Raw genomic sequence first — 142,850 nt, 5'->3', positions numbered from 1 at the left:
ACTATCTAGATTCAATATTTTTGTCAAAAAAACACTTAAATTCACATATACTCGTAATTTGGCATATTTTTTTCCAGTCCATTTGTCAGGGTTTTCATATCCTCAGGGAATCGTTTGCAGCAATCGAATTGTGCTCCTATTATTCAATCCAGGAGTCTATTAATTTGTGCCATTTTGTTATAGAACTCTTGATCTGACTCTTTCAGATACTCCCCACATATTTTGTAAGGCATAAAGACATAAATCGGTTAAAAGAATACACTTTGAATAGGTCCTTAGATAGGTATTGATCTTATGGGATAGTTTTATGCTTTAGCATTACAAAAAGAAAAGCAAAACTCACCAGTCCATGGATCTATAAACGAATCCTGAGAATCTGGATCAATTATAAATGCTTTCAGCCAAATTGATATCCCTTCGAGGTAAAGAATTAATTTATTTGAATGTAGAATATACGATTTTTCAACAAAAAAGTCTTCCACACACGCTCTACGCCAAAAGTCAATCAATTTTCCAATCGATGGTCCACTGTGCTCGTGATGGTCTGCTCTGTAGCCGCCGGCAAAGTAAAGTCCATTGCCAGGCATAAAGCCCGGATATGCCGGCGAACCTGAAACTGTGTCTGTGTGTGTGTGTGTGTGTGTGTGTGCCTGTTTTGAGTGCATGTGTTAGTGGTACACATGTACGAGTGCGCGTGTGCGTGTGTGTGTGTGTGTGTGTGTGGGCGTATATATGTATATGGGTTTTTGTATGCAACTGCATGGTTGAACAGTCAATGGCGGTGTAGCCCCAAAAGGCCGGAAGTGCAGTCGAGCAACAACGATTGCCAACGAACTGTTTGTGCATGTGTGTGTGCTGGTGTGCTGGTGAGCTAGTGTGTGTGTGGCTAAACAAAAGTGGCACAACGAGCCAAAGTTGGGGCTTAAAACAACAGCGAAAAAAAAAGAAGCAAACGACCCCAACGAAACGAAAAGAAAAGCCAACAACACAAGTTGACATAGAAATTGTACAAACTGAAAATGATTTGTGTGCCCCACACTCTCGACACAACACACAGCCACACAAGCACACAAGCACAAAGCCAAAGCCAAAGCCAAAGATCTATAAACATGGATAGCTGGTTGTACGAGGACGTGTGCGATATAGTGCATCAAGGAACAGGTAGGTCCTGTCTCAACCACTGCTTCGGTCAGACAACCAACCATACAGTGTATTCTAGCATCATTATCTGTTCGATTATTTCTACTTACGTCATAAATACTTCATTCCCCGTACAGTCCTTGTGTGTACTACTGCTGCTTAAAAGTCTTGAATTAGTCTGAAGCTTTATCTCTATGCCGTGAGAGAATCTTTCAGACTTACCCTAGGAAAAGATTCTTCCATTTAAGTTATCATTAGGCCAAAGTAATCTTTGTACAAATATAAAACCGTTTAGGACAAGGCCATGTTTGAGCTTTCAAATAGAATCGTTGCTCTTTAAGCAACCCACTATGGAAGTGAATGGCCCGTGGTCCTGTGCCTGGCCGTGTTCTTGGTGCTCGTGCCTCCGACCAATGATGCACAAGTGAGGGAGACACAGAGGAGCAGGGAGGGAGGGAGGGAGGGAGGGAGGGAAACCAACCGAGTTGGCAGTACCAACATCAGACAGTCGAAATTGCAAATTATGTTTTCGGTAGTCGTCGGCGCCATCACTGGGTAGAGGCGGAGGTGCAGGAGGGACCGACGCCCCGGGATGGCAGCGGTCTGTCTACGCTTTCAGCCGCGCTCTAATTATGCAAACTACCTGCTGTTACTCAATTAATCTTGATTACGTTTGTGTTATCCAAATACAATTATTTTGGTATTAATTACAGTGGCCAGCCGGCAGTGGATCCCGGGTAGCACTCGCTTCCCACTCTTCACTCCCCCCCATCGCCATGCAGACGGAGGACCACTTTTACGACCGGAAATTGTCTGGCTCGCAGGACGAAACAATGCCGGAACATCGGACCTGCGCCTCCCCTCGCCCTCGCCCACGGCCACCCACACACACACACAATGCCCTGGCTGGTATGGCTGGCATGACTTGGCCCTGCCCCAAAACGCATTAGAGCCAAGTGTTTTGTGGGTGGGCAGCATAGCATTACCAATTCCCATTTCTATTCGTATTCGTACTCGTACTCCAATTCCAATGCCCATTTGACGCGATTCTGGACCGGCTTGCCAAGAAGGCCACGAAGAACTTATTAGCCCAGAAAATGTTGCTTGGAGATGTCTGTGTGTGTTGACCTTAATTAGCATCCCACGAGAATGAGAGTCAAGTGATCAGAAAAAGGCAAGGTATACGCTATTATTGTCTTCTTGATAGCTAAAAGACAGGACATCGGTGGATGTGAGTATGAAACTCTTCAAGATGTGGTAGGATAGCCCCTATCAGTCAGTACGGTAGCCCCAGTAGAACCCTTATCAGCTAATATGAACTATCCAAAAGTATTTCTACTTCACTCTCACAAAGATAAGAGCTAAAAAACATAACGTTTTTCTACGAGAACCTTTTTGTGTCAAGTTGATAGTTGATGCACTTGTACAATAGATTCAAATGAGAGAGGAACTGAGAGAGGAAGTGAGGAAGTTTTCATTCAATTTTGTGTAATTGGTAATATTCTAACGAGTATCATTTTGTGAAGAGGCCCACAAAATGGGTCCAACCTATTCAAACCAAACAAGTCAAACAGACAGACGGACAGACAGACATGGCTATACCGACTCGGCTATTGATGCTACTCAAGAATTTACTTTGTGGGGCCGGAAACGCTTCCTTCTGGGTGTTGCACACTTTCTCCAAAAATCTATTATAACCCCATACTCTTTGAGTACCATATCTATCAGATTACTGGATCAGATCGGATCATTTTTATGGCCAAAAGAAACAAATCGATTTGCAGTAGCCCGAAAACATGTTCAGACACGTTTTCTGTCTTTCTCGCACGCACTCCTTGTCGTGTCGTGCAATGTTAGCGGCGTCCGCCGGAGGAGAGCCATACTGACGAATTATCGGGTGTAAATGTAGAGTTGCGGTCTCCGCTCATACAGTGGTGCTCATACACTTAGGACACAAGAACTACACCGAATTTTAAAGGAAGAATGGAAGAAAATCACCCCTCAACAGTGCGCACGTCTTGTAGATTCAATACCAAAGCGTTGCTCCACTTTTCTTAAGCAGAAATGTCATCCCACTCAATATTAAAGTAAATTTATTAAAAATACTAGGGATACTGGGCAAATTTTAAATTTTGTAACCATTTTTTTCCGGGTGGCTTAAGTATATGAGCAGGACATTTTGGAGATGGTTGCAGATTTTTTAATTATTTCGCTGAATATAAATTTTAATAACCTGGTTATTGCTGTATTAGAACACTGACATATAGAACTAATTTGAGAACAAAAATTGGAGCTGTACAATAAAAACTTTTCTTGATTTTCGTTTAAATTCTTGGTGTAGTTCTTGTGGCTGTGAGTGTATGAGTGTATGAGCACCACTGTGGTAGGAGTTTTCACCGTAATCTGCGAGTATGGGGTATTCATAGGAGATTGGTTTGTGTTGGAATCGGAATTAGGTAAACATATTGTCGTAGTCGGGTATGATAAGGTCTTCGGGCCTGATTTTCTCTGGCAGTCTTTCTTCGGGCTTCTGCTTGCCCACCAGCTGGAAATCGTAGTTGAAGAAGTCAAAGACATAGAGCTGTTCGGGGTTCACATAGTGAAAGGCCACTGGATATTCGGAGAGGCAGTCCATGCACTGTCGTGTAGAGAGGATAGAGAATGCTGTAGAGGCTCCGTTGGAGGATATTATGTATAGTCCATGCACCCTTACCGATCGAACCGAGTAGTAGGCGTACTTGTACAGCCAGAAGTCCAATCCCGAGTAGCCCGAAAGGAGCATGTCGAAGGGCAATAGGGGGTAAAATCGGTTGCGCAACTTCGAGTCCCGCGAGTCGCCAGCTTTCACATCCAAGTTGAGCAGACAGCGGCCCATCTCCACGTCCTCGGCATGATTGTCCTCCTGCCGGCACTTTGTGCTGTCGTTCAATCCCTCAGCGAAAATACGCAGTGCCTCCCGGCTCAGAACATAGCCACTGCCACCAGACATGTAAGACTATCGATTCGCTAAGGTAAATAGTTACAGATTAGGGTTCACAAATCATTTACCTCGTTCTTCTTGTGCGCTCCGATCATCTTGAAGTTGTAGCCAAAATATATGGCCTGGTCGGGGGAGTACGGATAGAGCATATAGCGGAGATTCTCCAGGAACACGTAGCTATAAAAAGTTACTCAAATCCAATAATTATTTTAGACTGGCGCTACGCTTCCGTTCCCAACCTACGTGTCATCGTCCGCCTTCATGAACCAGTCTGCCTCGTCCCGCATGTGATCGTAGATGTGGGTGAAGGCCTCCTTCGTCTTGCCCCAGAGCACATCGTACTTGTCGGACTTGTTCAGCACAATGGTGGGCAGCTCGTCGTCCGGCTCCGAGGTCATGAAGTAGATCTTGTTGCACCGTTTGCCCCAGGTCCGCATCACGTGCACCGCCCTCGATTTGTGGTACTTGGGCGTGGTCAGCACCCAGCAAAGGACTCGCACCTCGCGCCGCAGCTGCTCGGCCAGTGTCTCGTTGCTGAGCTGCCGCGGACTATGCCCATCGGGATCGCGGGCTCCAGCCGTCAGCATCATCACGTCCCAGTAGGCATAGAGTGCGATCACAGAGCTGCCGGCCACCAGGACCAGCAACAGCACCTGGCAGGATGACAGACGGCGGTGACCGACTCGCGATCCTCCCACTACGCCGCCGCCGGCACTACCCGGATAGAGCGTGGTATCGCTGAGCCGATGCCGATGCTCCAATGTGATGTAGTGCCCACCCATTTCGACACTGACACGCCAATTTGCCGGCGATACCTCAAGAACTAGCGACTCTTATCAGGGAGTACTTCTACAACTGTGGTAAGACTGTGATAAGAAAACGGTTGTGGGGGCTGTCGGCCACTGATTGGAACTCAAGAACAACTCTACCTCTAGAGTATTTCCGACAATTCCCCCATCAAGCTAGTTCTATTAGTGTAATAAGCTAGGGACGGTACATATACCGTTTGGCAAATTAGCAGCATATGGAAGTACATCTGCTCGAAGTTCTCCAAGAAGTATCTACCTTAAAGAGTGGGGAGTTCCGTCCTCATTTAAGATATATCGATTCGTCTGGTATCAATTAATAGAGTTTAGCAAGCCACATTTTCGTAATGGCATACCCAAAGTACGAGTACGAGTCATATTCTTTGGGTACTGCTCAGCTTTAAGTCAAACAACAATGAGCCCCCGAGAACTAATTGTTAAACGTACAAACTTGATGGCATTTCCATGGAAAACAGCATTTGATATTCCAAGGAATTTATTTAAATTTCCCACAGCTTTGTTCATTAATCAAAACACTTTGGCCAACAGCAACAGCAACAGCCACCACTCGCAACTAGCAGCCCAGCAGCAGGGGAAAACGAGAAGTAGTATAATAAAATACAAAAAAAAATAAAATAAAATGGAGAAACGCAAAACGCAAACCCCGAAAACAGTTGAAGTTGAGAGAATCTTTCAATTAATCATGAGCGACATGTGGTCGTCGGTGGGCGGGTGGGACCGCTGGGCCCAGGATTCGGGGACCACCAAGAGCGCTAGAAAAATTATATAGCGCATACGCCCTGTTGGACCCTAGTCTCAGGTCCCAGGTCCCAGGTCCCACGGTACCGTGACGTCCGCTGGCACTCGGATGCTCGCGTGCAAACAAATGGCTGCCATAATAGCGACGAGGCGGCATCCTGGTGGCATCCTGGCCGCATCCTGGCCAGAGCTTCGCTCTCCATTGCCCAGCCCCAAACACTCGACACTCCGTTCGGTTCGGTTCGGTTCGGTTCAACGTTTTGGCCAAAACAAATTCCCATTAATAAAATAAAATGCACCCAGAAGGCGGAAAGAAAGGGGGAATATTCTGCTCGGAAAAATAAAAGAACACGAAAGACTAAGAATAAAAACTATTTGGCATTGTGGGCGTGGGCGTGGGCGTGGGCTGGCTCTGTGATTTCATGCCACTGTCCATGCAAATAAAAGTTATTCCAATAAGCGAGTAACATTTCCCGTTTCCTGCACTTCTTTGTCCTTGTCCCGCCGCCTGTCAAAATTAGTTTTCGGGGCAGTGCAAACATTGCAGCAAAATGCAAATATGTGAACTTGACGGCTCCGGCTCCAGCTCCGGCTCCGGCTCGAGCTCCCTCCCACTAAAGAGGTGGATATCTGATCTGCTGACCTTCGATGACCCACTGGTGGGGTATGGTCCTCTCTCTTCATTCTGTATATGCTCTGATGCATTCATCTATTCATTCTTTTCTGACTCGAAGCCTTTTTTTTCCTTTTGAAAAATTTCAAAAATTGTACGTAAAACCCTTCTAACACCTTTATTTTCGTACGTTTTTTACCATTTCTATTGGTGTTTCCTGTGATTTCCATACGCCCTGCACTACTATTCCCGCAATCAACAGATTCCTTCCATCTGGCATCCCGATTGTTCCTTCCCTCTGACTCCCAAAGGCTCAATGTAATAAAAAACCAGCCAACCAGCAGGCGGTAGTCGGGAGGCGAAGGGTCAGAGGGTCGGTCGGTCAACTGCAAACTGCAAAACTGTAAAAATCATAAAAATAAACCCAAAGTCAAATGTATAACTGCAGATTTTTTGTAATAATGTTAGCTTTTGGATTTTACAAGCGCGCGCCAAGGCAAACGCCATTTGTCTCCCAGTCTGACTGTACTTCTATCCAACTATCTCTCTCTTTCTCTCTCTACTTCACCCTCTGTATGCAAATGTGAGTGTGTGTTTTTCGACTGCAATTGTTTGCCCTAGAGATGAGAGCGTGAGAGCGTGGGAATTACAAAAAATATTATCACAGCTCTTGCCTTCAATAACTGAGCTCTTCATGCCTTAAGCTATACAAAATGTATTCTACAGAACGAGGAATAAACTATCATGGTAGCTATAACCCTAGTCTCACTTAGCGATACGAATCGAATAGGAATCGCTGTATGGCTTTAGAAGAAATGGAAGCGAAATCATCGAAATACTTGCACCACTCGATATCGATATCGATAGAACACGATCGATCGCTCATGTTCGCTCTCTTTCATTCTCATTCCCTTTTGTTCCATCACTTGTTCCTTCCATTTTCTGCTCCTCTTTTACACACACACACACACACACACACACATAGTGAGACATCAAACGTGCAAACATTTGCCATATTTTTGTAATCAAAGTAAACAATCCACTTAACCCAACACGGACATGGACACAGACCCGTACCCCGTACCCCGTACCCCGTTCTCTGTTCTCCGTACCACGTGCCACATACCCCACGGACACGGGCAAGTACATGCAAAAGCGGCGACTGCCAGCTGGCTCTACCGCCTGTTGGCCAAATGAAACGTCTTTGGCAATTCTGCTTCGATTTTTTTTTTTGTTTTTGTTGAACGGGGGCATGGGGACCCCCACGGCCAACGACATTGCAAACATTCTGGCAGTGCAACCCAGACCCAATACCCATTCCATCCAACGAGTCACCCATCTGTCCTGTCCGCTCATCCATCTATCCCTGCCACTGCATCCGTTTGTTGCTATTGTCACTACTCCCCCAGATGCCCCCGGATGGAGCAGGAGGACTTCAGTTTTCGGATCCAGTTCCAGGCAACCGGCAAACGTGATGCCTTTCGATGTCTTGGCTCGTTTTTTATGCAAACAGCATTTGAATTTGAAATGAAAACGCTGACGGGCGCCTGCCAATGCCCCCCCGTTCATGCCCCCGCCCATGCACATGGAACTGTTGCTACGGATATTCCTGCCTGGACCACAGGACCTGTCTTCAGTGCTCTTGCGGTCCTTCACTGCAGGAGGCTTTCGCAGGAGCCATTGCATACTTTTCAGCGTCATGCGGTTACTTTTAGCACACTGATATGACAACAGACACAGAGCCAGAGAGCCAGAGAGCTAGAGAGCCAGAGACATAGCCATACACACACAGCAGTCATGGGGCGCACGGGATTTTGTGTCCATTGGCATTTTGCTGGTAAACATACTCGTACATGGGAGAGGGGGAGTGTAGGGGCGGTTCGGCAAATAGTTTTTACTGCACACAATGACAAAAAGGCCATAAAAAGCAATGCCGCCAACTTTGTTATTACATTTTTATACAAACCACACACACAGACACACACACGCGCGCACACACAGACACAGTGGCTCATATGCATGTGTGCATACAGGCGCACAGTTTTTATTGGCATAAAGAAGCAAGTGGAACACCTGTTCCATGGAGAAGCTCCTCCTCCCTGATATCCCCGACATCCTGCTGTCGCGGATTCATTTGCATTTGCATTATTTCTGTGTTTGCTCAGTCAACCCACCCATCAACCCTGTGCCATCCTGCCATCTTGCCACTCAGCCGGACCTGACTTTTATGATTTTTGGTTAGTTTTTGCTGCATTACAAAATGTGTTGAGATGGTATGATTTCGATTTTAATTTCAGGAGTTCCAGCACGCAAAAAAGTGTAGCCGAAAAGTAGGAGGATAGCAGTAGCCGGTGGATATAGATATGCATAGATGTGGATGAGATTGATTCTGACGTTGATTCTGTGAACTGGTGTACGTATACTGAACATTTACAGATTTATATCCTTCTCTATTCTCTACCAATTGAAGCGGTACCAGGCAAAGCCAGGCGGGGTTTCATTTCTGGCGAAGAAATTGAAGAAAATGTTGCCCAAGGCGGAATAACAAACTGAATCCACTCAAGTTAAAAGAACCACTTCATGGGTCCTAGTCTCCCAATTAATTTGGTATCTGCATTCCAGATTTCAACATAGACAACGACACCCCGAATCACTAAAAGCTCGTTCTCTCTACCAAATTAAATGGTGAATGAGCGAGAAAGAAAGCTCGAAATTTTCGGATCGTACACTTTTACACTTATTTGCAGTACTGTTATCGCTGGATCGCTTTTATTGCCGATCAGAATCTCAAACTCCGAGATTTACTCGAAGAGTTCAGGGATATATTAGTTCTGTGATTGATATGGAGAGTGACCATGTCCACCAGATTGCTGATCGGATCATTAGTAAAGCTAGGAGGGCCCCTCTCAACTGTATCACTCACTCTCTCTCTCCCTCCTTCTCTCTCTGCGCCTCCTGGCCAAGGCGCCATAGCGGAGGGGAGCGAGATATAACGGCTTGTAACTGCCATTAGGTGCCTTCTTAGTAGGACACAGATATACTTTTGTGGATGAAAGTAAGTTTCAATATACTCGCATCTTGGATGAAGTAAGAGCTCTCTCGCATTGCAACTAAAAATGTGTGGTTTGGTATACTTTACCACCAAAGTGGCCAAAAGCAAAATATGTATTTAAATAATACAGCTTCAGAAATAAACATAACTACAATTAATTAATTAATGACTTCTTAAAGGCGTCGGCACACACTTTTCAGCGCATTATGTACGAGTATGGTGGCACTTAGCAGGTTGTTGTTGGGTTATATATGTAAGTGTTATTATCTTAATTATTAGCTCAAACTACTGCCACGAGTATAGCTGTGATGAATACTTGGAATTCATGCAGAGCTCTGGTAAAAATACATACTATTTAAGGACGGATATGCTTTCGTCTGCCTGCATGTGTTCTTCTGCGATAGGACCACTGAAATATGCTCTCAAGCATGTTCGATTTGTCCATTTAAACGCCTGTGAGAGTACAATGCCTCCTATTAAATATCTATAATAAATACACATCTCAGAAAAGTCCATCCACAAGAGGGGCTGTGCTGTGTGGAGAGTTGAGGGTCTCCTCAAAATTCCGATTGACAATCACAATTCATTTGCTTTGTCAATTTGTTGGGTCTAGAAATTTGGCAGCTCGAATGACATTTTCATTTCCAATAAGTGGCTCTCATTTAGTGATTTTTTCTCCCTTTGTGGTTTTTTCTGCCTGTCTATTGGCTCTTCTACTGTCAGAGTACTATCTATGTATGTTTGCTTGATTCTCGGACAGAGTTTTGGAAAATTCCAAAATTTAATTGTGATATTTCATAGTTCATATTTCAGTGTGCTCTCATCTTTTGGTAGTTTCCACTATTCTCTGTATGGTTTTTTTCTTATTGGGATTTTCTTTATCCAATGGTGGCTCCTCTGTGGCCTTAGCCGGGGGCTGGGATTGGTTCAAGGGGTGGAAGGGGGGGTTGGGGGCGTCACCCGCCTGCCTGCATAATTTTGCATCATTCCGGCTTGGGTTTGTCACACAGCCAAATCGAAATGTTATTTATATGCCGTACGTGTGCCGCCTTCGAGCAGTTCCGGGCTCTCGTCCCTGGTCCCTGGTCCCTGGTTTCTGGTCCCTGGGCTTCTGAGCTTCTGGTTCTCCCTGGTTTCGGTTTTGGTTTTGGTTTCTGTTTCAGTTGATGACGACAAATGCGAGTGGAACGACGACAACGTGCACGGCTTATCGCTGCCATGGCAGAGCGCACGGGGAGGGGGTCTGTGGGGTGGTGGCTGGGGGCTGGAGGCAGGGGTAGAGTAGCGGTTCGTGGGTCGTGGGTCGTGGGTCGTCGGTCGTCCTGCGGTAAGTCTTTTGTTTGTGATAAGATTTTTACGTGTCTACAAATTGGCCAGCGGCTGCTGTGGCATCTCCTCTCCCTCAACGGCTGAACGGTCGTTCCTTAAAGGTGACCCGAAGCCCCTTAAAGAAATCCAACTTTCTTCTTCCTTTGTCTCTCAAAATTAATTACCAGCATCAGGCAGTGCCACACTATCATTATGCACATGAGTGCCCCTGATCGCATTCGATTCAAGCTCTGTTTACCGTCTGGCTGTCGCCTGATAAGCCCAGAACAGAGCAGAACAGACCCAAGCGAAACGCAACGATGACTCCAATTACCGAGCAGATTCAGCCCCACTGATGGAGTCCTGACAGTCAGCAGGAGGCCGAGTCCCTGGCAAGTCCTTGGCCCTCACAATATTGCCTGATGCCTCGACTGTGAACAGTGAATACTGAACCGTGCACTTGCTTATGACAATGCCGTGAGAGCCACCCACGTATGGCCAGAGCAATTTGCCTGCCGTAGGCTTAAGCTCGGCTGTCGCTTCGTGATTAGAGACGATGCAGCACTAGCAACGCCAGGAATAGCATCAGCACCAGCACCATGACTAGGACCAGTTCCAGGCTTCAGTTTGAGCTCTGGCTTCTGGGGTAACTGCATCCGCATTGTCTGGCAGCGGATGCAATAAAAAGTGCCAAGTTATTGATGCACAAACCTGCCAAGTGGCAAGTGGCAAGTGGCAAGTGCCAACTGCCGAACGGGGGCCCCCCGCCCCGCCGCCCCGCCGCCCCGACCAACGCCTGTCAGAGAGCGGGCGCTTTTGGCACCTGACACTGCCGCAGAGTGGTGCAACTTGCCACCTGTGCAGCCTGCAGCCTGCAGCCTGCCTCACTTATGCCGAGTTGAAGTTTTCTTTACTTTTCATACCCCGCACGCGTACATTGCAAGAGGTGTGTCTGTTCTGTGCTTTTCCGGGGATATGTAACCGGCATTTTGCGCCGGAAGCTGGAGGCAAGGCTCTTCTATTCCCTGATTGGATGACTATTAGAGACGGAATGCGTTTCTTGTTGAGGGTAGTGCAACAGACTCCCGGACTGCTCTTATTTTCGGGCTAAGATTCATTCGAAACATCTCACTAGCGGGTATTCAATGTGTCGGCATGTCGACCATCCAACTGCCACCTCACTTGCTCTCCATTGTATTCTTTTCTTGCCGCAATGTTTGAGCTTTGAGTGCATAATAAATATGCAAACTTTGTGGCTAGGACGGGGGCTGCTAGGATCCATGGGGAGAGAGTGGGGGCTCGTCCTGGTGTCTGTGAGAATGGGTGTCTGGGTGGGGGTTGGGGGTGGGTGGTTCTTGGTCCTGGGCTAATCAATGCGCAAAATCAAAAGTAAACATCGGCTAAGAGCTTCTGGTGGCTGGTGGCCACGTGGCTGCCACTTGACTTTTGCCAAGTACCAATGCTCCTTTGGTCACAATGGCAACCGACTGCTCGGGGCTGGGGCTCAGCGAGTGAGGATAGGACGCCGGACATAACTATGGGACAGCCACAGCCACAGCCATTGCCATTCGCATTTCTATTTCTATTCCTGTTTCTATTTCTATTTCTATTTTCCAGCTTGCACTTCATCGTCAACGGGCCATCAATGGCAACGTGTCGCATTACTCAACATCGCTACGTGACTTAAATGCCATGGCGCTGCCATCCGCTTCAACGGACTGCCATTTTGTGGCGGCCCTCCTGCTGCTGCCTGCCCTGCTGGCTTCGTTGCTTCTTTGTCTGTCTGTCTGTCTGTCTGTCTGTCATGGCCAAGACATAAAACCCGCGCCACATTACGTAATGAATGGAAAAGGCCAACACTTGAAGCGTTTCAAGCTGCTCAACTTGGTTATGCAAACAACAAGAACAAGAACAAGAAAAAATAAGAAATAGAAGGATGATGATTATGAAAGCTGGTAGCTGGAAGCTGAAGCTGAAGCTGAATCTGAAAGGTGGTAGACAGAGGGGCTGGGGGGCACTCGTAGACCGTGCGAGTGGCATGAGTGCACAGAGTGCACGGAGATGGGCACGTGACAAAGAAAGGAGCTGCTTCCTCCGCTCCCTTTATCCGGCACAAAAAGAAACAATATAAAATAAAAACTAATCGTAATCAAATTCCAATTATGAGGCCAGATCTGAGAGATGGCCGCGTGACTGGAGTGCCGATATCCCTCCTCACAGAACGGACGATGGGATGGTGGTGCCAGCGTGGGGTTTGTTCTCTGACGGATAAACATCTTTGTCTGACTTTGTATGTGATTGGAGACGGATTGCCTCGAGTCTTCGATAGTTTCAGCACAGACTCACGGTACCATCTCTTTGGGGACTATCCACGCTGGGGACGCTGCAGCGCTGGCTGGCTTGCCCTGCTTTGTCACTTTGTCTGCACAACTTTCACGCAATTTTCATTGCTCACTTTTCGGCTTGACAAACGCAGCTGTTGCTCCAGCATAAGCACGAGGACGGGAATGAGCATGCGGACGAGGACGAGGACGAGCGTCAGGCAGAGGGGTGAGAGAACGTTTGCTTGGTTTGCTCTAAGGCTAATCGCGTTTATCACGATTGTCGTGTCACGCACGCGTCATTTGACCCACACACACACACACACACACACACTCCGCTTGGAAGGAACGATGGCTCACGTTCTGCTGCTCATCCTGTCCGACTCCTCTCCAGTGCCTTCTGGGCCCCGAAGTCTGGTTTTGGTTCTGGTTCAAGTTCCAGTTGTTGACCATGTGTGACTTTGGCTAACGGCTTCGTGCCACGTTCATTGTCATTGTCAACATCTTGTGGCCAACGGGGACACGTAGTAGAGAGAACCTCCCCCCATTCCCTCCCCACTGACACCCATCTCTTTGGAGGGCGGACTATTCTGACACTATTCCACTCCACTCTGCTCCCCTCCGACACGCTCCACTACTCGTTTTTCCGTGCCATCGTGACCGCACTCTCTAACCGCAATTTGCATTGGCCGCTGTCAAACGCAGCCAGGCAACTGCCAATTTATGAACGGGCCGGCCAACAACGGGCAACCCTTGACCCTTGCCCTTATCCTTACCCGTCCCGTGCCGTCGTTTGTTATGCAATAATTTATACATTTTTTAAGCACAATAAAAATTGAATTAAATATAAATCAAAAAACTCTCGCTCGCTCGCTCGCTGCAAACAAAAACCGGGAGACCGACCAAAAGAAATCAGAAATGGTAAAAACAACAAGCATTGGAGGATGGGGCTTATGTCCAGACTGGTGGATACCCCCCGCCTCAGAGAGACTGAGTCTAAAGGATCCAAAAGGGACCCATCCAAAGAGCACTCTTGTGGCCGAGTAGTAGGTACATACATGATCTCTCTGGCGAATCCATTTGAATCCATCTCTATATCCATTTTAATTATGATTTCCACGATCATGTGGTGGATCTATTGCTGCAGCTCGATGTATCTTTGTCTTTAGAGATACACATGGAATCTTGTGAAGGGATCCGATCCACTTTGTAAAATACAGCTTCACGGAAACAATATACTCTGGTGCTTAGCTGTTACAGGGAGTCCACGGGCGAGAGGGAGGGAGTGAGCGGGGATACCCCATCATCGGGGGCCATGGAAAGTTTTTAACTTTTCGCAACCGCAGAAATTGCCACATGGTTTTGCACACGGTTGCCACATGGTTGTATGTGTCTCTAGTGTGTGTGTGTGTGTGTGGGAGAGATGGAGATGCCGTTGACCATGCCACGCCTTCCGTTTTGGCGGGTGCGACTCTTCAAATTGGCCACAAAACCAAAAAAGTGCCAAAAACGTTTGTCAGACAAAAACAACGAAACCGAAAATGCAACGAAATTGTTGCCACTCGTTGAACAGGCGCCACGCCCCACTGACTCCGTCTCCGTATCCATCTCCGCCCACGGCCCATACCCTATGCCACACCCTCGGCCCCTGCCATGGCCCCGCTGCCACGCTGCCACGCTGCAACCGTCGCACTTGTCTGCCCTGGACCTTTTTTTATTGAACTCGTAGGCGATAGGCGACAAAAAACTACCAAGGCAATTGCTTTTTGTCTCTTTTGTGTGCACTTCACCAACACCAGTCCTCCTCCCCTCTAGGAGGGTGTTCTGGGAATAGATTTCGTTTGGATTTCGGTTCGATAAATGTTCAATTCCCAGCAATACATGGGAAGCATACAGAGTGAACTAAAGATACAATGTCCCAATTGAAGCCAGTGGACAGCCAACTAAGGATCGTTACCTTTGCACATTAAGGGCCAACAGTGTGTCCAAATTCAATTTAGAAATTATTTGTAATATGTGTAGATATTTTTTAGTAGTTCCTTCCATGACAAAGGCTTTCAGAGATGGACGCACACCTCCCAACCAGGACCAGAGCGATGGCAGCATACCTACCATCATGGCCATGGCATTGAGATTCCATGGCAGGTCTTCAGGTGGAGAGCCAACGGCGGAAGACCTGATGACTCGCTCAAATGACAAAATGGACATTTCGCAAATCTTTCCCCCAAGCAGATGAGGCGATCACGAATGCCTCTTGTGAAGAAAGGAATTCAGAGCTCCAATGTCCTCTGGTGCTTTTTATGGCCAAGAATACGAAGACCCAGATCATCCTTTTTAAGCTTCTCCGCGGCAGGATTCCTATAGATCAATATATGTTGAAAGGGCAACAGGGACTTGTACTAAAGGTATGTTCAGGTGTTTTCTATGGTTGGCCTAACAAAACCAGATATCCTATGTCCTTATTGATACCAGAATCTATAGAAAGCCATGGCGAATCCGTATCGGGAACACACGTTTAGCTCTGATTCATGTGTGTAACCGTATCCGTATCTGTAGCCGTATCTGTATTCGTGTGCTCGCTTGCACCGGCTGCACTGCAAATGCGTTTCAATGAGCAGCAGCTGGCGCAGGAGCAGGAGCAGAAGCAGTGGCTGGAGCAGCCGTTGCCGTCATCTACCGCCCAGGGCCATGTCCTGGCTGTGGATCCACATGGATGGGGGGATGGGGCCTGCGGTGTGGAGAGAGCTTTTGTATAAAAGTATACATATATCCATTGCGTGTTTTTGTCGCGTTTTTTCAAGCGTGCTGTAATTTTTTGTATGTCCCCTCGCCGATACCCAGTGAATCTCTATCCATCCCTGCTTCTATGGAGATGCGGATGGGTATGGGAATGGAGCGTGTGTGGCTAGACGCATAAATATTCTGATTTGGCAAAAATTATATGCCCGTACGTGCTGCAGCCCTGGCATAAGGCAGAAGGCAGAAGGCGGCAAGCGGCAGGGGGCAGGCGGCAGGCAGAGGATGGATGAAAGGCCGCACAGAAGGCCCAATAATGTTTTGAATCGGTTTTTTGCAGAGTTTCGTTGGAGTTGTTGCTCGGAAACTCCGGGAACTGCCAGGAACTGGCTGGAACTGTGAGGACTCCCTGGACTCTCAGGACTGTACACCCAACTTGAGGCTGAAGTTCGTCCCGCTGCGCTGCTTTATGACAGCGCATAATTTACAAATGGGCCAAAAGCCTGTTGCATAAATTTAACAAAACAGCAAGTCGCCATTCGCTCTTCAAGTGGGTCGGTTCGGGTGGGGGCCGGGCCGGGCGCCCGTGCCTGTGCCCAGCTACAAAGTCCAGTCCTTGAAAAAAGCGCCAGTTCCCTTTAAGGCTTGTTTCGAGGGGCCAGGGATTCATTTGCATGTTGCGCCCCCCTGCTCGCTGCTGCCTGCTTCTCCTAGAGAATGGGATCCTTCCCACTGTTCGCCACTGTTTCCTGCTCCATGGTCTTTGGTCCTTGGTCCTTGGTCCTTGGTCCTCGGTCGTTGGTTTGCTGGTGTCCTCGTTGTCGTCTTATCGCTGCCCTCATTGCTTCTGTCGGCTTGTCGTCTTGTCCTCTTTCCTATTTTGGTCGACTGGTCGAGGGCCCAGTGCCCAGGGATACGATGAGAGAGTGTGAGGGCCACGGAGCGAAAGCGGCAGAGGTAGCGGAGCCTGGCAGTAGATTGGGTCGAATCGGTTCCGTGGGCGCCTTTATCTTGAGCCAGGCCTCGGGTTGCCTTTCCAACTTCTGGCTGGCTGGCTGGCTGGCTGGCATACAATGGGATGATATATGGGCTGCCGCGAAATCCGCGAAGCGTTTCACTCGCAATAAAAATGTGCCAGTCGGCTATCGGGGAGTGTCATCGATTATATACGGCCATCGTTTACAACTTCAAACCTCATCGATTGTTAATTATGCCACAATTTAAGAAAGGGACTGTTTTTGGATATGATTACAGGCAAAGAGGGGATCTTTGTTATAGCACTGGAATGGAAATACTATTTTTATAGGATACTTTTCTAGTATTGATGGCTTTGTACATTCAAATTGGTATTCAATTCCTATTTTATTCGTACATATTTCGATACTTATCGTTAACTCCAGCATCGTGGCATCAGATTCCCCATAGCCCTCAGTGAACTTCAATCGTTTTTCAGTTGACTTTTCGCATCTGTCCTGCATCCAAAAATGGAAATTTTCGTAATCTTTAATATTTGAGTGTCCCGGGTCCGTGGTCCCTCCTGCCACGTTGATGCTGCCACTTGCGGCTCCTGCATTATTAATAATTTTTTAGATCTTCAAAGTTTCGCAAAAGATTTTCTATTTCGCTGGGCCCGGCCCCCATTCCACACCACACGCCACGCTCCCCGTCCCCCCTGTGCCACGCTTTGCTGTGATTTATTTGGCTCGATGATTTATGTCGGTCGAGCGGGTCGCCGCCGCCTGGCTGCCCCGCCCCACCAAATGAATCGCCCTTTTTTAGTCCCTGGGTCCCTTTTGGGATTCCAGCCGCTCTCTGGTGGGTCAGCATCACGAGGGGTTGCTAATAACCTTTGCCACTTGCTAAACATTCACAACCCTATTGCTGATGCCGATGTTATCTTTCGGCATCTTAGTCCGTGCCAGCAATTGTCTTTGAAAGGACTATCTGGGAGCTAAGCAGAGTCGGGAACCAGTCTGCCAGCCTCTGTGTGGAGTCCAACTCGGAGTAAGAATCCGACCTAGAATCGCTTTCAAGCTGAGGAAAATGCCATAAAGAAGATCAATGTTGTATATTCTTTATTGTATCAAAACTTCTCCCCAGAAAGCTTTCACTGTACTTAAACGGAAATTTATTCCACCGCCCTCCGCTCCGATTTCTTGCTGGGTTTTTTTAATGGGTTAAATAACCTTTTACAAGGAATCTCAATGCAATGCCAGGTCGTTGGCTCTCAACAAAGGAGACAACAACAAGAGGCGAGACGCGGAGACAGCCACTTGCACGCGTGTCAGCGTCAGTTACCAGCCCCAACCCCAGCCCCCCCACCATCTCGCCACTCCCCCACACACACACACACACACGCCCTTCTATTCCTTCTTTGGCAATGTCTGTGCTTCCGCCATTGTCGCGCTTATCAACAGCATAATTTGTCTTGGCGTGTGGCGCAGTCACTCCATGCCACACTGAGAGAAATCAGGTTTCTACTTTGGGATCTACTTCAATTTTGTACAAATTTCCCATAAGCGTATGGGGACACAATGGACACGAACAGAAAACGATGCGATATCTTTTGAATCATCCTCAATCGGGGAGAATACGTATCATATCTCCCTCTCTTTTTTCCTCTTTTTCTCACAGTATGGCCAAACGCACATATCTTTCTTGTGTCGGCTTCCACTTCCACTTCCACTCTCACTCGCTAGTTGTGTTGTCATCTCCTTCTGGCTCGTCTTACACAAAATTGTTGTTTTTCTCACGCTTCTCCAGCTCCCGTCGGCCCCTTCCCGTGCCAAAGCTGGAGATACAGCGCTTTCCCCAGACGCCTGCTCCTCGCTCCAGCAACGATGTCATGTCTATGGCTTTGGCTTCGGCTCCGGGTCGGGCTCCAGCTATGACTCTCGGAATACTCGGGGATCTCCACGCTCCATATTACATACGCAAATTGGCAGCTTGCTGGTTTTTGTTAGTTTCTGTTTGGGCAAAGCAATTGCGACTTCTTTCTTGACACTTTTGATGGGTTTATGTGGTGTGTAGAACGGGGCTATATACATACTCTGTGTATCCGTATCCGTACTCGCATTTGTATACACCCCACTTATAAGCATAATCTAAACAAATTGATCGAGTTGTCGCGATTCGAGCGGCGGGTAGGGGGAAACTTGTAAGGAAAGCGAACTAAAGTTTTTGAGTGGATTGCTGATGGGATGGTGCGATGGTAGGGGTAGATGGTAGCACTTAAATCAAGACTGCTTCAGTCTTAGGGGTATGCTATGGGAGTTTCGGTGGCCGCTCAAGTGTTGGTTAACAGCTATGCTCTTAATAGTCTTTGACTACAGTGTTGGCTAAGTGTTGAGCGATGAAAAGTTATCTTTAAATTAATGCTGGAACTTCATTGAGGCTGCCAGCAGTCCTAGGACCTTTACCCTAGCATAAATTCTAAGCACTCAAGTTGGTTAGTGCTTATCTTAAGTGTTGTGAGGTTGCTGATGCTTTAATGCTGAAGTTTTAAATACTTTAGTGTTGGTAAAGACATTAAAAGTGCCATAGCCATGCTTGCACTTAACTGTTGACTTGCCAAGGAGCGTCTTTACTGTTTTCTCCGAGCTTCCCTTGATGGCAGTCTCAGTTAGATTCTCTAATTAAGTGTTGGATAATTCGCTCAAGTGTTGCACAGTCACTTCCGTGTTGGTCAATGCTCGAAATAAGAAAATTTCAATTTAAAAATCAACTCATTTCCCCCCGCACCCTGGTGGCGCATAATCACAAATTTGTACCCACTTAGTTTTATTGAAGGAGCCCCCTAACCAACCCCCCGGGGGAGATGTTCTGCCCTTTGCCCCACATTTTTCACTCTCTCTCACCCCCACTCTCTAGCGCTCTCTATCTGTCTTGGTCCTTTTGTTCGAATTGACTTTGTTGTTTGCTTGTTTAAGCAATGAGTGCCCGTCCCTAAGCCGGAGTTCGCTCTACAGAGCCAGTGATATCTTCTATCTGTGCCACGTAGTGGCAGTAGACACAAACATACAACTTTCCCTGTCGCCCTGTCGCCCTGTACCCCTTCCGCTTATCCAGAGCCCCTCATCCCCACCCCACCGTGGAACGTGTAATTTCCTTTCAAGTTTGGTGTTGGGCTGGCAATTTGGTTGATTGCTTAATCGCATCACGATGCGACGTCGTTGTCGTTGGTGAAATCAGCTCCATGCCATTTGCCAGTGAGTGAGAGAGATAGAGGGAGGCGTGGCAGGTCTCTCTCTCTCTCTCTCTCTCTAACACTTTTAGCCATGCCCAACGCCCGTGCCTAACCCCATCCGCCCACAGAGTGAGAGACACGACACACAAACAAAAACACATCTATACAAAAGATGTCGCGTATAATTTAATGACTTTGTATGCCTTGAATTTTAATGACAGCAACGGAACAGAGCAGAACAGGAGCTGCCACTGATTCCCACCCCTGCACCCCCCTATAGCCACGCTGCTCGTCCTGGCTGGAAGGATAATGGATCAAGTGGAGGCGGCAGTCGGAATGCGGCAAGCAGGCAAACAAGCAACACCACAAACTGCAACAGAGCAAAGAAGCAGCTGAAGTTGAAGATGAAGACCAGGACGACAACGAGAACCAGTAGAAAGACTAGGACAAAGAGGACTCACTAAAGGATGAACGTTGGGCGGGGGGGGGGGGGGGCTCAGAGGAGCTCGATGAGGGGGCTTGGGGATGCTGGAAATAGGAGGCAGGCAAACATTTGTCCCATGCATGCGGCACTGGCACTGGCACTGGCACTGGCTCCCAGTTATGTAGACAACGGGATTTGTTTTGTTTGCAGCAGCGATCAGGGCCAAGCATCGCATCCTTGGCCAAGACCAAGCCCCTCTCCTGGCCCTAGCCCATGCCCCTCCCTCTCCCCCTCTCTCACCCCTATGGCCAACATTCGCGAGTGGCGGGGCATTACTTTAGTGGCAAAGATTTATGGCTTTATTTGTTCATTGCCTCTCCCTCTCCCTCTCCCCAACGCTCTCCCCAACCCTCTCCAGCTGCCTGTCGTTTCTGTTAGTGTTATTTTTTATGTGGACATCGCGACGCGCCTCAAAAAGCGGCCAGCCCTGGACATGGCTCAGAGTAATGGGCGGCATGGTGTAAGCCAGTTCTCAAGTTGGTTCTACTAGGATAAGGTTCCGGTCGATGCCATGCAATCGATTGTGGAAGGAGACTGAAGGAAGGAAGTTCCTATGAATGAAAGAATGGCAGGAATGGACCAGCAAGAGGCGAGAAAAAAAGGAATACAGCAAAGAAAAGAGAAGGCTAATACGAAAATTCTTCGGAAAACGATCACAAAATAATAGAATTTTAAGAAAAGTGAAAAAGTGAAATTTATGTTAAGGGAAAATATAGATAAAAGAATATAATAATGACCAGGAAATGTTCTGAGAAATAACATAAAGAATTCTTCATATTTTAATATGGGATGGAGGACAAAACGAAAGATTCCTCTGCGAAATATCGATGGAAAAGAGGTTAAATGCTTTATGATTGATCGTTATCGAAATACGAGTTTTCTCCCATTTCAGAGCCAACCAAAACTAGCTCCCAAAAAACAACCATTAAATTATGCATGACTTTATTTCAGAAAACATAAAAAAAAAACGTCCTGCCCCTGCGGCTGCCTTTGGCAGTGACAAGCCCCCAATACAAAAATATTCATTCCAAGAAGTCAAAGTCCGAGTCGAAGAACTGCTCTCAATTATATTCAGCAATCAGCAAGTTGTTGCCATACAATGAACGACTTCAATACACACTACAGACATTTGCATATTCAGCTGTGCCTCAATGGCCAATAACCGAGTGTAGCTCATTCTTTGTGTCGTTGGTAATGGATGGAGCATACATATCTCATTCCACACAGATACACAAACACATATACATATACATATAGATGGTATAGAATGGTATACCTTCTTTTTGGTATTCTTTCGCTGGGCATTCTCTTGTTGTTCTATTCGGTTCGGTTCGGTTCGGTTCGGTTCAGTTTTTTTTCTTTTCTTGTGTGCTGTTTGGTTGCTTTGACTTTTAGCTCGGCACTCGCTTCCTGTTTATTGACTTGTCTCTCAATTAAGTTAGAAACACCCACCGACCGCACACTAACAAGACCCACACATACAAAGGGAGCGGAGGGGAGTAGCCGTGTCCTTTTCCTGCTCGTTGTTACTGCGGTGTTTTTTTCTTCTCTTGCCTCTGCTTCTGGTTTTGCTACTGCTGGCTTTTCCTTCTTGCGTTTCCAATCTCAATTAATTTGCTCATAAATTTGTTGCCAACTTGCCCCAGCTACTGTCCCCAGTCCCCTGTCCTTGGAGCAAGTGAACTTCAATGATGGTCCGACCGCCTTGAGAGTTGTCGCTGCTCGTTGTCCTTCTTGGTTTTGCTTTATGTCCTGGCAACTTATTATACTCCGTACATGCACATGGGCAGGGTATACTCGTTCAGGTATTCGTGCAAAGGACTTGCAAAGGATCACCAGTTGGGATCGATCTATGTCGATCTATCCATCTGAGACTGAGACGATTCCAGGGACTCCCATGCTTGTAGTTCTCTCCCTTATTCTGAAAGAGTTCTTTGTTCATCTGAAAACTGGTCATTCCCTTGTCGTAAGGTCTGACTCCTCTTTTTTCCCATCTTCCCAACTTTTTGTCCCTCTGCTTTCTTTGTCCTGCTTTTTTTTTTATTGTAATACCATCTTATCGCCAGGGCTCTGCCTCAGCTTCTGCCTCAGCTTCTCCTTGATGTGTTTGCCTTGCTTTTGGGGCTTTCCCCATCTCCATCTCTCCGTGCTCACTCTCTCTATCTCCCTCTGCCGGCCTTGTTTTTTAGCCTTTCCTTTATGTATTTTAATTTATGCTCGGCTTCTCCCTTTTTTTTTATGCCCAAACCAACGTTGATTTCTATCTATTGAGATTGAGACAACATTCCACTTAAGCAGAACAAGAAAACAGCAGCAGGAGCAGCAGCAGGCGCAGGAGCTGGGGAGAGGGTACGATTTGCGGGGGGTTGGGGACAGGGAATAGGGAAAAATGTCGTTTTTATGGCGCTTAATTAACTTGGATACCATTTTCTAATTGCTTTTGCTGTCTGATTGACTTTTGTTTATTTATTGTGATTAGAAAAAGACCGCAGAAACGAAAAGGTTTTTCCATCTTTCCCAATTTATTTATTCCATATATATATCTAATGTCTCTCTTTCTCTCTGTCCCTGTCTCTTTCCTTTTCCTCTGTGGATTATAAGTCAAGGAGAAGAAGTGGTTGGTGGGAGGATGGATAAGAAGGCTGACTTTGAACAGCGCTAATGATCACACAACCCACACCATTCCCACGGCAGGCTCCGACTCCCCTTCCCCCATCCACTCCCACCACATCTAGGACTAAAAGGAAATGTGTTTCTACCCCCCACAATTTTTCTTTTCTCCTTGTTGTTTTTTGGTTTTTGTCTTGTTTTTTTTTTGGCTTCTTTGTTTCTGTGGCTCCTTTTACTTTCCACTGACTTTGAAATGCGCAGATTTATTGCGACAATTTGTTTAATGACAGGCATTTATTTTGATGGCGCCCCCGAAAAACCCGTGTATGTCGGCGGGTGGGCGGTTGGGCGGTTGGGCGGTGATGGGGCAAAGGGTTCGCCCATAGACATCTAATGAGTGCTGCGCTGTCCTGCCCCTTCCACCCACACACACACGCACACAGAGCCATCCGTTTCCATCCTCTTGCCCCCGTTTGGTTGCCACTGACAATTTAATTATTTTAAGCCCGGCATTCTTCCTTACCTCGCGCCCCGATGAAGACATCTTCGGTGGCAAAGTTTCCTCTCCTCCGGATGAGTCACTTTCCTGGGCTGCAAGCGGAGTGGAGTGCTGAGGAGAGGTTCTATTCTTGGCACTCAAATGAAGACATCTCCAACAGCTGCTGGGTATCGTATCCGGGTATCATTAGGAGGTACAACTACAACATTTTTCCCCGCCTCTGGGAGATTGATTCTGAAGCTCAACGGATACGCTAGAAGGTGCCCAGAACATCATTTTATATAGATACAAATAGGTCGATTTCTGAGAAGCAGATTGGAAAATGGAGGGAGTCCATTCTTATGGCTTTTGTAAATGATTTAAACAATCCATTATGAAATAAAATGCACGATTTAATGAGAATTCGGTAATTCACTTGGTGTAATCCTCGATTTTCACCATTAACTCATCGGCCTCCTCGGCGGAATTAACGAGCAGTAGAATCGGAACCACGTTGCTGTCCTCCGGCATGGGCAGGCCCGTGATCATTAGAGTTTTTGAGCTCATACGCTGGCAGGGCAGGCTGTGGCCCTGGCCGACTATAAGATTGATCAGAACCTGGCCAATATTGCTTTCGGCCCGAACAATTAGCTGCGCCTTCGCGTAGTCCTTCACTGGCTTCAAGTGCAAGATGCCCACGCCCCGATCGGCGTACTCTGCGTCCTTCATGACAAACACCTGGCAGCGTTTCGAGTATACAGCCTCCTCGTCGGCAGACTTCGGTGGCTGGTCGTGGACCACTTTATCCTGGTCTTCTGTGCTTTCAAAGGAGAAGCGAGTGGATCCCGGGGTGAGTGGGAAGCGCTTGGCATCTCCCCCGGCGCCAGCTGCAGCTGCAATCACAGCTATTAGGTGCTCGTCATATTTACGGAATACCGGTGTCAGCTCGCAGTGGGGACTCTTGTCCAGGCTCTCTTTCACGAACTCCAGCAGGGCACGGTTCAAATCGGCCATATTCTCACGGTACTCCGCGGACTCTGTGCCAATCAATGGAATTGTACGTGGACTGGGTGGACTTGACGATGGCAATGACATGATCCTGTTTCCGTGGAAGAAACCATCCAGCTACTGCAATAAATACATCTCCAGACACACTTTCGTAGCGGTACTCACATGAAGGTGGATCAGCAAGGGCCTCGTATGTGGAAGGATTTAAGGAAAGGTTCCTCCTTGATTTCAAGTGAAAATTTAAAAATGTAACTAATTTTACTAATAACTGTATACCTAAGCAATTGATTGAGAAGTCAAAGGCAAATGATATTCCTAGACAGATTTCACAAAAGAGTACTATTTCGGTACTAATTAGCTCTCTCCCTCGCTCTCTGTCTAAATATCTTTTTGAGAAGCATACTCCAGAGATTTCTCTACCTTTATTAGAAATTTATTAAGAATTAAGAAAGTAATATCCTATTTACACTAGGAATATTGTTTTGCTCACATAGGAAAATCGTCAAGAGAGATCAGTCTCTATCGCTTAATTGCACGGCTTTCGTTCTTTCCTTCCCCTTCATCGCCAGAAGTCACCCCGAACTTATATCCCATACACTCCATATACGTATGTACATATATATACTTTGGGTATCGCCAAATTAGCCAGCTATCATTTGCACTGCCATCGCCTGTCAGGGTCTCAGAGTTGGGGGCCCTTTTTTGCTCCTTCTTTTGAGCTGCTTAGTCGAGGGGGATGGAGAGCGGGGAGGGGGGAGGGGGAGGAGGTTTCTTTCGCTTATTTGTAAACGATCAATCATGCAGTGCAAATGTGATGACACCGGGGGGTGGCTGGCTGGCGGGTGCCCTGAAGCATCTTTATGCTCTTCACATCTAACCCGCAGCGACAATTTATGCAGGGTGCAGTGGGGGAGAGGGAGCTCCAGCGAAGCGAAAGCGCCATATATGCCGCATATAATGATATAAACGTAGACACATACTTATATGTACGCCATACCATGTGTATATGTATGTGTGTAGTATATTTTTTACACAACGAAGAACTGAACGTAATAACGAGCAGGAGCAAGGAGAGGGAGGAGTAGGAGTAGGAGTAGGAGGAGCTGTGGCAGGACAACCGAACAACCGAACAACCGAACAACGCCGATAGTTGTGGCACATATGAAGACAAGGGTCTGTCAAATACAAGTTTCTGGCGTGGCCCAAAGCACCCCCCCACACACACAATCCTGAAGTGCAGGCGACAAAAAAAAACCAACAGAAAAGTAAGGAAAGGGAAAGAAAAAACCTTCGATGTGCAGGCAAGAAAAATTGAAGATGTTTTTAAAGCCAACACACACAAACACATACCCAAACACACGGAGACAGCGATACCACATACAACAATATTGCCAGCCAGCCAGGAGGGGTGTGGTAACGGGTCAAGGGGTGGCAGCAATATAAGCAGGGTTTCCCCCAGACTCTCACACCCACACACACATACAGCACTTCTGCCTCAAATTGACAGTACACAAAACTGTCAAAAGCAGCCACAAGAACGAGGCAGCTCGGTGAAATATATGCGCGTGCTATGTGGTTGAGGTACTTTTTTGTTGCTGTTGCTACCTTCACCACACCCCACCCCCTTAGCCTTTGCCGAGCTGCTCTAAAGCAGGAAACTTAAAGAAGAAATCTTCCTAAAGAAGGTAGGAACGTAGAAAGGGAGAAACACATTGAATACCCTGGAAGATCGATCGACGTTATGGTACGTAATCCTCTGAACCTGGATATCAAATGGAGAGAGAAAGTATAGTCGAATGTCTGCCGCAATTCCTTGGAACTCCCCTACCCCAATAAACTACCACTTGAGCAGAGCGGAAGACAAACATTTACATTAGCTCCTGGAGCTGGGCGGAAACTTGTTGGAGCACAATCCGCCACCTACTCCTCCTACTCCTCCTCCTCCTCCTCCTCCACCCCTTCCAAGCACAGACAACGAATAAATGAAGTTACTAACACACACTCAGAGACACCCACACATAGCCACTTTTTTGGCAAACAAATGCGAAAACAACGACAAACTACGCAAAAAAGTATGCTATACAAATAAGCGATGTTCGCTTTCTGCCCGCCTGCCTCTCTCTGTGTGTCTGCGTGGGTGTGTGTGTGTGTGTGTGTGTATGTGGTTGAGTGTATACATATATTATAGCTAGAAGAAGAGATGGGGGAGCTACTGCGTTTTAGAACGCCACATTAACTACACAAGATTGGGCCAGGCCTGGCTTGGCCTGGACAAAACCGAACGGAACGGGTAGGGGATGGGGATGGGGATGGTTACTGAACAAGGGCCAGCCAGATAGTGGAAGCAGAAGAGTGGCAGGCAGAAAGACAAGTGGTAAAAACTCACAGGGAACCAACAAAATGGTCGTCATCGTCAACGTCGTCGCTTGTCGTAAGCAAAACAAGCTGCAAAAATACAAAAAAATAAATGAAAAAAAAAAAAAATAGAAATGAGGAAGGCACACAAAAAATATAGCAAGGACAAAAGACACGAACACGGAGAATTCGGATTGCCGAGCAACGACTTACAAATGATCTAACAAACGGGAAAATCAGTGCTGGATAACGGCAGAGAAACGCGAGGAAGAAGCTGCGAGAAGCAAGGTGTTGTAGAGGAAATGAAAGCAACCCTTGAGAGTGTTGGAAAAGAAAAGTGGCTTGGAATAAATGAACAAAAGGGCAGGTGGGAAACTGAAAAAACAATCAGGCCTTCCTTGAGGGATTTTTATATGGATAAAGCATAGAACTGGATATCTTAAAGTGTTGGAAGAAAAGAGTAGTGATTCCAAACTGCATCAGATTCCTTCTTCCAAAAAGACGCTCAGTATTCCACCAGTTTCTTGGGTTTTCTTGGGGACCCTTCTCAGCGAGCTATAATCACCTGTACTTTATCTGAACCTTATTGAGCAGAGCTCCAGAGAGCCATGGGAACAGGGGCCAAAAGATTTGGCAGTCTGAGTCCTAAATGGTTCTCGTCAGTGACAGTGCCAGTGGCAGAGACCAGGCCAAGTCGAGCAGCGAACGCTCCCTGGCATCGCTTCCCAGTGCCCTGTGCCCTGTGCCCTGTGTGAGTGTGTGTGTGCCCCGGGCTCCGGGGGCATGCTAGATCCTGGCAAGGCAAATGTTTATGTTGCCATAGACGCTTGTTGTCTGGCTCCGGCTTTGGCTCATGACCAGCTCTCATGCCCTCCCTCTCCGCATCCTTCGAAGCAGCAGTGTGCAGCGCATTTTTATGCCGGCATTTAGCAATTTTCTGTGCTTTTCCTCCTCTCGTTACTCTCACTGCTGCTGCTTCTGCTGCTGTTGCTTCCTTTCGCTTTTCTTTGGCTGCATGAAAATTCAAATTCTTATAGCACCCACACCCCTGTGGATCTAGTATTTGTACGCTGCCATTTGCCGGGTTTGCCCATTTTTGTCAACGTAATGATGCGTTATGCTCAGACAGCTTAGCCCTTGCCTCAGCCATCCCTGGGATGCGCTTTTTCCATGGGAATGGGAATGGGGATGGGGATGGGAATGCGAATGCGAATGGGTGTTGTTGGGGTGTATTCTGGTGGATTCTAGATTGTAGATTGCGGGGTGTGTCAAGCGGTTTTCCGAGTTTGCTTTTAATTTCCGTTTGATTTGTGCCACGCCCACGTACCAGTGGGGCAGTGGCGAAACTTTGAGGGCGTTAATTAGAGCAGGCGAAACTTTCCCCTTGCGCAGGGGACACGAGACACGAGACAGGAGTCGGAAGAGTGTCGGCCTGTGTGTCGATCTCCCATGTGTGCGTTTCGTTGTGTTGGCACAAGGGCTTTAGCCAAATTTTAAAACAATTTCATTTAGTTGCGGCTAAAAGAAAAACAAAGAGAGAGAGAGAGAAAGAGGACAATTGAAAAATAAACCAAAAGTTGTGCCATAATTTCTATTGGGCCAGAAAGTTTTCCGGCCAAAGCAAATGCAAACTTTTGGCCAGATCTAATGGAGCCATGAGCTCTGTCTATATTCCCATTCTGCCCCTGCCCCTGCCCCTGCCCCAATCCCATCTCACTGACTTTGATTGCTGCCCCATAAAGTTGCATATTTGTGCGAGTATCTGTTTCTGTTGCCGGCTGCCTGCTGCTGTTTTGATTTATTAATTACAATTTATATTGTCGCAGCCGGCAAGGACAAACATGGCCATGACACTCGACAAGGACTCGCCTCGACAGGACTCAGCCGCAGAACAGCTAACCATAAGAAATCCCCTCAGCCTGGCTCAGGATACGTTTACATCCACATAGGACGAGTACTCTGGCCATGGCCAGCTCATGGGATAATCAGATTGTTTGCCGGCTCATCAGGCCCGTATTTGGGGCTATCGGCCCTGCAAATATGCATAAACCAAATGGGAATAGGAATTCATCAGGAATTGGAATAGAATGCTTTCAATGAAAGGACTTGCTTTCGGGTATTTGATAGGAAAATTACACTAAATTGTTTACTGCGGGGAGTCCGTTCTTCTGTGGTCTTCTGTGGTCTTCTGTGGCCCTGGGTTTGATCGGAATGCCTTGATTAAGTGCGATCCAAGCGAAGGGAATCAATGTCCGTTCTGCCGCCTGCCATGCCCTGCATATACCAAACATTCCATGGATGGTTTTGCATCCTTTTTCCATAATCCAGCTTCTGCTTTTTGGAGCTGTCATATTTAATGTTGTCTTAAGCCCAGGACCATCCACCAAGGCTTTGATTTGTTTGAGTCGTCCACAGAGTCCACAAAGAATGGAGCAACGCCAGAGAAAAAGAGCGGCAGAAGCGGCTGAATGGGTTCCCGTTCCCCTCAGTTTTCCCCCTCTTTTTTTGTTCGCTCTTTCTTTGACCAAACAAACTCATTTTGTGGCTTTCGGGCTTTTAATATGCTCAAGGATTTATTTCGCCGGCCTCTGTTCTGGCTGCCTCTCATGGCTTCCCCCTCTTTACCTTTGCCCCGTGCCACACGGCTTTTGCTTAGTTAAAACCGCTGGCCGAGGCTGGTCAAACTTTTGCCACCATCTCTCAACAATGCCACATTGATCATCGCCTGTGGAGGGAATTTTTTTTTGCTTTGCCACATACACAGGGTAAGAATACGCTTACAAAGGGTATGCTGTGTTTGTAGCAGATAGAAGGATAGAAGTGTCTCGCTCTCATTCTGGAGGGTCGAGCCATGCATCTCCATCTGCATCCTGAATCCTGAATCCTGAATCGTATCCAGATGGATATGGAGCTTTTCTGTAATACCTTTTCAGTGCAACTCATTGATATCATCAGCTACCAGAATAAAGAGCAAATTTCGAACTAAATTTTTGATTCAATGTCTTTCTTCTTGTGATTTTCCATCCAATTCCTTTCATGAGGATTACATTAAAAAAGAGTCTTTGCCCGATTAACAGGTATCTTAGGTTCGTATTTTCGAGCATAGCTCTTCGGGCGTATGTTTTTTCAGGCTGGTTTTTTTCTGCCTCTGCGAAGATAAATTGCCCGAGGGACATTTTTAATTTAGTGGCGTTGCGGCTTAAGCAAATAGAGAGCGGTGGAGAGCGGTGGAGAGCGGTAGAGGGGGAGTTGCCTTGTCCTTGTTTGCTTCTAATTATTAATCAGATTTATTCTCTAGGCCTGGCCTCAATTTACCAACCGTATTCCCCGTGGCAGCCCCGTGGCAGCCCCGTGGCGCCCGCGGCAGCCACCCGCGGCCCCAATAATGAGGCAGAGTGGCATTGAGTGGGAATGGCATTTGGCTTTAAGCAATCAGGGTCTCCTCCATCGTTTTTCGGGCATTTATTCGATGGTGTGCCAGTGCCAGTGCCAGTGCCAGTGCCAGTGCCAGTGCCAGTCCAGCGTTCAGCGTTCAGTGGCACTTCATCACAATTGTGTGGGCCACCTGCATTACGTATACGTGCCGATGTCCAGCTGTGTGTGCCAGTGTCCGTGTCCGTGTCCGTGTCCGTGTCCGTGTTTGTACAAATGTGTGTTAGCCTCGCTCAATTGATTGGGAGCTGAGAGTCAGTCAATTTGCAGCGCGTTTGCATTTCAATTTGTTTTGAAAGGGCCGCTTAATTGCTCGAACAAGTGCGGAAAAGGGGAATGCACGGAAACGGAGGATTAGGGATGGGGGGGTTGGCCGGTTGGCGGGTTGGCGGGTTGGGATTGCGAATTTGGACCAGTACCTCGCTGGGGAATAGCGATAGTTGGAATATTTATGATACTCCCAGCTGGGCCTTGGGTCGGAGGGCGAGAGCAATGCCTCAATGACCATTTATAAATCCCCCCAAATAGTGGGAATATCTACTCACCCGATTGCCCCCGTCAGAGCCTACTTTATTTAAGCATTTAGAAGAATTTCCCTGAATGTTTTTGAGTTTGTCAGAATGTTTTTGTTTTCAAGTCGTCAAATCGTCATTTGAAAATCTGAATTCACTTCGATCACAATGAATCAGAATAATAAAGAGCTCTCGCAAAAGTACCCCCCCCACCAAGGCCATCAGGCGTTCATCAACAAACTGGCCAAGAAGCAAAAGTACTTCGATTCGGCCGACTATCAAATGGCCCTCCAGAGCGCGGACCAGGAGCAAGCCATGGGAGACGGCTCACGGATCACAGGCGCTATGGTGGCCACACTGGAGGCCATTTCAGCTAGAAAGTCGAAGTTGCCAAGGTCCCCACTGGTAGAGTCAGAGTCCGACTCAACCGTGTCTTCGGTTTCAGCCAAGCCGGAGTCCCTGGGAGTGGGGAAACACGAATCACACTGACTTCCCCATCTGACCAGCAGCCCGAAAGGATGACGTACATGCTGGATCCATTTGCAAATGTTCTATACACACCTTCACACTGGAACCAATGCAAGACAGAAAGCCAGCAACAGTCTGGAACACAGCCAACGAACGCAGGGATTTCCCCGATCTCCGTAATATCTGGTAAGCATTAACGATGCCTGCATTGAGAGTTTTGAATGGTTGCACCTCCCCGATATCTTCCACCTCTTTCAAGCATGTTGCTTCGGCAGGCAGCTCTACACGTACAAGAGACTTCAACAAACCACAGCCAAAGAAAACAAGTATCTTCTAAGATTGATCCAAGATCTCTCGGGCTTTTGTTCTGGGAGCATTCTCAGCCGATGGATGTCTTGGATCTCTGGGACTCTGCCAGTGCTCTACTCCGCAATTGTAGGAAAAGCATCTGCCAGGACAATTCACTCGTCAAATTCATTATACAAATGTACAACTTTCGGGACGGAGACGGAACATGGCTGCAATAAATAATACCGTATGGGGAAATCTACGTTCATTTTTCAAAAAACATTGCCGCAGGCCCAGCAGCAGCAGAGCTGTGGGTGGGTAGCAAGGGGTGGGCAGGGTATTAACAACGTCAGCGTCGCTGTCGCTGTCTCTGTCGCTGCCGCTGTCTCTGTCGCTGCCGCTGTCTCTGTCGCTGCCGCTGTCTCTGTCGCTCTGTAGTCATCATCATTGTCATTGACGACGACAAATGTTACCGTCTTTTAGGCGTTGACATTTGATAAATTAAACATTTTTGTACAGTCGCCAAGCTTAGAAGCCGAGCGTGGTGTGGGGCGTGGGCTGTGGGCTGTGGGGTGTGGGGGATATATGAAGGATGGCGAGAGGGGCCGGGGGGGGGATGGCAGGAAACTTATTTTCTTTCAGCTGTGAATATATTTTTTTGTTGTCACTTTGTTAAATACATTTTGGCTTTATTTGGTGCTACCCAGCCCCTTGTTCCTCTCTTGTTCCTCTCTTGTTCCTCTCTTGTTCCTCTCTTGTTCCCCCTTGTTCTGCGTGTATTTTGAGTGTTGCGCAAATTAGAAAACACTTTTGACATTTGCTTTGCCTTTTGCTTCTGCTGCTGCTGCTTGTGCCGGATGCCCTCGGGGCGCCCCTCCTCCTATCCTCTCCATGTGCCGCTGTCATTGTGTTAATTGAGCAGTCGCGCCCACGGCCAAACAGCTGACAGATGGATGGATCCTGGATCCTGGATCCTGGATACTGGATACTGGACTGGTTTTCGGTAGCGGAGTAAACGCTTTGCTACGTGCTTTTTGGCTTTGACAGTTGGAGCAGAGAAAGTGTTATTGAAATGCTGCTGAAATGCCAAGCGCGTTTACAGCTGGTGGGGCAGCTCCTCTCTGGAGGGGACTTCAAAGCAGAGTTAGGAATGCGTTTGGCGGCTGATTTTTCTGCATTTACTTAATTGAATTAGAGCAAGGAACTGTTGTTCAATGAGAGCAGATATGTTCGAAAATAACCTATGGATTCCCGAATGTGGTCTCCCCCACGCCCACACTCCATACGCATGGCCTTCTCTTGCCCAAAGCGATCTGCAAGCTTGTGAGCTCAAGGAACCATCTGCAGGACACTTCTGGATAATGCCTACCCCTGCCCCTCGAGTCATCAAAAATATGACAGCATAAAAGTACAAAATGTATCTGCAAGCATCTGTTTTAGTGTCTGTTGTATCGCTCCTTTGCCTATCCATTGGTTGGGATATTTATTTGTGTTCGTTTCGCAGCTATTTGTCGATGCTGTTCACTGCTTTTTGTTTTTACAGCGCCCGTAAAAATGACCACAAATGGTGACCTTCTCCAGGCCCGAGCACTTTGCGCCCGCCACCCCACCACCCCACCACCCCATCACTGAAGCATCTGTGGACCACCTATGGACGCCACTCCAAGGCTGCTTGGCTGGGGCCAAGGCGTCGCAACCTTTCGCCGAAAGTTTCGTTCAATGTCCGTTCAATTACACGCACGATTTCCGCTTCCTGCGGCGACGGCAGCAACAGCAACAACAAAACGGAATAACGAAAGAAAAACTTTGCACCCAATACTTTTCGCTCCCCATCCCCCACACCCCCATTCGTTTGGCGTTTTTTTTTTTTGTCGTTTTCGGTTTGCGTTTATTTGACAAATATAAAACACATTTTCACCCCAGATGACGACGCCGTCATCATTGTCCTCGTCCTCGTCGTCGTCGTCGTCATCCAGGAGCAAAGTCCAGACGAGCATTAATAAAAATAATATTTTCGCTGGGGGTAAAAAACAAGCTGGGGCCATTGCAAAATCGTTGAGCTCAGCAGGGTTCTCAGTCCCAGAGCCGGGGATCTGGGGTCCTTGGTCCAAGTTTTGTTTGCCACTTGGCAAATATTTGCTTGTCGTTTTGGCCAAAGCGCGCTGGCAAAACACTTTGGCAATGGCCGAAAACCAGGGAGGCCAAAGACCAGACCCAGAACCCTTACGGGGCGCCTTCATACCCTTCCCATTTCCCTTTTTTTTTGGCCTCCCTTTCCTCGTAATTTGTGCTCGCCTTTTGCTTCTTGGTAGAGTGTTGCATGTGTCAAAAAACTTTGCAAACTTCATTATGGTTATTTGCTCAACGCGAAACGTGGCAACCCTGGATGGCCACACACACACATGCAAATGCAGGGGAAGCGTGCGGTTTTTTTTTGTTTTGCCCAAAAGTCCAAGTTATTACCGTTAATTTTGTTTGCGCCAAAGTTTCGCCTGCACTGCCGTCTCTTCACCCTTCTGCCTCCATCTCTCTCTCTCTCTCTCTCTCTCTCTCTCTCTCTCACTCTGACTGAGTGACGCAGTGAAAGGGAAGGGCGACTTTGCTCCTTAGACATTTCCTCTTCTAGGCGAGGACTTCCGCCAAAATGATAAATTATTTTGTTTACTTGCCATTCGGCAATCATTTCCGCTCCCCACCCCTCAATAATATCGCACCCCTCCTTGCCGGGAAGTGGGGCAGATTTGGGGTAAGGCCTGTCTATCGATGGCCAATCGATTTAATTTATCGTTTTTCGAAAATTTCATTTTCATCGCAATGAACATTCAAATTTATTCGCATTCAAATTTGCCCCTTTTTGCGACCTTCGTGGAACGATTGAATAATCGAATTTATTCGAATGGAAATTTTGGCACATTTTATTTGATTCACTAGCTTAAACACACAACGAATTCGTATTCGTATTCGTATTCGTTTTCGTATTCATATTCATTTATTTGCATTGATGAATATTCACGTTGAAGCTTGGGTATTTTTTACCCTGTCGAAAACATGCTTTCGTTGCTGCCACGAGTCCAACTTTGTAATTATTCAATTATTATGTTTTTGCATTGGTTTCCCATGAACATGTGGCATGTGGCATGGGGCACGGGGTATGGGAGTTTGCGCTACAATGTTTTTGCCACAGTTTGATGGAATAGCAAAATCAAGTCGAAAAATACATGGTCACCTTTTGAGAATACTGACCAATATAGTACCTGTAAATAAAATAATTATATTCAATATTGAAACATGCATTTACATGGGGATTTCGGACCTCATCTCATTACAACTCGTATATATTCTTTGCCTGTTTTGCTCCGATGATGTCCATTTTATTTGTAGCTTGTTGTTTCTGTGTTTTGGCACTCAAAATTCATATTTCCCTTTGTCTATTCTGTTCCAATTTCTATCCTGTTTCCTTGTTTATTCCGTTTCTGGATTGCCATCCGTCTGCTGCTGCCTGCCGCCTTCTTCTAACCCAATTCCCAACTTGTTTCCTCAGCCCAGACACAAACCAAATAAACCCCCCATTCCTCCCCGCCGACCGTTCCAAAAACAAAACAAAAAATACAAAAAGGAATCGCACCAAATTGCAAACGGAAAAGTGAATTACTTTGTTGTTGTTCCTTTGCTTGTTTCCATATAGACATATAGACAGAGACAGAGACAGAGCCAGAGCCAGAGACAGCGACAGCGAGGGGGATAGCAGATAGCGACAGCGAGTACAGTACAAGTTTAGGGGTAGTGGAGTGGAGTGGAGTGGGTTAGATGGCTGATTATTCAAGTTTTAATGATGTTACGCATCAGGAGAGCATCAGGGAGAGGAGAGGAGTGGAGTGGAGTGCTGAGAAGAGGAGCCACAGGACTACGAGTCCACCAAGCAGCGGTTGAGGGGGCAGCAGCAGCCGGGGCAAATGGGGGAACAGAGGAAGAGGAGTCCCACAGCCCACAGCCCACAGCCCACAGATATAGCCAAATAGTTTTTACGCGTTCTCAAGAAGCTTTTAACGTTTTAATGGATAGGCGGCATTCTGATGGGATAGGGAATGGGAATGGGGCTGGGGCTGGGCCAGGGGCTGGGGGATGGCTGTCCTTTTACGAGCGAAAAGTGCTGAGCTGGTTGGCCATTTCCCTGGCACTGGCACTGGCACTGCCACTGCCACTGCTACCAGGCTACCAGCCGAGAGCCCAGAATCATTTCTGTTGACATGAAACTGTCCTCTCCTCCTCGCAGTCTCGTCTCCGTCCTCCCCGCCCCAGTATCTGGTCTACCCAACGATTTCCATTTATTCAAACCTTGGTTAGCCCCTGCCTGGTTGTTGCTGACTGTGGCCGTATGCTTGTGGTAAATGCTAACAGTTTTTTGTGTAATTGTCAAAAGCAACAACAACGCCAGCAACAAACCAAAGACAATAGAAGAAAGTCCAGCCCCCACACAGGAGATACCCTTGCAGATACATTGCTGCTATAAAAGATACATTGGCCTGCAGTTGGACAAAGAAGGATCTGAAGATCGTTTCTCTGTACACAGTATGGTCCATTTTTTGTCTGAGTTTGTAGTAACGATGGAATGATTCTAGTTCCTATTGATCTTGAAAGTCGTTGAAAGCTGAGGGTCATGGGTCCTCTCTCTCTCTCTCTCTCTCTCTCTCTCTTTGCGTGGCTGATCCTCTGAGATCGGAGTCGTTGTGCTCTTCTGGAAGAGTGCCCCCAATATGAGGAGCTGAGCCACCAAGTCCAGCGACAATGAGAAATAACGTAAACAAGTAAATGAGAATGAGAAAATTTTTGCGCAAATGTCAGCACTTTCTCTAAGCGGTGGAGAACCACGGACAGGGACGGACAGAGAGAGAGAGAGAGAGCGAGAGAGAGAGAGAGAGAGATGAAGAGAAAAAGATTATTTTATCGCCTGGCCCCGTCGTTGCCCATGCCCGCGCCCGCGCCCTCTCCCCCTCCCCCTCCCCCACACCCAACCCCAACCCCTCTGGCCACTTGCGTTTATTGAGTTAACTAAACAGCAACAAGAAGGATAACACACAGGCCAGGAGAGAGGGTGAGGGAGAGCAAGAGAGAGAGGCCAGGCCCAACTTTGCTGCGTAACGCTATTTCCGCACGAGGATTAAGCATTTGGCCAGCGGCAGGCAGGCGGTGGTGCAGATACAGAGCTACAGATGCTCCTGGATTATCGCCTCTGTCTCTGTCTGCGCCTCCGCCTCCTCCTCCGCCTCCGCAGAACAGTAGCACAGAACCCACAACAGAACAACATCAGAAAACAGCAAGAACAATCGGTAATGGGTAAGCAGGTGAGGGTGAGCTGGGGGGGGAGCTGTGCTCCACAGAGAGAGTGTTGAGTCGACCCGTGGGTTACTTGTTAGATGATGAGTGGATGGAACAGATTGCTTATATGACTAAAGTCTTCCTTCCATGTTCTGTTCCTCGATTACAGCTCTACTTCTTCAGCAATCCGCATTCCGAGTATTCCATGGCCAAAGAGCCCACATTATGTTCATTTGTTTGTTCCTCAGTTCATGAAATAAAAGCGTAATTCCTGTCACTGGGGTGCCCTTATCACGGTCAAGTCGAGCAGTCCCCGTTCTGGCAGTGGATGGACATCAGCCAGCAGGGGATATCAGAAGCCACAATAAAAATGCAAAGGTGCGACGGTTGTGGCTGCTGCGGTTTTCCCATCCATTCCCCATCCATTCCGTATCCCTCCCCAGGGTTTGCCGGACTCATCAAATGCTTTGGTGGGAGCAGGGGGGAGCAGGGGGGAGCTGGTGGTGGCCAGTATCCGATGGCCAGGAGCCTGTGTGGACTCTGCGCTCCTAGATTATTCATCTTAGATAAAAGGAAAGTTTCGAGCGTTCCGTTCCCGAAACAACAACGACAACCGCTGACTGCACAGCTTAACGGGTTCCTTTATGCACCTGTGGTTGTTTTTCTTTGAATACCCTAGAGGAGGGTCCATCTGCTCCTCCGAGAAGCCCTCCATCCGCCAGAAGCCTGGCCATGAGACTCATTTAAACTAGTAGGCAGGTTTCAATTTCAAATCAACTCTTACTTCACGTAAGCCGAAATGTCCTTGATTCCTCGAATCAAGGATGTTTCGGATGGTACAGGGCGGCAGGATGCCGGGCAAATTTCACTGAAAACTATTTATTTTTCCTCCAACACAACCATTCTGCTGCCTGTAAAGCTCGACATGGAAGCCGTGCTCACAAAAAAAGAAGCCCTCCAACAACAAGAAGAACCAGCAGAAGACGAGCGAGAAGAAGGACGAGAAGGACAAGGATGAAACAGGGAGGCCCTTGAAGCAGTCCAAAAAAGTCATCTCCATCTCCATGATCAAATCGCGCTTAGCCCCCAAGCTGGGCTGGAAGGTACCTGGTGTGTACCTGGTGATCGCAGGCATTGTTAAGCACCGCAAGAAGTCTTTGGAAATAACCCATCATCTGTAAAATAACACAATATATCTGAATAACAAGTTCGCAAACAAATGTTCATGTGAGCATCAGACTAAGAACTCAACTGTCAGGGGTTCAATCATAGAAGTCGGCTGACGAGGATCCAATCCAATCCCAGCTCCCGAACTCACCGATTGGTTTATCTGCAGGGTATTTGCCAGACTCGTCCTTCGTTCTTCTGTATAGAAGGATTTGTTTCTGTTTCAGTTGCTGTTTGTGTTGCATTTTCACTGTTGCTCTTCTGCTTCTGCCTTTTCTGATGCACAAAAGCTGCTTACAGTTTGACAACAACTGGCTGATGACTGCACATACCAAGAGAGAGAGAGAGAGAGAGAGAGGAGAGAGAGAAAGAGCGAAAGATGAAAAGAGACAGCATATACAGCATTGTCTACTTAGTTAAGTTGTTATTTTTATTATAGACCGCCCCTGGCAAATGCTTGGGAAGGCGTGGCACATGCTATTATGACAACATAGGTTCTGTTGGCAGCAGCAGCAGCAGCAGCAGCATCAGAAAATACGAGTAGAAGCCGAAGCCGAAGCAGAAGCATTCCCAGCATTTACAGCGCACACCGTCGTCTGATGATAATGCCCCAAAGCGTCGCACTCACGGGGGCGGGGGCGCAGCACAGGTGGCTGGGTGGATGGCACGGTAGGTAGGCTGGCAGGCTGGCAGGCAGGCAGGCAGGAGGTGATGGCAGCTGAAAAGTTGCTGCAGGGCAAACAGAGGTAGAGTGGAGACCGAAGAAGCATTTGCAGTTCCTTGCCTTCCTCGTTTTCGCTGAAGGGGAGTGACAGAGAGCGGAACAGCAGGGGTCGGGGGCTAGGGGTTAGGGGTCATGGGGCCCTAAGTGGCAAGTAACAGTTGGCCAGGGGCTGTGCAGAAGAGAGCAGCGAAAGATAAGCACAAAGCCCCCGATACACAAGCGGCAGGCATCAGGCAGCAAGCAGCAAGCGACTGGATGCCAAACACTCATCAAGTGTAATGAGTCCTGGGAATGAGTAATTGAGTGCTCTGATTGATCGAATCAGTGGGAGTGGCTGGTACCCCTGCACCACTACACCCTGGTAACCTCTACACCTAACCAGATCTGATTAGCCGTGGTGTGTGTGCATGTGCATGTGCATGGGGAACCATTCATTCACCCAGCCATTCATTCATTCATTCAGTCGCTGATGAGGCATTCAAACGGATGTTGCTTCATTTGAGAGGGCTGCCAGTGGATAAATCACTGAATGCATTCATTAAACGCCATACAATGGCCGGGTGTTGTGTAAATTATACATAATCAAGGGAATGCATGCACATTTACGCGAGTATTGCTGAACAGATCCTTCGAACATTTGTATAATTTCAAGAATCACTCAACATTCTATGACTGGACTTTTTGTCAGCACAGATGGAACGATTGTGGGGCCATTATTCAGCCACTTAGTGATTCATTTACTTCTCAAACTCAGTGGACCAGTCGTTTGCCCCACTCTGTGCCTGTCCCAGCCATTCTTTGTTCATCTTCCCCCCTGATCGTTCATTGATCCACTTATTCATTCACTCACTCACCCACTCACCCACTCATCTGGCGGTCCAAGCCGTCTGCTAGCTAGCTCATTCACTCCTACGAAATGTGAATGTGAACGCCTTCTAGGCTGTTGCTCGTCAACCGTTGTCAATGTCCTCCGCCCCCATTTTCCTGCCCTCTTCAGCTGTCATTGCTTTGTGTAAGCGGCGGGGGGTGGGAGAGGGAGCAGGGGGTGGGCAATGAAAATACCTGCAAGGAAATTATACGAAAACTGAACAAGCCAAAAACAACGGAAGGTTGTTATTTTAGAGTTCAAGTTAAAGTTAAGCAGCGCCTGCAGCACTCGGCGCTCAGCGTTCAGCCCGGACTGCCAGGCACCGGCATGGATCCTGTCTGTCTGGCTGTGCACATCCTTGCTGTTGGGGCCGCCCATCGGAGCGGCGGGTGGAGCGGATAGAGAGGATAGAGGATTGGGTAGATGCGACAGCAATGAAGTGCACTCGGGATGTGAATGGGTATGAGAGTGTTTTTCGCTGTGTTTGTGTGTGTGTGTGTGTGTGTGTGTGTGTGTGTGTGTGTGTGTGTGCCTGCTGCCTTGCCTCTTCATTGCTGCTGCTGCTGCTGCTGCTTCCCCTTCTGCGATATCCTTGCCACGTCCTATCTAGTTGACTCTATTCTCGTTACTCGTATCTTTGTAGAACAATTTTGCCTCAATGCAAGCGGCAAAATGGTTGAATGAACGAATGCATGAATGAATGAATGAATGAATGAATGAATGGGCATATCCTCTCCCTGCGGCCCCCGTACCGTTCCTTCTACTCACGTTTCTCCGGGTATTTCCTATCTGGTTGCCCATTCGAATGGCGCTGAAAAGTTTCTCTCACTTTGACTTAAGTGACGCCCTGCTCCACCGGCTCCTGCCCTTATCCTGCTACTATTTGAGGTCCTTTCTGGCTCCTTCCTTCTGCCTTTCTGCCATTCGCCCAACAATTGCCGAGTGCACAAGTGAACAACTCAAGTGTTTGGGATGCTCTTCCTACTGCTCCTGCTCCTGCTCCTGCTCCTGCTCCTGCTCTCCTCGCTGCTGCTGTCGTTGTTCTTCTCGCTGTTGTCGTTGCTGTCGTTTGTTGCTGGTGCAATTAGTGCAGAACGCACTATTACTGCTCCTATTATTATTATCATTATGAATTTTAAGCAATCAACTGCAAGAGAACGAGAACGAGCATTCTGAACTTAAAGTTGTCGACACGAGACTTCTCAATGAATGCTCTTTCGCTCGATGAATGGTGAATGGCAGCGGAATGGCAGCAGAATGGCAGCTCGAGTTGAAGTGGATAGTGGAAAGTGGAAAGTTTGTACCTTCTAATGGATGGAGGCTATGGTATGGTCCCATGTAAACAGGAGACCATGAAAAGCCATGGAAATTGAATTGTTGCTTTTCATTTCATTTTCCGTGTGCTTTTTCCGGCTCCGTATTTATTCTCTTGTTTTCCTATGATAATTGTGATGTTTATTTATGAGAAAGTCGAGTGGAAAATGCCGCCCAGCCGCTGTTCTCTCTCTCTCTATATCATCTAAATTGTTTTTCGGATACCCAAAAATGCGTGGGGCGGGGGTATACGTATTAGGGGGCTGGTGAGCAGAGAAATTTGTCTGTTATTTTTAAGAAGGCTTTTTTTCCATGTTTTTTTTAGTACATTTGTAGAGAATAACAAAGGGGATGCCAGGGTTCGGCTGGGAGTCTCCTTAGGTAGGCTTCTCCAAAAGAAAGTTCAGAGGTTCGACCAACCATAGGAGAAGGGTGTTGCAAATTCATCTAGTTTCTCTTTAAATACACCAATATTGACCCAGAAGATCAGCTGTTTCCCCTGTAGCCACTCGCTTGGGGGGGAAAACCTCGAGTAGAATAGAATCCTAAGGCTCAATCCTAAAGGAATCAGGCTATTAAACATTACTTATCAATCCATTGTTATTCTTTCATCCACCATCTCCATCTCCAACTCCAACTCCGTGTCCATGTTCTTCATCTACATTTTCATCTGCATGCCGTATGGTTCATTCCGCATTCAGCCTTGCTCCAATTTCTTATCTTTTAATTAGACTGGTCAGAATGTCGAGATTTACTGCTGGACATTTGCTGGGATGCTGCAGCGATGGGATGCTGGTGCGATGGGAAATTGTCTCAATATTATGTAAACTTGGGTCTAAGACTCGTTTTGTTTCGTTTCGCTTTAGTGTGAGTCCAATAACGGGTTTCAGCTGACATTTCCCTCTGGCAGTGGCTGTCAGTTGCTGTGGCTCTCTGGTGCTCTGATGCTCCGATGCTCTGGTTCCTTGGTTCCTTTCTCTCTCTCCCTCTCTCTCTCTCTCTCTCTCTCTCTGTCTCTTATTTACAGCGCAATCAAATTTAACTGTTTAAACAAGCGATGAAAAGATTCTGCTCTGCTCATAGATACACGCGCACACACACACACACACACACACACACACATGTGAGAGCCTGCTGCAGTCATTGTCATTGCCAGAGAGAGCAGGCAGTAGGAGCTGCTGGTGGGTGGCAGTGGGCGGGCGGGAAAATGCAAAACAATTTCAGGCGAATTAGCGTAATTGTCTCGCCGCTGCCGCTGCCGCTGCCGCTGTCGCTGTTGCTGTTGCTCCTTCCACTCGTCCTCGTCGCGTACTACTTCTGAGACAATGGATCCACAGCTCCGAAGGAGAAGGAGCTCCAAAGCCAAGAAAGGAGCACAGCATTCATGCTACTTAATCCTCTAATTTGTGTGTCTGTGCGGCTCTCTTTCTCTCTTCTCCCCTACGGCCCCTCTCCCCTCTGCCAATCTCTGTGCGGGCCACGCCCCCTTTATTCGTTGTGTGCCCAAAAACCAAAGCAAAGTTTGCCTTCATTTATATGCAAAAATGTAAACCAAAAAATCAGCGAGAATGTTAAATCCAACAAAATGCATTTAACACATAAAAATTTGCATAGAAAGTGGCTTTGGTATGCCATCCCCCCCCCACCACCCTTCTCACAGCCCCCGTGCCGCATTTTGGGTGGCACACGTATCCCACATAACGAAGGCCCCAAACCTCAGGCCCCGAAACCACTCCAACATCCAATACCACACTATCTCTAGTGCGAGACGCCAGAACAATTGAAGTTAATTTTATTTTTATTTTTATTTCCGCTCCTTTACATTATTTTTATTGTGATGTGATGTGATGAGCCGTCTGCTGTGCTGTGTACGTCGGATTGTGTGGCTAGAAGGCCCAATACCAATGCCGTCCTTGTTTAACCAGCTAATTCGCCTACGGTAGGGCCTTTCCACCAAAGTGTCGTTCAACTAATGACAGCACAACGCAGCAGCACAAATTTCTCATAGGCGAACGGATCGCAGGTCAATCGGTATTTTCCTGGACGACGTCCCACGAATACTTCGATGTTGTGACTAACGTCCACTGCGTGGGCAATCATCCTGAAAATTACAAGAAGTGTTAATTGGTCGTTAAAAACTTAAGGCGATTTCAATATCTTAGGTTATGCTGAGAGAGCAGCAGCAGGAGAGTCTGGTAGGTACCAGTAGGGAGCCATGAGCCGAACCATCGAAAGAATGGTGGATATGCAGCAACAGGTCTTGGGGATGCCACGGAAAATTCCTCGGCCCTCTCACCAGTAGATAAAACACGGCTTTTGAAAACCGAAAAGCGCCCTTTAGGGTCGTGGAAGCCCTACATATGAATGTCCTTCACGATAAGCAGCGCCTCTCCATGCCTCTCCTCTCAAGTTGTTCAGCTAAGGCGCCCTCCGATTTCCACGAGTTGCACAACGCTTTACGTTTCCACTTTTGGGGTGTGGGTCTCTGTCCCTCCTTCCTTTACGCTTGGCCATTTCTTATTATGTATTTGTAACCAATTGGTTGCCCAATCTCTCGCCCCCACATTCACGCTCAGTCAATTTTTTGCTGCTGCTGTATCTGCTGGTCCTGTATCCTTTGTGTGGTTGTTGTTTTTGCATGTGTTGAGATTCTCATGGAAATTTGCATACAAATTGCGTCTGGCGCGTAGGACGCAGCTTGGGACGCTGGAACGCTGGGTCGTAGGACGAGGGCGATAGCCGTGCGGTGGGCGGTGGGCGGTGGTTGGTCTGCGGGATACGTACTATGTGCATGTGTACATGTGTACGTATGGATAGGACAGAACCAGCTGGCCCGACATGCGTTTGGGGTTAACGAAGGGTTAACACAACACAAAAAATAACAGCAGCAACAGCAGCAGCCGCACCTGACAACTGTCAAATTTTGTGGGCTACCATCTACCATCGATAAATGAAATAGCAAAAACGTATGTTCCGAGTGATCCGATCAGCCTAAAGACTACACGCAATACAGATTATTTGTTTTTTATACAGGAACACATCTAATCCATCAAAGAAGAGCTTTGATCCAGTCAATCCTATGGAACGAAATTTCGCCTTTTATTCCATTTCAGAACTCCACAAAAGATCCTCAAAATCAATTAATTTGTAGCAACGATTAAAGACTAAAGTATTTTTTAATTATCGAACTGCAAATCTTATTAATAATATTTTACATCAGGTAAATTTTTCAGCTGATTGGGAGACGGATGGATATTACTTCTTAGACTTTTTAAGATGCTGATTTGAGGCTTGAGGTTTGACCAAATCTGCACGGGAACCGGCCACAAATAACTGATCTTGGCTCGCTTCTCTCTGCATCTCGCTATTTTGAGATGTTGCTGGACTTTCAAGGGAAATCGCTGCATATTTATCTGGAGCTGGGTCAGCCGCAGCCATGTAGAGACGGTGCTCCTCCAATGCCAGCTCGGCCCTGAAGGATAGGAGCAGTGTATTAGGTTGGAATTCTATTCCGTATTCTATGGATGCATACTCCTCCTTGGCTCTCTCCACCTGACGCTCGTACTCGTCCTTCGGTTTGAGAAAGCAGACCATGTCTAGTGGAATGTTGCCATACCGCTTGCGTGCAATTTCCCGCTGATTTTCAATCTTATTTTTGAAATGATACCACCGAAGTGTCTCCTGGTTGAGGAGCTCTTGCTTGAGGTTTTCCTTACTGCAAGCAAAAATTGAGAAATCAGAGGGTATTGAGGTGATAGATAGATAGATCTGTACGTACGTCCTTTCGGCTTTTCGACGATTGAGCTTGATCTGCTCGAATTCCTCGTGAATGCGTTGCCGAAATGATTCCCGATCATTTATTATGTTCTGCAAAGACTTGGACATCTTGATAGGGTATGGAGCCTCGGCTGGGGACAATCAAAAGACAATCAAATAGTACAGATGGATGGACTGAAAGCACAGAAAGCCGTCTTTCCGCTCACCCAAATGACTGCAATTTCAATTTACTTTCACTTCCAAATTGTATATAATTTAGCTTTCACTCGTTGCACAATCGAAAAATCGGAGTGATGGTTTTGAAGGTTATTCGAATTTTTTGATTTGCCAGGAGCTGTGCATGTGATGACGAAAAATATAAAACTGAATCTGCAAACAAATTCTACTATGTTAGCTGAGAACTTCAATTGTTCGATAGGAATGCTCTAGAAGTTAGTGCAGAGTAGGCTGGAACCTTAACGTCGAAACACGCAGTGAAACGGAACAGACGAACGAACGAAAGAACGAGTAGAACTACTAGAGATCTAACGGGTAACAGGGAGAACTAACGAGATATGCCTGAGGAACTAAATATTGAGGATGTCGTGTGGACCATCAAGAACGGGGCTTACGAGGAGGTGGCGTCTCTTTTCGTGAACAACTACTTCGACGTAAACGAGCAGATGGGAATGCGTTACCCCATGCATTACGCCGCCGACTTTGGCCACCTGAAGCTGTTGCAGCTCTTCATTCGCATGGGGGCCGTGGTGGACCAGAAGGACAAGTACGGGATCACACCGCTGCTGGCCGCCATCTGGGAGGGGCACACCAACTGCGTGGAATATCTGCTCCAGATGGGCGCCAAGCCCACCGAGCTGACGCCCATCGGCGAGAGCTACATGGAGGTCGCCGAGATCGCCGAGATCAAGGAGTTGTTAAATCACTCGACAGAGGTTCGCAAGACCGAAAAACTCGCCACAGCCCTTTTCTTTTTAAATTATGTTTTTCTCCCATAGTTCTAGAAGATTCTCGAAGGACTGTACCACAGAGTTCCAGAGTTCGGCAGAGTGCGCTGTCTCTTCCTATGAAATTGAACAGTTTCTAATATTGTAAAATTGATTGTAAAGAACATTTCGAAAAAATTGTCACAACTGGTAAGCCTCTGGCATTTGTTTCAGTGTCACTTCCACTCCCATTCCCAGTAGCCCCGACATTAGGATCGATTTATCATCGTTATCCTTATGTTTGGTATTTAATATGCAAATCAGCCTCTCGCATGAACGCCCAAACATATGCAACAAGACACAATCTCGACCAAATGCGATAAATATGTTGATGCGGTCGTGTTTTTCATGGCCCATACCCCGGCCCATACCCCGGCCCATACCCCGGACCAGCCCCAGGCCCAGCCCCCCTCGGCAGCTTGGGGCCAAATTGGGAGGGACGCTGTGATGCTGCCCTCCACTGTCTGGTTTTGTGTGCTTTTTCCTGCATTCTTCATTAAAAATAATGAAAATTGAATTTAATTCGCTTGTCAGGCCTAATTATAATTATGTTAATGGCGCATGTTTTCCACAACATTTACACAATGCTTATCCAAATCGTCAACGAATATGCCCCGACTATGCCCCATGTACATGCAACCATTCGCTGCTAAGCGCGACAGCGAATGTTTTTCATTTCAACCGATATTTGGATCGGGTTAAATTAGTTGGAACTAATTGGCAGTGATTAGCCTTCAGCTGGAACTCTGTTCTTGTTGTTCCAATAGCACAGCAGTGTTTCAGGCACATACTTAGTAGAACTCTTGCTGTTTTCTACCATACAATACAGCACACGATGATCCTCAAGTCCCCAAGAAATAAATAGATCCTACAATTGATATGAGTAGAGACAATGACGCCTAAGTGTCACCGCCCAAGAGGTACCGCCCAACACAGCCCGAGTGAGTGAATGAACCATATAGTATTCTCGAAAAGTTCTACAAAACGGTTATTAAACTACTTCCGTAATGGACAGTGGAATAGTTTACAGTACTCTTCTCAAATCCTTGAAGATTTCTTCTTGGTTTGAAAGAACTGCAAGATAGAACCAATCATTGGCCATTTGACATTCCCTTGAGGACCTGCTACTTGGTCTTGTCTTGAAGAATGGATTCCTTCCTTATATAGTCTTTCATCTTCTACTGATATATATATCATATGCATGTGTGCTCAAGCCATTCGTTTGCATTCAGTGAACGATCCCTTAAACCGACACTGCCCTGAATAAATTATGCTCTTCTTATAGAAAAAAATTAGTGAATGATTGTTCTTGTAGTCCATTCAAAACGCGTTTTATTACTGAACTTCTGCTTGCTCTATTTTTTGAGCTAGTTTCCATTATTGACTTTGTCTTTGTCTTGTGTTTAGTCAGAGAACCAATGATTTGAGGACTGGGGGGAATAGTTTTTTTCTGCTTGCCTCTATTACCATATCTTCCTCTCTGTTTGGGTTTCTCTTCATTTTTTCTGCCATTACCAAAGCCACTCGCTTGTCGCTAATTTTTTCACTTTAGTTTGCCCAACGATATGGAAACAATCGCTGAGCTTTAACCAGACCAAGCCGACATCCAGGCGGCAGTAGGCACACAGGCACACAGGCACACAGGCACACAGGAGGAGGGCCTGTGAGGTGGAGGCAGAAGAGCGGCTGGGAGTGGGAGTAGGAATGGGAATAGGAGTAGCATTTCGGTTCGGTTTTTGGCAAAGTTGGTTACAGCGATTGAATTTAATTAGCTTATCATGAAAGCGTATTCCCCATAAATTTATCAAAATTGCTTTACACAGCAGCCCGGACATATCTTTGCCGGGAAGGGGGTTTTCTGGTGGCACGAGGCATGAGGCAGGAGGCAGGAGGCACGAGGCAGTAGACAGTAGGCAGGGGACGGGGTGTTGTCGGGTGGCGGGTGGCGGGGCGACGCACAAATTGCATTACGACCCGCCCATTAAACTGATAAAAACGGGAACCGAGAGCCGAGTGGCGGCTGGAGAGCGACACTTTAAAGTTGATGGTTCGAGAGAATCTAAAATCAAATTTATTAACGCACATTACAATGCGCACACTTCATAGCACACAATGGGCGATGGTGGTGGCGGGGCTGGCGGGGCAGGCGGGAGTGACGGGTGAGGACAGTGGTTCTGCCCGATTAGGGGGTGGTGCTGCTCGAGTGGGTGCGTTTTTGAGGGGTTGGGGGTTTCACAAATAATACGAGTACTCGTACAAAAGCCTTGCCTAGTCCTTTGTTTCCATCCTATGAATGGAAAATGCATAATCTATTTCTATTCTCTAGGGTCCTGTTAAGTTCAGTGTTGGACAGCGCCTTGAAGAATTGATAAAACACTGAAGAATGAATGATTTTAGTCAAAAATAACTATCTTAGATATCTCCCAAGAAAGGGAGGTGTTTTATTTTGAGGTTTCCCCCCTAATACTAAAAAAAGTGTAGTAAAGTAGCACAATGAAAGTTTTATTATTATTATAATAGGATAAAAAGAGAAATGTCAGTGATGGATAGAGGGGGTTTAGTCCAATATTTATAGGTTTGCGTACATCACAGATTAATACTTTCAGGAACTTTGTGAGTGTCAGTGCTGGAAAGCAGTCTGTGAAACAAATGGAAAGAGTAAAAAGTGGAACACTGCTCATTCCCCTCATTGAAAGTTCATTATTTTCTAATCAAATCAAAAAGTAATAATTACATTTGGGTGAATCCATGTTTCCCTTCTGAGGAATAAAGTGTGACCCTCCCAACCGTAATAAATATCTATAAATATATCTCCTTTGACAGTTCATTGACTTCTTCAAACATATAACATTAAGCAAACATGTATCCAATTATATCTATCTCTGACCTTGGATCCCACTGGATGATAATAATTAGCAGTCTATCCATATCTACATCTATACCATCATTCACAGCCATTAGTGATTGATTAATGTGCCGTGAAAGAGGCGTAGGTGACACCCCATACGGACTACACGCTCGCCTACGCGTTTCGTACTTACTTTTTGTGGAGACACGACCCCATAATCAGCTTTAAGCTGCGGTTCGATCAACTCTTGGGTGGCACTCAGCACACAGCCAGCCAGCCAGCCAGTCATCGGCTTATCGATGGGGCGACGGACCGACGCATACCCCGGCGCTGCTCACTTTGATAGCTGGCGAACTGTGTTAATTGATAAGCAATCGCTAATCGGCTGGGAGTACGTATAATAGGCACTACTACTACCAGTACGAGTCGAGTGCTCCTAAACTCCTAAAATAAAAGCAAAAGCAACAGCCACACCCCCCACCCCACCCCGGACTCTGTCTCTTTCCCTTAACCCTCTCGGTCTGTGTCTCTGCCTGTGTGTCTCTTTGTGGTATGCCTATCGCCTATCTCTGGTGTGCCCTGCACAGGCGTTCGCTTGTAGTGTCAACGCGATTATGATGATTATGTCGCTTCATGTGATATAGTCTGAGAGGTAGTGCGGCATGCACCAGGGGTAGAGAGAGAGAGAGAGAGAGGATTAGTTGGGTGGGGGTGGGGAGGCATGCAGCATAATCATCATCATCATCCTCCCCATCCGGCCAGCAATTGGAGGCATTTGTGCGTGAAATTACATTGAAAATTTAATTGTGCACACACACAAAGCACACAAAGTGCCGGTCGGTCGGTCGGTCGGTCGGCGGAGTGCATTAGATACGCAAAATTTGCTCATAAATTAAAATGCAACACTGCTGCTGCACCGCAATCACTGTGCAACGCAGCAGCACAGCAGCACAGCAACACAGTGTCGTGGCGGCCAGCCCCATTGAAAACCCCATGTCAGTGGCGGCGGGATGCGGATAAGAAATGCGATTATCATTCGAAATGGGAGATGGCCGCAGCACTGACCGCACCCAATCGCATTCCTAATCCCAATCCCAATGTCAGAGATGAAAGTATATTGATCTGGCACTTTCGCCTTGGCCCCAGGGCTTAGCCTCTCCTCAAAGGGATGTTCGTCTTCGATGTGGAGTCGGAGTTGGAGTCGTGCCATGACTTGGCCAGGTCCCGACCCAGAGAGCCCACACCTCAATCAACTGAATCTGGGGCAAACGAAATTGAGAATTTAAGAGAAATCGGCTGAGGGGTGCGGATTGCGGGCTGCGGGCTGCAATGGGTTGCAAAGGGTTGTAAATAAAATATTATCAACCATAACCAGGACAGCAGAGTGCTGGCTGGCAAACTTTCAGCACGCAATCATTAGTTGATTGTCTATCGATCTGCTTTCGGGGCTTCGGGGACTACGAGTACTAGTCTCCTCCTTCACACACGTGGCACACGTTGCAAGTTGCCACACGAATCTCTCTCCTGTTGCGGCCCACTCCACTTTTCGAAAAGTGGGCAAAAGTGCGGTGCAGCTGCTCCTCCTGCTCCTCCTGCTCCTCCGCTCCGCTCCCTGCACTCCACCACTTCCAGTCAGTTGATGCAGTTTTCCTGTGCGAAAATTAACAAACAAACAAACAAACACACACACACACACACACACACACATGGGAAAGCGAGTGTGGCAAATGAAAATGCGCGCGCGAGAATTCAATTTGTGGAAAAGAAAATGGTGTTGGATCAGTGGCTGGTTGGAGGGTGGCGTGCCGCCATGTTGTTGGGTTAGGCTATGGTTTAGCCTGCTGCCTGTTTACTTGAGGTTTTCCACCCGCCCAATACCCCATCGGCGCAGGAGGGCCAGCCGGAAGGAAATGCAAGCGAACAACCGAGGAGCTCGCAAGGCAAATACTCGTACTTGTACTCGCACTCGCACTACCCCAGCCCCACCGCTACCTTTGGGGATGAGTTGAGGTTGGGTCTCGAGGTCTGGTTAGGCCTTGTGCCACATGCAGAGCCGAATGTCTTGGGTTAGACCAAAAATTGGCACAAACGGAACTCGATTGGGTTCGCTGCTGGCAACAGACTTGTCACCAATCAAGTCGCTGCCACTTGCCACCAGAAGACACAGGCCCACAGTACGTTTCGGACGTGTAAGTCTGAAGGAAAGACCCAACATACATATAGGGTTTTGTCCCGCTTGATTGGCGGAGATGGGTATGATATAACCCTAGGAAAATACCCCCATATTGTGAAAGGAAAAGAGATTGATTGGAATCCCATTGGGATTTTTATTCTATGGCGTTCTGTGGCATATTCTTTTGCTGGTTCATGGTAAGTATATTTCAGGCATCTTCATTTGTCTTACAGTGCTCCAAGACCCACTCTCTGAGCAGCATGGAACGAAGGGAACGTCCTACTTTGAAAACCCTCAACTGCTGCAATGTTACGTCTGTCTAAAGTTTAATTGAAGAATGTAAATAGATATGGAGTCTGGAATCTTTCACGACTTTCCTCAGCGATTATCGAGGCAACCCCTTGGCATTTTCTTAGTCGTGGTTGTCCTTATCATTGTCCTTGTCCTTGGCAACGCCTGCCACCAAGTGCGGACGGGGTGGCGGTGGCATATTCAACAGATTCGGTACAAAATGAAGAGCACAACACATGCGAGTATGCACCTGCACCCATACCCATACCCATACCCATGACTATACTTATACCCACAGATGCCATCCCCTCATGCAATCCACGCCATAGATCCATAGGTAGTTTTGCCCTGCGAGCTGCTGCTGGAATACAAATGATGGCAATCTGTTTGGCTGTTGGATGGGTTCTTCTTCGATGCGGGGGGGACTGGGGAATGGGTTGTGGTTCAAAACATTTCGCTTGCAAGTTGGGTTGTGGGTGGATGTGGGTGCCCGTTGCCGTTGCCGTTGCCGTTGCCGTTGCCCGCCTTGTATGGCCAAATATTTCTATTATTAATGTCTGTTTATCTGCATGCGACGATGTCGTGTACCTACCTCCTCATACTTCTCCCTGCCCATGCCCCTGCCTCTTCGATCTCTGGGCTGTCTGGTGGGTGTCTTTGTTTACGCTGCTTTATGAGCTTCGATTAATTTTGCGCGTAAATAGCACCCGAGAAGCAGAATCAGAATCAGAATCAGAATCAGGGGGCAGCAGCGGAAGAGGTTCGTTCCTCCGGCAATTTGTTGGTATCTCTGCTCTTTCAGCTATATTTATACATAGTTTATTAGTTGTTGTTTTCTCTCGTGAAAATATAAACAACAAATGCACGAAACATTGCCAATGATAATGATAATGATGATGGTGATGATGATGTGTGGGTTGTTGGCCCAAAGAAGAGATACGGAAATGTTTTTGCTGGAAAAATTGGCCCATTCAGTCACGGAGAATCATTATGAATCGCTCTGCATTATGAATAGAGTGCACTCCGGTGGATGGGATGGGCTAAAGAGCCGACAGATTACCTTATGTATACTCGGCAAAACGTTGCAATTCGAGCGGAATATGTCAGGCAACGGTGGGGTTTCGCTTAACACCAATCTGCCACAGATAATGTACTCGCATCATAATTACCGCCAACTCATTTGACATATGACAGGGAGAACCCAACCCCATAGTATTCGTACTTTACCTTTTGTTATGACACGATGACACCATCCCCAGCCATTAGTTTTTACTCATTTGGTGTCGGGGGGAGGGGTGTAGGAGTATTTCGCCTTTAATGACACACGTTGCACTCAACTCACAGTTTATTGAGGAAAGTCTCAGCGATTAGAGTCGGGCGACTGTAAATCTCCGCCTCCACCTCGCCACCTCGCCACCTGTCCACCTGCCACCCCCTTGGCAGCACGGGAAACGAGTTTTGTTTTGTTTTCTCGTAGATATTGTGTTTAATTGGTATATGGCTAAGCTTCTTTTTATTTTGTTTATTTTTGGCCAGTCAGCGATAACATTCCGGTATTAATATTGTTATTATTATTGAACGAGTAGGTACACATGTGCATGCACTAGTCGGCAGATCGTGGGGCAATCCACGCCCACCTGTGCGGCCTGTGCGGTCTGTGCCAAAGCTAATGTAAATATATGTATGTACATCATGTACATCGTATCATCCTATGGATGAAAGGGAAACCAGTGGTGGGTCCGAGTGGTGGGACTGTGCGAGTTGTTTGCAGAGTGACGCACTGCATGGGCCAGAGATTAAGAGATCTTGATAAACAAAACTGAGCAAACAGAAACATTGCGAATATATTCGTATAAAAATATCACACATACATATGTACATATATGTACATATGCGAACACGCGAAAGCTCTTTGCCACCCAAGTGCGAAAAATTCTTATCTAACGATCGATAATGAAGGCGAAGTGCATTACTATCGTACACACACACAGGAACAAACATACACAGTACATACATATGTATGTATGTATGTATGTGGGATGTGTGTTCGGATTTAGATGGAACACATTGGTACGTAGGTGTTTAGGGGTAAAGCTTTTTGTGGCTTCTGCCGCGGAGGTCGGTCGACGTGACCAACGGCACATAGAACACAGCGAAAGCTTCTGGGACTGCGTCCGGGGTTTTGGAGTAATTTCCCGATGCGGCCACTGCGGCCCCCAATCTCTATATAAAGCCCCATGCAGGGCGTGCGTTCCGCGCATATTGCAAATATCTCGGCTCCAGGTTCGGTCGCTCTCAGTCGCTCTCAGTATTAGTTGTCGCTTCTCACACAACACAGCACAGCATGTGGTCGAAGATTGCCATTAGTGGAGCCCTGCTCGTGATGGGTGGCGCTCTGGCCGCCAGCGTGGTGGACAATTTCGCTTATGTGGATCGCTCCCTGGAGGTGGCCATGCCCAAGGCAAAGCGTCATGCGGCGCAGGAGTAATCTGAACTCTATAACGGAATGGAACGGAATGGAACGGACCGGAGCGGAGCGGAGGAAGTGCCTGCCCTGCCCTGCCCTGCCCTAAAATTTGGAGTTTTGAGTGGATCTCAATCCAAGCTACAAGCAACAGCCGACGGTTCAATGAACCAGAACCTCTCGCTAGTTGTACTCGGAATATGAGCACTACTACTACTCCTGCTTGTGTCCTGCCTATATACTCCTACCATATCCCATGGTAGGGCCACAAGCCGGAACTAGTCCTTGGCACTCCTCCTCCTCCTGCTTCGTCCAGTGCCCCACGAACAACATCAGTGTGTGTGTTTTTTTTTTTGTTCCCACAATTAAGATACATATTTTTTACTCTCTGTTTGTTTTTCGTATTACTAATGTAGATTTTAAGTGTTTTACAAATTAAGTAGCAATTAATAAAAACCCAATGCCAAGCCAAATTGCCTTTAAAGTCTTTTTTTGTGATCAATATTTTGTGATATGTGTTGAATCTTTAGGGACTGATGCTTTCAGTCTTGACCTTCTGCTGCTTCGAGCACAATACCCATGTTCTGATCCTTGGGATCCTCTTCAGCAAGCAAAGCTTCCACATACGCGATGAGTGCGTCTTCTTCGGCATCAGTGATCCGTGGACGTGCCTCTGTTTCTTCAGCACCCAACTTTGGTATGGCGTCCAATGGCTCTTGCTTTGATTTAGCTGTTCGCATACTTTTGGGACAGTCGAGGAGTGGGAGAGGGTTTTCGGACGGTACTAAGGTCCGCTTAGGCGGGCGGCCTCTGGGCCGCTTTACTGTCGTTTGTATTGGAAATGGCTCGATGTAGAGCACCTTAGCCTCTCCATTCCATGGTACTAATGAATTCTTGAGGTTGTCGATAGGCACATGGAGATCGCTGCCATCGGTGGTGGTGAACAGCAGCTCCTGGGGATGTTCGTTGGCAGGATCGCACAAGTTCACAAATTGAAATTCCACGTTCGGCACCTCCACCAAAACGGGCTCTGGCTTCGGTTTTCTGGTATACTTTATCCCTGGTGCTTTTGCCTTGATTTTTGGTCCCTTTCTAGGACGAGGCTTAATTGTGGCATTCGCTGAAGATGGCAGCTCAGTGCGAACAGTGTTCGAATTATTCAATTTGGGGCATTTGGCGAGCAAACCACTGGACAAATCGACCTTGGAGGGAAAACGTAAAGTTCTCGGTCCCTTCTTCACTTTATCGTCGACAGCCATCACAGGCGCTACGAAGGTCCAAACTTGGGGAAACATTCCGTTGCTGTTGTCTGTTGGTGTGGGACATTCGTTGGGATCGAAGGAGTCCATGTTCTGAGGCCAATCATGCGATCTGGCGAGCATCTGAGCATCTGGAGATTGATCCATGTCCGGAAACCCCATAACATCTTTTATGGGGTGCCTCTGTGTCTCTGGGGGATTAATATTATCCATGTTCTCCCACAACGAGGTGTACGGAAAGGCAAATGTACTCGGTGATAGCTTCTCGTTTTTGGGTTCTGGAATCGTCTCCAGCACAGGCCATGGCAACGGCAATCCAGCTAAAATAGGATCTCTGGATATTATGATTGGATCCAAATGGTTCGTGCTCTCCCAAAATAAGGTCATGGGGACAACATTGGAATCTGGCGACTGATCCGTGTCCCAAAGAGAGGTGTCGGGGCGTACAACATTAGAACTTGGGGATTGATCCACCTTCATATCCGAAAACACATGAAATGGTGAGACGTTCTCCTCTTTTTTGGGGTATGGGAATATGTCCATATCCGAAAACACATGAAATGGTGAGACGTTCTCCTCTTTTTTGGGGTATGGGAATATGTCCATATCCGAAAACACATGAAATGGTGAGACGTTCTCCTCTTTTTTGGGGTATGGGAATATGTCCATATCCGAAAACACATGAAATGGTGAGACGTTCTCCTCTTTTTTGGGGTATGGGAATATGTCCATATCCGAAAACACATGAAATGGTGAGACGTTCTCCTCTTTTTTGGGGTATGGGAATATGTCCATATCCGAAAACACATGGAATGGTGAGACGTTCTCCTCTTTTTTGGGGTATGGGAATATGTCCATGTCCGAAAACACATGAAATGGTGAGACGTTCTCCTCTTTTTTGGGGTATGGGAATAAGTCCATGTCCGAAAACACATGTAATGGTGGGACGTTCTCCTGTTTTATGGGGTGCATCAAAGGTTGGATCCGTTTTTCGGGTAAAGCAGGCTCTGTGGGATCACAATGATCAATGCTCTCCCAAAATGGGGTCTCCGGGCGTACAACTTTGCGACTTGGGGACTGTTTCCCGTACAGAAACGCAAATGGAGTCGGTGATGTCTTCTCCTCTTTTATGGAGGGCATCCATATGTCAGGTACAACAGGATCAATGGTATCAAAATAGTTCGTGCCCGCCCAAAGAGAGGTGTCGGGGCGTACAACATTAGGACTTGGGGATTGATCCATCTTCATGTCCGAAAACACATGAAATGGTGAGACGTTCTCCTCTTTTATGGGGTGCATCAAAGGTTCGATCCGTTTTTCGGCTAAAGCAGGCTCTGTGGAATCACAATGATCAATGCTCTCCCAAAATGGCGTCTCCGGGCGGACAAACGCGAATGGAGTCGGTGATTTCTTCTTCTTTTTTATGCGGTCAATGTTCTCTAAAAATAGAGCTTTGGGATGTAGAAACTTGGGATCTGTGGTTACGAAAAGAGGTTCTGTTACAATTCCCTTTGCGGCCGTTACATTCTGTACGATTTTATTCTTTATTTGGAGGATTTTTACTTGTGATTTTGCTTTTGATCCGAAAGGTTTCTTGGAATGATTATTGCACTTCGAAAAAGATTTTTTTATACCTTTCTCCTTTGGGGACCCCGCTGGTTCGGGGATATTGATCGCGGAATTGTGCAGTAGCGATTTCCGAATTCCCATGCGGAAAAACTTGGAAGGCCGCTTACGTAGACGGACCTCGTCCTCGGCTGTCAGCGCGAAGGGGTCCCTGCGATCTAACACCAAGCCACCCGGTGCTGGGCTGCACTGTTGCCCCTTGGGGTCTATATTGTGGTCATCCTTTGACTTGTGCTTTTTCGACGGGACATTGTCTTTTTCCTGCTTTGCCTTCCTTTTCGATACCATATTTTTAATGTGATATGATTTTTCATTCGGTTTTTTTACCCCTTTATTGTCCATCTGTTTGGGATCCGTTGCTGAAAGGATCTGTGTCTCTGTTTTTGGAGCGAAACTGTCTTCTTTCAGCTCCACCTTTCTTTTCAATAGTTTTTCCATAATTTCTTTCATATTGTGTAAAGTTTTCTGAATCGTCTCTTTGGCATCCGTTACTGGCTTGATCGCTTCCTGTTTTTTTTCATTGCATTGATATTCTTCGTCCAATTTGGGTCTTTTCGCACTGAAACTGTCTTCGCCCCAAGTCGACATCCTTTTTTCTTTGGATTTTTTGAATTTTGTGTGCATATTTTCCATCGGTTTCTCTGGTTTTGTGGACTTTACAACGTAGGACGACGGCTCCATTACTCTAGGCGAACTAATCGACTGCTCGAGTCAAAGCTGATGGAGGAAAAGAGAAAAAGGATGATGGTTACAAGAGAATCTCATAGCCGGTATCCCCGCAAGAGTCGAGGAACCCCCATTCCCATTCTCCCATATAAACATATTAATTTGAATTTGGTTCAGGCCTCATTTGCCTTTATTTCTGCTGACTCTTCAACTGCCCCCACTGCCATCCGCATAGCCCCACTAGACTCCTCTCTCCGTAAACCACACACACACAATCCACCCCCCCGCCACACTGCCACACTGCCACACTGTCAGAGCCCGCAATCTGTGGGCGCCGCACAAAAAATGACTGGCAAGCCGCAAATACTTTGTCAGGATCAAGTTGACAGTCGTCCCCTCTGCTGTCCTTTCCCTCCCTGTGATGTGGTCCTGTCCGGTACGGTCCTGTGTTCCACCGAGGCCGAGACCGAGACCAAGCGGGCCTATACCCCACAAACCAGCTTTCCCCTTCTCTCCGACCCGGTCCCGGTCTTCACGCATTTGACACTTTTTTGTCTTTTGTCTTTTGTCCGAGCCGAGAGCCGGCTGAGTGTCGCCATATGCCGGAGTCGGCCCCTGTCCCCTGTCCCCTATCCCCCATCCCCCCCCCCCCTGTGCGTGTGTTGAGGCATTTGACAGAACAGATTGTTCAAGATTTGATTTCGGGGCAGCTTTTCCACCAGTCTTAGTCTCTCTTTCTGCTCTCTGCTCTCCCTGGAACAATCGTTAATCTAATGAAAGATGGCATTCCCTGTGTGTGTGTGTGTGTGTGTGTGTGTGTGTGTGTGTGTGTGTGCGTGGGGGGAAAGGAAAGCATTTGAGCAGGCTTTGGCATGTTACCACATCCATATCCACATCCACTTCCTCATCCAATTTTGCCCCCAGTTTGTCGGAGCATTCATCATTCCAGGCTTGGGGCCTTAATGGGGCTAGTTACTGGCAAAGAGAGTGGGAGAGCCTCTGACCACCTGCGATCACAGTTCAATCTCCTCTCGTTCTGCGCTCGCGAGAATCCAAGACTGTCGTACTCAGAGTTGGCCAATAAAATTTGATTAGACCAAGCCCAGAGGCTGGGGGGAATATGAAAATTTACGCCAGCCAAGAGAAGAGACCCGTGCCTATCCCCAACCCTAAGGCCAACCATAACCCTTACCCTCTCAATCCTTGGACCAGGCCAGAGACATGAGTATTGTGTATTCATGGGGGCCGCCAGCCAGCACCAGCCAGCGAGGACCTCAGACAGGACAACTTTGGGTTAATTTACATTATAAACTTTGAATATTTTATTGTTTGGCCAGGCTAAGGACAGAGCTGGCTTTGGCCGTGGCTTCGGCTCTATGGCTCTATGGCTCTAAGGCTCTCGGCTCCTTCTTCCCTGTCGCATTTATTGACACTTTCCCGAAGGGTGGAGAGAGGGGCGAGGGCGAGGGCATCCAGGGCGGCTGTGGTCAGCAAAATGATGACAGAAAGGAGGAACGCATGGGTTGGGCGGAAGGTTACTCTGATTTAATGGAAGCATAAACATTTCTGGCCAAGATTATAAGGGAGCCACTGCCATTGCCACTGCCACCGCCTCCTTCCCTTCGTGGCCCTACCATCGCTAGGCTACATCCTCCTTCCACTCCTACATTTCCTACTCCAATTTTCAAACCTATTCCCATTCCCATTCCCTTTCGCCATCCTCATTAGCATAGATGGCTGGCTGCTTGTTAAGCTTTTAAGCATCAGGTTACTAAATAATTAAACAATTTCCCGTTGCCAGCTCGTAAACCAAATCAACCGCAGATTGCGAGTGGAGTGGAGAGCCCCAGGAGCCTACCCTGGTGCCCCCTGGGGCCGGCAGCAAAGAGGCACTGCCTACAGGTGGCTGCCATCGAAGTATTGTATTTCACGATTGCTGCCGACAAGTACAGATAGTACCATTGAAAATTGTCCAATTTGTATGATAACAGACTCGATTAGAGAAGGGGAGCTTTCGAATTTCATTCCCATCTGGATGGAAATGATGGACACTGAGAGGAGATGGCATATGGCATTAGATGCACTCGAGGTACACGGCACTGCTACGAGTATATGGTATTGGGGGTATTTTTCTAGCAAGTTGAAGAGTCCGGGACTGAGACACTTCCCAAGCCTGCAACCGAATTGACATTATTTTTACTCATCAAACGATTTCCTCAGAATTCACGGATTAATGTATCAACACAGTGGAATACTTATACACCATATATGATGGCTCGATGGCACACTAACCCCTAGCCCCTGAGCGGTGGAATGACCTGGACACACAGATTGCTGTAGCTGGTGACCGCAGATCCTTTGACAATGATATGCCTCTTCAAAATTGATTCTTAGGCAAGTTGGTTCTATCAATGGATATAGTTCTGAGGGATAATGATTCGCGCTTGAATTTCAACGAAGTTCCCTTGGCCGATTCAGGCAGAATGATAGATGCTGTGGATGCCGAATTATGAATTAAAGTCTTAGCATAAAGACTGAAACCTTGACAAAAGAATGGGGGATAGAAGTCGGGTAGGATTTTCTTAGATAAAAGGACAGACCCCAGAGATACTCTACGTTCTATCGATAGCCATGATTCCCCTACGACATTCTGCACTTTCGTTTTCCCATCCACTCCCATAGCGAACCACTTATTGCTGGCTTTTCTATTGAAAACTCATGTTTATGGTCTTGGAACGTTTTCCCTGATGAAAGTTTTTCCGAAGCTGCTAATAAGCTACGTGTTTCAGCATCAGCACCACCCTTTTAGGTGCAGATACAGGTACTGCTGCTGCTGCCGCCGGATGTGCGGGGGTGAGGAGGAGTGCCACGGCTTTTGGGCTAATAAAAATACGAGACAATTTAAGCCGCTGCCTTTCCGTGTGCTCTTTGTTGTTGGCTGTTGGCTGTTGGCTGCTGCTGCTGCTGATGCTCCTCCCAGGGGGAAGGGTCGAAGAAGAACTAAGCCACATATGTATGAATAAACCCCACTAATCCACAGCCCACCACCTCGCAGGAGCAGGATTGCAGAGGGGGAAGAGAAATTAATAATTTATAAATGTTTGCTGGCGCCAAAGATTAAGCAAAGGATTTTCAACGCCTTTTTTCTTCGCAAGAAAAAGGGGAATAGGGAAACACCCAAACTTGGAGGGGTGGGTGGCGTTGGCGGTGGCGGTGGCAGTGGCAATGGGGGGGAAACTCATTTAAAGAAATGCTCCGCTTATCGGGTGGCTGCCATCGAAATTAGCCAAAGCCAAAAGTGCGAAGAAGGACACGAATGCGGTCTCAGGCGGGGGCGGGGCGTCCGGAGGACAAAGCGTATGCAAGGAATGCAATAAATTATAATGCAAATCCGCGCTTGAGATCAAAACAACCACAAAACGGGGCATTAAATGCTCGCCACTTGACTGCGCCCCCCCCATTTTTTTATGGATACACTTTTTCTCTGTGCTCTCTGCTCCATCCTTCATTCTTTTTTCTTGCTCCTTGTTGTTCCTCCATTTAAAATGATAAAAATCGCAAGCAATTTTTTTCGCGCCCGCCACTCAGGACCAGAATCCGGAGAGGACCACTACGATGGGACGGCACGGACCAGAGCAAGGGATGGCGTTGTCGAGGGCGGACGGTGTGGGAGGACTGGAGGGTGCGCGGTGTGGGGGCCGTGACGAAAACACCGAAATTCGAACAAACTTGAAATGATTTTCACTCACCATTCAAACGGCAGTCGGAAACTCCAACGATTCATACGAGTAGACTCGTTGCTGGCTGCACGATCCTCAAAATATCAGCCATACACAAATACACAAATAAATGGAATAGTATCAGTTTGACATCAACTTGTATTTAAGGCCGTGCCTACTGTTCCGATGCTGGAATATAACAAATATTCGTGCGAAATATCAAGTATGCTATAGTGTATAGTGTCACAAATATTTATGTTAATGGAATCCGAACTCAAGGTATACACTATATTAGGTCCCCAAATCGATGAGCACTCTGATGAGGAGTAGGGCGGATGGGTCAAGCGGGGGGTCCGGGACAAAGCAGGGAATGTGCTGTGGGTGGGAGCTACTCACCAATCAATCGGTGCACTGTTGCTGCATTCACAATGAGGCACTCAAATGTGCACTGTTGCATGCACAATGTGGCACTTATACACTACACTATTTCTGATGCACTTCAACCGGTTTCTGCGACTTCCCTATTCAGGGCTGCCCATCCTGCAATGCAAAGGGTTCTAGTCGAATAACTCAAACAGTAATTTTTGACCGATGAATTCACAAATAAAAATCTCGGCACAAAATGTGTGTTTTCGTTTATTTTTTAAGCCGGTGATGTTATTACTACGATTCGAATGTGGAGAATGAGAAAAAGGGGTCCTAGTTCATGTAGTTTGAATATACCGATTGACATTTATTTTCAGCGCCTATTTCCTACTGAAAATTGGAGCGAATCAAGTGTAGATTAAAATAGAGAGGTGTTCCCAGTTCCCAGTTCCCAGTCGAGGAGCAGGAAAAGAGAAGCTGAGAATGAATGATCATACATTTAAAGCAAAATAGAATTCCTTATGAAATTCTTATGGCTGATGAATCGAAGGCTCTTTGGGAATGCTTGGAGTATCTTCAGACACAATTAGTGTTTCGCAACGTAAGAAAAAGGCGAACAACTCAGTGAAACCCTGCTGTTTTGCTGTCTTCCAGTCGTCCGGACCGTCTCAATTCGCAATCATTGTACTTATTGTACCTTTGGCTGAGCTCAAGTCTCCACCTGAGGCTCATTATCCATCTGAATAGCCACCTGCCCTGCTGCTTAGCTGCCTGGTGAAAAGGAAAGCTCAGCTCCAGTCAGTCCCTGCGTTCATTCATTCATATTTTCCCACATGTCCCACTCCCACTCGCACTCCCTGCCGCCTCCGCAGTGGCTTTTCGATGTACAAAATTATAAGCATATGTAAATGGTAAAAATATCTCCCCCGAATTCTCATCTCCCGTCCGCCCACCCTTCAGCCGTCCAAGTCTCCACTCCATCCGCTCGTTTGATCTGCCACATAATGTTTCAAAATGCCTTCTTTTTAAAGCAAAGCAAAAAAAAAGGAAATAAGAAAAGTTTAAATACGAAATGCTGACAAATGCGTTTCGATTTCCATCCGCAAATGGGAGGAGGCGTGGTCAGGGCGGGTGCGGATGGTGCGGGGGTTGCGGGGGTGGGATTGGAATTGGGTTTTCCATATCTCAAAGTTGGGAAATTAAATTAAATTTCTTTATTGGCACTTTTTTCTGCATTCGTTTCATTTCGTTTGCCACGCATATGCATATGCAAAAAAAAAAAACGAAACGAAACGAAACGAAACTTCCCAATGGGCTGTCTCTCAACAGGGTGGTGTGTGGGTGGGTGGGTGAGTGGTTGGACAGCCAAAGCAATCAGCAGCAATAAATGATAAGCTTCGAGGCAAGAAAGCCTGAGGCAAAAGACGCACGAGCACAAAGCAAAACATAATGGTGGGGTGCGGGGGTGGTGCGTGTGGGGCTGAAGGCCAAGCAAAAAACGTCTCAAAAGCTCGAAGAAAAGAAAGGAAAATGTCACATACAAGGCACCGGCCAGGACCTCGGACCCCGGAACCCCGCATCCCCGAAACCCCGAACCCCGGCTGCAGCAGCACCCACATTGAGGGATGGAATAGGCTTGGATTGGACTTGGGTCTGGTCTGGTCTGGTCTGGTCCGGCCTGTCTGGTCAGGGAATGGGAATGGCATCATGGATGGCATTGGAGTGGAAGCGGGAGTGGGAGTGGGAGTGGGAGTCGGCGCTTGTCTGGGGCTACTTTGCAACAGATTTGCCGCTAACGAAGCGCACGATTTCCAATAATGTGCAGAATGTGTCTGCGAGATGCGGATGCGATTCAGTGCTACCCAGCAGGACATATCCCTTGGAGGTGGCCCAGGCAAACGGGAATCAATGGACACACGTGGCCAGACTTTCATTCATATTAAACACTATTGACTCGGAAACCTCGGAAACATAACGAGAGTGCCAGAAGAACAATATTAAGTTTCTTTCTCTTGGAGACTGTCCCTTTGGAAGCTCCTCTGAATCTTTAGCCAACACCGCTTCCAGGAATAGTCTAGATGTGATTCAAGTCTTTCCTTGTACAATTCTTCAGACATCTTCCATGCAGGAGCCAATTGTCAGACTGCGAAACAGGGTATCCGCAAATCGCACCTTTGGCAGTGCACACACACATGGCGATACAATCAAGTGGGATTGTGGGCGTGTGTGAGTGTCACTCATAAAACGTACACCGAATGGACACCCACCCATAGACACCCATACACACTCATATGTAGACATGGGCCACGGCCACAGCCACGGCCACGGAAAGATGCGACTTGTTAGCCGGACTTTGCCATAATGAGTTCCCTTGTGGCCAGGCCGGTCCATATCGCCCTTTTATAGAGCCGCCCAAGAGGATGGGGTGTGGGGTATTGGCAGGGGGTAGGCGGGGGTGCGTCAAGGTGAAAGCCACTTAAAGCCAAGGGCATGGCTCAACAATTTCCAGTTATCGTGTGACAGTAATGAAGTGACAGACAGGCAACACGAGTTGAAGAAGACGTCAGCTGACGCTGACGCCGACGATGACGTCGGCGCCGATGACAACTCGACCGCAAAGCCTGAAGTGTGAAGTCGGTGTATCCACCGGGGGGATTGGAGACTCACAGATACGGAGAGGGACTTCGCGAAAGATACATGTCTCGCTTAAAGCAATTTAAAGGGCCGAAAACTTCAGCCCCGTTCTGTATCTGTACCTCTCGCTCTCTCGCCGCGGTCTTCGGACAGAAGCCACATAAATTATTAATTGCGGAATAATTGCAAAATTGTGTTTGGCCAAGTTAATTTATGCAATAAAACTTCACCGCAGGCCGCGCCACCGTCGGACCACCGACGGACCACCGACACCAACCGACCAGCAACTGATGTGAGGATGGGGCCCGCGAGTGGGGTGTCCTGTAGTCCCTGCTATGGACTTCGGTTTAAAGTCGTTCTCTCACTCCATTTGCCACTCTTCATTCCGTATAATTCCTTTGCTCATTTAGAGCAAGTGCCGACCGGCCTTTTTTTCGTCTCGTTTCGTTCCGTTTCGTTTCTGGCCACCCAGCTAATGAGCCACTGATGGTCATGGGCCAGAGAACCCTCCGCTGTCCGCTGTTCGCTGTCGGCTGTCCCATCCCCGCTTTTCAGGCCAGGGCCAGAGCAATTACTTAATCATTTGCCTAACGACCAAAAGGCAGGCGAAAGGCAACAACAAAAATTAGCAAAAATTAAGTGAAAGTTGAAATGAATTGGGGGCTAAAGAGGGACTTCCATGGCTTCCATGTGGATAGGCCCTCGTACTCGTACTTCGACTCTCGAGTGGCGGTACGCCAAAGGAATCAACCGTGCCGCAAGCACAAGGTTTAAGTGGTTGAAAATATCTGTACTATGGGTGTTGTTTTTCTAATTTGAAATAAAATACTTGAAAGTAATTAAAAGATCTATAAGAGCATTTGGAAATCCATAACAGCCAATCAAAAGTACAAGTAATTTCCATTAATATATTTCAGTGCGATCCAAGGCATCTCAAGACAAAGAACAGCGCCACACTTAAGGATCTTAAGCAGCTTAAAGATTCAACAAGATCCCATATGAAGATCCCAAAGATCAACATTCAAAAATGTTTAAAGAATCATACAAATGTATCTTAAATATGTTACATTATGTCTTGTATGCAAAAGTATCTTGATTATGCAAAAAGATTTCCAACTTGGAAAAGTTTCTCAACTTTTATTTCCATAATGAATTTGAATTATGCAAAAGTATCTGAAACATTGAAAAGCATGACAGAGATGCCAGAAATGCCCCCAATTATACAGATTGAACTATCTTTATCTGTATGCTAATGTATCTGCAATATGTAAAACTGTTTATTACATTCAAAGGTTTCTGAAATACGCAAAATTGATTAAACGATTCAGAAAGTATCTGCTTCCTAGAGAAATATCTAACCCATTCTAATAAATCTTAGAGCTGCAAGGTATCCCAAATATATCTCTCGAAAGTATCATCTTTTCGCAAACCTATTCCAGAGCTACCTGAAAGATACTCGTATGAAATAAACTACTTCATTGACTGGAGACTATCGGCACAGAAACCCAGAAGCCCATTAGATGGAATTTTACACCATTTTCACTCCGATTTCCATCCATTTTCAGCCGCTTATGTTGAAGTTTTGTTCTGTGCCTCTCGCCAGATCTGATTTTCATCTCAGGCGTTCAACTTCCCGAATCCTCTCCCCTCCCGTCGCAGTCGCAGACCCAGTTTCAAAAGAAAGAATCAAACGTGGGTTGGTGGGAGCTGCTGGAGAGCTGCAAGCGGAAGAGGGAGGAAAAATCAACATAAACATTTTTGATATTTCAAATATTTTTCATTTAAAATTCCTTGGACGAGGCCATGAGGTCGTTGGGGCAGCAGCAGCAGCAGATACAACAGGATTGAGATACTCTTGGGCCTTGTCCTGGCTTGTTATTATTATTGCTCTCCGGCTCCATCTTTTCTCTGCTTTTCCCGCAACCCTCCACTTCAGCAGATACTTTTGTATCTGTGTATCCAAGTATCCAAGTAGAAAGGTGTGTGTGTGTGTGTGTGTGTGTGTGAGTGGCTTTTGGCCTGCATGTGCATACATCTGCATCTGCGAAATACGAGCGACCGAGTGTGTGCGCGTGTGAATGTGTATCTTATGGATTTTTGCTTTGGCCCAGGCCCAGGCCCAAGCCCAGGCCCAAGCCGAGGCCCAGGCAAGCATATAAATCTATTATCCTTTAATTTAGCCCCAGAAATAATGAAGCATGTAAGATTCCTTTGCGTATGAGTGTGTGTGTCTGTGCATGTGTATCTGTGTGCGTGCGTGCCACGCCTTCTGCCCCCTCTGACACACATAAATTCAATCAACGGCAATTTGCTGGCAAAGTTGCAAAGGCGTCGACGCCGACGTCCACAAATGTGCAATTTATTTATTGTTGCCACAGCCGCTGCCTAGCTCTAGCTGCCTCCTGTTTCAATTGTCTCAATACCCCGCAAAAGAGTGGGCCCCACGATATAGGGCATTACTGGATGAATTGTAAGCGATTAAAGACAGAAAACTGAGCAGAGAAGGAACAGGCATCCCCATTAAAGATTTATTTAAAGAGCGATCTCCTAGTTTTACTTAAGGTCCTTCTCCTTTAAAGGTGACCAGAATGGAGAGAGATATTCATATGCATTTCATGAGTATTTGCAATGGCAATTGGGTCCTTGAAAGTTCTGATACATTTACAATATTTGTTGCTGTTGCTCAGATTTATCATCTTTTCTGGTGTCTACAGACACTACCTTAACAGCATTCGAAGAGTTCAAAGCATTTGACCCAAAAGAGCCACAGACAGTACACAGATCAGTAGAGGTATCCCCCAGTCGCTATCTTCCCTTCGAGCTCTCTTACTTCTTGTTGTTATATCCGCAAATTGAATTTTCGTCTTGCATTTGTGCGATTTTGGGCAATTCATTAAAATTTCCTCCATCGAATGGAGGCAGAATTCGAGGCTGAATTGGAGGCAGCTGCAGCTGCAACTAGCGCCCGCTGCAAGGCAAATGGAAATGCAAATTCCTCAACCAAAAACCGAAAAAAGCGACGGAGAAAAGGAGCTGGGAGCAGGGAGCAGGGGGCAGGCAGCAGGCAGCAGCAGCGACTAAGACACAAAGCAAAGACAAAGCCAAAGCGTAAAATTGGCAATACAAGAGAAGGCCAAAGGCGTAACGTAACCCCCCCTTTGCAAAGAACAGTCTTTGGCACCGCCACGCCACCAAAGGAGGAAGCCGAAGGGCAACATCTGGCCTGGCATCTGCCCTAATTAGGTAATATGAGAGCATAGCTTTCTGCTGGTTGGGCCAGGGGGAGCATGCACACCGAGAGTGTTGTGTGTTGTGTGAAATTCCAGAATCCCTCTAACCAAATGCAACGGTGCAACGGTGAAACGAATTACGCTGGAATCCGATCTTTCCGATGCGATAATGGTAATGATTCAGCCAGCGATAACACCCGAACCCAAGCAGCAATGCATTCCGATATATTTCGGTAAATCGATGCACGCCTGAAACACCTATAGCCGCCAACCGGAACAGGAGCCATCGGCTGAATCGGTTGACTTTGGTCGGGTGCTAATCGCATCAAATGGAAATTATCCAGCCAGCGATTGATTTACGGCCAGGGCCAGGGCCCGGACTCTGGCTCTGGCCCTGGTCAGCTTTTTTAAGCTGCACCAATCTTGGGGATATTCGCAATCAATTCCGATTCAACTGCCCCGCCAATCCCCTGCAAATCCCCTTCCCATTCCCTCTTCCACTCCCTGCCCAGCATATTTCCGTTTTCGTTGGAGCCTCGTTGCAGTTTGCGTTTGGTGCTTTGGGGCCCTTTCTCTCTCTCTCTCTCTCTCTCTCTCTCTCTCCATCTCTCTGTCAATGGCTGGGAGCCGCATGCCGCCCACTCAATTGAGTTATGATTTATAAGCCGGCAACAGGTGAGGGCAGGCTGGTTAGGTGCCAGAGATGCCAGAGGATGCTGGCCAAACTGGACACGTTCCACATCCGGTACGGACTGCTCCTGCCCCTGCCCCTGCCCCTGCTCCTGCTCTTGCCACACCATTGAATCCATCCCTCCGTGCTGCTGCAGGCGTAAACTTTTCGCGCCTTTCGCGTTCGCATTCGCATTTGCGTCCGCCTCATAAACTGGACCGTTGACGTCACATTTGGCATGCAGGACACGAGACCTGCCACGCCTCATGCCTCATGCCCCACTCCCCTCCAGCCACGCCTAAGCCCCTAGCTGACATGGTTTACAGAGGAGGACCCATTGCCAGTGCCAGTGCCAGTGCCAGTGCCAGAGCTGGAGCCCGGTGCGGGTGCGGAGTGGAGCTGTAGGATTGTAGGGATCTGGCAGCGAGGCAGTCGGACTGCCAACTGATTAAAATGCGTTGCAGGACCATAAAAACCGTGGACCGTCGACCGTCGACTGCGTGTCGTCGGCTCTGCCAGCGTCGCTGCATTTGCATTTATATTGTTTTGACCCGAGCATTATTATCATTTCTTTTCTGGGGCTTTTGCCCGGCCCTTCCGCACCCGCTGCACGCGGCACACCCTCTGCCGGCAGACGCTGCACTCTGCCCCCTTCATTATTTGCCATCGCGACGGACACGTAGCCATTCTGCGCGCTGATCCTTGATTATGCCTCCAGCATAAAGCCAACTTTTGTCGCCTCCCTGCCGCACTGCCGCCCTCGGCTGGGATGCACAGTTCTTTCTGCTTCGTTCGCAGTGTTTTATGGCACTTCTTAAAACCCATTCACTGGGCAAAACTTCGAGACATTTTCCAAAGCAACGCGGCCGTGAACAGCGTGTCCTAATAAGCCAGAAGGATACCATCGGGGAATGCCCTAACGAAGGTTGAATGAAAGGAATACCACAGTGGAAGTCCCACCAAGAGAAGAAACGGTCGTAAAGGAAGGAAGGCCAAGGAGAGCACTGCTGATAAGCAGAACTTAAGATCCATTTAATCGCGAGAGACTTTGGAGGTATTCCTTATCGAGGAAAACTACTAACAATCCAGCCTCTGTTCGTGTCTGGAAGAATCATCCTTCAGCCAGAATATAGGAGACTCTTTGGCTCTCCTCCTGCCCGTCAGTCTCCCAGGGGGTCTGGGCTGAGATCTCCAAGGTTTCGCTGCCTTCTTGGGGCAAGGCTTTCACCGGGATCACCGGGATCTCCGGGGTCTCGCCCCCACCCCCAAGGACCTTGACAGGACCGCCGGCCCACATACCAATTGCGGCATTTCGATGGGCGATGGGCGGTGGGCGGTGGGCGTAATCAGTGGCCCGCATCGAAATGGCGCCCACAGAACAACAGAGGAGCAGAGGAACAACAACGGAATTCGGGAAAAGACAAGAAAAAAATGGGAAACGGACGTGGACGCTGACTGATTAGAAAAATTTTGTAAGACATAAGAAGCGGGCGAAGCCGATGAAGAAGCGGAGAAAATGTGAAATAAAATAAAATAAAAATCCAAGCAAAATAAAAGAAATGAAACGAAACGAAACGAAACATTCGGGGAAAATAAAGGCAAAGTTCCAAGGGCAGGGCAGGGAAGGGCAGGGCAGGGCAATCGGCTGGGGGCTGGGGACTGCGCGGACTGCGGGGACTGCGGGGGCGAAGTGAAATGAATAAAAAAGAAATTCATCAAATTTTGGCAGCGTAGAAAAAAAAGCGACAGCCGCCCACTCCCCGCCCCCCCCCCCCCCCCCCCCCATCCACTTTCCGGATCGGATCGGGTGGGGTCGGACAGGAAGCGGCTTGTCAGCACGCGCAGCTCCAAAAAAATATTGTTGAAAACAGTTAGCGAAACAATTTAATGATGAATGATGGTCAATAGCAAATTTCTTGCATTGTGTGCCCTCCAAAGGGGGGAGGGTGTGCGGGTGGCAGGGGGAGGCTCCGCCGAGGCATGTGCTCATGGTTGACCAGGCTCCCACAGCTCCCACAGCTCCCCCAGCTCTCCCGCAGCTGTGTGTTCGTTCGATCCCCAATTCAATGGGAATTTATTAAAAATGTGTAGAAAAAACAGAAATGGAAATTTGGCTAGAAACTTCAGTCGAAGTCTGTGATACTCTTTGTCCGGGAAGAAGGAGGATTAGTGAGGGGGAAGACTGCGTCCATAGAGAGATTATTGAAGGGCTTTCATAGAGATGTCCCAAGACGCGAAGGAAGATGGCGTTCGGAACCTCTTCTTGGTCTTTGATAAGAGACCGATTGGCGGAAGACAAAATGGAAATTTCTGCCCCACATTCAATGGTTTTTTCATGGGATATCGTGACATGGATTATTCTGTGGTAAAAGATGGAAAGGAAATACGTATTCCTCGGTCCGGGAAAGTCTGAATAATTGCCACATTCAATCAATTTATATGGTAGCAGATTTGTTGCCCGATTTTCATAGAAGTCTGCGGTAGATTTTGAGGCTTTCCAATGGCCCCGCCCCGCCCCGCCCTGTCCCTCATTCGGAGGAGCATCCATGCGGAGCACCCAGCACCGATGGAGAACCATCATTATGCGAGACTTAAATTGGCATTTATCACATTGACAAACTCTCCTGCTCAACTGTCTCCTGTCTCCTGTATCCAATCTCGACAATCTCCGCTCTCCCGACCATCCCCAGCATCGTCAGCCATTCGTCATTCGTTCATTTGGCAATCAGAAATGAATTTTTTTCAGCTCTGTTCTCTGTTCTCTGCTCCTTTCTGTTTCCATGCCCAATCGGTGTATGTTTTGTTTTGCAGCCCTGTCTTCGATTCTGTCAATTGGCATTTGTCAAATGACTTTGGCCCTGCTCCGGAGGAACAGTTGCAATAGGCAATGCCATTCGCTCCTTTCGCTTTTCGTCTTCGTCACGTCAGGATAAGCAGCAGCAGCAGGAGCATCGGAGGACGGGGACAAGGGAGGACGACCTGCTTGACGAGCTGCCAAATCTTTTGGCATATCATTTGAATTTGTGCGATTTTGGGGTACTGCCATTGCCATTGCCATTGCCATTGCCATTGCCATTTCCTGCTGGTCATTTATCTGGGCCTAATGCGCTCCATGACATGCCGAAGCATTAGCAGGCGACCATCTCCCATCACCCATCACCCACCACCCAGCTCCCAGCTCCATGATTAACAGGTTTCTCCATTGTGGAGGCACTTAAGCGGCCAGCAGCCTGGAGTGGATGGGGATGTGGATGCCATAAACTCTTGGCCAGAGCCAATTAAGAGCCAAACAATTGTGAGGAGAAACCATTCGATACTGACTACGGGATGCCATATACACACACTCGATACGGATACGGATACGGGAATGGGGATGGGAATGGGGATGGGGATGGCTCGGGATGGGGCGGAGAATGGAGAAATGGTGAATGGAGAGTGGAGAGTGGGGAATGCGAGACGATGCCTTGGCCTTCCAAATGGCCTTGGCCAGCCTTCGGGGCGTATAATTTTATTGTGATGAACTGATAATGTGACATTATTGTAACTCATTTGTCAACAAATTACATCCTACATCCGCTTGAGGTGGGCGTGGGCGTGGTCCGTGTCTGGGCCTATGTATCAATCAGTGTGCACAAGGATGTGCCCCCCCCCCCCCCCCCCAGATCCGAATGCCCGGACCCATTCTCTCTCCTTCGGGACACACATATACATAGCAAATGAACGAATCGTCCTGCATTCGAAAAGATCAAAAGTGTCAATAAAACAAAAGCAGACAAACAAACCCCCCAGACGAGACCCCCCAAAAGGGCGACAAAACCAACAAATGGGAGGTGGAATACGAGGAATACGAGTGGAAGAGGAAATCGAAACAACAGCAGCGGCAAAGCCAAATGACAAAAGTGGCAAACGTGGCATAAATTACAGAGCACCCGCACCCCTGCACCACCCCTGCACCACCCACTGCAGAACCCACTGAGAGAAGGGCTAGTTAGGCCACCCCTCCGAAATCGAGGGAAAAATAGAAGCGAAAGCACAAAAATCTCCACTTAACAAGTGGTCTCCAATGATGCGCGACAGAGAACTTCACATGGAATCCGGGAACACTGGAACACTCGTGGCAGCAGAGAAGGCAGGGGTGGGCAGAGGGGGACGGCATGTGGCAGCAGGACACTGCAGTCCCCCGTCCCACACTTGACAAAGTAAATCAAGGAAAATTAAATGAATTATTGCCGCAATAAATGTGGACGGATGGCAATATAAATTGTGAATGCTGCCTGCGCTCGGGTGTCGCCACTTCAAATGGAACAAACAGCCCCAGAGATAGAGATGGGGCACGGCAGGGAGGTAGGGAGGTAGGGCGGTAGGGAGCACCACGAAGATAACAGCTTGAACTTTTGTGCGCACATATATTCGCTATAATCTCTAACAGATCCATCTGGAGTCTTCTTTATTGTATTCCATATATGTACGCCGTTTATGGCTGGAAACTGATTGATTGGTTATACGCCCTAGTGTATTAGGTGCTTGAAACGGATCGAAGTTCCCGAAGAGGGTCTTTAATGAAACTATCGTACCGTTTCGTGTCCGTTATCCCTGTTTTCCAAGCGCCTTTCTATGCGCTTCACATGGAAGCTGCACCCAGAACCTGGGATTTGGGATGGGAATTCGAGTGTGTATCATAATCGAGGGCAGGCCCAAGGGTGATAGTCTTATTGACCCTTCCAGCTCCAAGTAGGCTGCAAAGGATGGGGATGTCCTCTCCTCAGAGCCATTGCCTTTGGCTTTTTTTCCATCGTATTTCATATATTTTTTTCTAGGTTTCTTTGGACTTTGATTTATTTCAATTGCTTATAATTTCGTACACGAGTCTCATTCTCTATCATTCTCTTTCTATTTTTTTTTGGGGACTGCTCGTTCTCAGTGGGTGATTGGGTGGTTGGGTGGTTGGTAGGGTCTTGCTTAAGCAGAAATAAATAAAAATAGATTAATAGCCGCTCGGTGTAGTCGAGAGACAATAAATTCCACTGCCAACTAATGCGACATAAGAAAAGGATCAACTATTTACGTCGTCGTCCTCCCCCCACCCCCGCCCCCACAGCCCATTTCAATTGTTTCAACAGACAGAAGCTGATTGCAACGGTTATGGTTCATTTAGCTTTTTGCCAGCTTTGAGCTCTGACACGATTTTTTCATCGTTTTGCCAGCTCCAGCTCCTGGCGCTCCCTTGGAACAGTCAACAAAGCATTGGGCCACCTTAACGAAATACAACAGCATCAACAACAACAACAACAGCAACAGGAAGAGGAAGAGGAACAGGAACGGGAACAACAACAAAAGCTTTTAAGGCCGCATACATTTTTAATGAAACGAAATGCGGCCATTAAACATTCCTGAGACTGGTTCTGAGACAGCCCTGTCAAGGCATCTCTCTCTCTCTCTCTCTCTCTCTCTCTCAGTTGTTGCATCTCTGTTGCTCTTTCCTGTTCCACTCTCAGTCTCCGTTTCGGTCTGTTCCTCAGTTCTGGACTTCCTTTTCCTGTTCGACGATGCGCCCATGGCCAATGTCCCACCTCCCAGGCATCCAGGCTCTCTCTTCTTCCCTCTCTCCTTTCACTTTGCCATTGCCTGCCTTTAGCAACAATTTAAACTTTTATTAATTTTACATACCCCTCACATACACACACTTGCACACGGGTGTACCCTACAGCCCCCAGCCCCCAGCCACCAGCCCCCAGCCACCATCCCCTTCCCCTTTTCCCATTGTTGTTGTGGGTTATTAAAAAAACAAGCTGCCTGAAAATCTTTTCTTAAATTAATATTTCTTTGTACGACAACAACAAAATAAAGAAAAAACGAAAGCTGAAACTGAAAAATGAAGAAAAAGGAAGCACAGCGTCGACTTCCTGTCGTCCTTTTCCCTGGGACGCAGTTCAGCTTTGATGCGATTTTCCATTTATTTTCACCACCTCAAAGAGGATGAATGAATGGAGTGGCAAGCGGGTGAGCGGGTGAGCGGGTGACCGTGGAATACGGAAAACATATTCCCGACGTTGACTAAATAACGCTCATCCAACATAGGAGATGCTTCAGTTTTTATACCCGATACTCAAAATAGGTATAGGTGTATATTAGATTTGTGGTGAAAATGGATGTGTGTAACGTCCAGGAGGAATCGTTTCCGACCCTATAAAGGATATATCTGTATTCTTGATCAGCATCAATAGCCGAGTCGATTGAGCCCTGTCCGTCTGTCCGTCTGTCCGTCCGTCCGTCAGTCCGCCTAGTTCTCAAAGTTGCTAGAGCAACGACATTTTGTAGAAGATACGTTAAAATTAAAAACGCACAATCATAGAAAATTGGCATATCTATCAGATTGCAGAATCTGTGTCGGATCGGATTATTATTATAGCCAAAAGTAAGAATGCAGTCGCTACGCAGCGCCCGGCGACACGCTCAGACTGACTTTCTGTCTCTCTCGCACGCACTCTTTGTCGTGCCGTGCAATGTTAGCGGCGTCTGCCGGAGGAGAGCCATACTGACTTAGTATCCGGTATAACTGTAGAGTTGCGGTCTCCGCAGCAACTTACAACGTTCCCCCCTCGTTATTACTATTATTTGGTGGTGATAAATGGTTATCTGTTCTTCAAGGATTTTACATTAATTTCACTTGTTTCGTAAGCTTGAAGATAAGACAAAGAAGATAATACTCCTAATTTGTAGAGCACATGTTAGTTAGAAAAATATTCTTGAATAATCCGTTCTAGTACCATTTTAAAGCGCGATATCGAACAGGAAAATACCTCAACCTTCAGCCTTATTTATTTTAAATTTGTCCTGAATCATTCCGTCCAACTTCCAGCCCTTAACCTTTTTCGCCTCGCCATTCTTTGATGGTGTAATTCTTGTTTAATTTTTTCCATATTTTGCCTCATTTACTAATATACCGCTTCACCGCTCGACCGCCTACTCCTGCGGGACAGAAATAGTTCAGACAGAATAGTTTACTTGCGAAGGTCTTTGGATTGCTTCTAATTGAAAAATTCGCTCTTAATTAACATCAAGTGGAGCCTCTTCATCATTCTTTTTGCATACCTGACTACGGCGCATTACCATCCCCCATCCCCCCTCCCCCCTGCTGCATTATATTCTGCATGTTGCGATAATTTGCTCCACCGACTGGCCCACACCCTGCTACAACTCCGACTCTCGCCGTGCCCTGCCCTGACCGGCCCTGTTATGCCATGGTCTCCCGCTGCTGTTCCAGCTAAAAAGAAAACTATTTGTTATCCCGTTGTAATTTGCATTGGCGCACCCAAAAACGACAGTCAGCGGGCGAGAGAGTCCCAGGCGCGTCCCAGTCCTGGACGTGCGACGGCGAGCGAGGGAGGACACTGACAGGCGGTGGCTGGGGGACACTTTGACACGTGGACAATGTCTCCATTCCGTCACCCCACCCTTCCACCATCTACCACCCTGATGACCTGTGTTTTTGTGTGTCTTGTGGCACTTTTCCTTCTTCACTTTTGCCATCAACGTTTTTCGTTTCCACTTTTCTGTTCTTTTCTTTTCTTTTCTGTGCTTTTTTTCTTATTTTTTTGCATTTTAATTGATTTCGCTTAAGTCTCATAATCGTGACACTTTGGCGCCTTTTAATTTGATTTTATTGGCCTTCAGCATGCCAGGCCCTAGGGGCAGGGGACGTGGCAAGGGCGCAGGGGTGGACATGGAAAAGCGGGCCGGTCCGGGCCGGGTCGAGTCGTGGCTGCGGGTTGAACGAGTTGACCCGCGTCAATTGGCGGCGTTTTATGACGGCGACCTCGGCGAACTTTATTATTTTGTAAAATAAAAATAAAAAATTCAACAAGAACATTGGGAGAAAACCAGGGAAAACCCCGGGAAAGTCCGTGAAGAAAAGGGAAGCGCGGCATTGTTCGCATTCCTCTCCGGGTGATATTTTATGCCGTTTTCCGTTTTGTTCTTGTTTTTTGTTTGTTCTTGTTTTTTTTTTTGTTGTTTTTGCTGTTTGTTTTTGTTTGCCTTAGCGCCGCCTACATTCTCGTTTTAATTTGCGTAATTGAGTGACTCGTTTTAATTTTCATTTCCCCTTTCCCTTACTTTCCTTTCCTTTTTCCCTTTTTTTCCCCCCTTTTTTTCTTGCTCGCTGATAAGTGGACCAGGGTAGGAAAGGGCATGTGGCGGAGAGTCTTTCGAATAGCTTTCTCTTGCAGTAAACAGCCAACGGAAAGGATGGCCTACACGCAGAGGAGTATGCCGTCCAAAAGGGATATCCTTCGGGTCGAGAGTTGCCGCTCTCAAAGCCCGTTCAATTCCTACTCCAATCATGGTCTGCGTATGCGGTTCAAAAGGAGCAGAAAGGAGTAAAAGGAGCAGCAGTGGAATGAGGATGAGGATGGGGATGAGGACCAAGACCAGGACCAGGACCAGGACCAGGACTATTGGGTAGCAGCACAAAGGGGGAGCTTATTAAGTTGTTGCCTTTGCCTTAATGAAAATGACAAACTGCCAAATGACGGAAGCCATCCGAGAATGGGTGCTGTTCCGAATTCCGTCTCGGATTCTATTTCAGTATCTGTCCTCAGTCTCCTCCCCGGTTTGCCGGTCACTTCAAAAGGTGGAAAGGGGAGGGTTGCTAGGGGGGGCGGTGGAGGGGGGATAAATCAATTCTGGTAAAGCCTTCGACTGGGAAACATTTGACAAAAGTTGCCCACAAACAGTCAAGGACAAATTACATTTAATTTAATTTCGAGCTCCATCCTACATCCCCCCTCCCCGATCGCCCAGCGCCAGCGCCAGCGCCAGTCTCAGTTTCAGTTTGCAGTTCTTGTGCGAGCTATCGACCGAGTCCTCCATCTACCTGACACTCTCGATTCCTCCGATGGCTCTGGGGGCGGCCCATTGAAGCATTTAGCCATCCATCAGTCGGCTGGCTGTGTCCTGTGATGTCCTGTCGTGTCCTACAAGCGGCCACGGCCCACATAACTGATGATGAAGTTGCTCACTCAAGCGCCAACAGCCACGCCCCATGAAAATTCATTCGCTCAGTCAATCCCATTGATTCCATTCCAATCCAGCCACCCCCTCCCCCCCTCCTACCCCACACATTGTGGGCATGGAGAAGATCCAAGCTGGCAGGACATTTAATTTATTAAAGAATTTGTAAAGCAATAAGTTTGTATCCCATTGCCCATCCGGTGTTCAATGCTGTCTCCTATCCCATCCCATCCCATCCCATCCCATCCCATCCCATCCCATCCTGTCCACACTCCTGTCGTCTGTCCTGTCCCTAGATCCATTCCGTCTCGTAGTTCCTTTCCGTACCGTTCTATTCCATCGCAGGACACCCAGGAGTCGATAATCGTTTTCATTAAGCCGAACGACAGGGGGCGACACGGCGGCTTAATTGCTCCATCTGCCCCACCGCTCCACCGCTCCACCATCGCACCATCCGCCCATCACTCAAATGGACAGTCGCACTAAGCGACACTTTTTAATTAAAACGTAAAAACGGGTGGCTGGGACGGGGAATGGCAAATCTTCCCCAGACTTTGGCCTCGTCCTTTGGCTTTGGCTCGAGGACTCTGATGAGCAAACTGAACTCCAGACGGGACGAGACGAGACGAGACGCGACGAGATGAGACTTGGGACTCAAGACCACAAAAATTCAATCAAATCGCAGCGCATTTGCTTGAACATCTTCCGTTCCCCCCTTCCACCTCCACCACCAAGAAGTCTCCCTCTCGGTGGCCCCCTTGTAGCCCCCTGGTACGAGTAGCATCTCCTTCCTGGAGAGAGCATCATTAACCGGAACGTAAGGAGAGAGATTCGCTTACGTTGCATGGGGGAGTGGGAGGGGGGGGGGGAGGCTCCATGGATGAGGTTCGACTCGTGTCCTTCTCCTGACTTTGGCTTTGGTTAAAGTTTTCCCTTTCGCCCTGCCACTGCCACTGGCATTAGCGTAAGGCAAGCCACGTTACGTAATTAGTTGACGTAAGGTCTGATGTACACTGAAGGAAACGGGAAGTACGAACTATCTGTTACCAGAGGGCTCTTTGAGTCCAGTGACTGCTCAACTGTAGGGCAGCAGCAGCTTCCTTTTGCATTCAACGATAAATCGTTCTTAAAACGACACCTCATTTAGGTAATCCCCAATCAAACTTCATTCAATATTTAAAGAATATCTTTGCTTATTCAATGCAGGCTTTCCTCTAGACTCCAATGTTTGTTCAGTGTATCTTAGATGCCCCTGAAAGAGGATGCTCACTTATCAAAAGCTTATTCAATTAAAAACCCTCGTACTGCATCCATTGCTTCCATTATGAGGTTGCATAAGATTTGTTCTGTTGTTCCCTCCGACATCCCACCTCCCACCTCCCATTTGCTCTGCTCTGCTCTGCATCTTCGGTCCACAACAATCCAATCAAATGGCAGCGCATCACCGGGGCATAAACAGCAAGAGTCCCCATCCCCTATCCCCCGTTCCCCCGTTCCCGGTGGAAAACCACTTGCTATCCAATCTCTTGGCCAGGGATCATTAGGCAACATTCAGCAAAGGGGTTGAGCTTTGCATCTTCTACGGAACGGTGTGGGTTTCAGCTGTGGGAGGGGTGTTTGTTGCTGGGAGTCGGGGGGCTGTTGGGGGGGGGGGTTGATGGGTATCGTATCATCGCCTCACCTTCATGTTGCGGCTGCTCATTTGCGTAATGCACAAATTTAATTTACCAAAACGCGGCAGAGAAAAAGATGCTGTTTTGCCAGTGGCCGCCGTCCACCCTTCTACCCTGCTAACACTTTTTCCCCTCACCATCTTTTCCCCCCCTTCTTAACCTTATTTCTTGCGTTTAAACCCTCTTCTTCTCTTCTCTCCTCTTCTGCTCTTCTGCTCTTCTGCGTGCGCTCTCCCGCTGAACTTTCTCCACGGAACATCAACGAAGGAACGCGCTTACCCGCAACGCATTCTGTGCGGTCCGGAGTGCCCGCTGACCTCTGTTCTCCCCTCTCCCTGTTCATTCCCCCTCAGACCCCTCTCGCCCCCTGTTGGCCACACAATTTACGGGGGAAAAGCTTACGTTAATTGTGTGTATCCTCCTCCAGCAGCGTGGCAAGTGGCTGCGCCTGGGCTTGGGCCTCGTCTTGGCTCCTCCTCAGCGAAGGCGGAGGGCGGAGGGCGGAAGGCGGAGGGAGGAGGCCTTGGCGAGCCCGAAACGGGGGGGAAAGATGAGAGAACAGCACAGGGAGCAGGAGTGGAAGACAGGAAGGACTGCCAGGGCGCTGCCAGGGCGCTCATTTTAATCAATTTTTAATTTAAATTTAATAGAGTAACACGCTTGGTGGGATGGTTAAGAAGAGCGTGGGGGGCATGGGGCGTTCGGCGTTCGGCGTGCGGCGTGCGGCGTGTGGCATTGGGCGCTCTGTGTGGCAAATTGACTGGGTCTCCATGTTGCCAGGTCATAAGGGAGGACGACGATTGGGGCTGGCACAGGGTGCAGCCGCTCCACGCCGCTTCTGTCGCAGCACATTGGTGTCATTTTACACGCATTCCTAGGTAAATAATCTTCAGAGCGTCACTAATGCGATGACTTTGTGGCGCCCCTCGCCCAGCTGAACCCCAGCAGAGAGAGAGGGAGAGAGGGAGAGAAAGAGTGTATTGAGGATTGGGGATTGGGGATTGAGGAGGGGTGCGGCAATGTAAATTTGCGCGTCATTTCAGTCGGCGAACTCTCACTGAAAGCCACAGAGCCCACAGCCCACAGAGCTGTAGCTGTAGCTGTCGCTGTTGCCAATGTGGGTTAAGGTGTCACAGAGCACGAAACGATATTTAAAGGATTAAGTGATTTCCCTGAAAATTAACACAATCGTGGGGGTAAGTGTGGGGGTGGGGGTGGTGTTGGTGTGGGCTTCCAAGGTGAGCATCGATTCGGCCTTCGGGTTGCCACAGCGTTTACGGGTGGCGATTTCTCGGGTGGGTGGCGGCTCGGTGGCAAATTGCGTGTTATTTTGACCATTATGTTTCCCTGGCAAGGAGGAGGCAAGGCAACGCAAGGCAACGCAAGGCAAGGGCTGGGACGTGGCATGGGGCTTAATGTAATTCAATTTATGGGCTCGCACAGACCCTCGCCCCCTTGCCCTCTGCTGCAGTACGCCGTACCCGAGGCTGGACTCTGGACTCTGGACTCTGGACGCCTGCCCGTGGCCTGTCAATTGGTTATTTATGCGAGCTTTTTAGATTTTGGCGGTTAATTAAAGCACATTATGCCTTAATTGCTAGATTAAAATGCCTTTTTGCCAGAGAGAGATGCGAGATGGAGAGCTGGAGTGGCGTGTGGTGTGCGGGGTGTGCGGGGTGTGCGGGGCGTGCGGCGTGGTTCAGGTCCCGACCTTTTCTCGCTTTTGTTAGTTGCTTTTTAATGACTCGAAATTAGTCGCAAATTGGAAGTCCAGGCCCAGGAAAAGGTCGGGATACACACACTCTCTCTCTCTCTCAGGCAGTCTGTTCTTCTGTGTATTTTTTGGGCACATGTGGGAGATGAGTAGGGCATTGTATTCCCACTTGATTACCCCAAACAATGCATTCCCTGAGGGGGGACTCCGAATCGGACTTTGAGTGCCCAATGCAGCTGTCATTTGTCAGGCCACCTTTTGATGAAATGGAAATGGAAATCGAAGTGGAAGTGCTACCAGGGGTAGCTATTGGCCATGGGATGTACGCCTAAAACTGCATTTGTCCACTTTGATTGTCATAATTTCATTTCTTTGTGTTCGTGTGTCAGTGGGTGTCCTGCCTGGCAGTGTGTACGTGACAATGGCAGAAAGTCAGACAGGATGGCAGACAGCAGCAGCAGCAGATGAAGGCCGTGCCCCTGCCTCCTGTCAGAACAGGCAACAGCCGAGAGCCGAGAGCCAAGAGCCGAGAGCCGAGAGCCGGCGTATAATGATATTAGTCCCCGACTAATGTATGCAAGCTCCTCTAATAAGCGCACTGCACATTATTAGTTATTAATTAGTCAGGTGAATTGGCCCTCACGAGGGTCCTCGTCCTCGTCCCCTCTCTTCACTCTCCTGTAATGCATGCAGGACCTATGGTGTGTGTGTGTGTGTGTGTGTGTGTGTTTGTGGATGGAGCCCTGTCAGGGCTTGTCCCGTGGGAAAGTGTGCCCAGGCTTTTGCTGCAAAAGCCAACCGCATTGAACTATGACTACAATGGCCGGCAGCAGTGAAGGGGCCTTCCCCTGTTTTTAATTCCCTGTTTTTTTTTTTTGGGGCCCTGTTTGCTGGCTGTGCTGCCGCTCGTTTGTACAACATGCTGAATACTGAATATTGAATTATTAGAAATGAGCTAATTGAAAAACTCAGTTCGCACACACGTTGGGACACACCCAACGACGTAATTCATCACGTAACGTGTGATGTAAATTGACAGGTAACACGTCGAGGGGCCGGTGCCACCAGCACCCACCGGCACCATCAACCATCGACTATCGAGCAAGCTGCGAAATGCGAGATATGTGCGAAATCCATTCACCGAAAAGGGTTAGAACAGGGATGGAAATTAGCAGGGGGAGGGGGGAGTAGAGTGGGCAGCTTTGTATACGTCCACAAATTATATAGGTACTGGCTGGCGAGGATGAAGGACCATCCAAGAGACTCCAAACTACAATATTCGCAGCTGAATTCTGTGATTCCCGATATCGGAATACCCCAAAGAGCTGGATTGGCAATCATTTATTATGGGAAAAAGAGTCCACACAGTAGATGCTATCAAATTAGAAATAGTTCGGACTATCCCTGCAGTTCTCGTAAGAGATATAACTAAAATTCTTGCATTTGAGATGTTTGGCAGTGCCTGCAATCACATTGTGCACATCCGACAGCCCAAGGTTGGGTGTCTGGCGGGATTTGATCAGAGTGGAGATGACTTTCTTCTTGCTGGCAGGCTTGAAGGGCATCCAACTCTTAATGCCGGTCCTCTTGGCCTCCTCGCGCAGCTTGGCCGTGAGATCCTTGTAGCTGAGGACCCCGCTTGTTGTCTGGACTTGGGTCTTAATCATCTTCTTGAGCGTATCGAAAGTTTGACAGCAACAGCGACAGTGACAGTAATAATAATGATAAGTATTTGCCTTGCGCTTCGTTGCCTTGGCCTCCAAAAGGAGGCCATGAATCTCATCAGGAGTCTCGGCTGGTGCCCCTTCTGCTGGTGGGGGTACTGCGGTTGACGAAATACTAATTTGAATCATCATTGGAGTCTTGGATGCCGCCTCTTCTGCTGGTTTTGTGTCCGTTAACAGTAGCATTCCTGTCTTGCCGTCTTGGTCCTGACAGTCCATGGCCTGGCGATCTTCATTTAACGAGTTCTGAATGTCCTGAATGGCCTGTGAATACATTTTCTGAAGTAGTCTTTCTTTCCAAAGAGCCGCATTAATCTTCTGCGGTGTACCCACGTGCTTTATGTCCGTGAAAATTGAAATTTCGAAACCTATAGAAACCTCAGGTTTGAAATGTATTCAAAATGCAAATGTTTCTACTGAGACTTGCCCTGTGTTTCCTTGTCAGGCTTGCCCTGGATAGTCTCGTCCTCTGAATCTATATCCATCGGCATCGTGATTTGAGCCTGAAGAGTGGCCGTCTTGCCTGCGCCTGGGCCTGGGCCTGGGCCAATATTCAGTATGTCCTGGATACATTCGTGTTGATCATTGTCTTCCTTCTGTTCAATATCTTGATTATTGTTGTTGTCACGTTTGGCCTGCTGCATCTCCTTGCACGGAGGCACAATGGCCATCTTTTTGGGACAGGGCGATGGGGGTAGTGAGGGATTCTCCTGTGGAATAGCCGCCGAGCTCATTCCACTGAAAGCCAAACGAATGGTTTGTAAGTGAATATAAATATTATATTTTGTAGCGAAACGTACACTGTGATTGGAGAAATTTGAGCTCGACAAATTTGGTTTATGAATTTACAACAAATACTTTAAAGAGTTATTTTACAAAATATATAATTTTATTGGGATATAGCGCGTGAACGATGTGAGCGATATGAAAAATTCAATAGAACTGAGGAATGAACACGACCGGCGAGTGGATTGTGACACCGGAACTTCTGCCTACTTGATTGAATGATTAAAGGACTTGTTTGCCAGCTTTCAATAGTTAGATATGCATTTGGCATAAAGAGTGCACTGAAATACGTAACCAACAACACGTTGTTAACGGTTTTAACGTGATCTAATCATCCCTGGGGCACACGGGCATTTACGGATTGCCCCCCTCTCTTTGTTTCTCTCACTTCTCAATCTCTCAAAAGCTCTCTCTCTCTCTCCCCTCCTTCCGGTTGTTATGCAAGGCAATCAAGGAAATCCCTTCCCTTCCCTTGCCTTTCCTCCGCTGCCCTCTCTCGTCAGGTGCAATTTTGTTATTCCGCTTTCAGCTGATTACGTAACGTAAGCCGTGTCGTAAACTATTTCCCATCTTACTTTGTTTCCGCTCCACCGTGGGAGGTGTGGCTTTCGTTGGCATCCAGTACCAGTACAGTGGAACCTCTCCTGACCATGAGAGATATCACTGTAGGGCTATGTACACTCGTATCTGGAAAGTTCTTTACGAATTCTATGCCAAAGTTATAATGACCTTTTGGTGTCCAGCCAGCCGGAGTCTGGGTTCAAACAGAGCTGAGGTCGAAGAAGCGACAGAAACGACAGAGGCGACAGCGGGAGAGCGCAGTCCCCAGCCGAAATCCATTTTCTAAACCAATCCGAAAACCCAATCCCCATCCCAATTCCATTCTCGATTCCATTCGGAATCGCTGTTGCAGCTTAGCGCGTAATTTTCTATGAATGCAACCGCCAAGCGGCGCTGGACCACAGGCGGTCCACAAAACGAGACGAGACCGTGCCACATGTATGGTAAATTAACACCCCACCCCCACCACCTCCACCTACCCTCTCTCTGGGGCAGCAGGAGCAGGGACACCCCCCTTGGTGGTGGTGGTGGTGGTGCACCCAACAAAAGTCAGGCCATGGCCGACCATTGCCGAGCTGCAACTGTCGCATATTGAAACGTTAATCGCATTGCTCCTTGCAGGGCTGCAGGATGGACAGCACAGACTCCGGGTCCGGCTCCGGCTCCGACTCCGACTCCGGCTCGGGCTTGGACTTTTGGGTTGAGTGTTGGCGAGAGGGGAGGATGTGGATGGGTGGTGCTGGAGGAGCAAAGGCCGTCATATTTAGTTTTCCTTGACGCTCACAGCTCACAGCTCACACAGCTGGATGTCCTTACAGCAATCCTCCTCGGCTTTGCCTCCTCCTTCCCTGGAATGGTGGTCGTTCTCGTTCTCGTTCTCATCCTCGTCATCGGTCTGGTCTGCTCCATTCCGTTCCGTACCATCCCCGCCCCAAAAGCAACGTTTGCGATGATTACTTTTGGTGGTTGTTGACTGTGGCGAGTAGCGTCCACCCACTTGCCACACCCCCTTCCGGAGACCGCTCCTGCTTTTTGCAACGCCCCTTTGTTGTTCGCCGTGTGGTCAATGACATTTGCTTGGGAGTAGCATCAGAAGCAGCAGCGAAGAAGCAGCGAAAAATCAATGCAACAGCGACACTGCCCCCAGCCCTAACCCCACCTGCACCTCCCTACGTCCCTTCCTCTCTGGGTCTCTTACTCTCTTCTTCACTGTGATTGCCAGCATCTGCTGCAGAAGAAACAGGAAAAAGAAGAGCGTTTTTCCACCTGCCAGGCAACAAATTGTTGGCTGGAGGCCGATGCTGAAGCCCCACTTGAGCTAGAAAACATATTTTACAATTATCATAAATTTCGTTGGCGTACTTTTTTAGCACGGACAATTTATAGGCGTAGTTGTTTCGATAATTGGATGGTGTTTTTTCGGAAGGAGAGAACATGAACAAGGACAAGGACTGTAACAGACCCAAAGAAGGGATGGATGCCGAGCACTAGAGACGGGATGGAATGATTTTTTATATAAACATCGATTGGCAAACTATTGTAAGGCCATCTACTGCCTTTTGCTCTTAAGTACCCTTCTGCCCTCGGGCCCAAGGAAGCGATGCTGAACGCTACAAATCGCTGAATTTTACGCTGGAATATAAATTAAGCACCAATTGGCATGTTTATTGATCTGTTTTTGTAGACATCTTTCTGCAAATGTCAGAGGATTCCATCCAGTATTCATATTCGTTTTCTGCCAATTCTGAAATGGGCCACAAAACTTCTTTTGGGTCGCCAGTTCTTGCCCAGATCTCTGAAGCTATGTTATATCTTCTTCAGCATACAATCAAATCCACATCAAATAGAGTAATTGTTTTGTAAGGAGCTTTGACACAGCTGTAAAGTGTTTTCGAACTAATGTCACATGTAAATTCCGCATCAAATTCCATCTTAATAGAACCAACCTCTCTTGACTGAAGGCCCCACTGAATTTCCCACTCAATACCTCTCTTGGCCATACCCTCGTGCCCCTTTTCATTAGCACCCAGAAGGAAAAAGTGCCTACATTTGGGTATGCATATAATCCGCACAAGTGCTATTCATTTGATAGCTGTCAAGCCTCAGGCATTGGTGTTCCTGCGAAATTTGACAATTGGAAACCACTTGGAGCTCATATCCCATGAATTCCATGTTACATTCCAACCAAATCGAATACGCTGCTGCTGCTGCTGCTGATGCCACAAGCAAATCAAATTCCAGGCATTGACCAAAGGCTTTCTCGCACTTGTCTCCCGTTGAGGAGTGAGAGCTGAGAGCTGAGAAATGCGGGATTGCGGTAGCAACAAGTTCTCCAATTAACCGCATGCCTCGCATTCTTACCTGAGCTACGGCCGTGCTCTGACGGCAACGGCTGCTGGCAGGCAAATCGTGGCGCGTTAATTGCCTTTCATAATTGACCAAAAAGGACTCCCAAGGAGGGGGCAAGGCAGACAAATAGAGAGCGAGAGAGAGACGAAACCGCAGTCGTTTCCCATTGCTGACCGCAGTCGAAGAGCTATGGGGCCATCTGCCACCCAATGGCAGTGCCGTGCCAATTGCAGCACTGCTGATAATTCTTGCGGACATTTTTCGCATTGCCTGGTAACAGGACACATGAGAGAGGAGCGTGGGGCAGGAGAGAGGAGAGAGGAGAAAGGGGAAAGGAGTCAGAGCCAGAGCCAGGCACTGGCCAAGATGACAACATCGATGTTGATGCATCCAATTAGGCGAGCAATTACCAAGGACCAACAGCCCAAAGGAGACACACACAGAGAGGAGAGAGAGGAGAGAGTGTGCCTGCAAGTCATACTCGCATTGGTCTCTGGTCTTTGGTATCCCATCTCTGGCCTCCGCTTTGGTCTCCGCTCTGGCCTCCATTCCTGGCCGGGGGCATCAGGTGACTGTCAAGTGGATGGACTGGGAGGCGACGGAGCGAGGGATCTCGTCTTTCGCTAATGAGGGGACATGTTCGCTGGTGGAATACCCTAACCCTAATCACGGAGAGAGTCGGTCCAACAGTCTGGTCGGAGGCCTTTGGGATCAGCAGAGAGCCTCTCTTCCGATATAAAGAGAGAGTCCAGTCCGAACTTTTTCCTCCATTCCAATCCATTTACTGTTCCAGAAAGTTTCTTTTATTCGTGGTAATTAGCTTTCACGGCCCACCACTCCTCTGCCATCGTCATAGCCATGGCCATCGTCCTGCCTCCTGCCTCCTGCCTCCTGCGTCCTACGGCCCGCGCTCTGCCTTCTGTCATTTAAAGCGATATTTATCATCGTTGTCTACTTTTAGGCTCATTTGCATTTGCATTTGACAGAGTGTCCGGACTACGGACTCCGGACTACGGACTACGGACTCCGGACTACGGAGAGCGGCGAGCGGGACAGGACAGTCAAGACTGGTTGGCCGCACTGGGTCGAGCGAGGCGTGTCGCCCGTCCGATAAGTTGGCCCTGTTTTTATGGCTTCCAAAGCGTCGGGTGCCGGTCCTCGGTCCTCGGTCCTCGGTCGCCGGGTGGAAAGTTGTTTGTGGCCCTTGGCGCTTTTCATTTCATTTCATCAATTAACCAGAAGGCAGCAAAAATGTGTGTGTTTTGCCCTCTAATTAGCATCCACATAAACAGAGCACAAATCCTATTAGCACCCGCATTCACATCCTGCCCCGCTGTACGCCGTACGCTGTCCCTGCCCCTCTGCACACTGCGCACCTCACCTCCCCTTCTACCACATGGAGTGTTGTAAAAAACCATAAATACTTTGGGCAAAAGGACATCGAGTGGCCAGGCCATCGTAGCTCATTAGCAACTGTAGCTGGAGCTGGCGGTGTAGGTGGGCATTAAAAATTAGAACATATTCCGTTGTGGGTCTTGGGTAAAGGATCCCTAGAGAACATCCTTTGCTCATCCAGTAGTATTGAAGCGGACACTTTATGGAGCTTCAGGAAATGCAACTAAATTCTCAAAATTGCGTCTAACATTCTTACAGAACAATGGTTCTTAAGGGTTCTACACAGTCTTCTGAACTGCTTGATTTTTATAAATATTTGGTCACCGAATATGAGTAAAGCCTTTTACTTGAGATTGCCAAAAAAGACAAGTCCTGCTTGGCAGGACAAATCATTTTACGGAACCGTTTGAAATGGTTCCTTCCTTATTTTGTATACTATTTTGAAGAGATAATTCCTCGAACTTAGTTCCAGACTGATCGGGAACTATGACTATAGAGAAAGGAGGCTGGTGGCTTCTTCTTTTTGAGACGTGTTCCCTAAGCATTAAGGGGTTAAGGCCTAGCACTCTTAGTCCTCTTATTCGCAATGAATAGGTTACAAACAATAACGTACATATTTTCTGATTAGCAGCCAGCTCTTATAGGTAGCAATATATGACAATATAGACAGAAATTCTTATTTACTTTAAGACTCAAGCATTTTCACTTTCTTAAATCCAAAATTCAGGGCGATGCCAGCTGATTTCTTACGAAATTAAGTTGGTTGCGCTTCTGCATTTCGTGAAATGCATTTCGGGGGGTGGCAACTCTTTCTTTTCCTTAAAAGTGTCTAAAATTTGGTAAATGCGAAATCTAGTTTTCTGCCAAAACTTATTCAACATAATCCCAGTCACAAAAAGGTATTGAACATATCGCACACATCTTGCTGCTCTTATTTCATAAGCAGAAATAATTTTTCGAGAAAAAAAGAATACAAGAATACAAAGAAAGGATGTTTCAGCAAAAGCAAGTAAAGGACTGGGAAGTAACACCACGCAGAACTACCGCGTAAGTATACAACTTTGACTCGATTACAGCCAATACAAACCCGTGTTCAATCGCTGATTTTTCTCTCAGTCTTAACCTTGGCAATACCAAAATCGCTGAGCAATTGGAGGCTTTCAAGAAACACACCGCCGAGGTGGAAAAGGCGAATGGACAATGTTGCAAGAAATTTATCCGACTAAAGAACAAAGATCGCTTGGTGGACGTGGCTATGATCCACATCGAGAGTAGTCGTTCCACCATTGTGAACGTGGATGGGGTGCGCTTCCTGTGCCACGACGCGGTTCTTTCGTTTTTTTCGAAGCGTTTGACGGAGCAAATGCGGAAGGGATGCCTGTACTTCGAGACCCCAGAGCTGGCATCTCGTGCATTCGATAAAATATACCGCTGGATGCATGGGGAGTGCAGCGTTGTGCAGAGCTTCGATCTTGCAATGCTCAGAGGGGCTCGATTCCTGGCCATTCCCGAATTGCTCGAGCAGATGTGGAAGCTGCTGGAGAAAAAGAACCCGACTGAGTACGATGCATTCGAGATGCTCTGCAAGTCGCGCAAAGTGCACGAGATCGAGGAGCTGCATGGAATGATGGTGGATCGCATTACCAAGTCCACGCTGGTCATCTTCTCCTCCAAGCAGTTCCTGCGGCTGAGTGAGACTCAAGTGTCGCTTCTTCTGAAGTCGGATCGTTTGGCAGTCAACTCCGAAATTGAAGTGAGTGTCCCAGAATCGGTTCCCATTTGGACAACATTCAACATTTCATTGATTGCATATCCAAATAGGTTTTGTACAGTGGCTTGTGCTGGCTGCGATACAAGTGGCCCTTGCGTCGTGGCAGCGTTGGCAAGGTCCTCAATAGCGTCCGCTATGGGTTTCTCTCCATACTCATGCTGCAGAAGGTCTCGCTGGCGGATCGCCCGCAGACCGGTCCGTTCGGAGATATCCTGGATGTGTTCCTACAGCTGCCCGAGTCCAAGAAGATCCTAGCTGATGCCCTGATCTACAGCAGCCTTCTAGCAACCACTGTAATGGAGCCGCACTGTCTGAAGGATAGGCTTGCCACCACCGGAATACAGCTTCTTTCCTCTCGCCGCTGGATGATCGATACGCGCTGCGAATACCATCGCCCTGTCTCCGCGACCATACCGAACATGTCCTTTGTGTCGTGGGATGAGTTCAAAAACTACATGTTTATGCTGCAGACTGAGAAGACCAATATCGAAGACTTTCGTTGCGTGGATGAACTGAAGCGCCATATCTGTCCGGGTTCGGAAAGCGATCCGTCGGTTGCAGAGCTGGAGCCCTATGGCTCCACATCTTCGCAGACTTCGCTGCTGTCGGAGGACACGGACCATGGATCCACCACCATTGTGGCAAGCAGCTTCAAGGACTCGTCATCAGCATCGGAGAGCGTCCTGACCTACACCGAGGATACTGAAGGGTCCTTCTCGGATGAGTAGGATTCTCGTCGCATACCACTGACGGGCCCTCGGCTGGAGACTTTCCCAAGGCCACAACCAAAAGGAAAATAGTCCTTAAATACCTATTTGTTATCATTCCCAAATATCATCATATTAACCATCTGTCGTCCGTTTGTCCACTTCGATATGAAAATTCAAATTCAATTGCTAATAAAGCGTCAAATAATCAATGGGATAATGGTATTCCAAGGGCTTTTGATTCGATTGAATATGCTTCCACAAAATACATGCCTGGCCACTTGAATAGGACTCTCCATTCAGTCAGCTAGTACATTATTTATTTACCTGCACTTTTTACGATGTACGACGTACGTGCCTCGCAGGGGCATACAATACCGGCCGAGACCCTCTCTGGCCACAAACTGCTATGCCGCGATCCCCTCCTCTTATCACGCCACAAAGAGTTAATAAGCTATTTTATTCATTTACTTTATTTAACTCTTCCTTTCATTTAAGCAGGTCGCCCCTCCGGTGCCCAGGAACTCCTCTTGCGTGCCCGCGGACACCGATATGCCCATCATCGTTTACCAGAGGCTTCACCCTTCTGGTCTTCCGGTTCATACGAGCGAGTATGCGTTCGATGAGGGCTGTCCACTTAAGGCGCCTGGCCGGTTGATATCGCGAATTCCCCGCCGGCTCCGGTGCCGTGTGTCCCCCGGGATTTGGTTCCTGTCGCGCGATGCTGTGGCCTTTGGCGTGGGCGACCACTGCCATGGCCCTCTTCCTTGTCTCTCACGCTGTTTTCTCTGCCGTTCCAGTCCGCCCGCTGTCGGCACCTCTTCCGCAGGTAATGTATGCATCCTTCGACCTGGCCATCGACAACAAGGACTTTGACTATGGCAGCCAAGGGAGCGGCTACGCGGGCTACCAGACTCTAGATAGATCTCGTTGTTGTTAGGTTTAAGATAGATTTATTTATACTAAGCTATGTTTCCATGAATAAAACTATTGAAGAATCATCCTTGCAAAGAATCGGGGGGATATGACTGGCTGGGGTGGTCTGAGTCCTTGCCAAAGGATCAGGGATATTTTTCCAATTACAAGAACCTATGTCTGGCTGCGATAGGACTGGGTCTGTTTCGAGTACGCCTCGGATTGCTTGAATCGTCTGGAGGGGGACATCGGATTTGACTCGGTGTGAAGTCCTCTGTGAAGGAAGACATTTTTTAAAATATGTCCAAAATTATATACTGATTCACTTACGCGTCTCGAGGCTAAAGCCCACCGTTTTATCCATTCGATTGGCATCTGCCTTCACGATCATGAAAAGGCATGCCACGGTGCTCAGATCGACCCTTGTACCGACCGTTCTTTAATGATTGGCAGACCCACAAAGGATGCTTCGTAATTTGTATATTTTACCATCGCCAAATTTTCAGTAAAATTCCATACAATTTCCCTTAAAATGTTTCAAACTGGCAGCTTCGCCCAGCAACGAAAGATACTGCAAATTATTGAATTCTTCCCTGAGAAATGCTGTTTTATTCCGCCGTTTAAGGCTCGTGCTCGTCTTTCTAGAACCATTCTTTTCGATGACAATGGCACTTTTGCTCAATAATTGCTGCATAACTCAGTTCTGTGCGGCTTTGAGACTCGCCTCCCTCTCACGCCTGTTGCCATTGCGATTCCACTGCCCTTAAGTGGTTGAAGTAGGGGGCGGCCGGGGCCGGGGCCGGGGCCTTTGTCAATGTGGAGTTCATTTGCGAGTTCCTCTCTGGCTTTATCTGCACTCCAGGCCGGGTGTCCATTAAGCCCATGGCCTCTTCAACCAGTCCCCGAATGCTGATCCCTGCTCCAGTTCCCTGCTCCCTGCTCCCAGCTCCCAGCTCCCAGCTCCCGGTTTAATTTCCACTTTCACATCCCACATCCCACATTCAGTTCCAGTTACGCATCCCGGCCACAATCCACAATCCACTGGCCCCATGTTTGTTCTGCCTTGAGCTGTCCCTGTCCCTGTCCCTGTTCCTGTTCCTGTTCCTGTCCCTGCCCTCCATCCATTCTCATCTCCATCCACTCCATATCCGTAGCACCTGGCGACTACCCGGGCTGCCCCCCGTGTGTGCGTATCTAAATGTATCCATATGCCCGAGATACGGGATACCAAAGCCAATTACCTGACGCTCCTCTCCGCCGCCTCTGCCGCCCGTCTGCCCCAGCAATCGGGCAGCACTCGGGCAGCACTCGGGCAGCACTCGGGCAGCACTCGGGCACTCGGGGACGGGAGATGTCTCCTGTCTGGGCCTGCGGCTGCTCGGGGAAATACAAAACTGGCTGTCTCCGTGGGCCATGCGACAAATACAAATTTGACTTTTATGCTTTTGAGAATTGCCAGTGACACAGATACAGATACGCACACGGACAGGGGGAACAGTGGGACAGAGGCCACAGATAGAGATACAAATACACACACAGACACAGATGCAGAACACACACGCACACCCTCGACAGTTATGCAATTACAACAGGTACAAAAAAACACAAAAAAAACACAAAAAAAAACACAAAAAAAAACACAAAAAAAAAAGAGAAAAAAAGGAAACAAACGAGGCACTTGATGCGACGCATTCTGCCTGCCCCCCCAATGATGATGATGATGATCATCATCATGATTCCTGCCTCCGCTGCCTCCGGTGCGGCTGATGATGATGATAGAGTGTAGCAATACACTGAGGGAAAACTTCATCTGTCCGTGGGGAGACACGACTCTCGCTGTCCAGTAAAACTGAAATGGACCCCCGACAAACACACAACAGCAAAAGCAACAGCACAATGTGGATGCGAGGCAAATTGTTTGCCGGGTAATGCGAGAACTTTTTCGAGGGGTAAATAAGTGGATGGCCCTCGGCTGGGAGCAGCGGCAGCAGAGCCACCCACTCGGCTGTGTGTGGCAGGGGCATGCGTTCGGCTCTGATGTTGGTCAAAAGCAGAGAATTAAAATTCAAATTCCAATTCATCAAGATAATCGCATTTCAGAACTTTTATTTGCCCAAAAGCGCGCACAGAAGTCACATGTGTGTGGGGTAGATGGATCAAGTGCGTCCATGTCCATGTCCCTGCGCCTCCCCCTCTGTGGCACACACACACACATACACACACTCGCATACTCGTGCCCCATCTGTGTCCATCTGTGTGTGTGCGTGTATGCTTAATTGTGCTGGTGTTCGGTTTTGTTTGTGTAGTCCTGGCAGCGGATGTTGTAAATATTTGCAAATAGCCGTCACAGTTCCCAAACCGAAGCCCGCTCCCACAGTTGCCAGTAGCCCCTGACCCGTGACCCCACCACTCAACCCGACCTGACCCTTTGCACCAGGCACCAGGCACCAGGCACCAGTCCGCGTCAGAGTCCGAGTCCCAACATCCAGCTCTAGTGCCCCTCTCGCCGCTCACTTTCAGCGGTCAGCGTTGGAGTGCAAAAAAGGGGGTTTTTAGGGCCAATTATTATTAATTGCTTTACAGATACAGAACAACCGACTCGCCAAACCCCAGCGAAAAACAACAACAAAATCAACAACAGCGGGGGAAAAGGACGAGAATCCGAATCAGAGAATCGTTGCAGGCGCCGAGGCCTGGGATACCCCTGGAGACCGATCGTTTAGAGAACAGATACTCCAGATATTCTCCATTCTAGATACGGACAGATAGTTAAAGAACAATTAAACGGGCTTGAAGTCTGTCTATCGATCTCATAGTATACTCACCTGTAAGACAAATGCAAAGCCAAGTTTTCTGGCTTTTCTATCGAAACAAATGGCATTTCTTGATGAATGTAGAGAGATCTCACTGTCATCTCAATTGTGGCATCTATTCGGCAATCAATATGCCTTAAAGACACTGCCATACTGCGTTTTCTGCTTGTAATACCCGCATCCAGCAGGGCAGGGGTACTCGTATAAATTAGATGGACGGCCTTAAAGTGTTGCAGAGCCAGATCCGCTGCCACAGGCGTACTCGTAGCACACTTACCAGCTGGAGTGCAAAAGCTGCCTGCGGAGTAGAGTCGCGTCGAAGGAAGGAACTGGGGATGTGTGGCAGTGTATAGGGCAGGGGAAAGAGTGGCACACAAAAAATGGCAATAATAATAACAATAAACCAGAGCCAGTAATAGGGATAATGCCGCAGAGTCGCAGCCAAGTGCAAGCTGTTGCATAATACGACTGACTTTCGCCTGAGACGACGACGACGACGACGACGACGGACTGGCCTGGGGCCTGGGGCCTGTCTTGGCCAGGACTCGACTGAGTGATGGCCCCGGCACTTGCCAATTGCCAAGCGGATTTTCCAGCTGAGAGCTTCGCAGCGGCAGGCAGCTCTGCAGCAGATCTGCTACCGAAGGGAAAGAGTATTGTGCAACGCAACGAAGAACTCGGAATCGGAGTCGGAGTCGGAGTCGTAGCCGGAGTCCAGCAGAGAAGAAGTGTCCATTCAAGCGTTCAAATTTTTAATCATAATATTTTAAACAATATAATTGCAAAACTAACAAAAGATGCCATAAGCATAAGCAAATGTGCAAAGGAGCATCAGCAGCAGAGGCAGCGGCAGCGAAATGATGATGAACAAATTGCCAATAATTCGGCATTCGAATTTGTGAAAATTGTGCAGCTGATTGAGTCGATTGTTCAATTGGATTTTTCGATTATGAACGCAGACCAGAGGAATTCCCAGAGCCAGAGGTAAATGCAAAATATGTAATGTGAAATTTGAGGAAATACAACCGAAACTGCCTCCACTTTCGGTTGAAATAAGGGGCTTTTTAGCATTCTGCTAAGTACACTTCAAAGTTCTTTTGTTCTATTGTTGGTCTCGAGTCTCTAGTCCTAGGAACCACCGATTAAGTCAAATATTTCAAGAGAAAGTGGGCCTTGCACCGTGTGATTTCTGTAGTCTCAGCCTTTGCAAAAGGCTTTCAGGTATTAAGCAGCCGGTAGGGCTAAGGAGTCATAAATGTACAGCTCTACCCAGATATGTAAACATTTCGTTGTTTTAAGCTGCGTGCCTTAGTCCATGGAGCCATCGAGTCCATCGGGTGGGCGTCCAACCGGGAAAGGTATTCGGGTATGGCTTGGAGAACGGCAATGCGGACATCAGCCAAAAGGATGAAGTTACGCTTCGGTAATGTGGAGGCCGAAGTGCAATTGATGGAGCCTATTTAGCACCATGATACCAGTGGATCCCTCAAAGACACATTTGTCTCCGGTGCAGTCGGTGAAGTTGCCTATATTACACCAGACCTATCCGGCCGAAATCCATCTCTTGACGCACGAAATTGTACTCCTGATCGAGGGATCCGCGCCACCACAGAGACGACAACAGCAACTCCCCTCGAGTTGCGGACAAAGAAAACCAGGACCAGAGCAGCCCTTTCTGTTTGTATCCAATTGAATCTCTTAAAGAGATTCAAGCAAAACGACCTCCAAGCAACCGACTCTCCCAAAGACTGGGAGAGCAGCTGTAGAGAGGAAACTAAGGCCTCCTTTTGGGTGTTGAACACAACCACTTTCACCACAAAACTAATATGTATGTATATAGGAGCCGTTTGGGAGGAATCGAGCCACAAACTCTGGCACACAAATGTATTTTTTGACCATCTCCAACGAGGTATGCAACATGAAACGAGGAACCAGACCACACAACCATTTTGGTCGACAGCTTTATTTTTAATGTACAATTTTAGGTGTGTACCGAGTACAAAAGGTGCTCAAAAATTTCAAAATCAAAGAAGTCTTGTGTCCGATTAAGTGCTTGGATCGTTGTTGGATAGGTGAACTGCTCTGTGCTAATCCGCACGCTGTTAACGCAGTAGATATTCCAGAGTGGCACCAAATAGCAGGTCAAAATGGCATAGCCGTATCCCCAGCGAGCACGGGTCAAAAAGAGAATATCGGCAAGAAGCACACTTTCGGACAGTAGCTCCCATCGATAGAGGAGCTCCGGCTTGTCCTGCACAAGAATAGAGAAACCGTGGCGTACTCAGGGCTGGCAGTGGTGGCCGGATGTGTGGGATCTTCAATGCTCACCCAAACAAGACCATATAGAAGGTAGTTCCATGCTACAAACATGACCAACTCCTTAGCGGTCCAGCACATATGCAGCATATTCTTGCTGGGGGTAATCCAATTTGTCTGGGGCCAGGAGATCGCCGACAGCTGCGGAATGGTTAATACAAACCTAATCTGCTTCAAGGTGTGTATCTGCGAACGAGATTCCCAATCAGCTTAGAATTTATCAAACCATTCGTTGATTGTTGTACTCACCCAGTTCGAGATGGCGACTGCGAGGACATACAAAAACAGTATCAGCTGCAATTGTCTATCCAAGGCGGCTTTGACGCCGTGCCATGTCGGTAATGTAAGCTGCCAAATCGTATAATGGTCGCGCACCGGGTATCCCCAGTCGAAATATGTACGCCATAAAATATAAAATTGCTTGACGAGTTCGCCTTCTTTTTGTTTCATGATTAAGAAGAAGATTAAGATTAAGAAAAAAATATATAGCTTGGGTTGCTTCTATTGGAATTATAGCAAACTGAACTAAAATATGGAACAACAAATTATTGAGTTATTTCAGCCTGCTTTCACCGATTTTTGAATAATTTGAATTTGTTCATGCTGTACCAGCAGCCCCGTACAGGTGCTTGCCCCATGTCATATACAGTCGAATTTCCACATAGCGATTCGTAATATGGAATTCGTTTTTTGAAATAAATTCTACACTTAGAAAACTTTGTTGTACGGAAGTTTGGAAGTGTGGTATATCAAGGACTATGCCATCTGCGACTGCGATTACAAATTCCTATACCTAATGCCTTCGCTTTGTCAAGTATGTGAAGATAGCCGGCTTGCAGCAGTCCGCTGGCAGTGCACTTTGAGTTCCGCACCAAACCCTCAACCATCCTATTCCCCGTGCGGAGAAGTATGAACCTCGTTCTCCAGTATGTTCTATTGTGATCAGGCCACTATGGACATTCAGCTTCATATTACTCTCTTTCAAACTATTCGGGTGCACTGCAGTGAAAGTCAAGCCTCATCGCCATTTTCATTCTCATTCCTTCACCGGCCATTTCCAAGTGAGTTGCATGTATAGCAATTGGATAGCCGGAAAATATGCTATGCTATATATTTTCATTTTTACCATAGCCAGCCGAAAAGTGTGCCACAAATAAATGAACAGCCTGAGTTACATTGCCGGTTGCCTCAACAGTTTCATAGCAGCCAGCTTTGATAGGTGCGCCTGCCTGTTAGCCACCCTCCCCTTCGAAGTTCGAACCAAACGGCTCGACATGTTCAGGCAACATGTTCGAGCGGCAGCAGGTTGGAATCCACGCTAGCTAGCATCCATATTGTGGATGGTAAATTCAAAGGAAAACGAAGTTCGTTTCTTTTTTTGTGTTTGCATTAAATCTTTATTTAATATTTGTGTTTTCGGTTTTTCAGTTTTATTTTTGTTGCTTTTCTTGGATTTCCGTTCGTTTAAATTATTCGTAGATTTAAAACGTTTTCCGGTTCGGGGGTTTTTCCATCGTAATTATTTGTAATAGGCATAACGTTACTTACAGTTTTCGCTTAAATTAATATAATAATTCATAATAATAATAATTATAATAATCATCAGAATAAAGTGTAAACTTTTCCTCTACTTTTTACTCTCTTTCTTTGCTTCTTTCTTTTCTATTCTTTTCTTTTCTCCTCTTTCTAAATGTGTGTTTCAATGTGGTTTTTCGGTTCGGTTTTCCATAGTTTTTATTTGTATTTTCATCTTTAGGGAGCCGCGTCGATGCGTTCGTTCTTTTGTTTATACGACGAGTATGTTTTCATAGTTTTTATAAAATATCACATTTTAAGCTTTTTTTTAAAGCAGGAAAACGAAAAGTTCTTAACCAAAGAGGCTGTTGGCAAAGCATAGCATATACTGGGGGAATACTGGGGGATGCAAGCAAAGCAAATGTTTGGCGACGGAGGGAGATAGACCCGAATAACGCAAGCAGCTGGATCCGTGGCGCCTCCCCATTCCCATTACCATTACCATTATCATTATATTTATCATATTTCTTTATCTATTTTTCTTCTTGGTTTCACATACATATATAATCTGACCTGTTTGTGCTAAAACATTTGCATTATTTTTACGATTTTTCCAATATTTTACGATCATCTCTTACGTAGTTCTTTCAATTCATTTCAATTCATTTCATTCGTTTTCTTTACTGGTTCAATATTTATTTAGACATTTAAAACTCTGCAAAGTGCAGTTTGGAATTTTAAAATTGTAGTTTCCATCTATGTATATGCATATGTATGTGTGTGTGTTTTGCGTGTGTGTGCGTGTGTCGTTCTGGCGAGAAGAGAGTGCCCCCTCTCGGATCTGCACTGTATCCCTATTGGGTTCATGGTTCCCCATTTTGCTATAATTTCACATACAATTTGCTTTACTTTGTGCTCCATCGCTCATTCATCTTCTGTATTTGCTTCTACTACATTCTTATTGTAATTCTTGAAGGGAAATATAGACTGTGGCAATGAAAGGACTGTGGCAGAGAGGAGACAGAGGATAGACAGCCCAAGTCAGGCTCTTAATTTGAGCGACATCCCAACGAGCGTGACCGTTTCACAGACACAAACGAGTGGGAACGCAAACCGGCGAGTGCGCTGACGAAGCGGCGAGTGATTGAAGGTGATTGAAAGTTTCTGGAAATGGATAGGAATACAAGTAGTTCCCTAAACGAAATACATAGGCAAATACGTAGGTAGATAGCCCTATCTATTGGCATGTTTGTGTGTATATACATATATATCCCATTTATCGTACGCACACAGATGTATGTATATGTAGGCATGTCTATTCATATGTTACATACATATATGCATTTTCTTAAGACACATTTTTCAATAAGTAAGTGGAACAACATCCAACGCCAACTGTTTTTTTTTTTTGTATTTTTTTCGGTTTTCGGTTTTTGCTTTGCTTTCGTTATTTTTTTTCTATTTCCTTTTCAACTACATTCACATAAATACACATTTATATTTTTTCCATTTTCTTGCGATTTTCTTTTAGTATTTTCATATGCATTTTCTGCCTTTTCGTACTCGAATCAAGACTCTTTAATGACAAATATTTTGCGGTTTCTTTCTTTGACTTTAAGCTTATTTCTCTTTAGTTTTTCTTGTGCTTCAATTAAATTGTTTATGTGTCAAATGTATTTACAATTCGTTCAACACTCAGATCTTAAAAGTACATACCACAAAAAAAAAAAACACCTGTTATTAAATATTCTTCTGTTTTATTAATTATAATATTATCATAGTTTATAATCCACAATTTTTACTCTATGTACAAGCATTGCTAGCGTATAAATAATAATAAAAAAAATAAAAAAATCGATTCGTATATATAGTTAAATGTATATATTTTCTGTATAGTATGGTTTATATGTATATATATATATACTCATATATATATATATGCTTATATGATCATCTTTTTAGACAACTTTTTGTGGTGCAATCTTCTAGATCTAGTTTCCACATTCATTTCAAAAAAATTCTCTCCTCATTCGCTCTTCTCGTATTTTTAGTTGGATGCGATTAAAAAAAAAAAATTGGCTTTTAATATATATATATATATATATATATTGTATATATGTACATGAATAAATTTATATATATATATATGTGTGTGTGTTTTTGTGTGCATGGGTATATATATATATATATATATAATCTATGTAGATACATTTATAGCGGTGCCAGATCTTCCAGATGGTTAATAATACATATATTTTGAATATATATATTGATCAATTCTGTGCTTAATAACGATTAAAGATCTAAAATGTTCATCAGCCCCCACATATCCAGGAAAAAACATCGATATACATCTATTCAACATACAACATCGTTATCGTAATCGGCTATCGTTATTATCGCTTATCGTTAATCGCATGCAATCAGGGAGGGGGCAGTTCTCTGTTCTTTCCATTTCTTTCCGTACGCAATGCGTTTCCATTCTGTAGTTACTTTTGTTTAATAGGTACCTTGCGTTCCATTCATTCATTCATTCGCTCATTCATTCCATTCCATTCCATTCCATTCCAATCCCCTCCCACCTCCCGAGTCCCCGTCCCCCCTTACAACATGTCTGTGAGTGAGTCACATTGCTGATCCTGGAATATCGGGCGGCAACACTCCTCGACGGCATCGTATTTGTAGTAGCGTCGACGACTCCTCTGGCCGACAGTGTGACCGTAGTAACGTTGCTTCTGATTTCTGGCATATCTCTGATACTCTACTAGCTCCTGACCACCCTCCGGATCGTCGTGATCACCCGCCTCCACCTCCTTAGCGTCAGCCTCGTTTTCGACAAGCTCGAAAGGATATTTGGGATCTTTGTGTAGGGCATAGCGACTACCGGCCAGCTGCAATGATGATGAGGACGATGACGTTGACGCTGACGATGTCAACGGCTGATGCTGATGTTGGCCGCTGCTTCTGCTTCGGCTTCGGCTGCTGCTGCTAATGCTAATGCTGTTGCTGTTGCTGTTGCTGTTGTTGCTGCTGCTGCTGCTGGGCTGGTGGTAATAGTGGATGGCATGGCATGAGGCAGTCTTTGAATTGTATTCCTGAAAAACGAACAGAAGACAGTGAAACGAATATCATTAGCAAAATCCATAGGATATACAAATATTAGTTTTAATTTTAAAGAAATTATAAGATCCATCCATCTTCCATCGGTAGATCTCCGACTGTTCTTCTGTTTTATGGTTTTTATGGTTCAACCAGTCCTGGGTACTTCTGGGGTCCTTCGGTCAAGTCAAGCAATTGACTTTTGGCAGCTTCTTCTTTTATTTTGCCCCTGCCACTGCCCCTGCCCCTGCCCCTGCTGCTGACACCAACTGGAATATTGTCTGCTTTGAAATTTGTTGCACAAATTGTGGCAACAAATTTTGTGTGTTGCTGCCGCTTTTGGCGCACTGCCTCGACATCTGTGTCCATGCGGCCATGTGGGTGCATGTGTGTGTGTGTGTGTGTGTGTGTGTGTAAATAACCAACATAATGGCAGAAAGGTCGCATTCTCATAAAGTTGGCGCTGACTTCCAGTTGGTATCCTCTGCTCCTGCCTGCCTGCCTGCCGCACCCTCATCTCTCTCTCTTCCTGTTCTTCCTCGCATATTATCAATAAATTGCATCTGACTGCCGGAGCAGCAGACAACAAAACGGTAGCCCCGTGGCCCACCCTCACACCGCACCACACACCACCACCTGCCTAACCCGTTATTAAGTGAGCCTCGTTGTATAGCGAAACACTGAGAGAAATTGCATCAAGCTTTTAGCAGGCTGACACCAGGTTGTTTCCCTTTCCCCAAGGCTCGCATCACTCAGAGATTATCCAGCGGAAAAATACATGTCGTGTGCATGACGAGGCACTGATGTTTCAGAGAAGATTCTCGTAGGATTTCTGTCCCCCAAGATACACAAAATTAACCGTTTGTATCTAAAAACAAAAGTATCTGCATCTGTGGTCTTGAAGACATACTTTTCTTGCGGTTTGAAGGCCATTCGCCATCAGTTTCCTTCCTGTTTTCATACATCTATTTGCTCAGTGTTGGCGGATGATGGGTTTGGTTTTTTGGGTGGCGGATTTGGGGCTGGGTGGCTGGGTGCTGTCGTACCGCACCTTGGTCTAATTTATTTATTGTTGCATGCATGTACTTTTATTGGGTGCCCATCTCTTGGGCACCCTCCCCAACTGTTGACCGCAATATTGCTGCTGGGAAGCCCTACCATCTGCCTCTACCTCTGCCACTGCCACTGCCTCTGCCACTGCCACTGCCTGGACTTTAACAATTATGTTTTTTGGGGTTCGGTCAAAGTCAACACTGGAAAAAGGCTGACAATTTGATGCACTTGTCGCCCCCCAAATGGGCACAAATTTGGTGGCAAAAACGAAGGGGGGGGATGGCTGGAATTTTAAGCCTCAGCTAAAAGGCAGACACGAGGAGTTTTGAAAGCGGCTTAAACGCACGGGCCAAATGTATTTTGGAATAGCCCGTGAAACATGCAGAGAGCACTAATATCCACCTACCCCCGCCACCCCCGCCACCACCGCCACCTCCGCCACGCAACAGTTGTACCCTTTTTGCCTTTTCCATTTTCATATACTTCGTTTATGTATTTTTCGTTGTTGTTGCAAGTTTATTGATGTCGACGTGAGTTTTTCATGCCTCGACAGACAGGAGGCGAGGTGGAGGCAGGGGCCAGTCTCGTCTGCAACGTGACAAAACCCATTATAGATGCGACCGCAAAGATAACACTCGATGGCTTTCTGGCTCGGGCCCGGGCTCGGACCAGCCAAAGGTCCAGGGTAGTGCCCCCCCCCCTCGACAAAAGGAGAGAGAGAAAGAGGCCGACAGAGAGCGAGCAAAGGTGAGAGTTGGTTCTTTTTTGAGGGCACATAAATTTCATTTTGCAAACCATCAAAAAGTTAAGTCAACGATAAATTGAATGGCTGCATGATTGACTGAATGAATGAATGAATGAATGAATGAAAGAATGAAGGGGACTGTCTGCTACTGCTGCTGCTGCTGCGGCGGCTGTCAGTTGCTTTTCGGTCATTGTGTGCCTCGTTGCGTTTTCACAGACATCAAAATCCACATAAAAATAAAGACACAGAGAGCAACAGAGAGAGACGGAGAGAGAAAGAGACAAATGCATATGCAGGGGGGGGGGGGGGGGTCTGTCTCTTTGTGTAAAAACCTTCAATATAAATATAAAAACCATCAACACAGCCACACAACAACAATGCCAAAAAGTCAAAAGCCGTCAAAAAGCGTTATTGAACCAGCGTGGAGCGGGGGGCCAGGGTTTGGGAGGGGGGCAGGGGTTGGCACCTTTCATATAAAAAAGCGTCCTTTGCTCTCCTTTCTGTCTGTCTCTCTATATTGGGCGTTTATTTTTTTTTTTTTGCAGCAAGGCGTGGCATGGACATGTGACATGTGTGCCACATCCCCCCCACCCCTACCCCTCCCCCTCCGCCCAGACCTCTCTGACAATGTCATGGCAACACCTTTCCCCCAGCAAAGGGGAGCCCCGACAATAGTGCGGAAATATTAAATCTGCGCTTCACGAAAAAAAAAAACGGAAAGAAAAACTCGAGGAAGTAAAAATATTTCGAAAATATCCAACACCTGTGGGTTGTGAAGCAGGGCAGGGGGGCGGCACTGGTTGGGTGGGGGGAGGATAATGGGCGTGTTTCAATTTTTATATAAACTGCAATAAACATGAATTGGGTCGTAAGCAGCAGAAGCATTCAGGGGGCAGTCCCCGCCGGCCCCCCACGCAGGAAGACCAGAGTTAATACTGATTATGTCCCTGTTGGATGTTGGATGTTGGGCGGATGTCAGCGGGGAGGTGGAGTGGATGGATGCTATGGATATAATGGATCATTTTGAGCGAGAGAGGAAACAGGAGTTTTACGGCTGGTATTATGCGGCCAAAAGGATAAAGGCAAAACGTTAGATTTAGTGACTAAAGATAGGGCCTAATCAAGTGGCTTGGGCAGTGTTTAATCGAAATTTCAATGAGGTTTGAGGTTTGGGGCAGGAAATGGTAAAGCCCTGCTTGGTTGGGACTACTCTGAACGGTCCTCAGGCATTGTATGGGTCTCAATTATGCCGCTGTTTGCTTATGAAATTGGTTCAAAGGTCACACTCTAGAAATTAAGCAAAACTAAAGCCAAGCCAAGGGCCAAAGTCCGACCAAAGTACACGCATACTCGTACTTTATCAGAGATTAGTTAAGGTCGTAGGGCATTGGGTCAGCCACCTCCTAGCTCCCCTGCCGTCATAAATGTCATGCAACAAGAAATCGTTGCCTACTTTCCAGCGCCCGGTGCTGTGGCAAAAGTATTGCCTGCTTTTTGGGGCGGCCCTCGTTCGACTGCACTTAAAGGCTGTGTGTTGTTCCAAGGCGTTTTAGGGGCGGGGGCGGGGGCGGGGGCGACTACTGGGGCTGGTTGTTGTGCAGTGAAATTTCTGACAGGTCATAAATTGGCACAATGGGTGGCCGGGCCGGGCTGGGCGGTGCTGGCTTCCAAAAAACCACCCACCTTCGGTGGAATGCAATCCGTCGCTCTGCTGGTGGGACCAAGCCCGAGCCCAAGCCCGAGCCCGAGCCCGAGCCCAAGTCAAACAACATTCCAGCGTATGTACACGCATTGCGATGACCATGGAGGGACTCCCGTTGTTGTGGCTGTCGGCCGGCTCTTCAGCAACGGAAAAACCAAAACAGAAAGCCCAAAACCCGAAACCGTAACGAAAACGCATTCCCCAACCCCATTCGCCCCCTCCCCCTCCACCCACTAAAATAAAAGCGCCTGCACAAATAAAGGTGTGAAGCACCAACAGAGCGACAACACGCTGCCGCCTCCTCCTTTCATACAAAAACACACCGTATACGAGGCGTATATGTACATATTTTTTGTACAGTTAATGAAGCGACCCAAGGACCAAACGACAAGCGAATGGCCGAAACCAAAGTATGATAAAACAACGGCAATGCGAAAACAAGAAAGGAACAACTGAATGGGCCAAGAGTTCGAAGGCGAGAGTACCCTTTTCTCGTTCGTATAGCCCTTGCGATCTATCTGCAAGAACATTTAGTCATCCGCTGTCTCTGGAGGGCATCATACCCCAACCCTCGTGAAAAGGGTATCGAAAGAACAACCGCACAGGGCGCACACCTCTTGCCTCGTTTGTTTATTAGCCACGTCCATGGGGTCCTCTCACAGAAGCAACAAAATGGCCGCCGCCGACGCGCTTAATTGTGCGGCCAGCAACCGGAAACGGAAACTGATTGTGCGGTCTGGCAGGGCGCCCACTCCTCATTCGGGGCTCTTCCCTCTTGCGATTTTCTACAAATCTCATTCACATTACGAGCGAGCGAGGCCAGGCCGCGATTTTGCTGGCGTTTTTAGTCGCGCTGGCGCTGGCGCTGGCGCTGGCGGCTTTCCAATCAACGCATTTGACATTTCGCTCACTCGTGCCCCGTGCCCCCTGCAGCACTGCTTGCCACACATTGATTAAGCAAAGGGAAAAGAGAAAGAGGGGGAGCGGGGAGCGGGGAACGGGGAGGGGCAGTGGAAGGAAGGCCTACGTCAATCGGTTTGTTTGTTTGCCAAAAAAGAACAAAAATTGACTTTGAGATTCTATTTCTCTCTCGCTCTCCCTCTGCCTCTCCCTCTCGTATGTGTTTGCTGTTTTGTTTTTTAGTTCGTTTTGTGCCCTGATTGATGGGCTTAGATAAGGTGGAGGGGGGCTGGTGGTGGAGGGGTAGGGGACTGTCGTTTGCATTTAACAGTTGATATCCCTCCTCCTCTTCCAGCGCCAGCGCCAGCGCCAGCGGCAGAAAGGACAACGAAATCGCGTTCAATTGAAGCTGCTCCACATCTCTTTCTCTCCCTCTCTCAGTTTTTTTCTCTCTCGTAATTGATGTGTCTGCGTTGCGTTTTGCCCCCGCCCCCTTGCCCAGCCATTCTGCCATTTTTTCCCATTTCTCATTCCACTAGAGAAGAGAGCGACAGCATGGGAGATTGGTCCAAGAGCTGCACATCTCTATTATAACTTTCTCTTTGGCAAAAGGACCCAGCGCCAAGGATAGTGGTTTTCGGACAAGCGAAAGAAGATCCCTGAGAAGATAATCCCAAAACAAAAGTATTTTCCCCGCTGAGGGCGCCAAATATTGTTCCGGAAAAACTATGAGAATGTTTCACGTCTGCTCTACGTTTTGGCGTTTTTTTTGGCTGAAAATGTGAAAAATAGTTTAAGTGAGAGATTCAGAAAGTGTTTTAGCTGAATTTTGAGATTCGTAAACAGAATTGTGGAATCTTACCATGGATTTTAAATGTGAAAGTTAAACCATGATTTCCATGGAGATATCTAAAGGCCTTCTTATATTTATACTCGTATTTTTGGCCTTGTGTTCAATCGAAGTAATTTCAAAATAGTTTTACAAGGGCGCCAATAAAATACTTGAATATATGAAAAGTAGTAGAAAATGTCAAAAAATTGCTAGAAACTTCTATAACATACCAAAAAATACTAGAAAATATAAAAAATACCATCAGATATATACAAATACTAGAAACTACCAGATAAATACTGATAAGATAAACTAAATACTAGAATATACCAAATAAATGATTGAAATACCAACAACAAAAAATACCACAAAATACCAAGTAAATATTAAATCATATTTTTCGGATTTAAAAAAAATACCATCGAATATATAAAAATACTAAAAGCTAGCAAATAAATACTGATCAAATATATACTAGAACACATAAAATAAATACTTTAAATACCACGAAACACTAATTAAATATTAAATCCGAAAAATACTACAAAATACCATAGAATACATACAAGTACTAGCAAAACTAGCAAATAAATACTGATCATATTTCAAACAGAACATATCAAATAAATACTTTAAATAGCACAAAATAATAAGTAAATATTTGATCCGAAAAATACTAGAATATATAGAAATGCTAAAAACTACCAAATAAATACTGATTAGATCAACTATATACCATAAAATATTAAATAAATACTCGAAATACCAAAGAAATACCACAAAATAGCAAATGCACCCACAAATCAACATATTCCAATTACCTTTATCCGCAAGCGAAAAATCTTGAAATAAATAACCCCAAGACCTACGACAAATATCCAATAAAAAATCAATCAAAAGCCAATCGTCTAGTTATTTCCAAAATCAAAGAACAAAAGACTCTCAAACTATGCGACTCTCAGCACATTCACGTTTTCAATGTCAAATTAAAGATGATTCCTTTCCACTTTCTCCACTTTCCAATTATTCAAATGAGTGGCACAATGAGGCTCTGATTCGTTTGCTTTCGCGCAAAACCATTTGGAAAGCATATCTCAGGGGTCGTACTATTATCAATTGCTCTTCACGCACGTTTGGCAGTTAATGCAGTCATCAGGGTCCCAAAATCCAGAGCCCAGAGCCAGAGAACCCAATCCCACAAACTCAACCCCTCTATCCATACCAGAGGGCATCATCCCACGCACCAGCTGCGTGCTGCGTGCTGCGTGCTGCGGAGAAGACTCAACCGAACCGAACCGAACCGAACCTCAAGTCGATAATTTAATGGTCTCTGCCATTTAATCTGCATTGAATTTATTATCTTGGAAAAAATTAATCTTGATATGTGGCCGGCTTATGTCGAGACGATGAACGCGAGACTGCGACTCCGACTGCGACTCCGACTGCGACTGGGAGCGATGACGAAAATAGCTAAAAAGCCGCGACAAGCACGCGCCACACCCCAGACTCCCATTCCTCCCTCTCCTCTCTTGCCCCATTCTCAATGAGTAATTCTCCCCCGTGAATATCTCATAAAAATTTGCAATTGTGCGGGTGTGCCCGCCACTGCCTTTCGCTTCTACTTGTGCTGGCTGGAGTGTCTCTAAATCTTTAAAGAATTATTTACTACAGTTTTCTTCTTAGACGACGAGGACTTTGGCCGAACAAGGGGAGTCCACAGCCACAGCCAGAGCCAGAGCCCGGAATGGTGGGTGATTTTGGTTTAGACAACCCCCAAAAAAGTAACAGGAAGGACGGGGGGGGATACACACACATACATATACTCGCACTCCTGACTCCTGTGTGTGTACAAAAGGGAATCCAGACAATGTCACCACCAGCTACCGTTGAGCCACCCTCAGAGCTGTGTTATTGCTTAACGCTTGCCATTGTCCTCCGGTCCTCCGGCTCTCCGGCTCTCCTCCTTTCGGCTACGTTACGTTACGCCATTCCGTTCGTGTGTCCATCCGTCCACCCAGTCGCTTGCCTTATCCATTCCCTTGGACTATGGCCTGGCGCCTTGCCAGCCTTGCCGCCAGACCCCATGCCTTATGCCCCGTGCCCCATGCCGCATGCCCAGGCCCAGACTCGTACTCGCACTCGTACGATACCAGGCCTTGTCCTTGCAAATTTATTGTGTTACCCACGCGACTGCGACTGCGACTGCGACTGCGACTTTGGCGCCAGCGGGTTAAGGTTTTCGCTTTTCCTCCACTTTGATACACTCGCAAAAATTTATGCGGCCGAAACCCTTTGCATTGTAGTTGAGTATTGGGGGAGGGGGGGACGTTGGACGGATGGGTTGAGTGGGTGTAAGCCATTTTTGCACTATTCGGTGGATTAAACAGTTCTTAAAAAAGGGCCATGAATAGCCCCATGGATATAATACCGAAAAATATACTATAAATACTACAAAAAACATGATGTATACCCATAAAAATACCAGAAAAATACAAGTGAAAGACACATTTTGGAGAATCCTACTGATATCACTAAATACCATACAAATACTAGATTAAATACTATAAATACCAAAAATTACTGAAATCAAAGAGAAACCAATAAGCAAATAAATACTAGATAATAGACTAAGATACAAAAAATACCAAAACTACTACTGAAATACTGAAAAATACAAAAATTCAGTGAAAAAAATCTATAAAGTAAATATACAATAAATCCCAAAAATAATTTTAAAAAATCACAAAAAAATTCGAAAAATACTAAGGAAAATACCAAGCTAAAAAAGTACAAATGGACAAGTCGAAAAATTATTAAAAATGCAGTGATGAAAATATGTAACAAATCAAACGATTTCTGTGAAAAATTATCCTTGAGAAACTGGCAAAAAAAAAGATACCGAAAACAAGGAACCGCCGAACAGCAATAGAAATATCAAATGGTGGGCTTCTAGTCTTTAAACTCCAACTGGAACTTTCTCTTTCGGTGTAGTTTCTGGACCCCCCTCTGCCCACCCACCAGTCCTATAAAAATTTCTATGCTGGATATCCTTCCTTCATGTTGGGGGCGATAGTGGGCCGCCTTCATCATTCAATTTTTAATCAGTCGAAGGAAATCTGGCTCTAGGAATGGAGAAAAGAAAAAAAAATCAGAGCCCTGGAATGACGGTGGGGGCGGGGGGGGTCCTTCTCCATTCAAAAGAGCGAAACTTCAGACAAATTTCGCTTTGCCCCCGAGGATCCGCAGTGACCCCACCTCTGAGCGAAGGTCTGATGCCTTCCTGCCTTTTTCTTCTCTTCTTTCCCCTTCCTTTTGGGGGGCCTCCGGGGGCTGTTTAAATAGAAATGTTGTTCATTTGAGAACGTCGACGTGCGGAGTATTTTGGCTGCTGTTGCCGTTGCCGTTGCCGTTGACGTTGCTCTTCTTTTATTATGGCTAAGTGAATGTTTATGCCCGATTTCCCTGCATACTCGTATGTGGGGGCTCCCTCTCCCTCTCTCCGGGTCCACCCCCTTCTTCTTTCTTCTTGTTGGCCTTATCTTCATTACTTATATGCGGCATTGTCCAGCTCTGGAATCCCCAAATCGCCCGGCATCGTTCTGTTCGTGGTCCTGGGGCGCATTCGCATTCGCATTCGCATTCACATTCCCATATCCCACATACATTTTCATATTTGGCCAAAAGCAGCAGCACACGTTTCCCCATTTCGATGTGGCTCTGATTTCATTTCGGAGTTCCTTTTCCTCTTCCTTTCGCTTGGGTCCGTCCTTCTCCATTTCCCTTCCGCTTTGCCCGTACCATTCTTTTCTCTCTCCCTCTCTCTCTTCCCTTTATTAGCCGCTGCCGCAAGTTTAAAATGTTTTATTATTGTTGGCTACATTTAAACGATTCAAAGGGACGGACTCCTCCAGGAAGTGGCGCATGGGGCATGGGGCATGTTGCATGGGGCACTGACTGACTGACTGTCAAATCGAGTGTGCACAAATCGTTTCAAGATAGACTTTCGGTCACCCAACCAACACACTCACATACTCGTATGAGAGAAAGGGGGAATCCTATTCCGTTGCCGATTCCCCAGATGATGGCGATGAGGATGTTATGTGATGTCTGGCAGGAGCGCAAGTACTTCAAAAATGTGCACTCCTCTCTGTGAATGGACGAAATTGAATGCCATCGATGAAGGGCCTGAATAGGAACGAACAGGAATGAATAGGAATGATTGGTCGGGGTCGGCAGGCGTTGGTCGCGAGTGAGTAAGTTCAAGGTGAATGCAGCAGGAATGTCCCTCTGGCTGGGAGGCGAAATGCAAATAATATATACGTAAATATAACCCAGGCCGAAAGCCAAGGCAGACGAAAGTTTCCAACAATTTAGACATTTGGAAAAACGTTTAGTTCTGTATCGTCCATAGAGAAAAATCAAAAATCAACAAAAATGTTGGCTTAAAGAGATTTTCCGAGATTTTCCATGGCATTTTCGTTTGCATTTCTGTTAATAGTCCCCAGAAGCCCTAAAGAGGCCCAAAGTTAGTGGGAAATCTTTAAATGAATTCAAGGTGAGTGCTGCCTTTGAATGGTACACAAAACTGAATGAATTTATGAGCATGAATGAATCTGAAAACTAAGCCAATCCCATAAATAACTTAAGAATTCCCCCACCAGCCGCCCAACCCCCTCGAGTGTGGAGAGTGGTGTTCCCCGGGCCACTTGGTCACTCAATGGACCATTCACACATGCACATTCGCGCATTCAAAAACGGGGCGCATTGAATGGACGGTTGAGTTTTCCCCTTTCAGAGCTCTCATGAATATCATCGCCCGCCCGGATCCCTTTCTCCAGGGGCTCTCTCTCTCTCTTTCGGCACTGGGCTCTGCCCTGCCCTGCGCTGCCACCGTTTACTTCACATGCTACTTAACACCCGAGGCAAATTAGCTGCGCCTCAGCGCAGCTTCGAATATAAATCAACGCATCGGACAACAAACGCACCACAGAGCAGAGGCTGTCGCTATGGAGCAACGAATCTGTTGATACCCTGACATATATTTTTCGCCTTTTGAATCGGTGGAAAAATGCTCTCCTAAGCGAAAGGACGGGGGTGACAAGAACAGGAGGGCGACTTGAGACATGGCGGGATGAAATACCAGCTAAATACTGAAGAATATCAGTATTCTGCACTCTTCGTCGTTCAATGTTAGCGCCGTCTGCCGGAGGAGAGCCACACCGACTCTCTTCAAGAAAGATACCCTAACAGATAAACCTATATCTGGACTTGGGAACATGAAATACCAGCTAAATACTGAAGAATATCAGTATTACTAAAAATACTTTAAAAAAATAATTAAAAATACCTCATAAAAAAGTAATAAAAAATACCAAATAAATAATGAAAATACCAATAAAATACTGAAAAATACTAAACAATACCAAAGAAATACTAACAAAATACTAAAACATACTAAAAATACTAAATAAATACTAAGCAATACTACAAAAAATTTAGAAAAAAAATCCCAAATAAATACCGAACTCCCAACAAAACAGTAATTAACTGTCCATGATTTTCCAAAGATTTCTTATACCAATTTTTATAAACTCCCCAAAAAATACCACAGGATATACCCACTGCCCGCCAGCAAATAATATGATATGGAGATCCGATTCAGGGGGGCTCGTTTCAGGTGGCATCTGGTATCTTTTCGTAATCAAACATCAAACCTCAGACAGCAGACCTCTTGCAATACTCGTGATACCCTCTCTCGCATTATAGCGTATATTAATGCGGGAGTAGGAACAACAACATTGTTGTGTATTCCGGCCAGGCCGTGGCATTTTCGAGTATTTTTCGCAACAGATTTTTTATGGTTCCCGAAACTTGCGCTCAGCGCACCCTGCGGCCATGCTGTGCAGGGGCTGAAGTGTGGTTGCCCTCCACCCTCCTCCTGTGGTGTGTGTGTTCCCACCACCCCCTTGCAGACGGTTGCCTGTCGAATTGCATCGAGAATCCCATGCCATTCCGGGTTTCCTTCTCTCGTCTCTCTCTCTCTCTCCGCACGCACAATTGTGCAAATTGACAGATTTATAACAAAATGCAATGAATAACGATATTATTCACACACCCCGTGAATGGGTAGGGGGAGGTTCGAGGGAGTATCTTGGGTTTTGTCTCGCCTTTCGACGGGCGCCTTAATGGTCGTCGTCTGTTCTGCTGATGCTGCTGCTGCTGCTGCATCTTGTGCCCTCATTCCATCCCATCCCATGCCATCCACTGCTTTTGGTAATCCCCGTGACCATTGCTATAAAAATGGGGGCATATGTAGCCGAGTGTCTGATGAGCGATCTCCGGATTACCCCAGTTCTTTCGGTTATAAATTAATTTTTCTTTATTTTTCGGCTACGAAATGGAAGATGAAGCCTGAAACCCAAAGCCCGAAGTCTGAGGCTCAGGGGCTGCCGCTGCTGGGAATCTATGGCGTTCAATCAGTTTTAATTGATTCATTTTTGGAGTGGATGGAGAGGGAGAGGGAGGATTGAGCGGATAGAGATGGTAGAGATGGTAGATGGCATTATAAGAGAGGGTGAAATCCTCCCACATAATGATGATGTTTTTTTTTTAGCTGTGTGTGTATTGCTGTTGGGCCTCTCTCTCTCTCTCTCTCTCTCTCTCTCGTTGCAAGTTAATAAATTTATTATCTTGGGAATGTGGATTTGCTGCCGCTGCCACTGCCGCTGCCACTGCTGCCCATCTCTTTCTATCTGGAACTTCCTCTCTCTCTCTCTCTGTGCCACTTCCTGAATGAGTCCAACGGAAGTGCCTCATTGCTTTTGAAACGAAGCCCTGGCAATGGCCCTGACTCCCGGACGACTCGACTCTCTTTCGTACTCGAAAAACAGGCCGCAAATTTATTATGATTAAAGTTGAAAAGTTGAAATTGATGCCGCCCGGAAAAACCAGTGCTCTCTATAGATTGCCGAGCCCCCTCGCCCGAGGGTGGGGCTGGGTGTGGGAATATTCCACGTTTGACGATGATGGCTGATGGGTAGATAATCATGGAATATGATCTTAAATGACAAAACGGTGTCCCCATACAAAGCATTGAATATTTCACACACAGAGAAAGGATTCACAGCACAAAAGGATGATGGGGCAGTGGGATCAGGTACCTGTATCTGTGTTCTCGATGCTGCAGAGGATATCAGGTTTATACGGGGAATACCTCAAGGAACACCTATATATATATATTCTATGATTCCACAGGGAAGAAGATTTCTAATGAATATTACGAGTATACCATTTTTTTAGTGTAAGCAAACAGATTTTCATTGCTTTTTTATGCAGTTTGGGCTGTGAAATATTATTCTGAAGATGTTATACAAGTCTATAAAGATATCTATTACCCCCAATTTTATTCCAGTTTTCAGTGCCAATTCTTATGATATAGATATCGAAATATTTCATGCAATCTGTGAATGAAAATCGTTTACTTTTCCGCTACAAATTATGGCTTTACGTCCCAGCAAGTAAGATTTATTTAACAATATTTTGGGTCTTCAAAAAAGTATCATTCCAGCAGCAATAATATAAGACATATATTTACGACCCATCAATCACACTTTTTATATCCGATACTCAAAAGGCGCAAAGGATTTGTGTGTAACATCCAGAAGAAAGCTTTTCCGACCCCATGAAGTATATATATTCTTGATCGGCATCCATAGCCGAGTCGTTTGAGCCATGTCTGTCTGTCCGCCTAGGGCTCAGGGACTATAAGAGCTCGAGCAAGGACAACGAGACGTCTGTGATATGCCTCTGTTACATGATACGACGACACGTTCTGCACTCTTCGTCGTTCAATGTTAGCGCCGTCTGCCGGAGGAGAGCCACACCGACTCTCTTCAAGAAAGATACCCTAACAGATAAAGCTATATCTGGACTTGGGAACATGTTCTATAGGATGCATTGATCGAGATGTGACTCACCATGACAATAGTCCATTTCTTGCATATGTGACGCAGCGCCTTTTTGTAGCATCACGGTTTCATGGTCCAGAAATTCTTCTTGGGTTTCGCTCCGGTGGACAGTGCCACATTGCTGCTGCTGCTGAGGCTGTAGCTGCCTGCCCCGGACATGGCCACCGCTGTGGATACTCCGCCACCCACTCCCATGCCGGATCCGGAGGCAATCGATCGGCCGGAGGCACGCTGTTGATCGGCCGAACAGCGTCGTGGATAATGGAAGGGCGACAGGGAGCCCAGGCTGGTCTCCTGCACTCCGGCAGCGGCAGCGGCAGCAGCAGCAGCAGCCACAGTGGGTCCTGCCATAGCAGCAGCAGTAGCTCCAGAGCCCACCATCATTCCCATGCCGGCGATGCCTTGATCCTCGCCACAGCTGGCCATGCTGCTCTTCGAGGTAGATGTCCCGGAGGCCGTCGATGAGCGGCAGCTGCGAATATTGTGGGGCAATGTGTTGTTGTTGTTGCTGTTGCTGTTGTTGTTGTTGTTCAGGGGATGCTGCTGCTGCTGCTGTTGCTGCTGCTGCTGTTGCTGTTGCTGGTGGTGGAGCGTGGGATTCAGATTCAGATTGAGATTGAGATTGTGGCCAGTGGGCGTGGCTGACTTGTAGTAGCGCAGACTCTCATTGTAGCTGGCGCCGCTGCTGCTGCCACTGCCACTGAATCCGCTGTCCAGATCCCCCTCATCGAACTCCGGATTGATGCAGCTGCTGCTCGTGTGTCCATGCTGGTGATGCTGCTGGTGCTGCTGGTGCTGCTGCTGGTGATGATGATGATGATCCTTCAGCTCCATGCTGTTCAGAGTGCTCGACAGATTCTCGAGGCTGGCATGCGAGGCCGAACTGGCGCTGGCGCTGGCGCTGGCCGCCGAACCGCCCAGCAATCCCCCACGGCGTGGCCTCTGGGCGGTCTTCGATTGGCTGCTGCTGCTGCTGTTGGCCACCAGAGAGGATGGTGGCCCCGCCGCTGCACCCGCCCCCGCCCCCGCCGCCGCCGCCGCCGCAGAGGAGGAGGAGGAGGAGGAGCAGGCCACTGCCTGTCCCAAGCCACTGCTGCCGGAGGATGCAGCGGAGCTCATGGGCCCCATTCCCATTCCCATCCCAATCCCCATGCCCATTCCCATCTCATCGACGTTGACGGCTATCGCATGGCTGGGACTAATATCTGGGGGCGTTGGGGGCATGATGAGGGCCTCCAGGGAGAGATTTAGCTCGTCGAGCACACGGAAATGATTGTGCTGGACGCGGCGCTGCTCCTCCTTGACGTTCCCCACGCTGGACGAGGCGATGCGGTTGTCGGACAGGACCTTGCGGATCTTCTGCTCGCTCACCTCCTCGTACAGATTCTCGGTGGTGCCGTAGCGGGTGGTGTACGTGTGCCTGTCCCGATCCTCGGCGCTCGGCGACGACGACGTGGACTGTCCCCCCCCGTTGTGTGACGATGATTTCGAGCGGAAGCTCTTGGCCAACAGAGCGCGTATGGAGTTCCTCGGCGGGCTCTTCGACGGCGCCTGCATCTGCATCTGCATCTGTCCCTGGGCCTGGGCCTGGGCATGGGCATGGGCCAGGGCCTGGGCCTGGGCCTGTGCGGATCCCTGGGCGGGTACATTCGTGTGGCACTTGGCCGCCCCTGGTTCGTAATAGGCGTACGAGTAGACATGATTAAACGGTGCCGCCGCAGCAGCTGCTCCAACGGCGCCGCCACTGGCCCCAGCCGCAGCACCACCAGACCCACCGCCGCCGCCACCGCCACCGCCACCGCCCCCGTTGAAGGCCACATGCAGCGAGGGGGTGGAGGACATGCCGCCACCAGAGGCGCCGCCGCCATGCGACGGCGTGGCACTGCTGCTGCTGGGCGTCATAACGCCGGCGGCAAAGCCATAGTCCAGCGATGAGGTGGACGACGAGGACTGTGTGTTGGTTGTGGGCTCAAAGCGTTCCATTGTGGCGGCAATGTTCTTGCGGGACCATTTCACCTAAAGAGAGAGAGAGAGAGGAGATCGGTTGAGTGTATAGAAAGATATAGGACTGTGTCCTTTCACTTGGGGGAACATTTGTCACGTTTTCAAGGCTTCAAGTGAAAGGCTCTCTATGGAAAAGGATACCTTTCGCTGCGGGGAACAATGGAGCTCAATGGAAAGTCCCCTAAGTGGAAGGCAGCCTCTCACTTGGGGGAACATAATCCAAGGAATTCCCCATGTTTTGTCGCCGTATTGTTCCCCCAAGCGAAGGGCTCTCGCCACGTATCCTCACCTGCTGTTCTACGTCCATTTTGTGGTTGCTCCGGCGACTGTGTCCGCGTCGTCGACGCTCCGTAAAGGCCTCCCCGTGGCTGCTGCCCAACAGCAGCTGTTCCCCGCCATTCTGCTGTGAGGACGATGACGAGGACGACGGCGCCGCTGGCATGCAGAACTCGATGCTGTCCATGTCGTCGGGATACATCAGATGAGAGCCCACATGATGATGGTGGCCCAGTGTGGCGGCCGTGCCATGGCCCATGCTCAGGCCGCCGCCATGGCCGTGATTGTGGCCGCCGTGGCCGCCGTGCCCGCCATGATTGAGGGTCATCTGATGCGCTGCCGTGGCCGAGGTGGAGCGCTGGCTAGGATGACGCATCGAGCCGCCAATGCCACCGCCACCGCCACTGCCACCGCCGCCAGGGGCATTGTGTACGGCCGCGGCTGTCGTCTGATGCTGATGCGAGTGTGCATGCGGATGCGGATGCGGATGCGGATAGTCGCCCGGTGGCGGCGGCGCAAAGCTGGCAAACTGTGGCGATGCGCAGCGATTCTGGAATTTGGATGCTGCAGATGCGGCACTGCTGCTGGCACTGGCCGGATACATGATGAATCTTGACTGGGATCTTCGATCTGGAATCGCTCTCTCTGTCCTTCTGTCGCTCTCTCTGTGTCCTTCCACTCTCTGTGGAGATTGCTCTCTGTATTTGGGCTTAGGTTTTCCTTCTAGTAGTGGGGCATCATCTGTGGAAGAGGTAGAGTGAAAACATGGCCATTAATCAGAGTTGCAAATGGAAGCATCCGAATGCGCATGCGGGCATGGGGCATGGGGCATGGGGCAGCGGTGCGGTGCATGACTGACATTCCATGCCAAAATCCCACAAATAAAAGCTGGAATTATGAGCTTTACCAGAGCTATCCCACACCCCTATCCCTGCCCCCTGTCCCGCCACCCCACAGTCAATTCCAATTTATTTATGCGAAAACATTGTTGCCACAATAAGTGGCAGAGGAAGAGGAAGAGGAAGCCGGGACGGACCCACAACAGCAACAGCAAAAGCAACAGCAACAGCAATAGCACGCATGTAAAACATTTGGCGCTGGCATGCCACCAGAGTTCCAGTTCCCAAATGCCGGTCTATGCCACATGCCCCATCAGTTGTTGCTCTCTCCACGAAATGCCATAAAACAGCATTAAAGCTATTAACAGTCAAAGGAGAGGCGGCGGCAAAGCCAGAAAGAAGCCCAAGCGTGGGAGGAGGACCAAGGAGCAACAACAAAAATGTTTAGTGACGAGTGCCTGCTGCCCCTTGGTGCCTGCCAGTGCCACTGCCACTGCCACTGCCACTGCCGCTGCCACAGGGGGAAACATAAATCAATCAGTGGGAGAGTCAGATCCCTTTATGAGTCGCCCTCTCCCCGGGCCCTCTCCTTGGCCCTGGCCCCCAGCGTGTGTCCAAGATAATCCTAGAAGGCAGACAGACAGGCAGACCGACTGGCAAAAACCTGTATATGCTCCATGCTACATGCTACATGTGGCTTGCCGCAAGTACAGAGCCACCGAAAGAACAAAAAAACCGAGTCTTCCTCTCTCTCTCTCTCTCTCTCTCTCGCGGCTATTATCGGTTATTAGAACGCCTTCAAGGGAAACACAGAAATTAAAGAAAATATAAACCTCCCCGAAATGGTATTTTTTTTTTTATGATGAACTCGGAACATTTCGAGGGCTTAAGGGCCGTAAAAGATCTCTTCAGCGAATCTCAATGATTCATCAAGGCTTGCCTCAGAGAAACGTTAGCGCGAATGGGCATGAAGGCAGTAATTGGCCAGGAATACAGTGGAGCTCAGTGCTGATGGCCCTTGGGTGTTCAGAGGGCTGGTTAACCATAAACGAACGGCCACATTCGTTTCGAATGACACGAACTGAGACCTTTTACAACGAGGGATTCAGAGCCCTTTAAATGCAATGAAAAATTACATAAATATTGAATAAATAATGCAAAAATATCTATATAAAAAATACTAGAACAACTACTTTTAAAAAACTAAAAAAAAAATAATAATGCAATAAAATACTGAATATATGTTGATTGAAATATACGTACAAGAACGTTCTGAATAAATACCTAAAAAAAATAAATACATATGTATATTTAAAAAAATACTACCTAAAAAAAAATTCTGAGACACTAAAATACTATGTTGACTGAAATATATGTACAAGAAAGTTCTGAATAAATACCTAAAAATACTAAAAACATATATTTAAAAAAAAAAACTGAAAAAATACTGAAATACTATTTTAACTGAAATATACATATGTACAAGAAAGTTCTGAATAAATACCTAAAAATACTGAATACAAATATTAACAACAAAACTGCCCACAAAAATACTGAAATATATGTACATATGTATGTTCAAAAAATTTCTGAATAAATACCTTAAACTATTAAATATGTACAAATATTTAAAGAAAATACTGAAAAATATTATATACTAGATATATACAAAAAATACTAAATAGATACAATAAGAAAAGTAGTACAAGAAAATACTGAAAAAATACTGAATATACTAAACCAAAATCTAGTGCGGTCAAGGATTTTTCAAAATATTTCTATGAGCAGAGGAATCAAATGTTTGACTTTTAGACGAAAGAATAAAGAAAACCGTACGATATATAATGGGAAAACCGCATCTGATATGCGCCTAGTATTACAGCCTTCACATTCGACTGCTTCCATCACGGCCATTAACCCACGTACCATCCTACAGGGTATTCAAATATCGAAATGAATTTCCTCTTCCTTTACTTTACCCCCGCCACCCCCTTTCCATCACTCTGGTCAGTCTCTAGTCTCGTTTTGCCTCTGATTGATATATCAAATTGATAGCCATCCGCCGGCTGCCATATAGTCAAATGTTTAGATGGGTTGTTCCTCCACCGCCACCGCCACCGCCACCTCCACCTCCCCCTCTGTTGCTGCTGCTGTTGCAATACCCAATTTGCATTGCCCCGCAGATACTTCTGCCACGTGCTACCTCTCTCTATCACCCTCCGACGCCCTCTATCTGGTCTATCGCCATCTCTGTTCAAATCCTTAACAAAACTCGGAAATGTTTGTGCCTCTGCGTATTTGCTTTTCCTTTCCTTTTTTTGTGCTTTTACTTTTTGTTTGGATTTCTGTTTTCTCTCTCTCTCTCTCTCTAGCTGTTTTTTCTCATTTTTCTCTGGGATTTTTCTAGTATTTTTTGCTGTTAGTTTTTGTTACGTTTTTTTGTTTTGTTTTTGGGCAATTGCATTTTGCATGCAAATTCTAACGAGTTGTTTGTGGTCTTGTCGAGGCGTTGCCAACAATAAAAAATGGCCAACAGAAACAGCAGAAATGGCAGAAACGGCAGAAACAACACTGATAACAGAGAACAACACTGGCAACAATATGCCGTTTATTTGCTGCATTTGTTCAACATTTTGATACGAGTATTCGCACTGATTGAGTTGCTTTTGTCGTTTCTGCCTAAAAACCAAAGGAAAAACTCCGCAAACACCAGACCAATATCGCAATTGATATGCATTTTTCAATTAAGATTTTTGGGCAGGGATTCTCATAAAACATTTGCCCGTGAATCTCTGCTCAGGCACTGCCACTTTCAAATGATTGCTGGTATTTTGTGGGTATTTTTTTGCTGGGAAATGCAATTGAAATTGCAATTAAAAGCAAAAGGAATCTTAAAGCTTACACAATATATATGTTTAGTACTTTTTTTAAGTATTTTCCAATACTTATTTTTCATGTTTTCAGTTTTTTTCAACAATTTGATTACAAATTTATGGAACGACATTTTGAAGTATTTTTTCAGTACTTATTTTATATATGTTTATTTTTTTATAAATATTATATATATTTATATTTATTTATATGTTTTTTTAAATTTATATATATTTTTGTATTATATTTATTTACTGAATATTTAGTTAGATATTGGTATTATTATTATCTTTTTTTTTAATAATACAATTTGTTGTTTCCTGTTTTGGAGCAATTTATAAAACAGTCACAGGAAAAATTACGATGATTAAAAAAAAAAATATATATATATATATATTGGTATAGTTTTATTTTTTATTTTATTTATTTATTTATTTTTTTTGTTTAGTATTTCGCAAATTTTCCTGAGCATTTTTGTATGACTCTATATGTAGTTTGTTCAATTTTATGTTTATATTTTGTAAAACTTTAAATAAAATTAGCCCTTTGGATGGACATTTGATGGCATGCCTTGAGTCCTTGAGCCCTTGGAAGCTCAATTTCCCGTTGAAGATGATATATATCAAATACATATTTATGTGGATAGTATCTATGACTCTCTTCTACTGTAGACTCCCTCTCCATGAGTACCATATAAATAAGCGATCGATGTACGAACCTTCCCCCTGGTTTTGCCTTGGCCAAAAACCACTCGCCTAATGCACTCGAATGCAAAAGCCATAAAAATATCTATTTTAATCGAACACTTTGTAGAGAACTCTCTTTAATTTTTTTTTTTCTTCTTATATTATTTTTCCCTTAGTCGCTGTGTTCTGTGTGTGTGCGTGTGCCACCCCCCTCTGCTCTTCAGGTGGGGACGATGCTGCACGAGATGCTGCACCGTTTGGCAAAAGCAATTTAAAGTCTTCTGAATCTTGGGTTCATCCTCTTCCGTCCATCGTCCTCGGGGGGCAGCAGCAGCAGCAGCAGCAGCTGCAAGAATGAGAGGAGTTCCGAGCAGCAAAGCATTGAATGTATCTTATGGATACATCCCCAGCAGCCCCAATCCACGTTCTGTATTTGAATGCCTCAGCTGCCTGCTGGCAATTCGATTTCATGCTGCAATTTAATTTGCTTCACTTTGGCCCCGACAGCAGCAGGCAGCGGCAGCAGGCAGCAGGCAGCACAGTTTTCGATTTGAAAAGCAAAAGTATCTCAAGGCAAGAGGTTCTTTCTGCTACACTCATGCCATCCCCCCCCCCCCCCCACGCAGCACTTGGCAAAAGGGCAACAGGTTCGGGGGCTCATGGACTCATTAGGCAGTCATCGAGTGCGCTCTCGGCACACAAAAAAAGGAGAGCTCATGAGCCCCCACCATGGTGCTGTCCTGTCCCATCCCGTCCCGTCGCCAGTTGGTTTGTCATTAACACATTTTGTGCATGTTGTGCATCATTAGAGGAGGCACATGAAAGGAAAATGATGGCCACACACCCAAGCACGGCCCTCGTACACTGCCAGAAATAAGGGCGGGGTTTTTCGGGGTCTGGCTTGCCAGTGGAAGTCCGGGGTAAATCGATTATAAGGAGACGAGTCGATTTGTTCCCTTTCCATTGACTGTTCCCTAAACACTGTTCCTACCTGTTAACTGTTAACATTCACTTGGCTCTATTTTCCAAGTGTTCTCATTAGCTGTTCCCACTCAATGATCCATTTTTCAACTGGTTCCCACTCGACTTTTCGCAATTTGCTGTTCTCACAAACTTTTCTCATCAACTCTTCCCACCCAAAACTGTTCCCACTAAGACTGTTCCCACTTCTAAATTTCAAAATATACATAACTCCAATTCGATTTCTATCAGTGCAGTCATTTCACATGTTTCATTATTTGAACAATGCTTCTGACACGTGGCGTCTGCAGTCAGGCCACCACACCGCTGTACGCCTCTCCTCCTCGTCCTGCTCCTGATCCTTTAGCTAGACCCATTCAGAGCCCTTGCCACGACGCACACCTCATGCTTCGCCCTCAGCACCCATCGCCCATCGCCCATCGTCCTAACCAAAATTATTCATTGTTGTCAATGCCAAAGAGGAGATTTTCCCAGGCAGCCTCCATCGTCAGGGGGGGGTCTGTGCCTTGAGCTGCTGCTGCTGCTGCTGCTGATGGTCCGTCCTTCTGCTGGTTTTCCTGCTTGCCATGCATATGAAAATTGGCCAATTTGGCGAAGCGTTTGGCTTCACTTTGTTGCTGCTGCTGCTCCTAGAATCCAGCAACAGGATGAGGCACAGGGTCCCGAGAGAGCGTATGCTCCACTCATCTCGGAAAGGAGCAGAGCCGCAGAGCCGCAGAGTGGCGGATTGGCAGAATGGCGGACTGGCGAGTGGAGCGAGCAACTACATTTGCCATCTGTTTCTCTTGGACTTTGGGACTCTTGGCGTTGGTGGCGTCCTCCACGTAATGACTTTAATTAACATACATACACGAAACTTTTGGCAGTGGGGGCGGCGGGCAGCCAGCAGCTCGTGCCACAAGCGCTCTAGTGGAAGCTGATTTTTTCTTGGCCAGCAAGGGGAGCTGCGGCAACAGAAACAAAAACAGAAACCGAAATGAACCGAACACACAAAATGTGGGCCACAACTTGGGGGCGAATGTTGCAGCTGCAACAACAGCAACAAAAACACCGCGCAGTGGCAGTGTCTAAAAACAACAACAACAATTGGAAGCTTAATGAAAGGGAAATGCATTCTGCCAGCTGTTTTTCTTTCAACTTCTTCGGCATTCAAATATTTGATCAAATGAATGAGAAAATTTCATTGGAAAACTAAGGAAAATATGCGAGAGGAAGGAGGATGCGCCCACAAAGAAAGGGGAGACAATTATTGGGCTGACGAAGGGGATTACGTAGGGGAAAAGGTTCAGGTTCCGGGGTTCTGGAGAGATATTGCTTCTGAAGAGTGGATTAATGGAAGAGTTAAGCTTAGTCATATGTATATTGAATGTAGGAAATATCTGGTCTAAGCAGTGCTTTATGGAACAATGGAACCCTGTTATCATTCGCAGCCATTCGCAATGATATTTGAGGGAAGGTAAGCCTTACATAGGGATGCCGCAAAGGCAACTGATGCTGAGGCAATAATGCTTCGCTGTAAAAATCCCATAAATCCATGAAATACTAAATAAATACTTAGTACTGAAAAGAGTCTATAAAAATATACTGCGAAAATTCCCAATAAATACTGATAATTACTAGAAAAATATTGAGGAAATAAGCTGAAAATTGCTACATAAATACTAACAACCTCATCTAAGACTACACTGAAAATACGCTTCATTAAATTAAAAGTGTAAATGGAAAAACTACTAAATTAATACTGCAAAATTATTTATATGAAATTAATGCTTAATTAATTCTGAAAAATACTAAATTAACTTTGAAAAATACTAAATTATTTCAGAAAACAACTAAATTAATTCTGGAAAATTCTTAATTATTTCAGAAAATATACTACATTAATTCTGAAAAATTACTAAATTTTTTCACAAAAAAAAACTAAATTAATTCTGAAAAAATACTAAATTAGCTCTGAAATAAACTAAATTGATTCGGAAAAATATACTAAATTAATTCTAGAAAACATAATAATTCTCTGATTCTCTAGTTACTCTGAAAAAATACTAGATAAAATTGGAAAAAATTCTAAATTATTTCATAAAAAATATTAAAATAATTCTGCAAAAATACTAAATTATTAAATTTTCTTTCAATTCTTTAAAAATACCAAATTTTCTCTGAAAAAAACACTTAGTAAATATACCACGAAAAAGTACCAAAAACAGTACTCATAGCTACTAAAAAAAAAAATACCAAATGAAATTGTTGTTTAAAATACTATAAAAATGTCATAAAAAATACCTAATAAAAATACAACCTAAATACAAAAAAAAAACAAATAAAATACTGGATATTTATATGAATATGCAATTTTCGGAAACAACTATTGTAATACTTCAAAAACGAAAGTCGCACGTCGGATAGCGCCACAATCCCACGCGACGTGGAACGTGAAGCACATTCACTCATAGAACATCTTGAAAGTGAATCAACGTCATTAGGCTCATGTGAATGGGCATCAAGACCATCTTCAGAGTCTATCCATAGCTCGGTTTATATCTGTCTATCCATACACGTTATCTCCTTTAATCGAACTCAAAAACAACTGCCTTTTTCCAGAGTGCAGAGGGCTGTACTGTTCCACTGTACTGTTCCCAATCTGTTCATCAAACAGAACCTTTTTTCCGAATGTATCGCGCAAATGGAAACTTATTGGAATTTCGAAAATGATAGCGTTGACATCCATTCCCTTTTTCCCTCTCTCTCTCTTTCCCTCTTTGACTGTCATCGCAGCCTAAAAGCAGAAGAGGGCCAAGATTTTGTGTGTGCTTTTTATTTCACTTTTATTGTGTTTTATGTCGCAACACACACGACTGACAGAGAGACAGACAGAGAGACAGACAGAGAGACAGACAGAGAGACATACAGAAAAAAGTCAACCAGAAATCGGCTTAACAAAAGGGAAACCCGAAAACCGAAAACCGAATGAAGAAAAGAAACGGAATTTTGAAGAGGCAACACAATCCTCAAGAGATGCGTATCTTGCGGTGCCCCCAAATGTCCCCCGCCCCCCATCGGTTATCATCTCCATGTTAGTGGAGGCTTAAGCCATGAAGATTTTCATTTTCTATTTCATAAAGTGGACCATGGAATGGGTATCGGCGAATGCTGGAATGCTGGAATGGCCTTTGAATGTGGAGATTTGTGTGCCTAACTGTCTCTCGCCCCATCCTCTTTTTCGATACCTTTGATATGCATCTCCATCTATTCGGGTCTGTCTATGGGTTCTGTGTGGCTTTTTATTGACATTTTGTTTGGGATTTGATTAAAGGAAAGAGATGGCCCTGCCCCTGCCTCTTCTTTCCATCCATTTCTCACTCATTTTGGTGTGCATTTTGTTTATGATTTGTCAAGATCTTAAGTCCATGAAAAATGTGTGCTGGCGATAAGAAGTTTTTCCAGTAGGACAGAAGGAAGAGCAGAAGGGAGAGCAGCAGGAGGAGCAGGAGTAGTGCTAATAAATTCACCTTTTACCGCAAAATATTGCCCAACATTTGCAAAAGACAAACAGCTCAAAAAGCAAGAGAGACGAAGGCCTCCACCTCCGCCTGTAGCCCATAAATCTCCTGCGAGAGGAATCCCTAGCCTGGCCTGGCCTGACTGCCTGGCGGCTTGGGTGTTGATTTTTGTCAACCTAATACAAAAAGCAAACAAAATTTGTGTTGGCATTTGGTTAGATTTGCCAGAGGAGCGTCGACAGGGGGTGGGAGCGGCACAAGATGGGATGGAGAGGGTGGCGAATCGAGTCGCTGGGCTTCGGGTTCAAGTGCGCGGGGCAAGTGGAGAAGCATTAAAGTGGGCACTGGGGATTAGACGTTGATGAAGGAGCACGGAAATCAAATATTCGACGAGTTCCTGGGTTCACGGGGCGTATGAAATATTGAGACGATTATCAGGTGGAAATGGAAAGTTCCCTCTGACCTCACCTAACCTCACTGGACTTGGGAGAGTACACCTACCCACCCACCTTCAGGGTCTCTTTAATAGTTCAACTGATGTGTTTCAAGGGATGCCTCCTGCATTCCTGCAGGACTTCTCGATCAATATTTGTATTTGTGGAATTTTAAGGGATTTTCGAAGGAAAATAAGAGCTTCAGGCGTTCAGGATGACAAATAGATTACCTTGCCCTCTCCCGGTGTAGTATTTTTTTGGTATTTCATTGAAAAAAAAATACCGAGTAAGCAATATTTTTGTGGATATTTTAAGTACTTTTTAAGATTTTTTCCAATTTTTTAAGATATTTTAAGTATTTTTTAAGGTTTTTTTCAAATTTTTTTCTTTTTTTTCTCCCCGTCGATTGCACTTACCAAATTCTTGGAGAATATTTCCACTTTCGTTCCACTGAGGCTGCCAGATTTTGCTGCTGCAATGAGAACGAAATGGTACAAGATATTAGAACAGAGTCACAATTTAATTAGCAGGCGTATACTTTTGCAACAAACTGTGTAACCAACCGAACAACAGGGCAAAAAAAAAGGTCTACAAAAATATACTCGGAGAAATGGTCTCCTCTGTGGCAGTGTTTCGGGGGCATGTGACTTATGAATGTCAGACAAAATGAAATTTTATCTCTCTGGATGGGAGAACCCTCCCCCCCCCCCCCTTCCCTCCCTCTGCTGTTTGTAACATTTTGCTTTAGCATTCTCATCATTTCAAAGTCAAATGCTGGATAAATAAAACTGCTTTTTTCCCCTGTATGTAGTTTTTCTCTTACTTTTGTTTCTTTTTTTTTTTTGGGTTTTTTATTCTGTTCAAAGCTGTTTCTCGGAATTCATAATTGAATGTTTTTTTTTTTTGTTCATCCTTCTCCTAGAACATCGTTCATCGTTCGGTTCCACTTTCTGTGTGTGTTTTTCTCGCAGGATGATATGGGATTTGCAATTGAATTAAATTCTGATGCCATTTGTCTATGGTTTTCCGTCGTTCGTTCGCCTTTCGGTTCGCCTCTCGATGGTATTTTTTGTCGGATCCTTTGGTTCTCTGATTGAAATTCTTGTGATTGCTTGGGTTAATTGTTCGATTCGAGGTCCCTGATTGATCTGTGCTTTGATTGCTAAATGAATGAATCAGGCCGATGGTTCGTTTTGGTTTTCGAACTCAAGTGGAATGGATTTTTATTCATAAAAAGCACGAAGAAAGCCTCAAATCAGGCAAAGGCCACGAGCCCTAACTCTCTCTCCCAGTGTGGCTTACCATTTGAGGAAGATGCAAATGGTTCTTGGGAAAATCTACTAATTTTTGTTGTTTTTTACATAAATACAACAAAATATCACAAAAATACTACACCAAGAGTGGGTAAGGACATCTTCTTCTGTTGAATGTAGGACCTCTGCACCCCTGAATCTCTTATTTTACTTCGTTTTTTTTTTCAATTTTATTTTTAATATTATTTTTGATTATTTTCAATATTATAGTTTGGTATTTTGTGGCATTTTCTTTTATATTCGGTATTATTTATCAGTATGTATTTGGTATGTTTTAACATAGTATTTTTAGTAATTTTTGTTTTTTTTTTTACTAAGATATTTAATTATTTATTTATTTAAAAATAAATTAGAGTATTAATTAATAAAATAAAAAATGTCCCGAAAAATTCTTTTGCAAAAAAAAAGGATTTTTAGCTTATTTTCTGGCAACTTCAATAAAGGATCACTTTCTTTTCAAAGAAATCAGCTCTAAAAAAAAGGTAGGAATTAATTTTTTTCAATTGTGACCCATTGTTAGACCCACAAATTATTCCCAGAATAGTTTTTGGCTTTATTCTGCGAGAGCTTAGGCCTCTCCTTCGTCTCTTAGATGTCAATCAACCAGAAGCCGCAGCACTTTTTCGCTGCAGAGAAACTCCGCCGAATCCTAATCGTAATCGTGCATTTTTCCAACTACAAAAACCCACAATGAGAACAATGGAAAAAGAGCGAAAAAAACGAGGAGGAAAACAGTTCTTTAAGCTGCCCAAAAGGGAGAAAGAATTTAGAGAAACCCGAATATGGATTGAAACCTTAAGAGCGGGAAAGCCCAAGGAAAAGTCCAGTGTGCGGTCGTCTATGGCTTTCCACTGACAAAGCCCCACAAATGTCACTGGAAAAATGTTTTAATTGAGCGCCAAGGATGGGGCATCCATCAATTCTGACTAATGGAGGAGTTTTTGAAACATAAGCAAGGAGAAAAGGAAAACCCAAAATCAGGAAAAAGAAAGTAGAAAGTAGAAAAAAAAGACCCCCCGAAAGGGGATGCTGGTGGAACGGGGAGGGGGAGGGGGCTGGCTGGGGGCTGGGCAATACAAATAAAATAGAATTTTAAAACCACAAGAAAACGTGCGTTATTCATTTTTGAATTTATAACACAATTGGGAGGAATGTGAATGCGAATGCGAATGAATGTCAAAAGAGGAAGTCCAATTGGTGGCTGAAGAGCAGAGGAGTCGAAAGAGTGGATTGTCGTGTGGGTGGGGCTGTGGATACCCTCCCGCCCCCCATCTAGCAAAGGAGTGAAAATGCGCAGTGAAAATAAATTCTTGTTGGCATCTGCTGTTGCTTCTGATACACTTTATAGAAAGGGGATTGGGGGAGACCTGCAATATAGTACCTATAGCCCCACTTGAGAAGGAACAAAGAGATATTTTCAGCTCTATAGATGATATATCTGAGATCGAGGGGAGGCAGTCCCGCTCTATAGATTTTGTACCATTGGCCACTCGATGCTCCAACAATCGGCTATAGATCGTCTCTCATCGACTGCAAAAATCCAACACTTTCAGGAGATCGAAAAGGGTATCCCAAAGCTTTGGTCTCTCCATTTCTATTGCTGTTTCGTTTCATTTTATTTTTGGGTTGTTGTTGCCGTGTGCGACACATGAAAATAGAAATAAATAAGGATGTGTTTGGGGTTAGAGCAGGAAGGAAGGAAGGAAGGAAGGATGGCTGCTGAGCAGGAGACGGCACCGGGGCAGGAGCAGAGGCAGGGGCAGGGGGGGGCGGCATGCCAAAGTCAAAGGAAATCGTGTCGTGGCAAATGTGACACACACCTTCTCAACCATCTCCAAGCGCGACTCGCAAATGACTCCAGTTCTCGCGGCGAAATTGACAAAAAAAAAAATATAATAATAATATGTAAAAAAGAAAGCCAAGGAAAGTGGCAACAGAATGTAACCTGTGCGAAATAATGATCATCATCATCATCATCATCATCGGCATCGTCCTCCTCCTCGCCCTCGCAATGTTGCAAAGGGCGGTGGGAGGGGGTGCGGTGAGCCACCAGTTTCTGAATTTCTTGACATTTTTAAAGTCAGCTTTAAGTTCGTTTCGTTTGGGCATCCCATGGGGGAATGTGCTGATATTTCTACAGAAATTGCACTTTTTCTCCCTTTTTTTCCTGTCGGTAACAAGTTCACGGTTGATGGAGGTACATACCATACTATGTGGGTGTTTAAGGCGAATTTTCAGGCAAAGGAATAGGACTTTAACGGGACTTTAAGACTTAAAATACTACAAAATACCAAAAAAATAAAAATACTATAAATAATATACAAAATAAGTTTTGAAAAATACTTAACAATTAATATACAAATAAAAATAAAAAAATAAAATACTATAAATATATAAAATAAGTTTTGAAAAATACTTAACAATTGAAAAACAAATACTCAAAAGTGTCGAAAAAAATACAAAAAAAAACTATACAAAATACTAAAAAAAAATACTTAAAGAAAATACTGAAAAATGCCAAACAAAATACTATAAATAAAATACAAAATAAATTTTTAAAAATACTTAACAATAAAAATACAAATACTGAGAATACAATACTTAATAAAATATACTAAAAATACTACAAAAAAGATAAAAATAATGCTATGAAAAATACCAAAGATGATATGCTGTTTTTCTTTACTACGGATTTATAACGATGAAATAATAAACACATAGATACTAAAAAATAGCTTAAGAAAATACTGAAAAAATACCATAAAAATACTGAAAAATACTAAACAAACTGATGAATAGATACTTAACAAAAAAACTAAAAAAAAAAGTATAGCACAAAAAATTAAAAAAAATAAATCGAAAGCCAAAAAATGCCTTTCAGATGTCGAATACTGACTACAAAATACCCCTCGAACAGTGAGATGGAACTTTGGAATACGAAAGATTCATACATAAAATACATAAAATCCCTTGCCCAAACATGCGTATATTTAGCAACAAAAAACTTGAGCGAGCAACAAACTTACTTTCCCTTTTTGCCTTTTTGCCGCTAAGAACTCGTGGGGGCATTGCAGTTTTTCGTTAAAGTTTATTCTGCCGGGATGGCTCAGATACTGGCCCCTAATCCGGCTGTACTACCAATCAATAGTCAATTGTTAATCAATGATCTGAATACAGAATTAATCGTCAAAGGAACCGCGCTCGCCTTTGGGCACTGAAGACCCACTTTGTTGGGTTGATTCGAGTGTCCCCGGGAAGACCCGCAGCTGGGGTTCCCATCGGAACCCCGTTGCAACCCCTTTTCTTATACTTTTCCTGTTCTGCTCTGCCATGAGTCATGAGACATGGCCTTGTGTTTGCATACAGATAAACCCCCGCCACACACTCGAAGAGGCATGGGGGGGGGGGGGGGGATTTTTGTCATATGCCTGCGATTACAATATATATGAGGAATGCCTCAAGAAGCAGCGTCTTTCCAGTACAATCAACCGAAGAGGCAAGGCGGGGCGGGGCGGGGCGACCTTGTACGCACAATTTATTGAATGTGCCTGTGTGGCAAGGAGTGTGCAAATATGTGTGAAATTTATTTGCCACACAACTCGCCCCAAGGGTAGAGGAGTGCTGCTACCCGTATCCGTATCGCGTATGTGTGTGTGTGTGTGTGTGCAACCCTTTTCCTGATGGTTTCTTCTTTTTTTCCAGGGGTTGTGCACCTTTTTGGTTGTTTAAAAATCACTTGATTGCACAAATGCTCATTGAGCTAATTTTAAAAAAAAAAATGAGGAGGAGAGAAGAAGGCCACAGGGCAGGACAGGGGCAGGACAGGGGCAGAACAGGGGCAGGACAGGGGCAGGACAGGGGCAGGACAGGCGCAGGACAGGGGCAGGACAGGGGCAGAACAGGGGCAGAACAGGGGCAGGACAGGGGCAGGGCAACTCGAGCCCACGGTTACATTTGATGGGATTCCGATTTCCATATGGAAGCCCTACCTGACATTGCTCCCACTCCACCGACAACTGCTACACCTTCCCCTCTCCCTCGCTCTGAAGGAGTCTTCCTTAACGAACTTAACTAAATTATTAGCTTCCCGCACTCCTCTTGGGGCTTCGGGGCTAATGCTCAGCAATGTGGAAAAATGTGTTATGTCCTTAAAAACAAAAGGGCAAACGACGCTTCGCAGCTGGGCTGCCTGATGGTTGATCAAATTACCAGACCCCCCCCCCCCCCCCACCAGCCCCGAATACGGTACGGTTCTACCGCTTTGATGCACTTGAGCCGTGCTCCCCCCGCCCCCTCCGACTGTCCAACTGTCCTGCTCTGTCGTGTCGGGAGAGTAGTCAGAGAAGCAGTCAAGTCCAGCACTCAAGGAGGTGTCCAGAAGTAGAGACGGAGTCCAACTCGAAGTATTGTCCCCTCGTTTTGGGGTAGTGGACTGCGGCTCTGGGGCGCCTTTTGTTGTGCTGCCCTTTTCCTGGGGGGTCACTTTAATTAATTACATGAAATGAGTTCTTTTCTTCTTGCGGTGCGGGTGCTGTTGGAAGGTCAAAGGGCTGTCAGCCATAGGCCAAATTACACGGTGAGAAATTTTAGACACAAAGGGCAAAAAAAAAACCATTGAAATTGATGCCAAACAGGAAAAGGAGTGAAGAGAGAGACAGGAAATGAACGGAACTGAACGGAAATATAATCCAAAAGTTGAGAACTTTCGAATTTTGTTTGCGCTAATTTTGGATATTTTCCAACCATTTCTGGCGACACTTTATGGGGCCAAAATCTAAATGCGTCCAGAATACAGTATGTACAATACCTGCATTTGTCTTTTTCCTCTTTTGCCCAAATAACATCTTAAATCGTTTGAAAATACGTTTAAATACTAAACAAAGTAGTGAAGAAATACAAGAAGAAAACTGGAAAATACTGAAAAATGCTAAATAATACACTGAAAACACACACAAGAATATACTACAAAAATATACTAAACGATATAATGAAGAATACCAAACGATATACTGAAATATACTAAACGATATTCTGAAAAATGCAAAACAATACACTGAAACGCACACAAAAATATACCAAATATTATATTGAAATATACTAAACAATACACTGAAAAATACTTAAAAATATACTTTACAAAAAACTACAAAATAAACGAAACGTTTTACTGAAATATACGAAGCGATATACTGAAAAATACCAAACAATATACTGGAAAATACCACAAAATATACTGAAATATACTAAACAATGCACTGAAATTTACTAAGCAACATACTGAAAAATGCAACAAAAAATATACTAACCAATATACTAAAAATACCATCCAATATACACAAAAATACAAAACAGTATACTGGAAAATACCAAACAATATACTGAAAAGAAGTACTGAAAATACGAAACAGAATAATTAAAATACTCAAAAAGACTAAGTGAAATAATAAAAAAATGGAATGAAAAAAAAAAGAAAAGATACGGAGGCGTCGAGATGTGCTCCCATCTTTCCTCTGCCACAAGGCAAACAATACTCGTACATCCAACCAGCCGATACACCGTGTGTGTGTGTGTGTGTGTGTGGGTGAACTAAAAAAATTTCGAACTAGTTCCCTTTTGCAGAGCTGTCGAAAACAAATCCATTTAGTGGACCATCTTCTGGTCTGATTCGCACTTGAAATGAGTTTTATTTTTTTTTTTGCGAAAACTTCAGAGCCATTTCGCACTTCTTCGCGCCCTTTGAACTCATTCTCTCTCACTCTCTCTCGGTCTCTCTCTCTCTCTCTCTCTCGGTCTCTGTCTCGCTGTCAAGCTTGGCGGTTCCATTACCAATTCCATTTAGCCAATGAAAACAACAAGAAAAAAACTACGAAAAAGTCAACCAAAAAAAAAGAAGAAAATAAAAATTCGCTCTCTCTTTTTCTGGTGGGTTTTAGGGGGGAAGTGGTGGGGCGGGGGCATGTTTGGCAATTAAATCATTTTGACCATAAATCGAATTTCGCAACAGAGTCAGTCCGGGTGTCCGGGTGTCCGCGTGTCCCCGTGTCCTCCTCTCCTCAGTGTTAATCCAATTAACTTGGCCTGCATCAAACACATTCCTTTGCAACAGCAAAAGGAAGGAAAACGAAGGATGTCGAGGATGTGGCAGTGGCGGTGGGGCTTCGTGAATAAAGAAATGAAAACAGTTTCAAAGAAAACTCGACTCAAACTTCAAGTTTTATAGTTCCTCTATGCCACCCCACTGCCACTCCCACAGCCACTCCCACAGCATATATCCTTTTGGCTCCTTCGAATAACTTATACCTTATATTCTCACTCTATAAAGCCCCGTTTATCCCCTCTCCCAAACATCTCCGCCTCGCTCTCTCTCTCTCTCTCTCACTCTCTTCTCGGCTACAAATTTCATGCGAAACTTCTCGGCTCTCTGAAAACTTTTCACAGGCATTTCATTGGAATAACTTCCACCGTACCGCCCCCCAGCCCACACCGTACCCCCCGAGGAGTTCCCCCCACCCCCTCTATAAGGTGGGGCACTGCTTGTCCTGACAAATGTTTTCATTGATTTTTACGAGCAGCGAAAGAATAAAAATAAATTCCTCCCGTTTGTTCCGTTATTTTTTTATTTTTTTGTTTGGCGCCCAAAAAAAAAAAACTAAAACAACAAAAATCAAGAGCCCCACATAGAAAAACGAGTGGGTTTTTTTTTTTTATTACAACAAAAAATCTCAAATTTTTTGTTTATTTTTTCCGTTTGTTTTGCGTGTTTCCGACACTATTTCAAATATGCAGGAGAGGGGCGGATGGGGGCGGAGGGGGGCAGAGTGGGGTGGCAGTTTTATGATGCCCCACACACGGGCTGGTCGGGGGTGGGGGTGGGGGTGGGTGCCACCGTTAACGATCCTCCTCTCCTGATGTCTATCCACGTGATGTGCGTGTCCTGCTTCATGTGTCGTAAACGCATCATAAACACAGCTGCCACTCTGCCACTCTGCCACGGACAGGGGGCACACACACAGATACGGGGGCCGACGGGGGCATCATCATACTCTCTTTTTTTTCTTTTGTGTGCGGGGGTCGTGGAGGACTTTAAAGAAAGAGAAGAAGCACATGTGGCGGCGGTGGCACGAATGAGAGCACCATATGCTTCCACCGATCTTTAATCAACAGGTGGAGGGGCCCATCGGTCTTGTCCGCTCAGGGAAATCCATTTAAGCGAGAATTTTTGAGAATTTTTGAAGAATCGATTGAGCCAGAATACTGCCAATGACATTGAAATTGTGTAAGCGAAAGGCCACAACAGAAGATCATTACCCCACGAGGGATTGTGGCTTATTTTCGATGATATTTCTCCCTTGGGAAACCCTTTGCCAGACACTCATCGAAGACTGTGGAAATTCAAACCGCTTGCCACTCAGTTCCATGGATCATTCAGGTGGAAATCCCATCCCATCTACATGGATGTGCAATCTGGGTAATCGTCTTAGAATCGCGTTATATCATGGGGCAAATCGCTGGCTCTCCTAAGAAACCCCAGCCCTCTTTATATATCATTTTCAGGGCTTATCACTTCGTAAATCCCATAAAAATTTCAATCATCATAAAAAAAAACTAAAAAAAAACAAAGCATTTGATTTGAAATTGTTTTGATTGCTGGAAAATCCAAAATAGGGAAATTATTATCAACCGAAAGAACAGAAATATGGATTATCTGCCACAAAAATATTCTTTCCACTGGGATGTTGCATCCACGACGACGACGACGACGCTGCTGATGCTGCTGCAGGGCTGTGGCAAAGGTTTGATTAGCCATCAAAATAGAGCCTCAAATACTCCCCCCTCCCATTTTTTTCGATGTGTTTTATGGGGATTTTTACGAGTCATAAAATGCATTTCAACAACAGCTTGAACGGATCCCAGAGACAAGACATTAGAGTGGTGGCATTAATGTATTATAGTATTATTAATACTGCCCCCTCTCCCTCCCTCCCTCTCGCTCTCTCTCTCCCTCTCTCTCTCTGTGAACTTTTAAACCCTTGAGTTATGCGGGGCATGGAAGATGGGTGCCTCGGGAGTTCATTCTTGGGTCGAGCAACTCGAGAGTCGAGCCCAATAAAATGTAATTAATTTGCCAAAAACTTTTCCCTTCACAAAAGCCAAAAGCCAATAAACCAAAAGTCGAAGACGGAGCTGCAGCAGGAGGATGGGGATGCCAGGATTTGCATGAGCCAAAAAATCGGGTAAGAAAAGAAGGCCCATCCCGGCCCGGCCCAGAAGCAGGGCAAACAAGAGAAAGGCCAACAGCTGCTCGACATACAAACTTATAGAAGAAGCTGGCAGAACTCCTCCGAAAACCCAGAGAGGGAGGACACAGGGCGAGAGGGGGGGTAAGGCAGCAAGGCAGCAAGGCACTGGCATTGCATTAAAAAGTTAATAAAAGTGGAGCATGCCACAAGTCGTGCCGCAATTTGCGGCAGCTGCAGCGGCTCCATGCCAGAAAGGATATGGATATGAATATGAGTAATCCTAGTGCCACACACAGCAGCACAAGGAGGAGGGGGAGGGTGGAGCAGCAAAAGGAAAAGTCCTTGTGGGTGGAACAAAACTTGTTGCTCTTCAGGTGGCATAAGCTGCGACTTTTGCACTTGCCGCATTTGCTGTGGCAACTTCCTGCCACTGCTTTCCTGCCACCAAAAGTAGCAAACAATTAAAATCCTCCAATCCTCCAATGAGGATGTGTGTGCGTTCCAGCAGGTTGTTCTCGGAATGCCATTTCGATGGTTCCGATTTTGGAACTTTCAACGTGGAACACTTGAGTGGATTTCAACGCTTGGAACGTGTGGAATGGTATGGTTCGGGTATTTAGAGCTGCATTTTCCCTTGGGAAAACCATTGGAAATGTTCCAAAGTCTGGCCTAGGCCCACAATCAGTTCCATTTTGTTCCACAAACTGGTGGAAAAGTTTGCCAATGCAAACGAGAGCTTTCTGATTTGTTTTTCTTACCAAGGAATGGAACGTGTACTGGAACTGGAACAAATGGAACCAAGCTGGCACCAGTGGAACCATAGGATCGCATTGGGCATTAAATATCGGGCCGTGGAAGTGGAATGTGTTTCTCTTTGAAGGAGTTTCCACATTTCAGAACGCACACACATTTTGCTGTACGCCCAAGACCGCAGGCCATAAATAAACTTCTGTCAAAATTTAAACCACAAGAATATCTGAATTATAGGAAGTATATATATACGGGTATATGTGTGCGTGTGTGTGCGTGTGTGCATGTGTGGATGTTGCAACTAAATGCAACTCTCTGCTGGCAAGTGGCAAGAGCTCACTTCCACTTGCGGTTTCAAGGGTTACTCAACGCATGAAAGAGGACCCAAGGACCCCCCAAGGACCCCCCCAAGGACCCCCCAAGACTCCGTAAAGTCAGCATCGGTGAAGGGTGGGGCAGGAGGCAGGGCCAGATGGCAGGCGGTTGGCTGTTGTCAAGGAGAAGAGGCAGCTTCTGGAGGCTGCCTTTCTCGTTGCACTTTAAGTAATGTGGCCAATTGAAAATATCGAACAAGTGCCGCACACACACACACATGGATACACACACACACACACACACACACACACACACACACATGGACACACATGGACACATGTAGACACAAAACGCCAGTAGCAACGTGGAGCTAATTAAGAACGCATTAAAACGATTTGTGTGCAACGTAACACAGGAGGCAAAGCAAAGAAAGGGGTGGGGGGGGGGGGGGGGCACTCCGCTCCAAGCCCCAATGGGGGGCACAGATTAAGCGGCTGACATATGGCGCTCTCCGTTCGAGGGGAGGATTATGCCAGAGCGAGAGAGCGCCATTATGAAAGACAATTAACAAAGCATTGAATTCGGTTGCGTGACCTCCAAACCCCCCCCCCCCCCCTTCCCCCGTGACGGAGAAAAGCACATAGAAGGGCGGACCCTAAGCTGATTAAGGGATAGATCTGCCAACCGAAAAACATTCACATTTCAAGAAAGCCACGACCAAGAAATATGCCATGAAATTTCCTCGACGGCAGAGGGCAAACGAGAGATGATGGGAGACAGGGGCGATAGGAAAAGTGCAATTAAGAGGCGAGGGCAGATGGCGATGAGATCCAGGCAGATGGGATGATTTCAATCCGAAAGATCCTTCGAACTGCAACAAATTGAGCTGGGCATACGGATCGAGTGTCCACACCCGTCGATAGGGCATGCCCTGGGTTACCCTAAAAAATACCCCTTTTCTAGAGTTCCTCAATCTCTCATGACTCTCCAATTGCATGTGTCCCTTCGCTTAGGGGAATATTTCCAAAGCCTTTCAATGTCATTCGAAGGTGCTGGCAAAATGGCAAACTAGCTATCTGGCTATCTGGCAGATTGCCTCGTGTGCGTCCTTGAAGGAGAGCCAACCCCCCCCCCCCCTACCCCCTGCCCCTACCTCTACCACCAAACGAGCAAACAATGCGAAACTTTGTGCCAGGCCATTAGAAATGTCCAACAACAAGTGGGCATCACACAAAGAAGGAGAAGAAAATCTACTTGGCAGGGGAGCAGTGCAGGGTGGGGAGGGAGGGGAGGGGGGGGGGGTGGGTGGGTTGGGGCTACAACTTAAAAGCAACTTTCCGTGCGAGTGTGTGCACAAATATTTTCAATTACAAATTGTATTTTTCCGTTTAGATAAGCAAAATTTATGGCAGGACTTGCTCCTGCTTCTTTTTTTTTTTTGGGGTGGTTGAGGGGGGGGGGGGGGGCAAACACTTTTTCGCTTGGTCGGCGACGCAGTTGTAAACAACGAGCAAATACAACGAAGAAAATCACCGTAGAGCCAGCCGTGGCATCCGTGGCAGCCCCAAAGGATGCAGCAGAGGGCCAGACCAAAGACCAAAAGACGCCAAAAAGAAAAGGAAAGAAGGAAGCAGAACTGCTGGAAAAACTAAAGGAAAAGGAAAAGGCAACGGCAAAGGCAAAGAAAGCCAAGCGAAATGGCATACAGATTTACAGAGTATTTTCATTTTACGTGCTTCTCGGTGGCGCCGCCAAATGTCACGTACGCAGACACCAGGCGGCTGTGGCGGCGTCGGCGGCTGCGGCGGCCAGGAAGGATGCAGGGCAAGGCAAGAGGCATTCCCACTTCTTTTGCTCATATGTGTGGCTGTCACATGAATGCAATTGCCAACTTAATACCGAAGGCAAATGCAACAAACTGGACAGCCGGACGGCACACTCGCACACAGCGAACCCTTCCTGCCAGGGTTGTCATCTCTCCCTCTGTCTCTCTCTCTCCATCGTTTCAATTGAATTAGATTGCAACTCTGTTGGCCTTAATGTGCGGAAGAAGGTGTGTGCGTCTGTGGGGGTATTATCGATATTTAAGTTATTTTCTCACATTTACATCTTGCCCCAGAACGTTGCACAGACACAGGAAATCACAAAAGCGGGAGTGGAGGAGGCCCAAAGAAATCGCATCGGAAATGGCATCGAATCAAGGCAAAAACCCCGTGAAGGAATGGCCACAGGAATGCCGCCATTTTATGTTCCCAATATAATGTGGGTTTCCACAAGTGAAAGGTCACCTTTATTTGGATGTCAGCAGCGATGCGGCAATTTTGAATGAAATGCAATGGAAATGCATGGAGGTTATGTAGGAATCTAGGCAGAGTCCACTTATTGGCAAAGGTGGCAACTCTACGGCTCTTAATGGAAGGCGGCAACTCTAAAACTCTTAAGCGAAGGCGGCCGCTCTACAAAACAGTTCAGAAGAGACGAAGGCAACTCTACAGTTTAACTTTTAGGCCAAGGTGGCAACTCTTCAGCTACTTTCAAACTCTTCAACGAGTGTGGAATCAACGAAGGTGACAACCCTACAACTTTGCAACTCAGTTAAAAGGTTAAAGGTGCAAACTTTGAAAATCCATCACTAAGCAAAGAAAGCAACCCTACAGCTAATTGGGTGAAGGTGGCAACCCTAAAAAACCAAAGGAAGAGGCATCTGTAGTATTTTTAAAAATTCCACTCTTCAGCGAAGCTGGCAACCCTACAAACTCGACACTTAAGCGTAGCTGGCAACACCAAAAACTGTACTTTTAAGCGTAGCTGGCAACCCTTTTGTCCGCAATGCCGAGCAGAGTAGCCCTTTGACAGAGTAGCCGAGCAGCTATTCCCATCCTTCCATCTGCATCTTTGGCATCAACTTCTTGGCAATATTTAATGAGGAATGCTGCCATAAATACCAAACGAAAGGAGGAGGCGAGGGAGGAGTCTTGGGGCTTAAGCCCAAGAATCGGGCGCTAATAGTCGTCGAGTCTGGGGTGGGGGCGGCGGCGGCGGCATCCAAACGTTTGGTGGAGCGTGTGAAGCCATCAAAAATAGAATTGACACGTTCTGTGTTGCCTGCTGCCTGCTGCCTGCTGCCTGCCACACTGCTGTATGCCTCTTTTCTACTGCCAGATGCACGCAATGCGACAACAACAAGAGCATGCCCCATGCCCCATGCCCCATGCCCCCGTAATGCCTGCCTGCCTGCCTGACTTCGTTTCGTTTCTTTCCTTCCTTCTTTGACCCCCACTTCGCCGTCGTCTTATCATAATGATGACGTTTACATTTCAATTAACGGAGAACAACATAATTGCAGCAGTCAAATTATATAATTATACACAAACAGCAACGAGAGGCACAAGACGGTGGGGCAGACGGAACGGGGGCGGGGGCAGGGGCAGGGCCAGGGGCGGGGGGGAGCACAAAAAGAGGGATCGTATCCCAGGGAAATGCAATGCATTATGCTTATGGGGCGGGCAGCTGCAACACAGCGCAGGTGTTGCCCCATGTGTCAAAAAATAATCATTTCGAAATCACTTCAGACAGAAAAGGCACCAGGCACCAGGCACAGGGCAGAGGGAGAGGGAGAGGGCAGGGGGAGAGGGAGAGAACAGAGGTGGAGGGAAAATCAGTTAAAGATGAAAAATGCGTTCGCAAAGAGAGCGGAAGGGCGGCAGGGCGGCAGGGCGGTGGAGCGGTGGAGCGAGAGCCCTGTCAAGTGTTCCTGGTGGTGGCATGCCCCATGTCTCCTGGTGCCGCACGCTGTCTTATAATTTCATTTCAACATTCAATTCAATGAAATGACGGACGGACTTCAAGCGGCTTCGAGGCTGTCAGAGGCCCACAGCTGCATTTTGTGATCGACACTGAGAGAAAAATCAAATAATCTGCCATCAACCTCCTCTTTTCTTGGAGTGTCAATCAATATAAGACATCGAGGATATACAGATGCTCTTTAAAGGTATTCAAATGATATTTGTATATAAATCGTACTTTGGAGATTTCAATGGTATATTTAATTACATTAAATATACTTTTAATTTTTAATCAAGAGACAAATATTACCATTTATATTGTTAAATTGTTAAATATTTTTTGAATACTTTTTAATATTTTTAAACTTTTTTTTATATATTTATATATTTTTATGTACATTTTTTTTTATATTCTTGGACTTTTTAAAATATTTTTTAACGTCTTTTTTTACTTTTTTGACATGTTGTAATATTCTTAAACTTTTTTTTGTAATTTTTAACGTTGTTAAATATTTGTTTTAAATTTTTCCATTCTTGTTAATTTTTTTAAAAATTTGTATATTTCGTTTTTAATTGTTAAACTTTTTTACATTTTTAAACATTTTTTTTTTTAATTTTAAAATATTTTTAACATTTTAACAATTTTTTCTTATGATTTTAACGTTTATACAAATTTTTTTAAATTTTGTAACATTTAAAAAAATTTTATTAAAGTTTAAAAATATTTTTAGATATTTTTTTTTTAATTTTTCCATTTTGTTAAATTTGTTTTATTTTTTACATTTTTTAACTGTTTTTATATTTTTTAACTGATTTTTACAGTTATAAAATATTGTTTAAAATCTTAAAACTTTTTTTTTATCCAATGTTTTTAACATTTACATTTTTTTTATAATTTTGAATAATCTTGAACATTATTTACTAGGCACATATATCTGGTATGCCTGGCATGCATTGGTTTACATTTTTAAATGGCATTCGCTCAGTCTTTTTTATCAAGAACTCCCCATAAATGCATCCGAAAGATAATACAGCGATATATGGATTGTCTTTTAGAGCCTCCAAAGATCTATCACCATTCCAAGAACCATTAAAAACCCATTTTTAGTTTTTTTTTTTGTTAGCATTAAGACTGAGCGATTACAATTACGTTTTTGTCGATGCACAAATCCCCACCAAACCTCCTCCAATATATACTTTGAAAGCCTAAAAGATGTTCTATTGATTGAAATAAAATACAGAGACTGCCGTAGGTGCCCCTTATTTTTGTTCAGTGCATCGCAGACGCACAATTTGAATCGTAAATGTCCAGCGATCGACTGACATTTGGCGGCGGCTTGTGGCGGCTATGAAAAGTGAGATTTTTAATTATTGTTTCCTCGTCAGAAAAAGAGTCATGAAGGAGAGTGGTTCGAAACTGAATCCGAAGCGAATTCCCACAATGTAAATATAAACTGAGAGAACTTGACACCGGCCCAGAAAGAGGCAGAGGCAGTGGCAGTGGCAGAGGGAGAGGGAGAGGGGGAGGAGGAGGAGGAGATGGGGCGCTGGGGGGCTCTCGATGGGCGCCTACACATACACACGCATAAATACATAATAATAATAATAATCTCTGCTCTGTTTGGTAATTTATTAACAGTTTCTGCCCCACCCCTCCCCTCCCGTGCCCTCGCCGCCGGGTTGGCGGTTTCGCTTTCAGCGTTTCATTTCACTGCGATTGAAAGCACTGTTGTGTGGCACCTGCCACGGGCGGGGGCAAAAAGCAAAAGCAAAGAAAAGAAGAGAGATAGAGAGAGGAAAAGCCATTTGCCAGACTGCTGCCACACGCTTCCACTCTCTGGGTTTTTGATGATGCAGCCAGGCCAGCGCATTAAACAAATAACGCCCTGGCGATATTTCATTAAAAAACTTAACGGCTCTGACAGCACGACGCGAGTGGAGCGGAGTGGAGCGGAGTGGAGCGGAGCGGAGCTCTTTGGCATAAAGTGGGGCCCATTGGCTAATGCCCCTTTGGCGTGGCAGCCATTTGATGGACCAACACAAGATGCATTTTAGCCCGAGAGAAAGAGGGGGAGAGGGTGAGAGGGGGAGACTGAGTGTGGCAGAGTGGCGTAAACACAGGATGGCTAAAGTGGCACAACTAATGCGATCCTAAATACCCTTCAAGGCGATTTCCAATGGAAATTGGCAATCAACCATCCCGCCATCACAGCAGGAAAGGAGGCAAGGAATAGCGAAATTAAGTGGAAATTTCAAGGATTAAATGCCGATACAAAAATGCATGAAATATTCAACATTTACGCGTACATATGTATACAATGTATAATTTTATTTATTTATTAGTTGTTTTATATTTATTATTTGTTTTATTTTTTTATTATTATTTGTTTTATTTTTTTAATTTTATTTTTATTTATTTATTATTTGTTTTTATTTATTTATTTTTTTTTCATATTTATTCTTTCTATTTTTTATTTGCTTTAAATTTATTTATTACTTTTTTAATATTTCTCTAATTATTATTTTTTTATTTATTTATTATTTGCTCCTATTATTATTATTTTTTTTAATTTTTTTAAATTATTTTTTTAATATTTATCATTTTTTTATTTTTCATCAAATAAAGCCTTTTATTACTGGGCAATTTGTTTTGTATCTGTCGCATTTCTTTTTTATTTATTGTTATTTATATTAGGAAAAAAATAAAATTATTCAGGCCGCTCACTTATGGTAATTTTATTTTTTTCCTTGTTATTCTTTTTTAGATTAAAAAATAGCCCCCCATGGATATTTATTTTATTTAGTTTTTATTTTATTTTATTTTATGAATAATAAAAAACAAACATTTACCAAAACTTCTTCTTAAACAAATAAAAAAAGAATAGTTTTTTTTTTGGCTTTAACTTTTTCCATTTACATTTTTACAATAAACCCTTCCTTTGAACCGTACTTTGAAATACATATTGTACTTTTGTTAATTTTCCACAATTATTTCCCTCAAAAATATTTTCTTTTGATTCATTAAAGTTCTTAAAGAACAAATGCCAAATCCTTGCATAAATCCTTTAATTTCCATAATTTTGTGTCTTAAGAAACACTCAAAAAAACACTCGTCTTGCCACAAAAGAAATGGATTTTCAATAATTGGGAGACCTTTGTGACTTTGAGACTTTTGTGTGTATTTAAATCGATAATCCTGTATTTTGTTTGGCTTTCGCTTTGGTTTCATGATTTCCACGATTTTCATGATTTTCCTTTGTGCTGTGTGTGTTCTGTTTAATTAGTTTGAAAAGCGCAAAAACAATAAATGAGCCAAATGAAAAATGTATGAAAATAATCATTTTTATTCACATTTTTGTTCCCCCATTTGATAGTGAAATGTTTGTTCGTTGGATACTCCGTACAGGAGATGGGGCAGGGGCAGGGGCAGGGGCAGGGGCAGGATCAAGCCGGGAATGCGTGCCGTTCACTTATGGGCACATTATTTCTTAGGATATCAACAGTTTCGAGCCCCCAAAAGCCACAGCATTTCCCCATGATATTCGTCGCTTTTTTTAATTTTGGTTTTGTATTTTTTTAGTTTTAATTTTGTTTTTTGTTGCTATTGTTTTTATTGTTTAAGTTGGAAATATTCCGGTGTCAAATTGTAGTTTTGTTCGTGCCGAGGTGTGGGCGT

General features: G+C 46.2%; 9 protein-coding genes across 9 annotated transcripts; 3 read left to right on the top strand and 6 right to left on the bottom strand.

The window, feature by feature from the left end:
• Nucleotides 1–3,260: 3,260 nt before the first annotated feature.
• Nucleotides 3,261–4,902, bottom strand: LOC6597471 (glycoprotein-N-acetylgalactosamine 3-beta-galactosyltransferase 1). Its single transcript, XM_026993479.1, has 4 exons — nt 4,364–4,902; nt 4,189–4,297; nt 3,854–4,135; nt 3,261–3,778 (listed from the first exon to the last, which is right to left on the bottom strand). Exons 1-4 carry the CDS (start codon nt 4,900–4,902, stop codon nt 3,593–3,595), a joined length of 1,116 nt encoding a protein of 371 aa, XP_026849280.1. The 3' UTR covers nt 3,261–3,592.
• A 19,003-nt stretch (nt 4,903–23,905) lies between these two features.
• Nucleotides 23,906–24,487, bottom strand: LOC6597470 (nuclear pore complex protein Nup50). Its single transcript, XM_002022600.2, has one exon. It carries the CDS (start codon nt 24,485–24,487, stop codon nt 23,906–23,908), a length of 582 nt encoding a protein of 193 aa, XP_002022636.2.
• A 19,616-nt stretch (nt 24,488–44,103) lies between these two features.
• Nucleotides 44,104–48,736, bottom strand: LOC6597466. The gene is made up of 4 exons (XM_026993508.1): nt 48,727–48,736; nt 44,704–44,833; nt 44,458–44,640; nt 44,104–44,397 (listed from the first exon to the last, which is right to left on the bottom strand). Exons 2-4 carry the CDS (start codon nt 44,808–44,810, stop codon nt 44,181–44,183), a joined length of 507 nt encoding a protein of 168 aa, XP_026849309.1. The 5' UTR covers nt 44,811–44,833; nt 48,727–48,736; the 3' UTR covers nt 44,104–44,180.
• LOC6597465 (myotrophin) lies at nt 45,121–45,827 on the top strand. Its single transcript, XM_002022595.2, has 2 exons — nt 45,121–45,634; nt 45,698–45,827. Exons 1-2 carry the CDS (start codon nt 45,257–45,259, stop codon nt 45,701–45,703), a joined length of 384 nt encoding a protein of 127 aa, XP_002022631.1. The 5' UTR covers nt 45,121–45,256; the 3' UTR covers nt 45,704–45,827.
• A 4,524-nt stretch (nt 48,737–53,260) lies between the features above and the next one.
• LOC6597464 lies at nt 53,261–53,604 on the top strand. Its single transcript, XM_002022594.2, has one exon. It carries the CDS (start codon nt 53,342–53,344, stop codon nt 53,483–53,485), a length of 144 nt encoding a protein of 47 aa, XP_002022630.2. The 5' UTR covers nt 53,261–53,341; the 3' UTR covers nt 53,486–53,604.
• A 371-nt stretch (nt 53,605–53,975) lies between these two features.
• LOC6597463 lies at nt 53,976–61,329 on the bottom strand. The gene is made up of 3 exons (XM_026993495.1): nt 61,128–61,329; nt 60,762–60,920; nt 53,976–57,063 (listed from the first exon to the last, which is right to left on the bottom strand). The coding sequence occupies exon 3, from the start codon at nt 57,025–57,027 to the stop codon at nt 54,004–54,006; it is 3,024 nt and encodes a 1,007-aa protein (XP_026849296.1). The 5' UTR covers nt 57,028–57,063; nt 60,762–60,920; nt 61,128–61,329; the 3' UTR covers nt 53,976–54,003.
• Nucleotides 61,330–81,356: 20,027 nt separating this feature from the next.
• LOC6597461 lies at nt 81,357–82,597 on the bottom strand. The gene is made up of 4 exons (XM_026993510.1): nt 82,555–82,597; nt 82,182–82,492; nt 82,088–82,122; nt 81,357–82,018 (listed from the first exon to the last, which is right to left on the bottom strand). The coding sequence occupies exons 2-4, from the start codon at nt 82,486–82,488 to the stop codon at nt 81,413–81,415; spliced, it is 948 nt and encodes a 315-aa protein (XP_026849311.1). The 5' UTR covers nt 82,489–82,492; nt 82,555–82,597; the 3' UTR covers nt 81,357–81,412.
• A 5,190-nt stretch (nt 82,598–87,787) lies between these two features.
• On the top strand, nt 87,788–89,533 carry LOC6597457. Its single transcript, XM_026993507.1, has 3 exons — nt 87,788–87,892; nt 87,962–88,598; nt 88,667–89,533. The coding sequence occupies exons 1-3, from the start codon at nt 87,837–87,839 to the stop codon at nt 89,342–89,344; spliced, it is 1,371 nt and encodes a 456-aa protein (XP_026849308.1). The 5' UTR covers nt 87,788–87,836; the 3' UTR covers nt 89,345–89,533.
• A 9,911-nt stretch (nt 89,534–99,444) lies between these two features.
• On the bottom strand, nt 99,445–125,239 carry LOC6597458 (homeotic protein female sterile). The gene is given in 5 exon segments (XM_026993491.1): nt 99,445–99,977; nt 113,190–113,694; nt 113,731–115,196; nt 115,474–116,201; nt 125,188–125,239. Coding segments are annotated over 4 exon segments (3,054 nt in total). The 5' UTR covers nt 116,065–116,201; nt 125,188–125,239; the 3' UTR covers nt 99,445–99,485.
• Nucleotides 125,240–142,850: the final 17,611 nt, after the last annotated feature.

This window comes from Drosophila persimilis, unplaced genomic scaffold, assembly GCF_003286085.1.
Source record: "Drosophila persimilis strain 14011-0111.01,24,50 unplaced genomic scaffold, DperRS2 tig00000841-arrow-arrow-pilon, whole genome shotgun sequence".
Taxonomy (NCBI): Eukaryota; Metazoa; Arthropoda; class Insecta; order Diptera; family Drosophilidae; genus Drosophila; species Drosophila persimilis.
Note: the sequence above shows the minus strand (reverse complement) of the source record. Positions and strands in the feature narration are given on the sequence as shown.

What these genes read in the sequence shown, in the direction of transcription:
- LOC6597463 (XM_026993495.1), bottom strand. Translation starts at nt 57,027, where the DNA reads ATGGAGCCGTCGTCCTACGTTGTAAAGTCCACAAAACCAGAGAAACCG.
- LOC6597465 (XM_002022595.2), top strand. Translation starts at nt 45,257, where the DNA reads ATGCCTGAGGAACTAAATATTGAGGATGTCGTGTGGACCATCAAGAAC.
- LOC6597464 (XM_002022594.2), top strand. Translation starts at nt 53,342, where the DNA reads ATGTGGTCGAAGATTGCCATTAGTGGAGCCCTGCTCGTGATGGGTGGC.
- LOC6597457 (XM_026993507.1), top strand. Translation starts at nt 87,837, where the DNA reads ATGTTTCAGCAAAAGCAAGTAAAGGACTGGGAAGTAACACCACGCAGA. An exon ending in ACACCACGCAGAACTACCGC is followed by an intron (nt 87,893 to 87,961) that starts GTAAGTATACAA and finishes TTTTTCTCTCAG; the next exon opens with TCTTAACCTTGGCAATACCA. An exon ending in CAGTCAACTCCGAAATTGAA is followed by an intron (nt 88,599 to 88,666) that starts GTGAGTGTCCCA and finishes ATATCCAAATAG; the next exon opens with GTTTTGTACAGTGGCTTGTG.
- LOC6597470 (XM_002022600.2), bottom strand. Translation starts at nt 24,487, where the DNA reads ATGGCCGATTTGAACCGTGCCCTGCTGGAGTTCGTGAAAGAGAGCCTG.
- LOC6597461 (XM_026993510.1), bottom strand. Translation starts at nt 82,488, where the DNA reads ATGAGCTCGGCGGCTATTCCACAGGAGAATCCCTCACTACCCCCATCG. An exon ending in GCCTGACAAGGAAACACAGG is followed by an intron (nt 82,123 to 82,181) that starts GCAAGTCTCAGT and finishes AGGTTTCTATAG; the next exon opens with GTTTCGAAATTTCAATTTTC. An exon ending in TTTTCACGGACATAAAGCAC is followed by an intron (nt 82,019 to 82,087) that starts GTGGGTACACCG and finishes ATGTATTCACAG; the next exon opens with GCCATTCAGGACATTCAGAA.
- LOC6597471 (XM_026993479.1), bottom strand. Translation starts at nt 4,902, where the DNA reads ATGGGTGGGCACTACATCACATTGGAGCATCGGCATCGGCTCAGCGAT. An exon ending in ATGAAGGCGGACGATGACAC is followed by an intron (nt 4,298 to 4,363) that starts GTAGGTTGGGAA and finishes AACTTTTTATAG; the next exon opens with CTACGTGTTCCTGGAGAATC. An exon ending in GAGCGCACAAGAAGAACGAG is followed by an intron (nt 4,136 to 4,188) that starts GTAAATGATTTG and finishes GCGAATCGATAG; the next exon opens with TCTTACATGTCTGGTGGCAG.
- LOC6597466 (XM_026993508.1), bottom strand. Translation starts at nt 44,810, where the DNA reads ATGTCCAAGTCTTTGCAGAACATAATAAATGATCGGGAATCATTTCGG. An exon ending in CGTCGAAAAGCCGAAAGGAC is followed by an intron (nt 44,641 to 44,703) that starts GTACGTACAGAT and finishes TTTTGCTTGCAG; the next exon opens with TAAGGAAAACCTCAAGCAAG. An exon ending in GTGGAGAGAGCCAAGGAGGA is followed by an intron (nt 44,398 to 44,457) that starts GTATGCATCCAT and finishes CCTATCCTTCAG; the next exon opens with GGCCGAGCTGGCATTGGAGG.